Source organism: Miscanthus floridulus, chromosome 3 (assembly GCF_019320115.1).
Source record: "Miscanthus floridulus cultivar M001 chromosome 3, ASM1932011v1, whole genome shotgun sequence".
NCBI lineage: Eukaryota > Viridiplantae > Streptophyta > Magnoliopsida > Poales > Poaceae > Miscanthus > Miscanthus floridulus.
This window is the reverse complement of record NC_089582.1, coordinates 43,793,204-43,937,382: the sequence shown is the minus strand read 5'-3', so window position 1 is coordinate 43,937,382 and position 144,179 is coordinate 43,793,204. Positions and strand designations below refer to the sequence as shown.

The window sequence follows — 144,179 nt, the reverse complement described above, 5'->3', positions numbered from 1 at the left end:
ATGCCTTTCCACCAAAAGTGTTTCTTGAAGTCTTGATACATCTTTGACCCTCTAGGGTGAATACAGTACTTGGAATTGTGAGCTTCTAACATAATTTCCTCTCGCAACACTAGGTCAGATGGAACACAGATTCTATTCTTGAACCAGATGATTCCTTGTTCATCTTCCTGGTGGTTGGTCTTGTAGCCTAGTTTCATCAGACCACGGAGATATTCGATCTCTTCACAACTCTTCTAAGCTTGACTGATGCAATCTGTGAGATCATACTATATGTGGAGCTCATTCAACAAGCCATGCGATAGTATCTCTAGTTGGAAATCATCAATCTCTTCCTTGAGCTCAGGTGGTATGGATTTAGTGGTCAAAGTGTGATAGTAACTCTTGCGATTGAGAGCATCTGCGACTACATTAGCTTTTCCCAGATGATAGTGAATTTCTAGGTCATAGTCCTTGATCAACTCTAGCCATCGACGCTGCCTCATATTCAAATCTTCTTGAGTGAAAAAGTACTTCAAGCTGTTGTGATTGGTATAGATATCACACTTGTTGCCTATCAAGTAGTGTCTCCAGATCTTCAAGGCATGCACAACTGCTACTAACTCAAGATCATGAGTAGGGTAATGGTTCTCGTGTTCTTTCAGCTGTCGGGATGCATATGCTATCACTCTTCCATCTTGCATCAGTACACAACCAAGTCCTTGATGGGATGCATCACAATAGACCACAAAATCTTTGCTGATATCAGGCAATGCTAGCACAGGAGTTGTAGTAAGCTTCTATTTCAGTTCCTAGAAGCTTTGTTCACACACGGGCATCCATTCAAACTCCTTAGTCTTCTTCAAAAGGTTGGTCATTGGATGGGCTATCTTGGAGAAGTTTTCGATGAATCGGCGATAATATCCAGCCAATCCCAAGAAACTTCTGATTTTTGTCACATTACGGGGTTGATCCCACTCTTTCACAGCTTCAATCTTGGTTGGGTCAACTGTGACACCTTTAGCTAATAGTACATGGCCTAGGAAGGCAACTTCCTATAGCCAAAATTCGCATTTGCTGAACTTTGCGTAGAGCTGATGTTGGGCTAGTTTCTCAAGCACCGTTCTCAGATGATGTTCATGTTCTTCAGTGGTGGATGAATAGACAAGGATGTCATCAATGAATACTACCATGAACTTATCTAGTTCATCCATGAAAACCTTATTCATCATGTTCATGAAGTAGGCAGGAGCATTCGTGAGTCCAAAGGACACCATGGTGAACTCAAACTGCCCATACCTAGTCACGAAAGCTATCTTTGGGATGTCACTCTCTTGAATCTTCATCTGATGATAGCCGGATCTGAGATCAATCTTGGAGAAATACTTGGCACCTCGAAGCTGATCAAGCAGATCATCAATCCTTGGCAGGGGGTACTTGTTCTTGATGGTGACTACGTTCAAGTTCTGGTAATCAATGCACATTCTCATTGAGCCATCCTTCTTCTTAACAAACAGAACAAGGAATCCCTAGGGTGAAGGACTGGGTCTGATATATCCCTTCGAGATGAGCTCATCAAGCTATTTCTTGAGCTCGGCCAATTCATCAACTGACATGCGATAGGGTCTCTTGGCAATGGGTCCTGTTCCTAGCAAAAGATTAATGATGAACTCTACATCATGGTCTGGTGGCATACCCGGTAATTCTTCAGGGAATACATTGGGATAGTCTCTGACCATGGGCACATCATGAACTGTCTTCTCCTCTTTCTGTGATTCTAAACTGGCTTTAAGGGCACACAGGATAGAGGTGGACTTTCTAGACTAGGGTTCACATCTAATGACTTGGCCTGATGGGTGGGTCACTTGGACATATCTAGGTGAACATGATATGATACATCGGTGATTGGTTAACCAATCCATACCTAAGATGACATCTAGGTTTGTGGAAGGTAACAGGGTTAGGTCGGCTTTAAAGATAAGACCCTCAATGGTAAGACTCACTCCCTTATAGATGTGGGTGCATTTTAGGTCTCCTAAAGGTGAGCTGGTGATGATGGGCTTTCCACGTGGGGTTACAGGTAAGTCATGCTCTCATGCAAACTTGGATGATATATAAGAACAAGTTGCTCCAAAGTCAAATAGAACTGATGCAGTATTGTCATTAACTAAAAACATACCATACACAATGTTAGGGGCAGCCTATGCTTCCTCAGTGTCTAGATGGTTGAGACGTCCACAGGTTGCAGATCCCTTGAACTGAGACTTCTGAGCAGCTGAGTTCTGTGGGCACTCAGTGGCTTTGTGACCTGGCTGGCCACAAGCGAAGCAGGTGAAAGGCATACCGCCTGTAGGGGTTGGCGCGGGTGCCTTCTAGTTTCTAGTGCTTGGTGCATTGGGGTTCTGTGCTGGGCGTTCATTCGCTAAGCGGGGATGGTTGAAACAGTCCTGAGTGTTGCGGTCCTGAGCATAATGGTCCCGGGCACAACGATCCTGAGCAGGGCGGGAGTATTTGGCGGTGTAGCCTCCACTACCCCTACTCGATATAGGGTTGTCATCCCTGTTGTGACGAGAGCATTCCCTGGATGGTGCATCTCTGCGGAACCTCTTGCGATCACAGCCATGGATGGACTCCTCAGGCTTATGCTTCCTCTCCATGTACTCCTCTCCAGCTTCAGCACAATCTTTCTCAATCTGGATGCAGCGATCCACCAAAGCACGCAACGTGTTACTCTCAATACCGCCAAACTTTAGCTTGATGTGCGGGTTAAGTCCCTTGCGGTAATAGTACAGCTTCTCCTTCTCAGAGTTCACAACATAGGAAGGTGCATAGTGAAGAAGATTGGTAAAACAAGTAGTGTACTCAGTCACTCTATCCTTTCCCATCTTGATGTTGCCGAACTCCTCAGCTTTGGCCTTCATGATACCCTTGGGAATGTGATACTCAGTGAATGCTTCAGCGAACTCATCCCACGAGATGTTGGTAGGGTCCTCATAGGAATCACTAAAACTATCCCACTAGGCATGTGTTGCACCTGTGAGCTGGTGTGCAGCTACTCCAACACACTCATCGTCAGTGAAAGTAGTGAGGTCAAGCTTCTTCTCCATCTCCTTGAGCTAGTCATCAGCCACAAGTGGGTCAGGGTCGGTGCCATCATAGGTAGGTGGCCTTAGCTTCAGGAATCCTTCTAGCTTCCTTTGGAAGTCATCCTATTGACCTCCCTGGTGACGGTTTGCTCCATTAACCAGAGCTATAAGAAGTTGAGTCTGTTGTGCCATCACTTCTGCCAGGTTTGGTGGTGGTGGTGAAGGAAGGTTCTCCTCAGGCGGTGGGGTATTCTCTAGGTTGAAGGGTATCCCTCCATGTCCATGGCCATGGCCACGGCCATGGTTGTTGCCACCATGCCCCCCATTTGGTTTGACTAGTTTGGGGGTGGGCGCACGTCCAAGGTTCATTAGGCGATTAGATCGGTGGTTCGGCATCTGCAACACGGATCATAGAGAATTTAGTGTTTGTGCCATAAGTGCTTATAATTCAATATGATTACATGATTTTGATGATTTAAAGAAAAACATTTATACTATCCAACACTCATTACAAAGAAGCAATAAGATCCATAAGATGCAATAAGATCCAAAACATTCATTACATGGGTTTTATTACATAGCATCATCTCCAATAGCTACACTTGAAGACTTACGAGAATCGTACTACGCATAGCATCTCATATTACATCTCATAAGGGGTACATCATGGGGTACAACTTATGGAAGCTACTAACATGACTCATGACCATGCAGGGTCATTCTACTCTAACTCGTACACTGCAGCTGGGATACGACTGTTCTCGATCTCGATCTCCTCATTAGACTTGTGAAGTCAGGACACGTACTTCAAGGCCTCGGTGAGCTCCTTAGTAGGCTTGGCTCCAGGTAGGGTAGGGCAGGCGTCTAGGTTGAGGCGCATCGGGGCTAACTCGAACTCCTCTATCCTAGGCTTCATCTTGCTGTGAATCTCCTTGGGTAGCTAATCCCACATACCCTTCATCTCCCTAAGGCGCTTCCTGTCAGACTTCTGCCAAGCCTACCATGTCCTCTCACACTTGTCCTGTAGGTACTCATTCTACCTAAGTGCCTCGATCAGGTGACCCTAGTTGCAAACAGCCTTCCTCCTGAACTCCTCTAAATCCTGAGTCATGGTCTTGTTCCAAGATTGGATTTTCAGCATATCAATCCCCTTGGATCTCTCTCTGTCTCCTCTACGGTTGAACTCAGCCTTCTTGTCATCCAACTCTCTCTGCAACTCCAAGACCTTGCTGTTGAGGTAGTAGTTCCTATTGCCTAGGTCGGCGACTTTGTCCTGTAAGTCAGCGACCTCGGTTCTATGGACTTCTTCATGATGGTTGAGCTCGTCCTACAGCTTGGCAATTGTCTCAAGTAGACTAACTCGCTCCTGTGCTCCCTGCAAGTCTCGCCCCTAGTGCTCCCATAGAAGGGCCTGGTCCTGACATCTCCTCTACTCCAACTGGGTCACATACCTGTCCTGCTCCAGTAGGTGGATAGCTAAGACATGAAGGCATCTGTTCTCCTCAGCAAAGATAACTCTACCGGCTGTGAAGCTCTGCTCACTAGGGGTAAGGCTGAGGTCAAGGGCCTAGGGAAGTAGATGGAACTCTGTCGTCTTCAGATGCTCGTAGTGGTCCCTCATCACTTTGCGAAGTGCCTTGTGTGAGATAGCTTGCAGTCCCTCCTCGACTGTGTCCTCTATAGTCAACTCGGTGAAAGCTGGGATAGAAGGTAAGGTAGTGCTAGCTGGAAACTCGACTGAGGTGACAATCGGTCCTTCGATTCCTCCTTCCTGAGCTGGCTTCCCGGTGCAGGTGACCTTGACAAGCTCGTTGGGAACACCTAACATGACGAGAACTCGGCAGAGGTTCTGTGCAAAACCCTCGAGCTCACGTAGGTCGAAGGTGAGCTTGGCATGGTCCAGAGGTAGCGGTCCTAGAGGCGGCCAGTCGACGATCGTTGCCATCTGCATGTTTTAAGGAACAGGTGTTAGCAGGTCAATAATAGATAAGCCTTGCATAAAAGTAAATGCAGGGTTGGTACATAACCGAAAGAAGGGCTGTTCATGTCCAATTCTATCACCCATTTCTAAGGGTTTCATCCTATGGTCAAGTATGGCTTTGATACCAACTAAAGCGATCTGATTTCCGCAAAGGGAAATCCACAGAGTCGAAGTGTAATAAGACCGTTGTAGATCATATTACCCAAATTTCAGTCGAATATCACATCCATACAATGATAAATTCAGAGTATAAATAGTGTGGAATTACATAAATTATTACATCGCCACATTGGCGGAATCAAAAGTAGCATTCATTCAAAACAGCTTGAAGATAAGATCGCCAAACTCGAGCGTAGGCACGAACCCCTCAACCGTCAAACTCCTCGGAGCTATATTCCTTAGTAGAACCTGTGTGCCAAAATTTATTAGTATGATTTGTACTAGCCACTCCCACCCTATGAGCATTGCTTTGTGGAAATTGGATGCAAGTTGGATATAATCAAAAGGAACCTATATGGCTGGGGTTTCCTATGTGTTTAGCATATCAAGTATATAATAGTATAGTCAAGTTTTAACACCATTCCCACACACATTCCACCCCATTCCCTTTCCCGAACTAGGTTTCGATCCGGGGATCAATATACCACCATCTCCATGTCATCACCACATCACCCCAATACCATCGCTCAGTCGACAGGCCAACTCCCTCTCGGCACTATCTCAAGGCCTGTAGCCCCTGGCTATGACCGACACTCTCTCATGGGGGAAGAAGAGAAGGACTCATCTCACTATCTAGTTTAAGCGAAACCCAAGAAAGGTCCATAGCCGACAAGTCGGCACATGTATCGATCGATCAACCATACACTCTACAGAGGTTTTACATAACCACAAGATCCGCCTTCCTCACTGACCGTCGTCAACTAGACTGATTCCGGCCGCTTGCTAGCCTAGGATAATACCACTCTACCATTCAGCCCTGGTACACCCCAAGTCTAGTCTAGGGTGGCTGAAACAGTGAGTCATGAGCTGGGTCCACAAGGTCTCCATGAAGTCTCAGAAGAGTGTGGGGGAAATCCTCCATGCCCCGTACCTCCTTACACTATCCGCTATCAACCTAGCAGTAGTGGCAATATCCTACCAAGTAGTCCGACCGTCCCGCACCATATAGGGCGAGTGGTACATAAGGCTTCCCGGTGAATCTAAGTACTAGTAAGTCCTTAGGGATGACCAAGCCAGAATGTCTTCATCAGGGTTTCCATTTATCGTGCCACCACAGCACCTCCACCCCGGGCTCCTCCCATCACAGGATCACACCTAGGGCCACCTCATATACCGTTTACCCACCATAGGTATCCATCCCAGGGGTGCCCAGGTAGCACCACACGGCATGACTTGCCCTAGGCTCGTTGTATACTCCAACTTGGTCGACACAACCCTTACCCTCCACACACCCAAGTCACACACGCAGCACTCTCCCCATAGTCTAGTTAACAACAGTTTCCACCACGCATCAATGTAGTACAAGCGTAGTAGAAGTAATAAGCAATATAGCAGCAAGCGTGTGTCTAGCCTAATAGCAGGGTATGCAGGGGTAATAAGCGTGTGTCTAGCCTAACAGCACCATAATAAGAATCGTAACTTGAAAGGTGATAAAATGGTTCTGATTGCTTACCACCTGCTTGAAAGTAGCATAGGAGCATACATAGAATGGATAGTTAATGAACTAATGATGACTAGTAATTAAACTTGATCTTAAGGACGCACTTCTAGTAATGCTTTTCGCAAACAAAAAGAAAATAGCAAATCCATATTGCCTATCATACTCCTTGGAGTCAAGAAACTATTCCCACTAGTCGGGTAAGTCTTGCAAGTACATTGTGTACTCAGGGTTTATTTTACCCCTATTGCAGAAGCAGTTTGAGGAGTAGCTCTTGTGTGGAGGATTCTTCTGGTGGGCATAGACGGATCCTTGTATCGTTTTCGGTAGATGTTTATTTTCATTTCGTTGTTTAATTATCGCACTCTAAACTCTGGTATTATAATAAATAATTTTTAAGAACTCTTGTTGTATGAAATGGACTAAGTATTGTAAGCTCATACTCATTATTGGATTCTAGATGTAAAATATGGATTGTTTCGAGTTCTCCCTTGGGGTGTGCTCGATGAAACTGTCTGATGTAGCTCATTTTCGAGGTGCTTAGTGTGTAGTGGAAGACGAGCGCCTCCGAAAGCGTGTTATTTCGGATGGTTCTGCCACATGTTTTGGCTTCCACGTGTGTCTTGAGGAAATTTGAGGTTTGCTAAAGAAGTTGCAAGGTAGTTACAAAAGATTAGGTTGTCCTATAGGTGCACGATTGCTCGACAACATATTAAAATGGAAGTCGGTAAGTGATCATATTAAGTCAAGTTAAAAAGTGGAGGCAATAGTAAGGATAGCATAAGGGCACTAACAATGTAGAAACTACGGTGGTTTCTATAGACATTAATTGTACTACCATGTAGGCAATTTGCTGATGTGACAAGTGATTTAGGCCCCGTTCGCTTCGCTAAAAAAACAAGCTTAAACACTATTCTGGCTGATTTGTTGTGAGAGAAAAACACTGTTCTGGCTAAAAAAACAAGCTGAAAAAGACAGATTATAAGAGAAGCGAATAGGGCCTTGATGAGGAGAGAGAGAAAAAAATCCAAGAAACCATGCCTAACTAAGAAACTGGGTCTTCACAGTTATCGATGGATAAGAAGGTATTCTAACCGTGTTGGGAGAACAAATATGGTTTCTATCACTACTTATATCCTATGCTATAGAAAATCTTGCATTGGGAAGGATAGTTTCTTGGTACCATGTCCTATGCTATAGAAACTACTAATAGTTTCTTGCATTCTAAGTGCCCTAATGACACTTCATTCTTTTGGGTTAATTTCTTGCTAACATAAATGTCTGCTAGATAGTTTAGCTCATATAAAATGACATGGTTTGAATTTGAGAAATAATTTGATAAAGTGTAATAGGATTTTCTCTAGCAAATTTTGAGGATGAAAAGTTTCTCACATACTTTGGTGTAACTAGGTTGAGGTTCTTTGTTTGGGTGGTAATATAGGAATAAAAGTGAATGAATAAATTGGCTATTGCCTCCAAACAAAAAACGCCTAAGGCAACAATATGATCCATTATCTACTATGTGTTGTTTAAACTTGTGGTAGATATGTTCATGGTCATTATTTCTAGAGCCAAGGAGGATGGGTAAGTGAAGAGCATAAAACCACATTTAATAGTGGATGACTTGTCTATCGTGGGCATAAAACCACATTTAATAGTGGATGACTTGTCGATCTTGCAATGTGCAGTTGATATGGTGAGACCATAATGTAGAACAAGTCTATCTTGCAATGTGCAGATGATATGGTGAGACCATAATGTAGAACAAGCAAAGAACATGAAGTTGTTACTTTGCACGCTTGAGAAATTATCTAGACTTTAGATAAACTTTCGCAAAAGTGAAATCATTTGATTTGGACAAGGAAAAGAATGTTAGGTGCAATGTTCACATCTATTTGGTTGCAAAATTGATATTTATCCTTTCCGCTATTCCGGCGTACTAGTGCACTTGAGAAAAACTAAATAGCTAAGATTGGAAGGTTATTGAGGAAAGAATTGAGAAAAAAAGTTGTGTAGCTAGAAAGAGAAATCATTTTTGGTGGGCGGAATACTAATGTTGATTAACTTTTTCTATCTAACTTACCTATGTTCATGCTATTGAGATCCGTTAGGGGAACATTAAAAATAATTAAGTATTATAGATTTAGTTTTCGTAGCAGAATGATGAAGTATATAAAATCAGCATGGTCGACAAAATGGTTGATTTTAGGGTTATTTTGATCCGTACCATTACAATTTTCGAGCTTCTGAAATATGCAATTACTATTCACCTATTTGGAGATATGCCATTACAATTCTCTTTGTACTTGATTCATGACATTTTCTGGAACTACACTGGACCCACTTATAGGTCATCATATTTTCATATAGCCCAAAATACCCCTCTAACCGCACTCTCTCCACTCAATGACATGCAAGCCCATGCACTCATCCCCTTCCTCTCACCATCTTCCGACCTACTCCTCCATCATGGCCACGGTACCTACCAGCTCAGTCTCTTAGGCATCAAAGGCCACAACCACGTGGTGTCCTTGACGATGACAAAGGCACCGACGCAAACGCCGCTGGATATGGGGCACACGACCCCAAGACAGAGCACGGCCGCAACAGGGAACGAGATCCTCTGTAGTTGATCTGGCTGACTGCTCTCTACAGTAGATGGATCTACGCCATCTTGATGAGGACATCACTCCTTTGGATATACCCACTGATCCTCCAACCATCATGCAAGGTCTAATGATCCAAGCTCGAATGCGTCAACTCAATTTAGAGGTGAGCTCGTTCTTAAGCGATCCTTTTCATACTTTTTGAGAATAGACTACTACCTAATGATGTTATCTTGCTTAGGAACATTGGAGAGGGTCATGAGGGACTTAGAGGAAGAGGTGGAGGCGTTGATGACCAGCAAGGACGTTCAACAGAAACCGGAGGCCCGGTCCAACATGATTTCGAGTCTACCTCGACCTCCAAGACTAGTCTTCCTTAAATTGGTCACCTAAGATGCATCCGGACTCCGTTTTCAACGATCCACATATGGTTGGAAAGCTAATTTGATAAGAAAGCCAATACAAGTAGTCTCACATTAAAAGGCCTCCAGAATCAACGGGAATAGTCAAAACAAGTCAGCATCCAGAATCTGCCAGGGTGCTGCGACACCGTCTTTTGATCCGATGGATCGTGTATCATGTTTGGGCCCATTAGGGGGCGTGTCCAGGGTACATAGCAAATATCATCATCAGAAATTTCAGCAAAGTCACATTTTGTCGCAAGCATAACACCACCCCTCAATTGAATGCCCTCAGCCTTAGAAATAGATGTAGACTTATCCTTTTTAGGTGGGAGAATAGAATTAGCAACTTGCTGATTTTCAGATTGAACATCATTCAAACTAGCAGCGCGTTCTCTATCAGCTTATACAATTTGAGCAGGGGTCAAAGGTACCAAAGTAATTTTCTTTCCTTTATGCTCAAAGGTGTATTTATTATTTCTACCATGGTGTGTAGCATCGTTATCGTGTTCCCAAGGACGACCCAATAAGAGTGAACAGGCTTGCATAGGTACCACATCACAATCAACAGAATCAGCATAAGAACCAATGGAAAATGAAACTCTACAAGTTTGTGTTACCTTTGCTTTTCCAGAATCATTTAGCCACTGAATATGGTATGGACGTGAGTGTGGGTGTGTGGTCAAGCCAAGCTTCTTGACCAAATCAGAACTCACCAAATTATTATAGCTACCTCCATCAATAATGACACGTGCTCGACGGTTGATGATGATGAAGAAAATCTAGAACAAGTTATGGCGTTGTAGCTTCTCAGGTTGCTACACTTGCGAGCTGAGCACCCGCTGTACAATGATGCTCCTATAGGCCGCCGTGGCCTCGTCACCAAGGCCTCATCTGCATCTTGGTCTTCTTTATCCTCAATGTTAGAGGTGCTGATGTAACCATCTTCTGTAGTAATATATGCCCACTAACTTGGGTAGTCCTTCTACACATGGCCAATGCCATGGCAGCGGTGGCACTGAATGCCCTAAGTGTCCCATCGATGCAACAGATGAGGCACTCTTGGTAGGCACCTGCAAAGAATTTTTACCTGAATCTAAAGGTCGTGCGGGAGGTGCCTTAGGTGTAGCGGTAACTCTAGAGGCTATTGGTCGCTTGCTCGCTGGTGGAGGCACCCAAAAAGTGGTTGGCTTGGTCAGCCCTAAAGATGGTGCCGAGTGTGGCGTGTATGTGGTGCTGACCTTGCTCTTGCTCTGCTGTTCATGCCCCAACAATTCCTTTTCTGCAAGCATAGCAAACTGAAACAACTGGTTGACAGTGTTAAATTCTTTATAATCAACAATGTCTTGAATCTCGTGCTTCAAACCCGAATAAAAATGATAAATGGAATCTTCGTTCCCCTTGACAACACTACAACGCATCAATCCCTTTTGGAGCTCACCATAGTAATCCAGTACAGATTTATCTCCTTGTTCTAAACGTATCAATTTCTTATGCAAGTCTCTATGATAAGAAGGAGGTACAAAACGATCACGCATAGGTACCTTAAGTTCTTCCTGAAGCGACCTGATTTCTGCGAAGGGAACTCCATAGAGTCGAAGTGTAATAAGACCGTTGTAGATCATATTACCCAAATTCCAGTCGAATATCACATCCATACAACAATAAATTCAGAGTACAAATAGTGTGGAATTACATAAATTATTACATCGCCACATTGGCAGAATCAAAAGTAGCATTCATTCAGAACAGCTTGAAGATAAGATCACCAAACTCGAGCGTAGGCACGAACCCCTCAACCGTCAAACTCCTCGAAGCTATATTCCTCAGCAGAACCTGTGTGCCAAAATTTATCAGTACGATTTGTACTGGCCACTCCCACCCTATGAGCATTGCTTTATGGAAATTGGATGCAAGTTGGATATAATCAAAAGGAACCTATATGGCTAGGGTTTCCTATGTGTTTAGCATATTAAGAATATAATAGTATAGTCAAGTTTTAACACCATTCCCACACACATTCCACCCCATTCCCTTTCCCCGAACTAGGTTTCGATCTGGGGATCAATATACCACCATCTCCATGTCATCACCACATCACCCCAATACCATCGCTCAATCGACAGGCCAACTCCCTCTCGGCACTGTCTCAAGGCATGTAGCCCTTAGCTACGATCGACACTCTCTCACGGGGGAAGAAGAGAAGGACTCATCTCACTATCTAGTTTAAGCGAAACCCAGGAAAGGTCCATAGCCAACAAGTCAGCACAAGTATCAATCGATCAACCATACACTCTGTAGAGGTTTTACATAACCACAAGATCCACCTTCCTCGCTGACCGTCGTCAACTAGGCTGATTCCGGCCGCTTGATAGCCTAGGATAATGCCACTCTACCATTCAGCCCTGGTACACCCCAAGTCTAGTCTGGGGTGGCTGAAATAGTGAGTCATGACATGAAGTCTCAGAAGGGTGTGGGGGAAATCCTCCGCACCCGTACCTCCTTACACTATCCGCTATCAACCTAGCAATAGTGGCAATATCCTACCAAGTAGTCCAGCCATCCTGCACCATATAGGTGAGTGGTACGTAAGGCTTCCCGGTGAATCTGAGTACTAGTAAGTCCTTAGGGATGACCAAGCCAGAATGTCTTCATCAGGGTTTCCATTTATCGTGCCACCATAGCACCTCCACCCTGGGCTCCTCCCATCACAGGATCACACCTAGGGCCACCTCATATACCATTTACCCACCACAGGTATCCATCCCAAGGGTGCCCAGGTAGCACCACATGGCATGACTTGCCCCAGGCTCGTCGTATACTCCAACTTGGTCGACACAACCCTTACCCTCCACGCACCCAAGTCACACACGCAGCACTCTCCCCATAGTCCAGTTAACACCAGTTTCCACCATGCATCAATGTAGTACAAGCATAGTAGAAGTAATAAGCAATATAGCAGCAAGCGTGTGTCTAGCCTAATAGCAGGGTATGTAGGGGTAAGGTTGCGTCAAGGTAGAGGCCATCAAGTAAGCATACTACCATGCAAGTCCTATCATAGTATGATTATAACAGTAAAGTAAAGCAATAGCAATTCTATATTAGCCATGCGTAATAGGTGCTACGAGGTTGGATGGGATGTGGCACCTTTAGTGTAGTCATCTCCGTTCTCCTCATGGTACTCACGATCCTCGTCCGTTTGGTTCTCCTCCGAGTCTACAACGATCGTATTATAGTCACGTTAGCGACATCTATAGAATAGCACAAAGAAGCAATGAAAATTCAAAAGAGCCAAATGCACTCAAACATGGGTTCATTGTGTAAAGCTCGATTTTAGATGAATTTTGGTCCTAGTTTCGTATTTTCCCAAGGTCGTATGAATTAGTTATGAATTTCCAAAGTTTAAATTATTTCTAAAAATGGAGAAGGCCGAATTAATCCTGGGCTGACACATGTCACGCTGTGACTGGTCCACGTGGCATGCTGATGTCAGCATGACATCAGCATCTCAGTTCTGAGCTGACAGGTGGGGTCCAGCTAATGTCAGCATGACATCAGCATGTCATCCATTCCGACAGGTGGGGCCAGAGGCTCTTGGGTCACTGACATGTGGGTCCAGCCAAAGTCAACATCAAGTCAACAGCGAGTCAATGGTCAACAGGTTAGGGTCACTAACATGTGGGGCCAGGGCTGCTGATGTTAGCAGCTTACATCACCGTGACGCCAGCATGACGTCACCTCGGCTGTGTTGCTGCTGACAGGTGGGTCCCGCGTGATGTCAGCATGACGTCACCATCTGACATGTGGGTCCAGAGTGTCTGTGCCACTGACATGTGGGGCTAGGTCAACTGTCAACGTTGACCGGTCAACAGTCAACTCGGACTGGGTCTGAACTGGGCCGGTTGGGCCTGGATACGGGCTAGATTTGGGCTAGGCTTGGCCCACCACGTGGCATGCTAAGGCGTAGCCATGTCATGACCTTGGGCCTCCACTGGGCTGTGGTCTACGGCTCATGGTCCATGGTGGACGCATGCGCCGGTCTATGGTGGACTACTTCTCCTTCCAGTGAACCGCGTCCACCCTTCTTCACTCTCTCTGTGGTCCACATGCGCCAGGTGCATGTGCATGTGGCTGGCGAGGGGAATTCCCCTGCTTCCTCTCCCGCCATGCTTCTACCGGTGGTGAGTTCATCGGCGAGCTCCCATAGCGGTGCTGGTGTCTAATTGAGGAGGGGAAAAGCTTCCCTAGGCCATGGCGACTGCGACGGTGGGGTCAAAGTGGCGGCCAAAGCTTCCTAGGGCCTTGGCCACGGTGATCGATGGCTCCAGCACAACGGCGTACAGGGATGGCATGGTGGCAGCGGCAAAAGCTGGACATGCGGTGCGCATGAGCATCACGGTGCTCCAGCGGGCTCATCGGGCAGGTCAAGGGGACTTCTAGAGCCTCCGGTGGCGTTGGCCACGGTGGCGGCTTGATTCAGCCATGGCGGTGGTCCGGTGGTGAACGGCGCAGGCACGTAGGAGCACTACGAAGCACCGGTGGGGTGGTCTTGGCGTGGTCACGGATGTGCGCGTGAGTGCATGTGTACCCAGAGGCTGGAGATGGCCTTGGCCTACGCGCTCCCGAGGTGGAGCGCCATGGTCGAAACGGCGAGCAGGGAAGGACTTAGGGGCTCACCGTTGGTGTTGAGGGCATATGGATGGCGGTGCAGTGGCGAGTCGTGGCCGTGTTGAGTCGATGCTGTGCCGTGCTGAGCAGCAGCGTCGACGTGCTTGATCAGGGCGACGTCCTCTGCTCCAGCGACACCGGTGATGTCGTGCGGCGTTGGCACTCCCCCTTCTTCTTCCTCTTCTCCCTCTGCTCTCTTGGCTCAGGTGTGCAGTGGACGGCCACAAAGTGGCGGTGGGACGTTGAGAGAGCTTAGGGGCTCCCGGGGCCGGGGCTTTTATAGCCAAGCTCGACCGTGGAGCTCGGTGATCGGTGGATGGAGATCGAGGGGTGATCGAAGGCGCGTGCATCGCATCCAACAGTGGCGTGAGGTTGCGTGAGCGCGGCGCAAGGGGGAACAAGGCCATGCCCTGGGCGTGACCCCTTGGCCCGCTCCTGCCATCGCTGTCGGCCTCTGGTCGCGTGGTGGTTGAGGTATGGGGGGAAGACGACACTGTGGCAGGGGTGCGGCTGACTTGTGGGGCCAAGTGGCAGTGGCAGCAAGGGAAAATGGGGAGGCGCGTAGGCGTGGGCGACGCGCACTGGGCTGCTTGCTGGGCTGGCCGCACGAGTTGGGCTAGCCTGCTGCTGCGCACGCAAGCGGGGCTGCTTGCTGGGCTGCTGCGTGCTGGCAGGCCGAGCCAGCCGCGGGCCTTCTCCTTTCTTTTCCTTTTTCTGTTTTATTTTTCTTTTTCTTTGTTTAAATACAAACTGATTTAGAATTTGAATTCAAAATTGGTGCACCATATTCATTGGGGTTTTAGATATGTGGCCCACAACATACTTATATAAATATTAGGAATTTATTTAGCTATTTTGTATAACAAAAATAGGTGTAGTTTTGTTATACAAAAATGGAAATAGTTTTCTCTTTATACATTTATTCTTTAGTTTGAGTAATAAGTACTTTATGGTTTATTTCTTTAAAGGTGTTGTTAGGCATTACATAAAACAATTGAAAATCCAAATCACCCTTTGAGTTGACAATGTATGCTATGTTTCATTTGTTAGTATTTAAGTAAACATGATAACAAATGACATGACATGCTCATGAAATTGTCTAGTTGGATTACTTCTAATGCAACACTTAGGGTTGGCTCCTACAATGTCACTCATCATCACATGGGGTTTTGAAGAAAAAATTTTGTAGTTGTGATTTTTGGTGTGTGGATTTTTGGGTTGTTACACTTCCCACAAACCAGGTAAAGTATCCTATGCAGCTAGCCTATTCCACCAAATAATGGCAAAATCCTTAAACTCACTAGTAGCTTGTCAAACTCTATGATGCTCAGGCACAAGGTGGGCGCTAAACTTTTGTTCTACTGTCATCTCCCAATCAAGATATCCCTCAGCATCATAATGACCTGAAAAAGATGGTATTGTGAACTTAATCTTAGCATAAGGATCATCGGGCATATGGTGATTATTACCTTGATGGTGGTGGACACCACCCATACCTGTCGTGTTGCGGTGAAGACATCATCGTAATCTTGCTTGTCGAAAGGCTGATCGATCTATGTTCCCACTGGCATCATGCACCATGTCTTCTGGCTAGAGACCATCGGTGTTGCTACCAGAGACGTCATTATTGCCCGCCACAAAGGTTTCCAACTCAGTAACCTTGTCGGTTAGCATGGAAATTCATTTGTCTAATCTCTCCATGCTATTGCCAATGTTGAGTTTAATGAGTGCATCAGTGATGGCCTTCCTGACGGCCTCATTCATCCTTTTTTGGGCATCCTCTACAATAGCTTGTAGTTGCTCTTGGCTGACACACTCGTTGAAACCCTTAGGATTGTTATCTCTAGTCTGATCACCTCCTGCTATTGTAAACACAAAAACAGGAACAAACGGTGAAAGTTATCCCTAACAAATGACTATGTGGTTGCAGTTGCAGTGGTGTCACTTTTCATAGCAAGTGGAAGCATCTTACCAAGCTCTTACAAAGTTCTTACCAACACAAGCAGTGGGCGGTATAACCAGTGGCTGGTTCGTGATACCTGTGAGGTAGTGGTACCGAGATTGCAAGGCTCTTTTTCTGTACTGATCTGAAGAGTTTATGGAGCTTGGAAGAGACACAAAGAATAATATGTATATCTGGCACACAAGTTAGTAACAGAAAGTAATGTTGAATTATAGTCCAAAGTACTTGTTCTGGTTGCTGGTCTAAAATGTTCCAAGTACCAAGTGTGTAACAAACAAGTATGGTGGATAGCAAGGTGACAGGGGTGTGAAAAACAAGTATGGTGGATGGCAACAGCAACACAAACAAAAAACCAGATAGCACACGCTAACACAGCTCACTTTGGCCTTCTCTATGTGCTCCTCTAGATATTATTCCTCTTTTGCCCCTCTTTTTCAATTTTTTGGGCTGTCGTTGTTTTTTTTGGGAAATTTTGACTTTTTCTTTTTATTTTTTGATATTTTTTCTTCACTTAGGAGTACAAAAGAAGTAACCATAGAAAATATGAGCCTAAACAAGTGAAAGGTGTGTCCTATGGAAATTTCAGAAGACGTGCTCAAAAACGACAAAAAGCTTGTGACCACGAAAAGAGGATCTAGTGACCAGTTTTTGACCAAAATAAAAATCTCCGACCCCAAGAATGCGGGGGATGGATGGATCCGATTTTTTTTCTGATCGATTTTAATATATGGAACATCAAAATCTGAGTTCGTATGCGAAAACTAGACCAGTTTTAAGAATTGACTCCGAATTAGAGGATAAAACGGGAACAATATGCGCAAAATTGGTCACAGAAGCAAAGATTTGATGGAAACGATGGGGAAAAACACACGAACTGGACTCTAACACGACCTAACTAGCAATAAGACCTCGACCAGTACATAAACTCAACACGACGGACTTTGAAACTAAAATATGCAAAGGCTATGGCGCGAAAGGTTCTAGGACAGGAAAAAAGTATGGCACTAGACTATGGGACAAATACGAAACACTCCAAACTAGGGGATAAATATGAACCCGATGGTATACCTTAGCTCTGATTACCACTTAATAGAAACAGGGATTCTGATCTTCTGTCAGGTAGTGATAACTATCGTTGTGGCGGAGAATGACACACCGATCCGGCTTCAGATCGAAAGATCGAACCCTGCAATCTTAGCACCACAACTCCTCTAGTTATCAACCAAGACACAAATCCGATTGACCTCGCCAAGAAGGCTAATCCCTGCCTGTGCAATGAAGAACACAAGCAAGAACAAGAAAGAAAGCAACTAAATTGTAGATGAATGATTAATCTCACGAAGTTGGGGTCTCACAAACTGATGAACGGTGAAACTGTTCTTGACAAATTAATCTAAGCAAAACCCAAAACCTAATTACGGCGGCGGCACATGATTATAAAGATCTTAAGGTCGTCCTTGGGAACATGATAATGATGCTACACACCATGGTAGAAGTAATAAATACACCTTTGAGCATAAAGGAAAGAAAATTACTTTGGTACCTTTGACCCCTGCTCAAATTGTACAAGCTGATAGAGAATGCGCTGCTAGTTTGAATGATGTTCAATCTGAAAATCAGCAAGTTGCTAATTCTATTCTCCCACCTAAAAAGGATAAGTCTACATCTATTTCTAAGGCTAAGGGGATAAAATTGAAGGTGGTGTTATGCTTGCAACAAAATGTGACTTTGCTAAAATTTCTGATGATGATATTTGCTATGCTTTGGTATACAAATGAGCTATGTTTTCACTTGATAATATTATTAGCTCGGTGCCTCCTGCTGTCACTAACCTTTTGTAGGAGTATGAGGACATTTTTCTAGCTGAGATACCCCTGGGACTGCCACCTATGAGAGGGATAGAGCATCAAATCGATTTGATTCTGGGAGCAACCTTGCCCAATCGTGTTGCCTATCGAACCAATCCTGAGGAGACTAAGGAAATTCAGCAGCAAGTCCAAGACCTTTTGGACCACGGGTATGTACGTGAAAGCCTTAGTCCTTGTGCCATTCCTATACTTTTGGTTCCTAAAAAAGATGGAACTTGGCGTATGTGTGTTGATTGTAGAGCCATCAATAATATTACTATTCGGTATCGTCATTCTATTCCTAGGCTAGACAACATGCTTGATGAGTTGTGTGGTTCTATAATTTTCACCAAGATTGACTTATGAAGTGGCTACCATCAAATTAGAATGAAACTTGGAGATAAATGGAAAACTACATTTAAAACCAAATTCGGGTTGTATGAGTGGTTAGTAATGCCTTTTGGTTTTACAAATGCACCTAGCACTTTCATGCGCTTAATGAATGAGGTTTTAAGAGCTTTTATTGGTCGTTTTGTGGTAGTTTACTTTGATGATATATTGATTTACAACAAGTCTTGTGATGAATATATGGATCACTTACGTGCTGTTTTTAATGCTTTACGTGATGCATGTTTATTTGGTAACCTTGAGAAGTGCATCTTTTGCATGGATCGAGTTTCTTTTCTTGGCTATGTTGTAACTACATAGGGAATTGAGGTGGACAAGATAAAAATTGAAGCCATAAAGAGCTAGTCGGTCCCCCAAACCGTAACACAGGTGAGGAGTTTTCTTGGTCTTGCAGGATTCTACCGCCGGTTTGTCAAAGATTTCAGCACCATTGCTGCCCCGTTGCATGAGTTGACGAAGAAAGGGGTGGTGTTTCATTGGGGAAAGGCACATGAGGAGTCCTTTGACACTTTGAAGGACAAGCTCACACATGCACCATTGCTACAACTTCCAAATTTTGGTAAGACTTTTGAGCTAGAATGTGATGCTAGTGAAGTTGGCATTGGAGGTGTTTTGATGCAAGATGGTAAACCCATTGCTTACTTTAGTGAAAAATTGCATGGTCCTGTTCTTAATTATTCCACGTATGATAAGGAATTGTATGCACTTGTCCATTCTTTAGAGACATGGCATCATTATGTGTGGCCTAAAGAATTTGTTATTCATTCTGATCATGAATCACTTAAGTATCTTTGCTCTCAACATAATCTGAATCGTAGGCATGCTAAATGGTTGAATTTATTGAATCTTTTCCTTATATTATCAAACACAAGAAAGGGAAGGATAATGTGATTGTTGATGCTTTGTCTAGACGATATATATTGTTGTCCCAACTTGATTGTTGGATTTTGGGGCTTGAATTAGTAAAAGAACAATATGCGCTTGATCCTGATTTTAAGGATATGTTGCTAAATTGTAGAGAAGGACGTACATGGAATAAGTTTATGATCAATGATGGGTTTTTATTTAGAGCTAACCGCCTATGCATTCTAGTTGGCTCCGTTCGTCTTTTGTTGTTGCAGGAGGCACATGAAGGCGGATTGATGGGACATTTTGGAGCCAAGAAGATAGAGGAGGTGATGTCCACACATTTCTTTTGGCCTAGGATGAGGCGAGATGTAGAACGGTACGTGGCTCGGTGCACTACATGTCAAAAAGCTAAGTCACGGTTGAACCCACATGGTTTGTATATGCCTCTTTCTGTTCCTTCTACTCCTTGGGCTGATATATCTATGGATTTTGTGTTGGGTTTGCCAAGGACTAAGAGGGGGAGAGATAGTATTTTTGTGGTGGTTGATCATTTTTCTAAGATGGCATATTTTATTCCTTGTCATAAGAGCGACGATGCTATTCATATTGCTAACCTTTTCTTTCAAGAAATTGTTTGCTTGCATGGTATGCCTTCTACTATTGTTTCAGATCATGATGCAAAATTCTTGAGTCATTTTTGGTGCACTTTATGGAATAAATTGGGGACCATGCTACTGTTTTCTACAACATGTCATCTCCAAACTGATGGGCAAACTGAGGTAGTGAATCAAACATTATCCACCATGTTGAGAGCCATTTTGAAGCACAATTTGAAGATGTGGGAAGAGTGTTTGCCGCATATGGAGTTTGCATATAACAGGGCAGAACATTCCACCACCAAGGTAAGTCCTTTTTAGGTAGTGTATGGTTTTAACCCTTGCGCTCCTATTGATCTTTTGCCTTTACCTACCACTGAGAGAACACATAGTGATGCTAGAGAGCGTGATGAATTCATTCGTAAGTTGCACGAAACAACTAAAGCAAATATTGAAAGAATGAATAAAAAGTATAGAATTGTTGGTAGTAAAGGTAGAAAAGAAATTAAACTTGAACCGGGTGATTTGGTTTGGTTACATTTGAGAAAAGATAGATTTCCTAAGCTGCGTAAGTCTAAATTAATGCCAAGAGCAGCTGGTCCTTATAAGATAATTGAGAAAATAAATGATAATGCCTACAAACTTGAGTTGCCACCCGAGTTTGGGGTTAGTCCCACCTTTAACATTGCAGATTTGAAGCCTTATTTGGGAGAAGAAGATGAGCTTGAGTCGAGGACGACTCAGTTACAAGAGGGGAAGGATGATGAGGACATCACTCCTTCAGATGTACCCGCTAATCCTCCAACCATCATGCAAGGTCCAATGACCCGAGCTCGAATGCGTCAACTCAATTTAGAGGTGAGCTCGTTCTTAAGCGATCCTTTTCATACTTTTGAGAATAGACTACTACCTAATGATGTTATCTTGCTTAGGAACATTGGAGAGGGTCATGAGGGACTTAGAGGAATAGGTGGAGGCGTTGATGACCAGCAAGGATGTTCAACAGAAACCGGAGGCCCGGTCCAACATGATTTCGAGTCTGACTCGGCCTTCAGGACCAGTCTACCTTAAACTAGTCACCTAGGACGCATCCGGACTCCGTTTTCAACGATCCACATATGGTTAGAAAGCTAATTTGATAAGGAAGCCAATTCAAGTGGTCTCACGTCAAAAGACCTCCAGAATCAATAGGAATCGTCAAAACAAGTTAGCATCCAGAATTTGTCAGGGTGCTGCAACACCGTCTTTTGGTCCGATGGATCGTGTATTGTGTTTGGGCCCATTAGGGGGCGTGCCTAGGGTAGGAGATGACCCTAAGACCTTTATAATCATACACCACCGCCATCATTAGGTTTTGGGTTTTGCTTAGATTAATCTGTAAAGGACAATTTCGCCGTTCATCGGTTTATGAGACCCCAAGTTCGTGAGATTAATCCTTCAACTGTAATTTGGTTGCTTTCTTTCTTGTTCTTGCTTTTGTTCTTCATTGCGCAGGCAGGGATTAGCCTTCTTGGCGAGGTCAACCAGATTCGTGTCCTGGTTGATAACCAGAGGAGTTGTGGTGCTAAGATTGCAGGGTTCGATCTTTCGATCTGAAGCCAGATCGGTGTGTCATTCTCCGCCACAACGATAGTTATCACTATCTGACGGAAGATTGGGATCCCCATTTTCATTACGTCTGTTCCACCCAAAGGGCATCTCACGGTGCTCGTGTAGCAGGCTGTACGACATAGTCCCAACTAGGCCCGTACAGTATGTGACTCGGTCTATCCTGTCCGCTGCCGTCGCCACTCGGTCCTTCCCCTCTGTCGCAGTCTCTCCCATGAGCACATGCATCTCATCGACGAGCAGGGAAGCCATGTCACCACTGCCATAGCCGCCTGCCTCGCGAACTCGCTCGACCTTGCCGTCGTGCTGCCGCTGGGCTCTAGTGATGAGACCACGGTGGCCACGGCTTCCACGCCCATCGCCCCGATCCCATGCGATCGAGCCCCCGCACATAGGAGAGGAACAGGAGCGCGTGCGCTTGCTTCTTCCCGTGTGTGCGTCATCGCTGCAACGCTGCCCTGCACCACTTCCTGCATCGTGTGCCACCATCATCGCCCACGAACCTTGCTCGTGCATGACCTCCCAGCGCTGCCTATGGAGCTCGCATGTGTTAGACAGCGCCGCTGCATGCGGAACTCGTAGTTGTCCTGCCCTGGTACCTGCATGCGCCCCATCGCGTGCACGGCTACTCCGTCACATGCAGAGCTAGCGGCCATCGCATGTGGAGCTTGCGGACACCCCTCCCCGGCTCACTGTGGCCGCGGAGCTCGCTCATGGCCGGCTATGTCTACACGGACTTTGTCGACTCGGGGGCCGCATCTTCGGTTCTTCGCCAAGGCCACCGTTGGCGGAGCATTCCGTGGACGACTCGGTCCTTCAACTCCGCCGCCATCTTTCTCATGCATAATTGACCTCGAGCCCTATTGTACATCCTGCTAGACGAGGACCGTGAGATGGCCTATTGATAGAACGGACGATGTAGATCTCTCGACTATAGAGAGCACTCAGCTAGGTTGACTGCAGGGGATCTCGTTGCTGCGACAAATGCATGTCCATGGCCTGCCATGTAGATGCTACGCGAACTTCCCTCCACCGTCGGCCGCGCACCCTGGCACGCTGCCCCACCAGACTCGCCCTGGCATGCCGCACACGCACGCCCTGGCCCGCCTTGCGGACTCCCCCTTGCCGCAGGATGTGCACCCCGGCACGCCGCGCCACCACCACACCCCCAGATTCGCACTGGCCCGCCGCACGCGTGCGGACTCCCCTTCGTCGCTGGCCGTGAGCCCCAACACACCGACCCACTGCTGCATCCCCCCGACCTACGAGGATGTCATCTAGGTCATCCAGACGAGCCCCTTTGCCACCGTCATCGTCAAAGAAGAAGAACCAGTAGGAGTCAATAGCCTCGAAGTTAATCGAGTTGACTTGCCGTGAGTCGTGAACCAACTCGGCCGCTGCTTGCTGCCCGCCTCGTCCTACCTCCTCACTGCTTCGCCTCTCTTATAGTAGCAATGGCCGATGATGGTAGCCCGTACTCACTTCGCACCACGCCTCCACTACCCAGCTCTCAGATATCGTTGAAGAAGCTAACTTATGGGGCCCACATGTCAGCGAGTAAAGGGAGAGAAACAGTAAAGGTATTTTGGTCCATAGAAGAATATAATAGCTTTTGGTCGGGCCCTAATACCATTGAATACTTAAAAAATGGCATGATTCAAGTGGAAGAAGAATTACAATGGCAAGTATCTAAATAGATGAATAGTAATAGCATATATCAGAAGTTGGAAAATTACAATGGTATGGTTCAAAATAACCCTTGATTTTACGCCAACCAAAAGTATAAGGTGGTCTCAAATTTTAAGTTAACTTGTTTTGGTACATCAAATCTCTTAATAGGAATCCTGCTGCCAAACCACGAGCGTCCAATAGGGCCACGTCGCCCGTTAGCCCGCAACCGTTGGATCAAGGCAGCTCGTGATAAGGATCATTCGATGCAGATCAGTTCGGGTCCTGCCCGCTTCATATATGGATCCGAAACCTCATGAAGTCTCGCGAACCCAAAAACTCATTGCCTCCACGGCTCTACCTCGCGCCGCTAGCAGCCGCGCCTCTCCCCACGCCTCCCTCTCTGCTCCGCGCCTACGCCACCGACCGCTTCCCAAATGCCCCCTCCTCCTCTCCGCCCTCTGGCAGTTGCACACACGACCAACAGCTGCACGTGCAGTGTGGCGGCGGCAATGGAGATAGAGAGCCCACTGCGCATCGGCGAGGCGACGCGACCGCAACCGCAACCACCCGACAGCGATGCAGCGCGACATGGCTATTCCCCATCGACGAAGCACGCCACCTGGTGTGGGAGCCCTCTGCCTCCCTCCTCTACTGGTCACACTCACCCAGCGAGGTGGTGCTTGATCTTGCCTCGCCTCCTCTGCTCATCCTCAAATGGAGTCAGGCAAGTGGCCATTATTATGGAGAAGGTGAGCGTCGCCACCGCGAGGAAGAAGCCAACCAATGATGGCGTTGCGCAGCTTCCCAGTCCCCTTGTGCTCCCTCACTAGTACCTATGCAGCTCCCTTGCAGCTGCTAGCGACAGCGCACACCGCATGCTCGATGAAATGCCCATGAGATTTGGCTCTGTTCAGCAGACACTATTTTGTATATGTATATATATGTAAGTATTCTTTTTCTGATGCAAAACTTTTGCCTCTAATTCATTACCATATAATAATTTTTCAAGTTCTCCATGATGAAAGGCCTCTCATACTGATTTTGTTTCCCTATCGGTCATGTCTTTTCAGGTGTTCACTTTGGCGGCGGATCCTTACAGCACACTCGTCTTAGGACTTAGGAGATGTGGCAATCTCAACCAAGTTTGGGTTGTCGTCTGGAAGGAGACTGATTTCAAGGACTGAGCTGGTCAACATGCCGGCAAGGAACATCTCTGTTGGCGCGCGCATTGCCGCCATATGGTGGTTAGTCGTAGTTGTAACCTTCTAGGTTACGATACGAGCAATACTAATTGACACTCTTCTTTATTTCTTCTTAATTTCTTATTTCCTCTTTCTTTTTGCCTTGCATGAAGAAAGGGAAAATTCAGGATTGGCTACATGGAAAGTGGGATAAGGTGCAGTGACAGCAAAACGAGATAGGGAGGAAGAAAGAGTGAAGGAGCTGAAGAAGGTTAGGGGATTGTCTCATGTTATTTTTGCAAGCACATTAATTACCTATTCCCAATTCTGTTATACTAATCTTTTGTTCTCTACATCTATTTTACAGCCACTTAATATGTATCAGATCTAAGTAAAAAAAGTCCAATTTTGTTGTGTTGTCGAAAAAGGTTTTATAATTTTGAATCTCCAGATCTAATATTTGACCATGTCCTGAACTCAAGCTTTGAAATTCTATTTATGAAAATTGGCATGGCATGATCTAAAATCCTGAACTTCCATTTCTGCAATTTAGCAATTTTTTATATGAAAATTTTGAACTTTGAAAATAATACCATGATCCAAAGCCCAAATCTACCATTTTTAGAACTAGGCACAATTCTGTGGTCTTAAATTCTTATCATGGAACTACCCTACTTGTAGAGCCTGCAATGCAATATCAGAATTCCAACGGTACAACTTATGCTTGTACAAGACAAGGATGTGCCTGTTCCCAGTTTGATCATAAGCACGTTGTCGTTATTTATCTATTTTTTAATTTATAAAGTATTATGTTACATTACTTACATAACACAAATGATTGCTAATAACTCAATCTGCAATTCAAGCTATTAGACTAAAATAACAACACAGGTAAAAGAGTTTCTGACGACTTTTGATGATGATGTCAAAGACAGTAACCGTGGCGTTTTTGAAGTGTGTAGAATGGTAGAAGCAGACAGGTGGAACATTGGTTTGGCTCAGTCTGAAATTAGAGATTCCTACTGTATGCCATTGTGCTTGCCTTATTATGGCCTATTTTTTCTTGTATTCGATCCAGCTATCACGGTATAGTATATGGAGATTTATGAAGGTAGCATTCTGCCTTCATCCTCTTCTTCAAGAGTGTTTTCGCTGCAAAAGATATATATTCCAAGCACTACTACTGCCATTCCAGTATGGAACAAGAAAGAATAATGATTGGAATTCTCAAGAAACCTGGGTAAGCTTAGCTTCTAAAGGCTACTTGATTAAGATGTACAAGATAACAACCCAACCTGTAATCTGACGGAATAATGTATGCCTTTTCGATGCCACTAGGCAAATGTTTATATTTTACAGTTAGAGAAATGCACTACTTGTAATTATTTTTCGTTAAAATATACTTGTTGCTCTGCGAATGATGGGTGTGCCCACTATAATGTAACTCGTAGAACATCCTGATGTTTTAGATTGAAGCTGTCACTTAGAATTTGGAGGCCTTGCAGGTGGTGGTGTCTTGACAAATTAACATCAATTAAGCCTTGATTTGGATCACGTGGTAAATGTACATTGCCTTTGTTACGTCTTGAATGACATCAAATTGTATGCTCTAGAAACCAGCTTTTGAGAAGTGAAAAATGAGTTCACTATATTTTTTGAAAGAAAGTTTACGTGCAGCGCTCACATGTGATAGCTGACAGCGTACCCAAGCTTGTACACAAGCTTGATAGCTGACAGTGTACACAAGCTTGTACACAATCTAGCCATACATAAATTCAAGCATGGTTTACCCAATCCTTATTTATTTATTACCTTCTTATAATGTGAATTGTCTAAACAACTTGAATGCATATACGAGATGTTCCCTTTTTCTAACCACATTGGCAATAATTGCGGGTTATACCGGCACGGCACTAAAAAGAGGGCGCATCAAAGCCGTGCCTTGTTTTCTAGTGTATCTAGATATAATATATGTCTAGGTATATAGCAAAATTTATGTATAAAAAAATTAAAAAGACTTATAATTTTGAACGGAGGGAGTACATGCTTGTTTCCTTAAAATGAAATCTTTCGTAAAAAAATAAATGTAAAATAACAATATATAAGTCCTATCTGATCAAGAGGCTTTTACCTGTGTACCCTTAAAAAAGATGCCACACTCCTGCGTACCCCTCAAAAGTTGGTCGTCACCTACATGCCCTCGCTCGAACTTTTCTTTTCCCTCACGCCATTCCGTCGGCATTCTGTTAGGTTTTGGCCGTTTGGCGGCTCTGACATGTGGGATCGGACTACAAAAATATCCTCCTTGTCCTCTGGGTCACTGACATATTGGGCCACATCTCCTTCAGTCTCACCCGAGCCTCTCTCTCAGTCTCTCCCCATTCTCGTTCCTCACTCTCTCACCCGAGCGCGGGAGGACGTGGCGGCGAACCCTAGCGGCGGCGGATCTAGAGACGGCGGCAGTCGGTGTTGGCGGCCCACCCTCGAAATCCTAGCCCCGTGGAGCAAGATGGTCGGGCGGAGCAGGCATGCCGTGGAACGGACCCGGCGAGAGGCCGGATTGGTTCCGGGAAGGGTGAGTACCGCTCCTCCTCCCTCCTTGACTTCGCCCCTCCTTGTATTGATGTTGATTGCATTAGTGTATTGCGCTACCGAATCATGTTTAGGGTTTATTGATTACGTGCTCCTTGTTCATCTGTAGGATGGACCCAAACAGTAGTTACAACCTAGAAATGCGGATTGTTGGTCCCAATTGTCGTGCAAAGTGGTTTTCTGTGAATGAAGTGGTGGATGCAGACAGAACTTTGTTAACTGGGCTTATGGAAGATTTGGTTGACAAGTATCCTCCTAGCTATGGTGATGTAGCCACATTGTTTTATTGGTGCATGCATAGTAAAGTTCACATACCTGTGCACAATGACCAAGAGATGCTAGCAATGTTTGAAAAAAATAGGACAACCAGAACATGCTTGTTGACTGTTGCATATCATAGTCCTGGTACTCAGCCTATGCTTCCTGATTGGGAGTCTAGTAGCCCAAGGAAATCTGTTGAGCCCCCATTCACTCCGTCAATTGTTTCTCCAAGCATAGCAGAACCAAGCCAGCCATCTATGTCTCAGCCACCCAAAGCAAGGCAGCCATTGTAACACCTCGGGTGTTTAAATATTAAAATCTGACATGTCATCATATGCATTACAAAGCATTTAGCATTTGGTGAAAACTTTGATATGCATTTACTAAAACAAGTTTACATTTGTGTAATGAGTGTTGAATTGTATTATTTGACTCAAGTTCAAAGTTTGTTGGGATTTTGAATTTTTCGAGAAAACCCCACTTTTCAACATTTAAACCCTACCCTAAAAATCCATTTCAAAATCTAAGCATATTTTGGGGTTGGGCCCAAAGCAAAAGTGTAGAGCTTGACTAGTTAAGCAAAGTTTATCTTTGGAGTTTTTCAAGTTGTTTGGAAAAATTAGGAGTAATACAAAAAGGCGTAATTCGTTAATTTTCCCCTTTTAAATTCAAAAGTTCATTTCAAAAACTAGACTGAATTAGAAGATGGTTATAAAAGCAAAGTTGTAGAACTTTTGATTTTGAACAACTTTTGTTTTTGGAGATTTTTGAGTTGTTATGAAAATTTGGGAGTAATTTGTGAATTTTGGTGAATGACAAACTTGTAAATACTGTGAACAGTGTTCACCGCCGTAGCTACACCGCCGGCGACCTTCTTCGGCGTTCCAGGCGCGTCGTGGCCATCCTTGGCGTCACGCTGGCGTGGAAACGGTTCCGTCATGGCTTCCTTGAGCTTCTGAGTCGCGTTATAAGAACCGAGATGCCGTCGTCGTCGTTCTTCTTCCTTCTCTGTTTTTCCAGTCACCGCTGCCGCAGCTCCGTCGAGCTCTCGCCGTTGCCGTCTCGACAAAGAGTGCTCTAGCTCCACCACATCCTTGCGCATCCAGCCAACCCACCAATTCAACTAGTCTAAGTCGGGAACTCGAGTTGCATCGTCTTCTTCCTCGCGGTCGGCAACTCCTCCACCGAGCACGATTCGTCGCGGCCAGAGCTCCACGGTGCATCTCCGTCCCTGGTTTTGGCTGATTCTGTTTCGTCTCGATGATGTAGTACTTAATCCATAGCTGGTTGCTCATTTTGACCACTGCAGTCGCCGGTACACCATCGCCAATGACGTTTTGCTCCGCCGTGATCACCGTGATCGTCGTCACGCCTCTCCGTTGCTTCTCCGACCTCACTCCTTGCTTCAACGCGTTCGGGGTGAGCCACTGATGCTTCCTGGATCCCTTGTTTGAGCTCTACCGGTCGCACACCGCCGGCTAAGGCTGGACGAAAAACTCGAAGCTCGTTAGCTCGCTCGGCTCGTGGCTGGCTCGACTCGGCTCGGCTCGGCTCGTTATGATAACGAGCCGAGCCGAGCCAAGATTTTAGCTCGTTAGCTATAACGAGCCAACTCGAGCCAGCTCGCGGGCCGCTCGCGAGCTAAACGAGCCAAGCTTCCAGAAAAAAAAGTATCAAAACTTGTATTAGTTTTTGTATTACTTCATGTCTTGCACTTTACAATTGACTGGTAACTGGTCTAGACCCTATAAATTGACTGGTAACTGGTCTAGATGCATTTCTTTTGTATTATTATTATTCTCAAACTTTAGATAAATGCAAATATTATATTTTGTGTATTTTTTATACCTGGCTCGCGAGCTTAACGAGCCAGCTCAAGCTTTTAACGAGCCGAGCCGAGCTGGCTTTCTGGCTCGTTAGGATAACGAGCTGAGCCGAGCTAGCTCGTTATCTTAACGAGCCAGAACGAGCCGAGCCCAAACGAGCCGAGCCGGCTCGTTATCTAGGGCTACCGCCGGCGTAGCGCTGCCCTACCACCGCATCCGCCATGGTTGGCGTAGTGCTCGGTTTGGCCTGTAATTGGTCGCGTTAGGGCCATAGATCGATGCGCTGTAATGTAGTGATCATGTTAGTACTCTGGCCGTCACCGTTGGACTCACCGTCAGCGAGAAATCGCTGGTCAGCGCCGTCACCGTCGTGGTCAGCGCGCGAGGTTAGGGATAACAGGTGGGGTCGGGTTGTCAGTGACTCAGCGTTCAAATGAATTTTTCTATTTTCAGACTTGAATGAATAGTATCTGTTTTTGTTATTTTTGTGTAGATTTATTTAGAGCTCCAAAAATTATGAAAATTTTTGTGTGACTTCTCTATGATGTAAAGTATTTAAGAAAAATATGAAATAATGTTTTTCAGTACTTTTTGAATGTGATAAAAATTTCTCAATTTATTAATAAATGGATTTCCATGATTTTTCTAGGCTTATTTACTTGTCCAAAAATTATGAAATTTGTTTTGCCACTTAGTTATCATGTAATGAACATTTACTAAAATTTTGAACTCAATTAGAATAAGTTCATTTATTTCATAATTTTGAATTAAATAATTAATTCATAAAAGCAAATAGTAACCTTTAGTGATTTAGGTTTTGTTTGTAATTTTGGATTGAGTGATGACCTTGGGTCATTTGTTGATAATGATCCTTAGTAGTTGATGTATGTGTTATAAAAAAGATTTAGTTTGTTTGGCTTGCAACTGTACCACGAAGGAAAGTTGTATTCAAATTGTTAATTTTTGTATCCATCATCGAGCATCATATTTCGTATTCCGCATCATGTTAAACATGGCATTGTTATTACATGTAGTGAACAAAGGTGAATACGTGGTAGTTAATCAAGTTGTTGAGGAGGTTATTCCGTCTGTTGAGGTCAGATCGAATACTAGTGTGACGTCGCAGGAATCGGACTTTTCCGTCAACGAAGGCAAGCCCCGGATGCATACAACCCTACCTTGTGTTTTACAAATTAATTTCGCTTTTGCTTTTCGTTACTGCATTAAGTGATTAAGAGTTAAGTAAGAGCCTAATTGGTGCATTACCACCCTTGTTATTCCAAATTTACCATATTACCAGTTTTAAACTCGTATATGCCTAGTTTTGCTTAGCTATGCGTAGAACGATGAAAGTTGGGTGACTACCTGCCATCTGCAAGTTTTAAATGGGACATTGGTTAATTATGTTATCATGTGATATGGGAATGTGGAGTAATAAATCTAGATCGGGCGGACTCGGTGTGTGTGAGCCACTAGACATGGAGGTCTTGTGAGCAGGTTATTTCCGCCTGTGTCGATTAAGGCATGTCCATTGTTGAATTGCATGAGGTGAGAATTTGTAGTACTAACCACATACTCCGATAAGCCTGAACTTGGCAATTCTATTACGAGAATGGCTACTCGCGCACTAGGAGTGGAGAGATGGCGGGAATAGCGTGTACCCATGTGGCAATGGGCTGGATTGGTGGAGTACTGTATTCTCGGGTGGCGCAGACCCGTTCTTGCTTTAGAGGATCCAAGAGTAGGTTGATATATGTAGGTCAGGGACCTGCATATGTCGTGTGGTCTGGAATTCCCAGCTGGGTTTATAATCAGTTCGAATCGTTGTTGCTCCTCGGCTATGGAGACTCAACTCACTGTTCATCATCGTAGTAATTAATAAATGGAACTTGAATAAGGCTTGTGAAGGTGTTGGATATGAAGTTTCATGATCTCAGTGCGGATCGTGTTAGCTTTGTATATAATTCTTAAGAAATTTTCTCTAAAAAGGAATTTTGTTAAAAGAACTTTTACGCAAAAGAACTTTGATCATTGTTAAAGCTATACCTTAAATCCCTGAGCCTGCATTCCTAGTTATCAATTAATATTTCGGTTAAGTCTTGTTGAGTACTTTTGTACTCAGGGTTCGTTGACCCTTGTTGCAGGTGAGCCTCATGAGCAGATCTATTTTGGATCGTGCTGCATGACTATCGTTCGTTCTGACGATGAGAAGTAAATGTGTGATCCTTGGGCAGGATGTTTATTTTGTGTGTTATGTATATGTTAATTATGCCACTCCACTGCTACTATGGTTTGTAATAATTATCGAACTTAGTTTGTAAGGTTTGAAACAACTGGTTTGTAAACTATATTACCGTAAGACTTCTGCTGTTTTTACTCTGGTGTAGATATTTGAATAAATGTTGTAATACTGCAATAACTCTGTATCGTGATCCTGCTCGGAAATCGTGGATGATTCGGGGTTCCCCGAGGACACCCGACAGACTTCTTAAGTTACTAGGAACATATGCAATGTTGTCAAAGGTCGTTGGACAGTGACAAGTGCATGTGGATCCTATAATTTAGGAGGTTCTGCCACAGAATGGTATCAAAGCATCGTTACAAGGTTTTTGTTGTATTGTTTTATAAAAAAACTTTAAAATGATTTGGAATGACTAAATTTAACTTACTAATTTAGTATAAATTGCTTCTGACTTATCTTATTTCTTTCTCACCATTCCGTATTTGATTAAAAAGGTTTTGTGTGGTGGAGTAGTAATATTACTATGCCCTATATAAAATAAATGTTATTTATTTGCATTATTAACGTGGATGTTTTTGTTTGTAAGAATGATTCATGCATCATGATTAATTCACTCGTTACTTCCTTCACCTCTTAGTCTGGAGTTGAGTAGTGAGTCTGGTTTGAGGAATGTAATCCATCTTAGCTACTTTTTGGATTTTGATCAAATGGTCTTACTTAGATTAAATTGGCTTCCTACAGTATGGCTCGTGCCAAGATGACGCCCCGTAAGTCCACCGGACCCAAAGGAGTTCCTCGTCACCAACTTGCCCCTAGAAATGATGGTGCTAGCAGTAGCAGTACTAGGCCTGATCCCCAAGCAGAGATACTGAGGGTTTCTATGGAGTTAGCACAATCTACTAGAGATAGGGCTTTGGATGTTATACAAATAGGAGAATTACAGGGTCAATTGAGGCGTCTCACTACTGCACACAGAAACTATGAAAGCATGTTGGTTCGTACAGTGGAGGGAAGAAATGAAGCTTGGCACAGGGAAAATGTAGCTAGAGCTAGAACTCATGAGCTAGAATTCTATGTAGAAGATTTAGAAGAACATAATACCTATCTACATGAGGAAGTTCATAGGCTTAGCAATCTACTAAATCCGAATCATGAGCCTCAAGCTGATGCCATGGACCCCAGTGTCATCCTTGCCGATGATGATGAACTAGGAGAGGAAGAGGAAGAAGATCTTGAAGAATTAGTAATGATCGATGAAAGTGATGAAGAAGGCGGTAATAATTCTGGAATGGATACCGAGCCTAAAGTTTGAGGAAATTGAGGAAAAGAGTAGAGTTGTGTAATAGTAGCTCTAGTTAAGTTATGTAGTTCTATTTTCGTACTCGTGGGTTTGTTTGTACATTAGTAAACTCTATGTAATGTGTCTAGAGTAAGCTTTGGTACAATTCAATAAAGACATGTGAATAAAGTTTGGTTTGTTATGAGCAGATGCGTCGTACGTGGGGTTCGTATGTTCCTAGAACTTTACAAGATGAGGATGGTATTCTAGATCCGCCACCAGTTCCAATAAATTTAGCTGATGCTATAACCGCACTTGTCAATGTGATGGCTGAAAATTCTCGTTTGCTTCATGAGATGGCTCAGAGTAATCAGAATCAGATGTACGAAAACCGTGGACGCCACCATAACAGACAGGAGGCTACATATGTTGATTTCACTGACACAAGACCCCCGGTGTTCACCAAGGTAGATGAACCATTGGAGGCTGATGACTGGCTTCGAACCATGGAGCAGAAATTTGACCTTATTCCATGCACGGAGTATCAGAAACCTGTGTTTGCCGCCCAGCAACTTAGAGGAGCAGCAAGTGCTTGGTGGGCAAACTTAGTGGCTATGCAACCAGCTGGCATTCCAATAACTTGGGCTGAGTTCCATGTAGCTTTCAGAGCCCATTATATCCCTGAAGGAGTGATGGCTATGAAGCTAGATGAATTCCTTGCTTTGAAACAAGGAGATCAAACTGTGATGCAATATGTGGGAAGATTTAATCATCTGTCCCAATATGCATCCGAACATGTCAATACTGATGCTAAGAAGAAGAGGTGGTTTATGAGAGGCCTGAATACTAAGTTGCAGACTATGATGACCACTTGCACCAATGTTACTTATCATGAGGCAGTAAATATTGCAATTGTTTCAGAGTCCAAATATCGGCAACATAAGGAGCTCAAAAAGAAAAAGAGTGTGTCGTCTGGATCTTTTGGGGAAAATCAGAAGAGGCAGAGGGTGATTTATCATCTAGTACATCATAATCGTCCTCCTTATCGTCTGCCGTAGTTCCAAGCCGGGCAACAGTCAAATGTCCGTCCTGCTATAACCTATCCGAATTCACAGTCAACCAATGCTTCTGGTGGCAATGCTCCAACATCCCAGGGTCACAACTATCCATGTTACAATTGTGGAAGAACTGGTCATTTCTCCAGGGAATGTCCATATCCTAGGTAGGCTAATCAAAATTATCAGAAGGCCCCTGCCAATCAACAACAGGGTCAGGCACCAAACAAGAACCCCAATCAGAATACTCAGAAGGGCAAAGATGAGAGGAAAATAGGACGGGTGTTCTATATTCAAGCTGGAGAAATTCCGGAAGGAGAGCCAGTGATGATGGGTATGTTTCCTGTTGCCAATCACCCTACAGTTATACTTTTTGATTCTGGCGCATCACATTCATTCATCAATAGAACATTTGTCGTGAAGCATGAAATTTCAATTGGGGCAACAAAGGAAAGTTTCTTTATACAGTCGCCCGGGGAACGTCTGTGTACTAAGGAAATGGTATACCAGGTACCCGTAAACCTGGGTGGGCATATTTTTCCCACTACCATGGTTATCCTTAAGGATCAGGATATAGATGTAATCTTGGGAATGAATTGGATGTATCAGCATAAGGCTGTTATAGATGCTTTGAATAGGACGTTAAGAGTGAGTTTGCCTGATAGTAATTCTCAACTTCTCATCCAACTTCCAATCCTAAGAAGATCAGTAGGCAAGATCTGTGCAACTACTGTCAAAGAGATTACAGATATTCTGGTAGTGTGTGAATTTCCAGACATGTTTCCTAAAGATTTACCCGGTCTACCACCTGATAGGGATGTACAGTTCAATATAGAGTTACAACCTGGAACAGCTCTGATTTCTCAGAGAGCTTATAGGATGCCACCTAAGGAATTGGCCGAGTTGAAGACTCAGTTACAAGAATTGATTGAGAAAGGGTTTATCCAACCTAGTTCCTCACCTTGGGGATGTCCGGCAATTTTTGTGAAAAAGAAAGATGAGACCCTGAGGTTATGTGTTGACTATCGTCCATTGAATGAAGTGACCATCAAGAATAAGTATCCATTACCTTGGATAGATTTGCTTTTTGATCAATTGGCCAGAGCCAAAGTTTTCTCTAAGATAGATTTGAGGTCAGGATATCACCAAATCAAGATAAAGCCTAAATATATTCCCAAAACGGCATTTACCACAAGATATGGATTATATGAATACTTGGTAATATCTTTTGGTTTGACAAATGCTCTAGCTCATTTCATGTATCTAATGAACTCAGTATTCATGCCTGAGCTAGACAAGTTTGTAGTGGTGTTTATTGATGACATTTTAGTATATTCCAAGAATAAGAAAGAACATGCGGAACATCTCAGAATTATTCTGACCCACTTGAGAGAACATCAACTATATGCCAAGTTCAGCAAATGTGATTTTTGGCTTAAGGAAGTGCAATTTCTTGGACATGTCTTGTCAGCCGAAGGAGTTGTAGTTGATCCTAGCAAAGTAAAGGATATGCTTGATTGGAAACCGCCAGCCATAGTTCATCAAGTTTGGAGTTTTCTGGGATTGGCGGGGTATTACCATCGGTTTATTCCAGATTTCTCAAAAATATCAAAGTCTATAACTGAATTGTTGAAGAACCAAGTTAAGTTTGTCTGGTCATCAGATTGTGAGGAGGCTTTTTTAGACTTTGAAGAGACTGCTGACTACTGCACCAGTGTTAGCCCAACCTGACATCAAGAAGCCATTTGATGTTTATTGTGATGCTTCAGGTATTGGTATTGGATATGTATTGATGCAAGAAGGCCGAGTCATTGCTTATGCATCCCAGCAACTTAAGCAACATGAAGAACATTATCCGACTCATGATCTAGAGTTAGCAGCTATGGTTCATGCTCTAAAGATTTGGTGACATTACCTGCTTGGTAATATGTGTCATATGTATACAGACCACAAGAGCTTAAAGTATATTTTTACTCAGTCAGAATTGAACATGCGACAAAGAAGATGGTTAGAACTAATTAAGGATTATGATTTGGAAGTACATTATCACCCTAGTAAAGCAAATGTAGTTGCAGATGCCCTCAGTCGCAAAAGCTATTGCAATTGTCTAATAGTGAGAACAATGGGTTTGAATTTATGTCAAGAAATGGAAAAGTTGAATGTAGAAGTAATTCAACAAGGAAGTTTGACCAACATAATTGTAGAAACCACTATTCAAGATCAAGTTATTGCTGCTCAGAAGAAAAACAAGGGTATAGCCCATATCAAGGAAAGAGTCAAGAATGGGAAAGCAGAATGCTTCAGCATAGATGATGAAGATGTGTTGTGGTTCAAGGATCGCCTGGTGGTACCAAAAGTTCCTGAGTTGCGGCAGTCAATTCTAGATAAGGCACATGCTACTAGGTTATCAATCCATCCGGGAAGCAACAAGATGTACCATGACTTGAAGCAGAGATTCTAGTGGACTAAAATGAAAATAGAGATTGCTAGATATATAGCAAAATGTGATACTTGTCAAAAGGTGAAAGCTATACATTTGAGGTCTGCTAGTGAGTTACAACCATTACCTATTCCATCTTGGAAGTGGGAGGATATAAGTATGGACTTTATTGTTGGTCTACCCAGGACATCAAAGCATTTGACTCAGTATGGGTTATTGTAGATCGACTCACTAAGTCAGCGCATTTTCTTCCAGTCAAGACAATATATCCTACGATCCAATATGCCAAAATATACTTAGCAAGAATCATGAGTTTACATGGTGTACCAAAGACCATAGTGTTCGATAGGGGTACACAGTTTGTCTCTAATTTTTGGAAACAATTGCATTCTTCATTGGGTACCAAACTTCTGTACAGTACAGCTTATTATCCGCAGACTGATGGATAGACTGAAAGAGTTAATCAAGTACTTGAAGATATGTTAAGGTGTTGTGTCCTTAACTATTCCAATAAGTGGGATGAATGTTTACCTTTGGTCAAGTTCTCATACAACAATAGTTCTCAGGAAAGCATTAGAATGGCTCCATTTGAAGCACTCTATGGTCGTAGATGCAGAACATCGCTGAGTTGGTCTGAGCCTGGAGAAAGAAGATTCTTTGGGGTTGACCTTGTGAAAGAAACAAAAGACAAGGTTAAGCAAATACAAAGTAATTTGAAGATAGCTCAATCCCGACAAAAGAGTTATGCTGATAAAAGACGGAGACCATTGGTATTTAACAAAGGAGATTTTGTATATATGAAAGTATCACCAATGAAGGGAGTTACCTGTTTTGGTTTTAAAGGAAAGTTGGCATCTCGATATATTGGACCATATCAAATTTTGGAGAGGTATGGAAAAGTAGCATATCGCTTGAAGTTACCTGAACATCTTGCAGCTATACATGATGTGTTCCATGTTTCTCAATTAAAGAAGTGTCTCCGAGTGCCTGAACAGAATGTTGAAGTTGAAGGAGTGGAACTAGAACTGGATTTAACTTATTCCGAATATCCTATCCGAGTGTTAGATCAAAAAGATCATGTTACTCGAAGACGGACAATCAAGTTCTATAAAATACAATGGAATCAACATTCAGAAGAGGAAGCTACTTGGGAATCAGAAGATTACTTGTTAGAAAAGTTTCTAGGGTTTCTAGCATCTATATAAAATAGAGTAATGTTAGTTGAGCTCGGTAATACAAGTTATGTTTTATAAAAGGGATCTCAACTGTTTAATGGACAGATTTTGTATGTGTTCTCGTGACACATTTCATTTTCCATTACTTACCCTATGGCTTTGAATCTCGGGGCGAGATTTCTTTTAGGGGGAATGATTGTAACACCTCGGGTGTTTAAATATTAAAATCTGACATGTCATCATATGCATTGCAAAGCATTTGGCATTTGGTGAAAACTTTGATATGCATTTACTAAAACAAGTTTACATTTGTGTAATGAGTGTTGAATTGTATTGTTTGACTCAAGTTCAAAGTTTGTTGGGATTTTGAATTTTTCGAGAAAACCCCGCTTTTCAACATTTAAACCCTACCCTGAAAATCCATTTCAAAATCTAAGCATATTTTGGGGTTGGGCCCAAAAGCAAAAGTGTAGAGCTTGACTAGTTAAGCAAAGTTTATCTTTGGAGTTTTTCAAGTTGTTTGGAAAAATTAGGAGTAATTCAAAAAGGCATAATTCGTTAATTTTCCCCTTTTAAATTCAAAAGTTCATTTCAAAAACTAGACCGAATTAGAAGATGGTTATAAAAGCAAAGTTGTAGAACTTTTGATTTTGAACAACTTTTGTTTTTGGAGATTTTTGAGTTGTTATGAAAATTTGGGAGTAATTTGTGAATTTTGACGAATGGCAAACTTATAAATACTGTGAACAGTGTTCATCGCCGTAGCTACACCGCCGGCGACCTTCTTCGGTGTTCTAGGCACGTCGTGGCTGTCCTTGGCGTCGCGCTGGCGTGGAAACGGTTCTGTCGTGGCTTCCTTGAGCTTCTGAGTCGCGTTATAAGAACCGAGACGCCGTCATCGTCGTTCTTCTTCCTTCTCTGTTTTTCCAGTCACCGCCGCCGCAGCTCCATCGAGCTCTCGCCGTTGACCTAGCGCTGTTGCCATCTCGGCAAAGAGTGCTCTAGCTCCGCCACATCCTTGCGCATCTAGCCAACCCACCAATTCAACTAGTCTAAGTCGGGAACTCGAGTTGCATCGTCTTCTTCCTCGTGGCCGGCAACTCCTCCACCGAGCACGATTCGTTGCGGCTAGAGCTCCACGGTGCATCTCCGTCCCTGGTTTTGGCTGATTCTGTTTCGTCTCGATGATGTAGTACTTAATCCATAGCTGGTTGCTCATTTTGACCACTGCAGTCACCGGTACACCATCGCCGACGACGTCTTGCTCCGCCGTGATCACTGTGATCGTCGTCACGCCTCTCCGTTGCTTCTCCAACCTTGCTCCTTGCTTCAACGCGTTCGGGGTGAGCCACTGATGCTTCCTGGATCCCTTGTTTGAGCTCTACCGGTCACACACTACCGGTGTAGCGCTGCCGTGCCACCGTGTCCGCCATGGTCGGCGTAGTGCTCGGTTCGGCCTGTAATTGGTCATGTTAGGGCCATAGATCGATGCGCTGTAACGTAGTGATCATGTTAGTACTCTGGCCGTCACCGTTGGACTCACCGTCGGCGAGAAATCGCTGGTCAGCATCGTCGTCGTCGTGGTCAGCGCGCGAGGTTAGGGATGACAGGTGGGGTCGGGTTGTCAGTGACTCAGCGTTCAAATGGATTTTTCTATTTTCAGACTTGAATGAATAGTGTTTGTTTTTGTTATTTTTGTGTAGATTTATTTAGAGCTCCAAAAATTATGAAAATTTTTGTGTGACTTCTCTATGATGTAAAGTATTTAAGAAAAATATTAAATAATGTTTTTCAGTACTTTTTGAATGTGATAAAAATTACTCAATTTATTAATAAATGGATTTCCATGATTTTTCTAGGCTTATTTACTTGTCCAAAAATTATGAAATTTGTTTTGCCACTTAGTTATCATGTAATGAACATTTACTAAAATTTTGAGCTCAATTAGAATAAGTTGATTTGTTTCATATTTTTGAATTAAATAATTAATTCATAAAAGCAAATAGTAACCTTTAGTGATTTAGGTTTTGTTTGTAATTTTGGATTGAGTGATGACCTTGGGTCATTTGTTGATAATGATCCTTAGCAGTTGATATATGTGTTACGAAAAAGATTTAGTTTGTTTGGCTTGCAACTGTACCGCGAAGGAAAGTTGTATTCAAATCGTTAATTTTTGTATCCATCATCGAGCATCATATTTCGTATTCCGCATCATGTTAAACATGGCATTGTTATTACGTGTAGTGAACGAAGGTGAACACGTGGTAGTTAATCAAGTTGTTGAGGAGGTTATTCCGTCTGTTGAGGTCGGATCGAATACTGGTGTGACGTCGCAGGAATCGGACTTTTCCGTCAACGAAGGCAAGCCCCGGATGCATACAACCCTACCTTGTGTTTTACAAATTAATTTCGCTTTTGCTTTTCGTTACTGCATTAAGTGATTAAGAGTTAAGTAAGAGCCTAATTGGTGCATTACCACCCTTGTTATTCCATATTTACCATATTACCAGTTTTAAACTTGTATATGCCTAGTTTTGCTTAGCTATGCATAGAACGATGAAAGTCGGGTGACTACCTGCCATCTACAAGTTTTAAATGGGACATTGGTTAATTATGTTATCATGTGATATGGGAATGTGGAGCAATAAATCTAGACCGGGCGGACTCGGTGTGTGTGAGCCACTAGACATGGAGGTCTTGTGAGCGGGTTCTTTCTGCCTGTGTCGATTAAGGCACGTCCGTTGTTGAATTGCATGAGGTGAGAATTTATAGTACTAACCACATACTCCGGTAAGCCTGAACTTGGCAATTCTATTACGAGAATGGCTACTCGCGCACTGAGAGTGGAGAGATGGCGGGAATAGCGTGTACCCACGTGGCAATGGGCTGGATTGGTGGAGTACTGTATTCTCGGATGACGTGGACCCGTTCTTGCTTTAGAGGATCCAAGAGTAGGTTGATATATGTAGGTCGGGGACCTGCATATGTCGTGTGGTCTAGAATTCCCAGCTGGGTTTATAATCGGTTCGAATCGTCGTTGCTCCTCGGTTATGAAGACTCAACTCACTGTTCATCATCGTAGTAATTAATAACTGGAACTTGAATAAGAGTTGTGAAGGTGTTGGATATGAAGTTTTATGATCTCAGTGCGGATCGTGTTAGCTTTGTATATAATTCTTAAGAAATTTTCTCTAAAAAGGAATTTTGTTAAAAGAACTTTTACGCAAAAGAACTTTGATCATTATTAAAGCTATACCTTGAATCCCTGAGCCTGCATTCCTAGTTATCAGTTAATATTTCGGTTAAGTCTTGTTGAGTACTTTTGTACTCAGGGTTCGTTGACCCTTGTTGCAGGTGAGCCTCATGAGCAGATCTATTTTGGATCGTGCTGCATGACTATCGTCCGTTCTGACGATGAGAAGTAAATGTGTGATCCTTGGGCAGGATGTTTATTTTGTGTGTTATGTATATGTTAATTATGCCACTCCACTACTACTATGGTTTGTAATAATTATCGAACTTAGTTTGTAAGGTTTGAAACAACTGGTTTGTAAACTATGTTACCGTAAGACTTCCGCTATTTTTACTCTGGTGTCGATATTTGAATAAATGTTGTAATACTGCAATAACTCTATAACGTGATCCTGCTCGGAAATCATGGATGATTCGGGGTTCCCCGAGGACACCTGACAGACTTCTTAAGTTACCAGGAACATATACATTGTTGTCAAAGATCGTTGAACAGTGATAAGTGCATGTGGGTCCTATAATTTAGGAGGTTCTGCCACAGCCATCCAAGTCTCAGTCACCCAAACCAAGGCAAACATCCAAGTCTAAGCCACCCAAACCAAGCCAACCTGAGTTCTTGGCTAACCCAAATCCAATGAATGAGCATATGGGGATTGATAATGAAGGCTTGTATATTGATCTTGGTCCCAACCACCCTCCACCTCCTCCTACCAGTTCTCAGAGCCAAGGGGGGAGTAAAGAAAGGGAAGAAGAAATAGATGAATCCTTTGATGAGGAAGTTGCTGATAGGGATGAGGAGTGTGCTGAGTCAGGTTCTGATGATGAAACCAGTGACGAGGAAGATGAGGAAGTAGAAATAGATGAATCCTCTGATGAGGAAGTTGCTGATAGGGAGCCTGAGCAATTTCAATTTCCTGATGTTGAATATGACAAAGATGACCTCCCACTTTGATCTAGTCCCACTCTTATTTGTGCATCTGGTTCCTTTCAATGAGGACTCCATTACAGTGGACACCTAGCCCAGCTAGCCAGTTGATGACCTCCCACTTAAGCCTATGGATCCACAATGCACACCAAGAAGAAATAAGGGAGCAGTGAAGAAGAAGTTGACACCAAAGAAGCTGCAGTAAGAAACTCTAGTGATGTTCTATTGGTGCTGTGATGTTCTTTTTTTTGGCCCTAACGCATGATCTTTTGGTACTTTGATGTTCTTTTGGGGCTGTCATGAAAAACCTTGTCTGAATTGATGGTTCATATTAGTGATGTGAACAAACTCTAGTAATTTAGTTTCTATGTGTAAACTATAAGTGATGTGATCAAACACCATATGCTGTTGGTGATGAAACACTTTATGCTACCAGTTATGTGATGGATGAGTGAACTGTTAGTTTTTTGTCTTAATGTTGTTATGAACCATGAGAAGCATTCATTCATTCATCTATTCATTCATGCATTGATTGATCCATACATCCATGAAAACTCACACACACACACACAACAACAACAGCCTACTTCTTGAAAATAGCATACAAAGCAAGCACCAAGCATAAAATACACAAGTTTTTCAATCCTCCTAAGCTGCTGCTGCACCTTCTTGTCCATTGGTGCATGGCCTTTGACTACAGCTGCCTGGGAACCAGCGGTGGATCCAAAGGGGGGCTGGGGGGCTCCAGCCCCCCTAATAACTTGATTTCAAGCCTAATCACTGTAGCAAAAGATTTATTTCACCATTAAATCTTCATGCAAATCAACATCTCCATTGTTTTAGCCCCCCTTGTCCCGCATCGTGCATACGCCACTGCTGGGAACCTTCCTGCAAGATGGCCAGAGGAGGAGCTGTGGGAAAACCACCAGGTGCTGCCACTGCCTGCAGTGGAACTGCTTGGATTGGTGTAGCAGTCTCCCCCATCTCATCCTCCCACTAATAGTACTGACATCCTCCAATCTGAAATCCAACATAGAGACTGAGCAAAGAGGAAAAGACAAACAATGTTGACCAAAGAGAGAAGTACAAACCGCGAAATAAGGGCACTTGTGAAAGGTCCGGTTGGGGTTGGCTCTGGTCGCCGAGATGAAGCGATTGGTGAGCACATTGCAGTTCGGGCAAAGCACACGCCGCCTTGGCGCACCACCATAGCTGCTGCTACCTTGTGACATGGCTGTCAAAGAGAGAGGGCTCAAGAGAGTGGCAACTCCCTGGCCTTTGGCGCCAATATATAGGAGGAGAAGGGCAGGCTCTTTGGCGCCAAATCCCTGTCCTTTGGTGCCAACAGCGGCGTCTCTGGCGCCAAAGCCAATTGGCCTGGCAATGGCACAGGGGAAACGAAAAAGTTCAGACGCCCATACAAGCCCAAGGGCAACTGAGTCATTCTCCAGAGCCGTTACCCACTGTTAGGAGCAAATGCCGATGGAATGGCGTGAGAAGAAAGAAAAGTTCAAGCGAGGACATGTAGATGACGATCAACTTTTAAGGGGTACGTAGGAGTGTGGTATTTTTTTAGGCAACGTATCAGGTGCAAACCAATTAATCTGTGTAAACTTGGAAACTACCAATCAGGACCATTAGATGTTGATCCAATGAATGGGGTGAGAGGTGGGATTTTTTTGCGCTTAAGCCCCCCACCCGCCGTCCTTTTTTTTTGCGCTTAAGTCCCCTCACCCCATCCATTGGATCAGCATCCAGTGGTCCTGATCGGTAGTTTCCAAGTTTACATAGGTTGGTTGGTTTGCACATGATACGTTGCCTTTTTTTTTTTTTTAAGGCTGATCAACGGCTCAACGGGAAAGAAAGAAACAAAAGTCCATCTTCTGAACAAACCGGCCATTTCCTCCCCAGCCCCAAGGCCCAAATGGCCAAGCCCGCCTTGTATCCCAGCTAGGGTTTACGAACCCCTCTCCATGGCGGCGGCGGCGGCGGTGCGGACACCGGCGGTTCGCCGGCCGCTCCTCGTCGCCCCCACCCTCCTCCGCATCTGGCGTTACCTCTCCTCCACCACACCACCCCCACCACCACCACCGCACCACCCCAACACTCTCGCCACCGAGCTCCTCCGCCTCCTCTCCGCCGCACCATCCTGGACGCCGGACCTTGCCGGCGCTGTCTCCTCCTCCCTCTCCGCTGCCTCCGCCTCCGCCGCCGACGCCGTCATACCCGTTCTCCGGTCCCTCAAGAACCCCTCCCTCGCCGCTCCCTTCTTCCTCGCCTCCTCCGCCGCCTCCCCGCACCCGCTCCCCGCCGACGCCTACAACGCCGTCCTCCCGTTCCTCTCCCACAACCTCGCAGCCATGGAGAAAGTCCTCGAGGAGATGAGCGTCCTTGGGTACGGCGTTCCCAACCCCGCCTGCGCCGACCTTGTCGCGGCGCTCGTCCGCACCCGCCGCCTCGACGACGCCGAGCGCGTGATTGGGGCCATGAGGCGGCTCAAGTTCCGCCCAGCGTTCTCGGCGTACACCGTGCTGATCGGCGCAATGGCGGAGGCCAGGCGGCCTGAACGAGCGCTCGAGCTGCTGCGGCAGATGCAGGAGGTCGGGTACGAGGTGGGCGTGCCGCTGTTCACGACGCTGGTGCGGGCTTTGGCTCGTGAGGGGCGCGTCGAGGGGGCCCTGGCACTGGTGGACGAGGTGAAGGGGAGCTGCCTCGAGCCTGACATTGTGCTGTACAATGTGTGCATTGATTGTTTCGGGAAGGCTGGGAGTGTGGACATGGCCTGGAAGTTCTTCCATGAGTTGAAGTCGCAAGGGCTGAAGCCAGATGATGTATCGTACACGAGCATGATTTGGGTGTTGTGCAAGGCAGGGAGGCTAAGTGAGGCTGAGGAACTGTTTGGTCAGATGGAGACAGAAAGAGCTGTGCCTTGTGCGTATGCGTATAATACAATGATCATGGGTTATGGGTCTGCAGGCCAGTTTGAGAATGCCTATAAGCTTCTTGATCAGTTAAAGGAGAGGGGTTGTATTCCATCTGTTGTGTCATTTAATTCGATTCTCACTTGCCTTGGGAAGAAGAGGAAAGTTGATGAGGCACTGACCTTGTTTGAGGCCATGAAAAAGGATGCAGAGCCAAATTCCTCGACATATAACATCATCATTGATATGCTTTGCATGGCTGGAAAAGTTGAGGAGGCCTATATGATACGGGATGAGATGGAACGTGCTGGTTTGTTCCCTAACTTGTTGACAGTGAATATAATGGTTGATAGGCTCTGCAAAGCAAAGAAGTTTGAGGAGGCCAATGAGATGTTTGAAACTGCAAGTCAGAGAGGTTGCAATCCTGATTCTGTGACTTATTGTTCTCTTATTGACGGATTAGGAAAGAAAGGAAATGTTGACGACGCTTATAGGTTATTTGAGAACATGCTAGATACAGGCCACAATGCTAATCCTGTTGTTTATACATCCTTGATAAGGAATTTCTTCATGCATGGGAGGAAAGAAGATGGGCACAAAATCTTCAAAGAGATGAATCGTCGAGGATGCCAGCCTGACCTTACCCTACTGAATACATACATGGATTGTGTTTTCAAAGCTGGTGATGTTGAAAAGGGAAGGGCGATATTTGAGGATATCAAGGGTTATGGCTTCCTTCCGGATGTACGAAGTTATTCCATTTTGATTCATGGTCTCACAAAAGCTGGCCTGGCTAGGGAAACTTCCAGCATTTTCCATGCCATGAAGCAGCAAGGTTTTGCTCTTGATGCTCGGGCTTATAATGCTGTTGTTGATGGGTTCTGCAAATCTGGAAAGGTGGACAAGGCCTATGAAGTTCTTGAGGAGATGAAGGTAAAACGTGTAGCTCCTACAGTTGCTACATATGGATCAATTATTGATGGTTTAGCTAAGATTGATAGGTTAGATGAAGCTTACATGATTTTTGAGGAAGCAAAATCAAAAGGAATAGAATTGAATGTTATTGTGTATAGCTCTCTCATCGATGGGTTTGGAAAGGTTGGTAGGATAGATGAAGCTTATTTAATATTAGAAGAGATGATGAAGAAGGGTTTGACACCAAATGTTTACACATGGAACAGCCTTATGGATGCTTTAGTGAAAGCTGAAGAAATCAATGAAGCACTTATTTGTTTCCAGTCAATGAAGGAAATGAAATGTTCCCCAAACACTTACACATACAGTATTCTTATAAATGGCCTTTGCCGCGTACAGAAGTACAATAAGGCTTTTGTGTTCTGGCAAGAAATGCAGAAACAGGGATTAATCCCTAATGTTGTGACTTACACAACCATGATTTCTGGGCTTGCAAAGGTAGGGAACATAACAGATGCTTGCAGTCTCTTTGAGAGGTTTAAGGCCAATGGTGGAATCCCTGATGCTGCAAGTTTCAATGCTCTTATAGAGGGAATGAGCCATGCAAATAGAGCAATTGAGGCATATCATGTATTTGAAGAAACTCGATTACAAGGATGTAGAATTAATGTAAAGGCATGCATCAGTCTTCTAGATGCTTTGAACAAAGCTGAATGTCTTGAACAGGCTGCTGTTGTAGGTGCAGTTTTGAGAGAGATTGCCAAGTCCCAGCATGCTTCTAGATCCTTGTAAAATTCAGCTTCACTGGATGCTATTTTGACACTATTGGCATTATGAATTTGTATGATATGATGCTTGGGGTAGCACAGGACCTACTACACCGTCAGCCAAATTGATCTGGCTTTTATAGTTTGTACTGTTTGACTGGTTGAGAATAAGAAGTTTTGACATTATTGTGATTCAGTATTGAGAGAGTGCTCAAGGATTTGGTGAGGACACTGTCAGGCACTTCTTCCAATGGTGGTAATGGACAGAAGGTATGGATCTCTTAATATCAGCTGGGCAACTAGTTAAATAATATCAATCTCTCAGTGTTTTGCTCCAATGCTACTTGGTACCTTCATATTTGCCAACTGGAGGATTGTTCTCCAGATATGTGAAAAAATCCCTGGTTAAGCATGCTGATTCAAAAATTTAAATGAAACTTCAAGACAGGTAACTGTGTAGTTAGCTTCTCTTAATATAATGATACACCTATGTGTTGGAGAAAAAAAACTGTGTAGTTAGCTAGGCCTCAATCTGAAGATATACCATCTTCCAATAATTGTGAGCCCTCAATGCTCCTGCATTTAATTTAACTTGTTATTAAGATAAGAAGAATTGGTTTGTCCTGATATTTCGAATTCTTTTATCTCAGGCATAGAGTTACTGTAGAAAATTAGTTCCTTTTTTCTGTTCAAATATTATCCTTGTGATGTTATTGAGTGCCCTTATTTATCTTTTGCCATCAAGAATGATGCCCTTTTTTTCTTGTGAAAGAAGAATGTGTCATATTTTTTTATGTTACCCTGTTCAATTTTCTTTTTTTTTTAAAAGTTTATTTTCAAACTGGAATGATGAAAGTTAGCCAAATCGTATAATGATGTGCTCCTCCTGGTGTCATTTTAGTCTGTGCACTTGGTGAAATTTTCTTCTTTCCCAAGCACAAGATGAGATGACTGGTGTTGAAGTTTGCATCACTATGTGATGATAGAAATTGAGATTGGTAACTTGCTGACCAGAAAATATCCTGGAGTCGAGATAAATGTTGCTGATAAACAAATATGCAAGATTGCAGTTATTGTTTGTTACGTTGTTTTGTTTGATTGTTTCTACGATTTGTTTGTGCTTGTCTTTTGTTTGATCAGGTGGCATGTTTCTGCCGCCATTGCCTACCACTGGGTTTCAACTCTGAAAACCATAGTTTCTTTGGCAGTCCGAAGAATGTGTCATATTTTTTTATGTTACCCTGTTCAATTTTCTTTTTTTTAAAGTTTATTTTCAAACTGGAATGATGAAAGTTAGCCAAATCGTATAATGATGTGCTCCTCCTGGTGTCATTTTAGTCTGTGCACTTGGTGAAATTTTCTTCTTTCCCATGCACAGGATGAGATGACTGGTGTTGAAGTTTGCATCACTATGTGATGATAGAAATTGAGATTGGTAACTTGCTGACCAGAAAATATCCTGGAGTCGAGATAAATGTTGCTGATAAACAAATATGCAAGATTGCAGTTATTGTTTGTTACATTGTTTTGTTTGATTGTTTCTACGATTTGTTTGTGCTTGTCTTTTGTTTGATCAGGTGGCATGTTTCTGCCGCCATTGTCTACCATTGGGTTTCAACTCTGAAAACCATAGTTTCTTTGGCAGTCCAGTTATTACTCCCTCCATTCCTAAAAGAATGTAAATCTCACTTTTTGAGGAGTCAATCAAACTCAAGTTGACTAGTTTTATAGAAAATAGTATCAACATTTGTCTCCAAATAGGTTTATTATGAAGATATATTACACAATTAATCTAATGATTATTAATATGCATAATAATAAATATTAGTACATTTTTGTATATATATTTGGTTAAACTTGAGATTGATTGACTACTCGAAAAGCGAGGTTTACATTCTTTTTGGAACTCTTTTTCTGGTTGGGGAGGAGGTGTTCAATTATTCTATCACTTCTGGTTTGAGTATTAAATCATTTATGATTTTTTTGAAAGGAATTAGAGATGTTCTTTTAATTTACTATTGTCTAAGTAGTTTAAGTTCTGATTTGTTCTAATAATAAAGTGTTATTGTTCTAGAAACTTACGCCATACTAATGGAAGAGGAAATGTGTTATTCGATTAATCACATCACCATTTTGTTCTGTGGTTTAACATTAAACCGTAACTATTATTGCCTTTGATATGTTGCCCTTTTCAATACCCATATCAAATATACAATTGCCACAAATTTTGGAACACCTCCCCACCACCCTACGTACCTGCCCCCCAAAAAGCTATTGCTCCGAATGATGTAATTCTTTCTTAATAGTTAATGTATTTTCACTCTTCCAAGGAAAAATGGGGGAACGTCTTGTTATCATGTCGAGAGACGGTAGGACATCAAAGTTCGTCCGTGGATGATTATCCGCTATAGATCCCAGTAGGCAGTGTAGAAACAAAAATCTGTGCTGCTTGGAGGAAGCCTTGGCTGCAGAGGAGCTCTGAATAATGTGCTGTGTCAAATGCTCTTTGGATTGGATGCGTCCAAGATGAAGGTTTGTATGAGGACGCCACGGCTGTGTTTCGCAGTGTAAATATCTATTTCAAGTTCGATAAAGAAACACAATATAGAATAGCTTTTCTGCTAACAAAAAACATTGCATATGGCGATTGCAGATTAATTCGTAGCTTGAACAAGTTACAGCTATTTCAAGTTCGGAAAAGAATCACAACACGGAATAGCGTTTCTGCCGATAAAAAAAGAATCACAACACGGAATAGCTTTTCTGCTGATTAAAACAATATGGCATTGCCTGTCATGACTTGGATTGTTTCGCAAGTTAGACGCTTTTTTAGTTAAAAAAAATGATATCAGAAAAGCAATAAAAAATTCCGTTGCCGGGACTCGAACCCGGGTCTCTCGGGTGAGAGCCGAGTATCCTAACCAGCTAGACTACAACGGATTGTTGTGCTACGTTTCCAAGAATCTGTTTTGTTGTAAATTTCCAGTCCGTCTGCCTCCAAGAATGCAAGTGCACCACAAATACGTTGCTCACTGTTTGTTTCAAGCCAAAGATTTGGCAGGCAATCTGGAACAGAGGAGCAAGGAAGTTGCTATATTTTAAATGCCTAGATTTCTAGTCAACAATCTTGGACCACCAAATAGTACAATTAAAAGGACAACTTATAAGAGACAATTCATAATTTTTTCTATAGTCAATCAATAATAAAATTACATATTCCTTGAACAATAAAAAGAATCATGCACCAAAAATATAGATAAGTGGGGTAGTAATAAAGAGATAATGCAAGATGTGTTAAAAGGACATTATAAAAAAAAAACGAACAACAACATGGATATATAGGTGTGTTACGTCACACAAGAAACATTATTAATAGTTGATATATATATATATGCGAGCATAATTGAACTAGCTAGAGGAATGCATGGCCAATCTCAGCCTTGAGTTGCTGACAGCTAGCCTAGCACACCAACTTGTCCGAGTACTAGGTAGGTTAAAGTCAAGTTGGCCATTGTTTTATTCTTTCAGGATATGTCTGTGTATTTATATCCCAGTCTAATACCTTTGCAACCGGTTAGTGTGCATAAGGAATCATTTCACGCAGGTGTTACTGATGGCACCTCACCAGGTAACACAGATGAGGACATGCATGGCATGTGGGGTGGCTAATATAAGTGGCTTGCATCCACATTGTCATGAGCTCACTATAGCTTGTTTGCGCACATACATTCACCATGTTCGTTTGACTTATAAGTCGTGCTTTTTTAATCAAGGAACAATATTTTTTTCTCACAACAAATCAGCCAACAGTACTTTCAGCCATGGCTTATCAGCCAAGCGATCAGGGCAATTGTCATGGGCTCCATCACTTGTTAATTTGGCTTTTTGTGCAAAGTCAAACCCATTACTTAGCTCAGTTAACCATCCCATAATATATAGCTAGTTCCTACAAATTAAGGAGGAGCAAGTTATATTGTATATCGATCTGCGTCTGCGTCGCTGATGAACGACCACATGCTTCGGATTCCGTCGACCTGACAGATCGAGCTCAATAAGCGACCATTTCTTATGGTTGACACAGCCATCTCATTGGGAGATAGATATGGAACGAGGCAACTTTACAACGTAAGTAACTAAGATGTGAACACAGTTCTCATGTGTCATCTCAGATGAGTTCGTTTTCAGGAGTGGTCGAGTGGATGATGTGAAACCATGTGGTATGACTCAAATACAGAGTCAACCCTATTTTGGATAGGATTATTTTGACATTTATTTTCCAATTTCTCCGGTATTAGTTTATGCATCATCAATGGCAGCGACAGGCTAGCTAGGGGAGTGGCCTTGAATTTCTAATTTTGCAGGTGGTAGCTTGGATTTATTTTAGGTTAGATTTTGGAGTACTCTTTTCCACTCAGTAGAGTCCCATTGGGTTGTTGAGATTTCCATGATACAGTCCACTCACCGGTACACGGGACAGTTTTCGTTGTGGTTCTAAAAATAAATTCATAATATTTTCAAATGAAGTTTGGATGAACATAATTTTTATATAAAAATTGTAGGTCGACAAAATCTAAAACTTTTTAGCTAATAGTTTTTTTATTTAAAATCTTTATGGGCCCAACTATATGTTTTAAGTTTTAAAATCTGAATTCAAAATTTTAAATGATTTTAGATGAAGACATGTAGTACTCAACAAGATATAAAACTTTATTGTTAGAACTTTTTAAATTTGAGATTCTTTATGCGTAAAAATATTAAATATACAAGATTTTTAAAAAATAATAAAAGGACCTCAAGGAGAAATTAAACATGAACCATCATTTGTCAAATGGTTTTCTAAGAAACAAAAACCCTACCGAAAGAAAGTTTCTTGAGAAACTGAAACAATAAAGCCTTTCTTTTTTTTAAGAAACTAGATCTGTCAAAGCGGCCCTGTTAACTATAGGGATTGTTCAACTCTAATTAACACCAGAGGCAGACTAATGGACGGATCTCAACATTTCTATCTCGCCAAGAGGTAAATACATTCTTGTATATATAGCATTATTGATCATGAATGATCTCACCCGGATGGAAAACAAAGCAAAAAACATCCAGAAAAATATATTAGAGTTATCATTGGATCAGAAATTAAAACTAGATTGTTTTTTTTCATGTGGTTATTTGGTGTTCACACCAAATTTTATGTTAGAACTTGTCTGGTTGAATGAATCATATATACCTAAATGAATTATTGCTCGCCTTTTTAAGCTTTTGGCATAGGCTAGTCTCAATAAGAAGTTTCATGTTGTTGTTTCCAATGCAAGAGTGCTATATCATATAGAATGTCAATGAAAAGTTTCATTATATGATTTTATAGATATTTAATTTCATGAATCATACAGAGTTGGTAATCGTGTCAAATGAGTTTCATTCGCTTCTTCTCTCTTGTTAAAAACGTTGCCACGTCATAAAAAAATGCTTATGCGGTAGCTTATTAAATACAAATGAAACCCTGACGAAACTTGCACCGAGACTGGTCTTATTGCATTAGAGACAAAAAGGTTTGACGTTGGACTTAATCATCCTGCTGGCTAGTGATGTGCACCCTCAAAACGTTTTCTTGTTACATTTTGAGCTATGCATCACTAATTGTTTGATGGGTCCAACACAGCAATCCAGGTCAACGAATAGTATAGGGGGCCATTATAAATAGACCAAGAAGATGCAACTTTATTTGCTGCAACCCAAACCATTTTTACATCCCTCTCGAACAAGAATAAACGAACCGAGGGGAAGGGTGGTACGGTACGGTAGAGCAGCTGGCCTGAATCATCATGGCCGGAGGAGGAGGAGAGGCAGCCGGCGGCGGCGTGACGGAGATAACACTGGAGTACACTCCCGCACATGGATCGTCGCCTCCGTCATCGTCGCCATTTCCCTGCTCTTCGAACGGATGCTCCACCGCCTTGGCAAGGTGCGTGTCAACGGAAACTCAGCAACGGCTAAGCCCAGCGCCCAGGCTGTTCGGATCACCAACGACCAGTGCGGACTCGGTGCTACTCCGTGCGCACTCGCCGCGCTCACTGCATCCACGCGAGCCCGGTCTCCGCGGCGCCCAAGCTTCCGCTCTGCGCGCTCGTCCGCTCTCGCTGTAACTGTATGCGCATGTACAGACTTGGCCAAAAGGCCTCTGATGTAATCTATATATGTACACGCCATATGATCAATAGAATCGTCCAGTTGATCATCTCTCTACATGGTATCATTGTCCACGGTTCTCACCTGAAAATCCCTTCGCCACACATCCTTCTACTGATCCAATGGCGCCCGCTTCCATCCACTCCGGCCTCTCTGATTCCGATTCCGACGGTGACTTCTCCATCGCTCCTGCTCGTGCTTCCGCCATCCAGGGCATCTCCATTCGCCATCACGTCCCTGTCATTCTAGACATGGACGAAGGAAATTATGGTCAATGGTGCCTGTTCTTTGAATCCACTCTCGGCAAATTTGGCCTACAGAGCCACGTTCAATCCACCACCCCGTCCGACGATCGCAACGGCGAGTGGCGCAGGGTTGATTCCTGCGTCGTCAACTGGATCCTCGCCACCGTCTCGAAGGGCGTCTTCGACATCGTCCGCCGCGACCGCCACGACGCCTTCACTCTGTGGCACGCCGTCGAAGGTCTGTTCCAGGATAATGAGCTGCAACGCGCTGTGTACCTGGAGACTGAGCTGCGCTCCCTGCAACAAGGTGACATGTCCATGACTGAATACTGCACCAAGCTCAAGCGGATTGCCGATCAACTCCGCGACATCGGCCACCCTGTCTCCGAGCCGAGTCAAGTCCTGAACCTCCTCCGCGGCCTCAACCCCCGGTACCGCTACGTCCGGCCGGCGATCACCTCCAAGCACCCGCCGCATACCTTCCAGAGTGCTCGCTCCTTCCTCATCCTCGAAGAGCTCAGCGTTCAGCATGATGCGACTGCTGAGGCTGGCCAGGCACTCGCCGCGACGCACGACGACTCGTCCGGCGGGTCCTCCAATTTGGCGACCGGCAACAAGGACGGCTCCTCCTCCTCCACAGCGCCTCGATCCACCACCGGTCGCGGCAACTCTCGCTCCGGCGGTCGTCCTGATCGCCGCCGCGGACGTGGCCGTGGGAACGGCGGCGGGCAGCGCTCCAACAACTCCAACCCATCCGCGCCGTGGGCTGCGGGCTACAACCCCTGGCAGGGCATGGTGCAAGCGTGGCCCATGCCCTTCCGGGCCCCCGGCGCCGGCGTGCTCGGCCCTCGTCCGCCGTTCCAGCCCCAGCAAGCCATGGCGGTGACCCATCTGCCCCCTTCTTCGCCCGGCGGTGCCTTCGACAACAGCGCCTTGTACAATGCGCTCCAGTACGCCGGCGCTCCGTATCAGCCGCCAAGCGCTGCTGATTGGTACTTCGACACCGGCGCGTCGTCCCACATGTCTTCCTCCTCCGGTATATTTTCTTCCTCCTCCCTCCGACCTTCATCCTCCATTATCACAGTGGGCAATGGTGCTCGATTGCCTGTCACGCATCAAGCACAAACACTCATTCCCACTGCCACCTCTCCTCTCAAACTGAATGATGTTCTTATTTGCCCTCGCCTTGTCAAAAATTTGATTAGCGTTCGCCGTCTGACTCGTGATAACAATGTGTCTATCGAGTTTGACCCCTCTGGCTTCTCTATCAAGGATCTTCGTTCCAGGGCGGAGATGCTCCGATGTGACAGCAGCGGCGAACTCTACCCTCTTCGCGCTCCGCACAAGGCTCTCACCGCTACTGCTGCTTCGGTGTCCCTGTGGCATCAGCGGCTGGGACACCCCGGGCACTCCATCACCTCACAAGTTCTCCAGAGTTTTCATTTTCAATGTAATAAGGCTGATGCTCATTCGTGTTCCTCTTGCCGGCTTGGGAAACATGTTCGTCTTCCATTCGCCGATTCTGCATCACACTCGTTTTTCCCCTTTCAGCTAGTGCATTCAGACGTTTGGACGTCTCCCGTTTACAGTCATTCAGGGTATAAATATTATGTTGTTTTTCTTGATGACTACACTCACTATTTATGGACAATTCCTTTGCGAAATAAATCGGATGTTCTTCCTACTGTTCGCGCTTTCATCTCCTATGTTCATACACAGTTCCGATTGCCCATCGTCGCCTTTCAGACAGACAATGGACGGGAGTATGATTCTTATGCCATGCGCCTGCTTCTGTCTTCTCTCGGCACCCACCTTCGCCTCTCTTGTCCATACACATCCCAACAGAATGGGAAATCCGAGAGAATCCTCCGGACTGTTAACGATTGCATTCGTACTATGCTAATTTCTAGTGCTGCACCTTTGACGTTCTGGGCTGAAGCACTGGCCACGGCGACATACCTGATCAACCGACGTCCTTGCCGAGCCACGGGCACTGCAACGCCGTACGCTCTCCTATTCGGTGTTGCACCATCGTATGACGGGCTTCGCGTATTCGGCTGTCGATGCTTCCCCAACATGCTCGCAACGTCGCCACACAAGCTCGCGCCGCGGTCTACCACTTGCGTCTTCATCGGCTACCCGGCTGATCACCATGGCTATCGATGCTATGAGCTTGAGTCCGGGCGGGTGATCACATCGCGCCATGTGACCTTCGACGAATCAGTCTACCCATTCCGCGACTTCATCACGCCAACCGCCGGCACAGTACATGATCCGGCGCTCGACGATCCACCTCCAGCTCACGACGCGCGTGCTGTGCGCCGCCGCACATCACCGTCTACACCGCCAAGCCCCGATGCTGCTCCGCCTCGACTACAGCCGAGCGCTCGCCCGGCACGGTGCGCATCCTCACCGACGAACGACGACATGGCCGGGCCATCCTCTCCAGCGCCAAGATGTGGGACGTCCAGCGCCGCGGTGTCGCCCGCTGTGACGTCGCCCACGGCCACAGCGTCCATCGAGGCTGCGTCGACCACTGCAACACCACCTCGAGCAGACACTTCTCCGGCTCACAACGGTGCTGTCACCGGCCATCCGATGGTCACTCGTGCAAGGGCTGGGATTCACAAGCCCAACCCCAAGTACGCCATGGCAGCTTCGGCGGCAGCTTCGCCGGCCATCTCCCCAGTTCCACGGAGTGTTCGCTCAGCAGTCAAGGACCCTCAATGGTATGCTGCCATGAAACGTGAATATGATGCATTGCAGGCCAACAAAACATGGGCACTCGTCCAGCGACCACCAGGCGCCCGCGTCATCACCGGCAAATGGGTATTCAAGCATAAGCTGAACCCCGACGGAACCCTCGAGCGATACAAAGCTCGTTGGGTTGTCCGTGGCTTCAATCAGCGGCCCGGCGTGGACTTCGGCGAAACCTTCTCGCCGGTGGTCAAGCCGGCCACAATCCGCGCAGTGCTCACACTTGTGGCGACGTACAAGTGGCCGGCGCACCAGCTTGATGTCTCCAACGCCTTCCTCCACGGCAACCTTCGTGAGCGCGTCTACAGCCAACAACCGACTGGGTTCGTCGACCCCCAGCGGCCGGATGCTATCTGTCTCCTGTCACGGTCCCTCTACGGACTTCGCCAGGCACCACGAGCCTGGTTCGAGCGCTTCGTCGGGCACGTCACCAGCCTCGGCTTTGTGCAGTCCAAGGCCAACTCGTCGCTATTCGTCTACCACCGCAACGGAGCCACGGCATACCTGCTCCTCTACATCGATGACATGATTCTGTCGGCCTCCACGACACCACTACTACAGCACTTCATCGCCAGGCTCCACGACGCCTTTGCCGTCAAAGACATGGGACCGGTGAGCCACTTCCTTGGCATCAATGTGCGACGCTCCCAGGATGGCTTCTTCCTTTCTCAATCCGGCTATGCTGAAGACCTCCTGGAGCGTGCAGGCATGGCCAACTGCAATCCAGCAGCCACACCTGCCGACACCAAGCCCAAAGCATCTGCAGCTGATGGCAAGCTCATCGATGACGCCACCGCCTACCGAAGCATCGCCGGCGGCCTGCAATATCTAGCCATCACGCGCCCTGACATTTCATATGCAGTACAGCAGGTGTGCCTTCACATGCACGCCCCACGGGATGTTCACCAGGCAATGCTGAAACGCATCCTACGCTACGTCAAAGGCACCGTCCAGCTCGGCATTCAGCTCCGCGCAGCACCGACGCCGACCATCACCGCGTACTCCGATGCCGACTGGGCTGGCTGCCCGGACACGCGACGTTCTACATCTGGGTTCTGCGTCTTCTTCGGCAACTCTCTGATATCGTGGTCGTCTAAACGACAGACTACGGTGTCGCGGTCCAGCGCCGAAGCGGAGTATCGAGCCATCGCCAATGCCGTGGCTGAGTGCTCCTGGCTTCGTCATCTCCTCGGCGAACTCTTGTGCAAGATTCACAGCGCAACCGTGGCGTTCTGCGACAACATTTCTTCCGTCTACATGGCCAGGAATCCCGTCCATCACCGACGAACCAAGCATATAGAATTGGACATTCATTTTGTCCGCGAGAAGGTAGCCATTGGCGAGCTTCGAGTTCTGCACGTTCCCAGCGCAAAGCAACTCGCAGATGTGTTCACGAAGGGCTTGCCTTCGGCGCTGTTCTTCGACTTCAGGGACAGCCTCTCCGTCACGAACGCCGACGTCGAGACTGCGGGGGGGTGTCAACGGAAACTCAGCAACGGCTAAGCCCAGCGCCCAGGCTGTTCGGATCACCAACGACCAGTGCGGACTCGGCGCTACTCCGTGCGCACTCGCCGCGCTCACTGCGTCCACGCGAGCCCGGTCTCCGCGGCGCCCAAGCTCCCGCTCTACGCGCTCGTCCGCTCTCGCTGTAACTGTATGCGCATGTACAGACTTGGCCAAAAGGCCTCTGATGTAATCTATATATGTACACGCCATATGATCAATAGAATCGTCCAGTTGATCATCTCTCTACAGTGCGTGTCCCCAGTCTCTCTCAAGCACCCATTTTGCGATTTGTGACCGTTCACCTACAACTTCTTGTGTACATATGTACCAAACCATTTCCATACATGCGCGAGCAGAGGCTACTGAGAAGTAGGAAGACCCAGTACGAGGCCCTCCTAAAGACCCGGAAAGGTTGGACACCACCACACCACATGCTTCTCTCTCGATCTCAATCTCGATGGATTCTAACAGTCCCCTGTACGTGGCAATGATTAATGATGATATAATAATGAGTTAAATGCACCAGATGTCCATTAACTTGTAAAGAGATTACGTTTAGGTCCATCAATTTTCAAAGTGATTTTTTAGGTCCATAAACTTTATATGCCGTATCACTTAGGTCCATACTTCTCTACGTTGGCTTTTCATGCTGATGTGGCATGATGACTAGGCTGTGTATTTTGTCAAATAGATTCCAGGCCACGCTACAATGGCCATGCGGGCGTGCGAGCAAGTACTGCCACCGCTCCCACACCAGCACGAAAGCAGGCTCGTACACCAGCGTCTCCATGGGAAGTCGATGAGGTAGCAGTACCCGCTGGCGCCGCTGTGCACAGGCCGCTGTCGGAGGAGGCGCCGCTGAGGCTGGGTGCTCCAGGGCAACGACGCCAGGGAGGTGCTCAGGTACGCTGTGGGATCCCGGAGCCGTTCGGGAGGATCACGTGCCAGTTCCGCGTCGAGTACAGCGTCGTCGCCGTCCACCCGGCCGACACGTACCCCGCCGTGAGCGGCGGCACTCGCCCGCGGTGGCTTGCCGCGCCAGGGGCCGTTGCTGAGCTCGGGCACGAGGAGGCTCAGGGCCACGCACACGTTCGGGCCACGCGCGCGCTGAGATGAACATGCTGCAAGAGTCGCACACGTTCGGGGCACAAGCAACATTCGTTGGCATGTCATTATACAGAGGAAAGCTCCTGCCCCTGCCCCCCGGGACGTCCGCGTCGCCTCTGTCCATACCGCCTCACTCGGATCCGCGCCTGCACGTCGCGCCGCCTCCGCAGCCTGCCCGCGCTCCCACAGACCCGCCACGCTCCCGGAGGTGAAGAAGACCCCCCGACGGTTCGTCAACGTCTCTGGGACGGCGCTCACCTACCTGCTCTTCGACGGCGCCGCCGCCGCGGAGTCGGCGTCGCTGTCACTGCACGTGTTCCACCTGCTCCAGTTCTGTCTCGACGACATGGACTCGGTTCGCGCGGTGCACACCTACTCGTCGGCGGAAGGGGCATGGGCCGACAGGGCGGGCGCGTGGCTCAACGGCGGGTGGCGGGACGCGGAAGAGCCCCGGCGGCAGCTGCTCCAGCACCGCGGGGCTGCAACCGAACCACCTCCGTCACGGAGCACACCGGCGTCCACCACCATGTGCCGCCGCGCCGCGTCGCTCTCGGACGCAACCTCCACGGCCTCGCGGAGCACGTGTCGCTCCCTACTTCCCTAGTCGCTACGCTAGGATGACGTACGAAATGGCGCAAGGGGCCGCCGGCGTAGTAGAAACGGCGACGCATGGCGGCGGCAAGCCGCACGCGGTGGTGGTGGCGTACCCGCCGCAGGGCCACATCATCCCCGTGGTGCACCTGGCGCTGCGTCTCGCCGTGGGGTTCGACCGGTCGCTGCACCACGACGACAGGAGGGGCTGCTTCTGGGCGACGACGTGTCGTACGAGCTGGTGAGCGACGGCCTCCCCGTGGGGTTCGACCGGTCGCTGCACCTCATGGGCGCGCTGTTCCACGCGCTGCCCGCGCACGTCGAGCAGCTGCTCCGCCGCGTCGTCGTGGACCCGGGCGCCACGTTCCTGGTCGCCGACACCTTCTTCGTGTGTCCCGCCACGCTGGCCAGGCGCCTCGGCGTCGCGTACGTCTCGTTCTGGACCGAACCGGTGCTCATCTTCAACCTCTACTATCACATCGACTTGCTCACCCAGAACGGCCACTTTAGACGCAGCGGGCATCATCTGCAGAGCCTCGCAAGGACACGATCACCTACATCCCGGGCGTGGCGTCCATCGAGCCGAGCGAGCTCATGTCTTACCTGCAGGAGACGGACACCACCTCCGTGGTGCACCGCATCATCTCCAAGGCGTTCGACGATACCCGCGACCCGATATCCGATGGGTATTTACTCCATTAGGGTCTAAATATGGACTAAACACACTACCCACGGGTACGTAAATAGACCAAACCCTTCACCCATCGGGTACGTGGGTATGGGTATGTTCCAGCAATCCCCGTACCCGTTTACCCATGGGTGAAAAATACCCGGCCCAAAACTAAATAAGCCCACCAGCCCATGTAAAACCCTAGGTTCACCCGCCGGTCCCGCTTGGCGACTTCGCTGGAGCCCTTGACCGCTCGAGGGAGGCTCAACGCCTGGCCTCCCGCCGCCGAAAAAATAGGCGTGTAAGTAAAGCGCGTCGTTACCTCATCTCGGCGCTGGCAGCCTGGCACCGCAATCACCACTCGCCAAAAAAACGCCGCCGTGGCAAAAAAAAAAAAAAACTACCCCTTTGGGCTATGTAATATAATGATTTATGATAGAATGACTTTGTGTGATGGTGTAATGTGACTGCTGGTTGCAGAAGATATTATTATATACTATTATTTGTCTAATTTTATGTGCTCTGGTTAGTAGTGGTTGCTGTTGAATTGTTGATTTTCATGTGCGTGAATAAATTATTGGCGGGTACGGGTGACCCGCCGGGTATGATTTACCTGGCCGGGTATGGGTCTGGGAAAAATTCCCCACCCATGACGGGTATGAATATTCTGGAGGTACCAATTTTTTATAGCGGGGATGAGTCTGGGGTGGCCATACCCGATGGGGATTTACCCATTGCCATCCTTAATCGCGGGCGACGTGCTGGCCAGCGGCGCCCGCTTCCTGTGGGTGATGGGCCCGGACATCGTCAGCTCCGATGACCCGGACCCGCTGTCCGAGGGGTTCGTCGGTGCCGCGGCGGGGCAGGGGCTCATGGTCCCGTGGTGCTGCCAGGTGGAGGTGCTCTCCCACGCCGCCATCGGCGGCTTCCTCACGCACTGCGGGTGGAACTCCATCATGGAGAGCGCGTGGGCGGGCGTGCCCATGCTGTTTGACAAAATGCACAGCCTAGTCATCATGCCATCACCCTGGCCGCTTTTTCACCGAAAACCGAACAACGAACCGAACCGAACCGAAACCGAACCGAATAGTCGGTAATTCGGTTTTTCGGTTCGGTTTCGGTTTTCAGTTCTGTGAAGTTCGGTGTTCGGTTTTGGCTTCGGTTTCTACGCCATACCGAACCGAAATACCAAAATACCGAGAAACTTGTTTTTTTCTATTGTTTATCAAACCTGATGGAGTACTGTGGTTTATTATCAAGAATGAACTGTAAATTTGTAATATTTGATTTGAGCATTGAATTGTTAAGTTTGTAACAATCTTGAGTCTTCACAAATAATATACTGTGCTGTACAAGTTTGTACTGTGCTGTGCTGTCAGTTCTAAGTCCTGTTTAATGTTTTCTTGTATCGGTTTATTCGGTTTTAACAAAAAACCGAATCGAAATTGGTCGGTTTTTTGGAATTTTAGCAAACCGATCGGGGTCATTTTCTGGAAATCAAAATTTTGGAAAACCGAAGAAACCAAACCGAACCGTCGGTTAAAACCGAACGCCTAGGCTGATCATGCCACGTCAGCATGAAAAGCCAACGTGGAGAAGTATGGACATAAATGATACGACGTACAAAGTTTATGGATCCAAAAAGCCACTTTAAAAATTGATGGACCTAACCGAAATCTCCTCACAAGTTAATAGACATTTGGTGCATTTAACTCTATAATAGTGGACGCAGAGCTGATGCTACTGGGGTTCATATCGCTGATGTTCGGCGTGTTCCAGGGCGCCACTCAGAAGATATGCGTCAAGGAGAGCGTCATGCGCCACCTTCTCCCCTGCCCGCTGCCGTCGGCGAGTGCCGGCGCCAAGTTCGCCGGCGCTCTGGGTGGCGCAAGGAGACTCCTGTCTGGAGGAGGCGCCGTCGATGACTACTGCCTGAGAAAGGTATTTTTGCTTTGGTTTGTCCGGCCCGTTGGATAGCAAGCTGTGTTTGCGTGGTTTCAGTTCTAGAGGCCTCTGGTTGGCCATGCCACAGGCTCCAAACTGCTCAGAGCACGGCCTAGAAGGGTGTTCCTTACTTTTCTTTAAAGAACGAGCGAGGTCAGGCGCGCACACACCACCAAGCAGGCACATGGGTGTGTCCCCTATGACGATGCCACTAAGAGCAAGGCAGCCACCTGCTGCCTGTATGGAAACTCAGAGCTAATCTACCGGCAACTCATATAATAATTAGTCTACTTGTTTGTCTCACAAAATATCTTGATTCATATGCATAAGTTGGCTGTAAGTTTATAACCCGTTTCTCTTCTTCTCTCTTTTCCACCTCAGCATACAGCCCCTTGTTGTACTTGCTCTAACAGGCTAGAGAATGCAAGATCATTAGATGGACTGATAATTAGTAACCTTCTTCCAAATTATGAGTCATTGATTTTTATATGGCTATATATAATTTTGCACAGTAGTTTCAATAGAAGTCATTGAGCACGTTTTAACTAATTAAGTGATAGTAATGGATAGTAGGGGCGGTTCATTACACTGATGATATTTTTGCCATTAATTAATTATGAGGTGAAGATCAGGAATAGTCAATGCGGGCAGTTAGATGTAGTAGTTGATTGGATGGAAAAGATGGATTTATGTAAATGGAGAAGTGATTTTCTTCTGATCGCCACTTGAATCAGTTGACATTTTGAGCGTTTGGCTAGTTAGGAGTGATTCTCTTTGGAGAAGCTGAAGCTGGAGCTCTCCCAAACGCCCCCTTAATTAATGTGTGCTAATGGCTATCACTTATTTCTTAGTGAGTGCTATAATGTTGGGAAAATTACATGTTTAAAACAATTATGGACCTTATTACTATATATATGTTCATGCTTTAATCTTCCTAATCGGTTCCGAGCAACATAGTTGGTTCAGGTTCTTCTAACTTCCTCCGACCTAGTTTATAAGACGTAGTTTAACTTAGCACAGTCTCTCAAGTTACACTCTGACCATCCAAATGTCTTATATTATTATGCTGTTTATGACTATAAAGTTACATTAATAGAAGAGCATGTTAAGTTATAAATCTAACAATGTCCTTTTTGTATTCTAAAATTTATAAATTGCTAATCAAATGATTGATTATAGAGTTTAGATATAGATATACATGCACTTATTATAAGCTGGGATGGTGGAGGGGGTACTTTCTTACACCGTCAAATATGGTACAACCAACCATTTTTACATTGACCAACAATACCTTAGAATGAAATATGGTTGGAATTGTTGGTTGACTTTATGTTTAATTTCATTGTCTCCAGATGTGTATATGTTGTCTAAATCATCAGTGATTTATTTCTAGAGGGGCTAGTCTTAGAAAACCAAAATAGAAAAATTAATTAATTTTGAACTCTTTAACTAGGTTAAACAAATCATATCATTCTAGATCTATGGTACTCATTTGCAGTAACATACATATTATTCCATGTTCCCTTACTATATTAATTAAGGTCCTTGAAATATTCATCTTTCATGCAGCCATCTTGTTATTGTACGACTTAAATATGCTCATTTTGAACAGGGAAAAGTTCCAATTCTTTCACTAGAAGCATTGCATCAATTGGACATATTTATCTTCAACTTAGCAGTTACACATGTGGTTCTCAGTGTTCTTACATTTGTCGTTGGAGTTGCACAGGTACTGGAACTTGCAGTATCGTATATATAAACGACCTACATTACTTTTCCCTAAAGATTGAATACTATTGTGTCATGTAGACAAACACTACTGGAAACCAAAAATTTCCTATCGGTAAAAAACCCGACAGAAAAAAGCAAAAACCAACAAGGAAAATAAAAAATATTTTTTCTGTCGATATACCGACAGAACTAAAGCGATTGGAAAATAACTTTTTTTTTTCTGTCGGTTGTATTATTTTACTGCCGGTTTACTATTTTTCTTGTTGGTGGGCGTCGACATGAAAATTGTGGGTCGCCAAGTCTAGAATTTTGCTTCTGTCGGTAAATGACGACAGGAAAAATATGTGTACCGACAGGGAATAAAATTTCCTGTCGGTGTTGAACCGCCAGAAAAATAAACTCGTACCGACAAGAAATATTGTTTTTTTCTGTTGACGGAGCCGCGACAGGAGAATTACAGTTTTTCAGTCATCCTCTCCCGACAGTATAATTATATCATCCTCATTTATTTATAATTTCATACAATATTTATGATAACATTATAAGCACAAACATGACATATGATTCTATAAGGTTTTCAACTAGAACACAAATATATTGCATCAATTTGTCATCATCCACATGCCATACATATAGATTAGATGCCCACGGTTGGCATCAACAGCCACAAATTAAGATGCCCATAGGTCTTGCATCCACAACTACATAATTAAGATGTCCATAGGTCTTGCATCCACAACTACATAAATAATAATTTCACAAAAAGCATCAACTAGTTGATTGTCTTTCCAAAAAACTGGCATCAACTTTACATATATGAAGAGAAATATTAGTTAGATTGCTACAGGTAGCAGTAGTAATCTTCTAGATGCTAACAACAGCCAGTAGGTAAACACATTCCAGATGGAAGCAAAGAGATTATTTGCCTTCAACATGTACTACCAATTAGCCATACATAAACAAAAATGTACCGCCAATTGTCTATCCTAAGGTGTACTTGTAGTTGTACCATAGATCTATCAAAGCATACACTCAGAACAAATCACTGATTTCAAATAATGCTCACAAAATTTATCATCAAGCAATATTACAGTCTTATAGAAGACATCTTAAAAAATGCTAATCTTATTGTTTCATTTAATATTTATTCATTCATAAGGAAAAAATCATACAATTCCCATTTGTCATCAATGCCACTCAACAATATTAGAAAAATATGTGCTGATATCAAGTCATGTGAGAACAGAATAGTGCTACCTATTTTTAGGGAATCAGATCTATAAAAATTAGGCAGTAAGTATAAGTGCATGATAACACATTGGTTCAAAAATTAGTTGAGAGGAGAAATCTGGAGTGATGTCAATTGAGTCCCGGTCCATGGGAATTGAACCAATGCAAATATCTACCTTACCATTAGTACTCAATTAATTCAATTTAAGTCTAGTAGCTATGCAAGAATCAAGATGAGGCCACTTCCTCACTGGTGGACTGCATGTTGCCATTTTGAATACCACATCAAAATTATAGTCATATAGTTGCCCAAATGCAAAAAATTGGGGGAAGCTAATCAGCCAGCTAGGTAATCTAGAGAAAAACTGCCATGCATTTTATAGAAAAGATAATAAGTTAGGCTAGCTGTACTCATAATTGCTTGCGCTGCTGCTGTTGCTGCAAGTTGTGAGGATGCCTCTGGAATTTTCTATCCTAGTCCTAAGCGTCGACAAAGTGCCTATAGTGAAGACATTAAATATTTCAGATTTTGAAAAATGGTTTGCCTATAGAAAAAAAACTATCAACACACATACTTACCATTGTCAGATCTATAGCAACTTTGCCTTGCTGCATCGCACTATCCTTCTCTTTATGTAGCCTTGCATTTTCTCATCATAGTTCTACATTTTGTTGGGCCAACACTTTCATTGAAACTGGATTTGATTGACTCACATTATTCTCCTTCGCAGCTGCTCTGACATCAGCTGCTCTAACAGCGCCATATCCTATAGCAAAGTGCCCATGGCTGGACAAACCACCCGACACATCGTACAACATCTTTGCATTCAACTCTTGCTCATGTTCTGGCCCTTGCTCTTGTTCCACCTCTTCCATATCCTCATGCTCTTCATGCTCCCCATCGTCTTCATGTTCTTCATGCTCCTGTGTAACCCTCTTAACCCCTGCTATATAGTCATCCTACAAGCAATTCCAAGTAATCATGTTGTGATGCTACCAGGGTACTAGCTTAATCCAAAAACAAGAAATTTAATTGTCCTTTAATTTGATATATATCAAGCCAAGAATGGAGTGAAAACACTGTTGGTATTTTAATCACTCTTGTTTCAGGGTCTAGACCATTTTAAGCAAATTACATCCTAAAAATAACTTACCTAGACTCTATGCAAATTAGAAGGTAGCACAAAATAAGATGTAACCTCTATATTACTAATATGTCATTGTTGATATACTATTTATAGATTAGAGTTCGAAGGTCAGGAAAATTGTAGTCAACAGAAAACAGGTTGCAGCCACAGCTACTTGCACATTTCCACAGGATAGGGAAATCCTTGAAGAAGCTTATGAGCAGCAGCCATACTGTCTTACTAACATTCTAGTTCTAGTAATCTTGTCTTACTGAATGCAAGCACACAGCCATAAGCCAACTTGATCATAAAAAGTGAACAAAATTGAAGTCTATCACTAGTAGCCATAACCATGACAAACAAATAAGCACTTCAAGCATTGCTGATAGTGAGACTGTGGAACAACCAAATATTTAAAAGTGGCATGCTTTCATATTACATGAAGAGACAAACAGGATACAACTGTAACTTCAAGGTTAAAGTTTAGCTTCATTTCTAAAACAAACTTAGTAGATATCAGGTACAATACCTTTTACACACATGGCTAACACATAGAACAAGTGAACAATGCAGCAAGTAATACCATAAGCATGATTTCTTAAGAGGTTTGGTCCTCTGCTAGAACCCAAGGCTTCAGTGACATTTCATAACCAAGATCAGGAGAAGCTCAACTGAAATCATTAGTCATGTATCCATTTCAGGCTATCATAGTTGGATTTCAAGAACTAAAATTTTTGTAGAAACTAAACGATTAATGTATGTTTTTCATAGCCAGACTTAGATTTACATACCATGCGTTGTTGTGCTTTGTTGCTGTTGATCGGACCACAATTACCACTGCTATCCACATTTTTCATGCCAGATTTCATTGCAGCAAATGCATTAATAGGGGTTCCCTTATGTTGTCCAAACCTATGTGCCTACAAATACAAATAGTTAATGAGCAGCATCAAAATAGACATGTTTACATTTGTATGCAAATATTAAGTCAAAGATACACATACACATAACATACCAGAACTTGTTGTGTCTCTATGAAGGGTCTAGACCCTCCGTAGTTTTGAGCAATATCATCAGAACTGAAGCAACATTCCTGTCCTATCTTCCATTTTGTCTTGAACTCCTCTGAGCACCAATAGTGACATAGAACCGGCCACACAATGTCATTGAACTAATCTAGCCTGATCACCTTGTATTGTTCATATTCAAGATCAATTGTGCGGGCTAGTGTATCATCTAAACTTTCACCCCTTTTTCTGTAGTATGCCTTTACACAATCCACGCAGGCTTGATACATGATGTCCCTCACCTTTTTCTTCAAATAGTTGTCAAGAACACGATCCGCCTCTGCTTGATCTTCTTCATTAACTTGGAACAACCGCTGCATGTGTACCAAGAAATTTTAGTTAACAATATGAAATGGAAATATGCTCTCTATGTTTATATGACAAAGAAACATGAATTGTGAAGACTGGTTAAGAAATTCAAGTTCTTATCTACAATGTATTAACAGTAGAATGAAGTCCAACATAGTTGTGACACATGAAAATGAACCTAACTAACAAAAAAACAAGCCTCTTACCCAAAATTTATATAGCACATGTTCCTCATTTGTCATGCCTTCTTTATTCACACTACCTAGAAAATAATCAGGCCAGTCTAGAGCTGGCCGCTCCCTGATCAGTACACCATCCTCATCCTTTTCTTGAAGCAAACCAACCTGGGTACTCTCTCTTGAGAATGACACCAAGTTGAGTAGTGTATCTGTAAGGGGGCTTGCAGTTGTAGTTGACATAACCAAATTGCCTGTACATAAATGACAGATGCTTTTATAAATAACTAAAAATGGAAGCTAACAGTATGAATTAGTTGGTAATTTACTCACGAGTCACCACTTGGATAAAGAGCCACCCGGCCAAATGGTGGAACTGGTTTTAATTTGGTTCTAGTCCCCGGCTTCCTTCCTCATTTTTTAGGAGGCTCTACTTCAGGAGGGGCAGCAGGTCTAGTCATTTGTGAGGATCCATTAGTAGTGGCTGTTCCTTGAGATGCACTTGTTTGGGTGGCTGTTTCTTGAGAAGCACCCATTTCAGATCCATGCCTCCTAGGAAGACGATTTTTACGTGCATGACAGATTCCATGAGCCATCTGCATAGGAATGATGAGTTAGAATATTGTATTCAATAGTATACATCAGCTAAATAGAACAGAACAAATGCATAGGAATGATGAGTTAGAATATTGTATTCTATAACACCAAGCTGCAGCTACATAACACCAAATTCAGATTTAATATCACCAAGTTCAGATTACAGAAAATAGCTGCAGAATACATAACACCAAGTCCAAATTTAATATCAAAATAAGGTATAAAGGGTACATTTTATCCTAGTGATACACAATAGCATTACAGCGCTACAAATTCATGACTAAAAATTCAATAATCATCATGATCATAAGTCTCTTCCTCTGATTCATCCGTTATTGCTTCATGCTCTTCCTCTGTAGTGTTACCTTATTCATCAATAGCTTCTTCATCATATTCCTCATCCTCAACTGTGGTTTTCTCTATTGTCTCTAAGTCTACCACATCAGTAATCTCATCTGAGCCCAAAGATACCAGAGAATCCAAGACTTCCCCCAAATCAATAACAAAGGTACCATCCAATCCATCCTTTTGATAGACATCATGTATTACATGTTCAGAACTCATGGACTCATCATTTGCACCATTAAGAGGTACACATCCATGAGGAGCAACTTGGTAGAGAACCCACCATGGAGATAGATCCTTATCCTTACATGGGTAAGATAGATAATAAACCTGAGTAACTTGACTAGCCATCACAAATGGGTCAAAACTTTTCAACCTTAATGCATGCTTGATCTCTACTAAGCCTAAATCTTTCGTACGCCTCAATCCATTAGGTGTTGGATCAAACCAGTGACAATAAAATAAAACCAATTCTAGTTTCAAACTGCCTTCCCATTCAATTTTTATGATATCTTCTATGACACCATAATACTCAAGGGCATTGTTGTTTTCATCATATGAAGTAACACAAACACCAGTATTGATGGTTCTTAACCCAAGTCTTCCCCTCTCATATTTCTCTGAACGGAATCTATATCCATTAACATCATAGCACCCATAGGAGGTAACTTGAGTGCAGAAACCATAAGATAACTGGCATAGAACATTGTGAATGCTAACTGATTTCATGCCCTGAAACAAAAAAAATCTAAGTTAAAGTTCTTTAGCATTTTTTATTATTCAATATAAACATATTAACAAATGGATAAGAGTATTACTTTCTATTTGAACCATTCAAAAAAAATTGGCCCAAACTGTTTGCCACAGGCATTTTTCCAACCATTTAACCTTAAATCACGAAGTTGCTGTTTAGTGGGATCAGATTGGCTCTTCCACTCCTCTTTATCAAATTGTCTACATGTAGAAACAATACTCAACTCACATCAAAGGTGCAGGTTATTTGGGACAACACTACTCAAGTAGTTTGTATAACTTACATGAAGAAATCATCCATCTCAGGTATGTTTGTTACTATGTACAAGAAAGCAACCTTGTACTCCTCATTTGAGAGGCTACGGATACCCCTTGGGCTGATACATCAACCCGGGGCATTTAAAAATTTCAAGGTCACATGCACCTTGAAATATAGATGAACCATCATCATATTGTGGCATCTTGTTTCTAATAGAAGGTGCACTAGATTTGAAATATAGACTAAGAAAATTTGTAGCCTCTTCAACTAGAAATGCCTCAACAATGGCAACCTCAACAAGTGCCTTATTTCTTACTTTCTTCTTAATTTTCTAGATAAACCTATGAAATAAGAGAACATATTACAAATAAAAAACTAATGGGCCTTATTTGATATGTAGATTTTTTTCTAGATTTATCTCTCATATGGATAACTCCAATGGGCTAGAACTGGACCTCCCAATCATGCCTCATAAGGTAGATGGATGATCAGATGTTGCATAACATTGAAGAATCCAGGATGGAATATCTTCTCTAATTTGTAAAGAAGAACCACAACATTCTGTTCCAAAGAGCGAGCAACATCTTTACTAAGTTCTTTGGCACACAATTATCGATAGAAGTAACTAAGCTCAGCCAAAGAGCGCCATACATTATCTGGTAGAAACCCACGGAACACAATAGGAAGCAATCTTTCAATAAAGATGTGGTAGTCGTGACTTTTTAGGCCAAGAATCCTCTTATGTTGCAAGTCCACACCACGCCTAATGTTGGCTGCATATGCATTAGGAAACTTCAATTCTTTGAACCATTGGAAAATGACTGGCTTGTCATCTTTGTCAAGGCAGAATAGAGCTCTAGGCCTGTCCCACTTCCCATTATTCTTTGGGACCAGATGGAACGAAGGTCGGTTACAAATCATAGCTAAATCCAGCCTAGCTTTCACATTATCTTTGGTCTTACTACCTATGTCAAAGCATGTGTTCCATATGGTTTCACTCACATTCTTTTCATTGTGCATCACATCAATATTATGTGGAAGAAGTAACTTAGAGAAATATGAAAGCTGCCTAAAGCAAAGTACATGTGTCCAATTATGCAATTTACCAAAGGTGTCGTCACCTGCAAATCTGGTCACATTGGCCTGGAGTTCCTCCCCTATCAACCTCCTAGGTGGCTCATCCAACACCCTTGTGTTCTTACGAAATGCATTAGCTTGTTTCCTAAACACATGATCTATAGGCAAGAAGCACCTATGATAGTCAAACCAACAAGCCTTATAACCATTATGGAGTTGGAAACCTAGGCAGCCATATCCACACGGGCATGCCAATCTACCATGGGTGCTCCATCCAGCGAAGACCAATGGTATGCTGCCTTCATTTTGAAGCTACGTTTTATGGAAGCATCAATTGTGTCAACCCCTTCCCACAGTGTTTTAAATTCATCAACTAAGGGCTACATTAGAATGTTCAAGTTTTTACTAGGATGCTTAGGGCTAGGAACACAAGGGCAAGAAATATATACTTTGGCCTTAAGAGTGTTCCAGGAGGTAGATTTAATGGCGTCACAAAGACTGGCTAGCATGAGTACGGGGCAGCATCTCTACCAAATGGTGTGAAACCATCAGTTGCTACAACAAGCCACACATTTCTTCTATCCCTTGCAAACTCTAGAAAGTCTTCATCAAATTGTTGCCAAGCTTCTCCATCACAAGGGTGCACCATCTTACCAGACGTTGATGGACTAGGTGCCCTCATTAGCTTGGCTGTATCCACATACGCATACAACCTTTGCAGCCTCTCTGTGATGGGTAGGTACCATAGAACTTTGCGTGGAACCTTTGTTCGGCAGCCTTCCTCATACCGGTTGGCACCACAAACATCACATATCTCTTTACTTGCGTCATCTTTGTAGAAGAGCATGCAATTGTTATAACAAACATCAATTTTCACATACGGCATGCCAAGACCCTGTAGTAGTTTCCTTGATTGGTAGAAGTCATTAGGTAAATTAGAATCTAGAGGAGGAAGTTCATGTATTATGCCTATGATATCATCATATTCAGCAATTGACATGTTGTGTTGTGACTTTATGGCAAGCAAGCGAGCCACAACAAATAACCTAGAGTGCGTGGTCTTCTCATGCACCAACTCACTTGCACTATCAACCATCCTATAAAAAGCTGTGGCAAATGGTGTTGGTTGCTCATCTACTTTAGGTGGATTGTCCCCAACTAGATCAATCAGCATTTGATCCATTCCATCAACCTCATCAAAACCCTCCCCATTTGCTATGCTATCACCTTCATCAAGCCCAATATGAGTCTCCCCATGCTCTATCCATGTTTCATAGCCTTCCCTAAAACCATGCTTGCACAAGTGCATCTCTATAGTATCCCTTTTGAGGCTAAAATAGTTTCGGCACATGGCACAAGGACACTTGATGGTGTCATTTGTAGCTACCTCCATATTGGAAAATGCATGGTCCAAGAATTGAGTGGCTTGATTAATCCATTCACTAGAGGGCGCATTACCACGCTGCCAGCCACTATACATCCAAGTGCGGTGTGACATATTAACTAGCTGTATTTGAAAGATTAAAATTAGTAGGCATCACATTGTTTTTATGTTGTAGTGTTTTAGAAAAAACAGGATAAACACACAAAGTAACAAGCAGATCCATAGAGCACCTCAATCAAAGCACACAATATCAAATTTAACCAAGCACATCACTGTTCTACTGATTTTTTGACACATTAACTAACCATCAACAAAAATATTCATCTATTAAGATTAAAAAAGAGTGAACTAAAGCTACATGCTTCTCCATACACTATGTGTAACCCTCAAAACATAGTGCTAAAACCCTAGTTCATTTCCATTGATACCTCAAACATATTGCAGATCATATAAATTGTACATTTTACTTATTCAATAGGCCAATTAACTGCAACAAAATGAGAAAGAAACAATGCTTACCCTTTGAGGTGGAAGTAGCAAAATCTGAGTTGATGCTATAGGCTGCTCCGGCTCCTTCACTAGGGGCTACTTCAGCTTCTTTGCTATGTTTCTCCTCCACCTAGGGCTCCACCATAGGCTCCTCTGACTATAGATTCATGGTCACAAACACCTCCACAAGCAGATCTAGGGATTAGGGTTATGGGTTTCAGTGACTTGGTCGTGAGATTGAGGATCCCATGAACACAGCAGTAGTAGAGACCGAAGAAGAGGATAATACCTCAAATGTAGCGTAGGGAGCGAGCTGCCGCCTTAGGTCGGAGCGAGGGCGTTGGGGAGCAGCATGGCGACGCGCGGCCGAGCGACGCGAGAGAGGGGCGGCGTGAGGAAGAGAGCCGGCGTGGAAGGGAAGACACGACGCGAGCTCGCGAACTGGAGTCGTAGCTTCACGGGGTCACGATGCAGGCCTTAGGAAGTATGCATTCGGGAGTTCTTTTATTTTTTTGTTAACCTAAGTCATGGGCTTCACGTATGAGCTGTGGGCCTTCACGTACGAACTGAGGCTAGACTAGATGGTTTTGGGTTTTGGCTTGGCGTCGGATGTCTGGACTGGCGGCAAATTTAGGCGCATTGGATTTTTTCTTATAATATTCCTGTGTGTTAGAAAATATACCGACAAAAAAATATGGACCGACAGAAAATAAATAAATTTTACTGTGTGTATCAAATATACCTGTCGGGTTCATAAACCCGGGGTCCCTTGGGAACCGGCTTCCACGCCAGGGCTCGGCCCAGGAGGACGGCTTCTTTTCTTCTGGACCGGCCCGAGAGTCTAAGTTCAACAGACCATAGCACTTGCTTCAGGCCCTGGCCACCTGCGGCCCATCTTTCCGATCGGAGCACTAACTCTGGCTCAGGCCAACTCCGAATGGCCTCTCTGATCGGAGCGCTAGCGTCAGGCCCCGGCTGCCTTCGCACGGCCTCCACCCGGAAAGTCTGACCCGAGGACCACCTCCGACTTCATAGAAAACCCTGCCCATCACTATTCTCCGACTGGCGCACCAGAGCCGACTAGGGCCATTCGACCAGGGGCGCCCGCTCGGATGGAATCAGAAGGCATACGAAGGAAGGCAAAACAGGGCTCGCAAGTCAAACCACGGCACCAGGGACCATACCCTGCGACACAGTTCTTTACAACCGTCCTGCCATGAACAATATTGTAGGTGCCAACATTTACCTCTACAGTAGTGTAGGCGCCGGTCAAAACACCCATACGGTAAGACCCCCCATGTGCCTCTGGGCATCAACAGTATTGTGGGCGCCAGAATTCACCATAGAGAAAATTTTGTATTTGGCCCTAAAAATAATGCTCCTTTCTTATTTGACATGGAAACTGAAAATCTTTCTTATATGTCCTGAACTCGAGTTTTTCTTTCCTATTTGACACTTCCGTCAGTGTGGGTTGTTAACGGTGTCAAGTCCTATGTGAAAAGTCTGTTTTACCCCTAGAGTTTTTTACTGGTCCTGGCATTCCATGGTTAATATCTACTCGCTACTTTTCAGTTTTTGCTTGTGTTAAATAAATAAAGGATCAAACATCATCTTATATAATTACGTATAATTATATTCAGTTTGAAATTAATTATTTAGATACATGAATAACAACAATAAAATAGGTCTCCAACAACATCCAATTTGAAAATGACATGCAGCAGAACAATAGCACATTTATTTTAGAAAACTCACATGTTCAAGATAAATGCAATATTTAGCATCCATGATCACAATAATAGTCGAGATACATTCATGTTCTCATGCACAGAAACATTTTCATAGGATTGCATCCATTACAGACATCTAACACAATACACATTTAGGAAATTTTCTCATACAAGAATCACAAACTCATCCTTCTTTTGCTTCTTGTGCTCAGTGCCGGACTACTAGGCTGAAGTCTTTTGCTCCTCGTGCCCATTGCAGGGCTATCAAGCTACGACAAAAGATTCTTTGTAGCATTTTTATCTACTTCTTCCTTCCTCCTTTTGCCTTTTAACTTGACAACAACAGCTTGTGGTTTATCTTTGGATGAGGGAAGCTCAATTGAAAGTGGTTTAGGTTGATTTGAACCACTTCTAGACCTATACATGTTCATGTTTATGAAAACATTATTTGAGATATATTCGATCTTTAAAATCGCTGGCTAAAGCATTTAGCGGCAAGTTTCCCCAGCCGCTAGAAACGATATAGCCGGATATAGCGTCCGCTAATTCATTTAGCGGTTTTGTAAAATACATGTCACAAATCAGCGAAAAAAGCAGCGAGAAATACACCAGAACAGAGGACTACCGAGAGAAGAAGAGAAGAACTTGCTTGCTTGTTGCTCCCATTGGTACAGAGTATCAAGTGCTCACGCTGAGGGACTACCTGTCGCACTTTGGCAGCCAAAACCAGCGGCTACGTGGCGAGCTCAGCAGCAACACATCGCCGCCGACAGCCCAGATTAGTGCCATGGCGAGATGGTCGCTGTGGCTATATTTGATATACATTTCGGTAATAAAGAACTTATAAATATATTGGATATACATTTCATATAGAAGGGGCTGGAAAATGCAAGCATATAAAGTTGACCATGGGAATTTACTGTTAGATAGAACTGCTTGCAAAATTAGCAAACTAACCATGCAAAATAAATTCAGATTTAGTATAGGCTACCTTTTTTATGCTCCAGAGTTAGAGGAACCGTGCTTTCCCTTTTTCCTACTTGTAATCTCCAAGCTTATACTACAAAAAAGAAGAGAGTTTGGTACTTAGAAGTCACCATTAGCTTTCTATTAGTAGAATATTTATTCAAGTTTTTATTAATTACCTTCCTGTTGGTCTAGAATTAAAGGCAGCACCCTTTCTCTTCTTACTAGCTGTGGGTTCAGGTTCCAAGTTTTGACTACAGTAATATTGAAAGTACTAGGATGAGACACCATGAATTGGAATCTAAATACAGAAAGTGGAAATTGAGCTAACCTTGGTGGAAAAGTCATAGAACGTGTTGGTGCTTCATCCTCCATTGGCACAATGGAACTCTCTGTTGATTTGGTAACCTTCTTCCTCTTTTTCGGTGTTCCTCTACATAAGCAAATAGATAGTAAAGAATATGATCTAATTAAAAAAATATGCATAGAAGATGAAATGTACCTAAGAGTTTTCATTGCTTCAATATATTCTTTGCTGCCCTTCCTGTAGTTGTGCCAGTGATGCCCATATTCCTTACAGATAGGACATTGGTGCTGCCCTTTTTTACCCTTCTTGTCACTACGGCCTTTGTGTCTCTCGGTTTTATGCCTACTAGCTACAGACATTAGTAGTGGTCCATACATGAAGAAGCCATGGGTAGATTTAGGCCACTGTGTCTTGTCAGGAATAGCAGGGATTAATGCACTATAGGCTCCTCTAAATTTCTCAATGGAGTAGTAGAAGTCAACATATTTGTCAATAGGTGCATTAGGTAGTGCTGTAATGAATGCAAGGGCATGTTTGCAAGGAATGCTAGAGACTTGCCATTGTTTGCAAGAACATGTTCGATCAACCAAGTTCACCACAAACCTAAAGCCGCTGCCACCAAATAAGGTAATTTCAGCCACCTCTTCTGAGCATTCTGATACATCCAAGTTCAATTCTCTACTCTGTTCATTTAGCTTCTTAATTATGTGGGGAAGAATGAAGCCATCTAATTTCTTTCCAATTTTTCTCCTTTGGTTCCACTTAATCATAATTAATTGTCTGATCTTATCCATCAAATCATCCAAATTCATGGACTTGTACTGCTTAATCCAATTGTTGAAGCTCTCCGCCAAGTTGTTGGTCACATAGTCCACTTTGCAAATTGTTTTGAATTGACTTCTAGTCCACAACTTCTTGTGACATCTTAGGTAATCAGTTGCAGCAGGCTTTGCTTTCTCTATCTCAGCCCAATGCTTCTTAAACAAGTATGGGTTCCATGAGTAAGCTGCTGCCCAGAGGTGATCATCAAACACCTTCCCACGGTACCTCTTTTTGAAATTAGTCACCAAGTGAAACATGCACTCTCTATGCTCTACCTGTGGAAATACTTTAGTAACAGCTCCCATGATTGCCTGGCCTGCATCAGTGCTTATTGCCAACCCCGGAGGTGACCCAATAGCCTCTCTAAGCCTACTCATGAACCAGATCCAATTGTCATTAGTTTCGAAATCAAAAACTCCAACACAAACAGGATACAACCAACTATGTCCATCAACTGCACAAGCACTAGCCAATTGCCCCTTGAACTTGCCTGTCAGGAAGGTGCTATCTATTGCCAAGTAAGGTCTACAACCATTAAGGAACCCATCTATGCAAGGTTTCATGGCAAAAAAGAATCTCCTAAATCTAAATTCCCCATTTACTATGTAATGGTCAATAACTACTTTGCTACCGGGACAAGAGCTCTCAACTTATGCTTTGAAACTAAACAAATTATTAAAACTGCTATCCCAATCACCATAAAGTTGTTTCATTGCTAGTTGTTGACCCTGATATACCCTCTGGTAGTGGATGCTCACCTTGTGGTGTTCTTTAATTTTCTTTTGCAATGCTGTTGCTCCCAAAGTAGCATCTTCTATCAGAAAGTCCTTCACCTTCCAACATATCCAATGTTTGGTAGCATTCTTTATTCTCTTCTTCCTTCTAGTGCTAGAACAATCATGAGCAAAGTTATTCATCTTCACCTACAAACGCATTCAAGATAGCTAGTTAGTAAAACATAACATTGTCATACTACATGTAGTAGCAACTAAAAAAATTATTCTTACCATAACAGTGCATTTGTCCGTCGTGGTAGATGCATGTAGCCTCCATGGACAATTATCCTCCACTTTCCTTGAACAATAGGCTCTGAACCTACTTTTTGAGCTTTTCTCTGTGTTGAATTCAAACTCATGTTTGATTGCATGTTGACAAAGAGCCAACTTGAACACGTACATGTTATGATAAGTAGTGCCTACTTCCATAGGAGGATCTTCTTCATCGAAATCAGCAATTGGGTGATGATTTACTTCTTCATATGGCTCATCCTCATCAGCCTCTAATTCATCCTCATCCTCAAACTCCTCCTCTGAGCCATCCTCAGACTCATCCTCTGAGCCATCCTCAGCCACTGCTTTTTCCTTCCCTTTTTCAGAACATCCAGGCACATCTACAACATTCACAGGTACAATGTCCAAGTACATGATCTCCTCATCAACACCAACATGTTCATTCTCTGGTAAAGGATTTCTAAGGTAATCATTGTCATCCTCCTCTATATTGTTTGCAGGCTGCCCTTCAACATCAAACTCCCACTTAGTGATAGGCTCAAATTTTTTTGAGGGATCACAATAAGCGACAAACATCTCTACAACTTTCTCCTTACTATGTACATCAAACATAGACATCAAATCCTGATCTGATTTTACTACTGGAAAATTCTTAAGAACATTATCATAGTACTGAACATGTGGGATTTCTAAGTAGCCTGGAGGGTACTTCTCTGTAACTGAGTCAATGAAATCCTTATAATTCGACAGATCTGAGTCAACAACCATCTCAAAACTAAAACGTTTGACATCCTTTCTAGCCTTTTTGCGATTGCCAAGCAAATGAATTTTCAATAGAAAATTAGTAGCTACATCCATCCTGTGAAAGCACAATAACGTCATGCATGAGAACTTCTTCAACCTATGGCGAACTTTGTACTACTAGAGTTTGTTCTTAGAAATGAAATTCGACAATTTTGACTCACCACTAGAGTTTTGTTTCTGTCATTATTTCACACTTCTATTATGTAATTTCCTTTGCCGCTGAACAATAGGACAAAGTTGCTAGTACTCAGCCATAAAAGGCTGCTCGTTTACAAACTACTGAAAGGAAAATTAGCATATTGGAGAAGGCTGTGGAGCTTAATCCAGATAGTGAGGAATTATTGCTTTGCCTTCTGAAGTCATATGGCAAGAGGGACATCACTGAGACTCTATTAGCATGGATTCCAAATCTTCTTCCTTAGTTTAGCTAGAAGTGGGGTTAGTGGATATATTTTTTAATCTGTGCCGATTTGAGTGGCAGACAGGACATCGGGAATTAGCAACTGGGCTATTTCAGGCACAAATGGAGTTTAGCTTATTCGCCCCTCCTCTGTATCTGATGACAAGCAGTAAGCAAAGGCTCTTTGAACACTTCTAGAACAGTGGCGGTGCCAGAATAGGGGAAGATGGTGCTCTTGGATGGTCTGAATGGTTAGCAAAAGATGAGGAGAGTAGACAAAATCTCAAGATGGTATTCTTCTTACTTTCTTGCTTATATAAGCTATGATTATCCTCTTCACACAACAAAAAATTAGTCAAGACATTCTTTCACTGGAGATGTGTTCAAACACAAAGTTAATATATTGTATTAATGAATCTTTTTCCCCCATAACATAGTGCATATGTCATGCATGTAGTTCAGTTTTTGTTGTCGAAACCCATTCCTTATTAGTCCCTACTAATTATTTTGTTCATGTCATGTGCTGGAGTATTGGTTGTATAGTGTTACTTCTGTTTGTTTTAACTCTTTGCAAACATATGTCAATCTAAAGTAGTGACATACAGAGCCAAAGCCAACAACTGTCTATGTAATTTTTCCTCAGTTATGAACTTTGACATTATTATTGGTCAGTGAATTCACCACTAATTCTTAAATTCCAGGACATCCACAAACAGTCTGAGTTGGCTCGATAGAATTTTGAGCTTAGAGATAATAAACTCAAGATCTCAATAAACTCACCCTGCAGGGAGTTGGTGCTGTGTCCTGGATGTGCCGCCTTCCACTGTGGCCGCGATGCCCGTCTCCATGGCCGCAAGTGGCGCTTCCGTGGCCGCATCGTCCTCCTCCGAGGCCGCACCGCGCGGCAACGAGATCGCGCCGCCCGCCACCAACACCGCACGGGGTGCTTGCTTGGCCGCGCGAGGCGCGTGCTTAGCCACGTCGCCTGCCCCTGTGCCCGCGTCGCCCGCCTCCAAGCCCGCGCCGCACGCCTGCTTGGCTGCTCTGCCCCCCCGCTGTGGCCGCTCCGTCCTCCACCTCCATGGCCGCGCGGGAAGGCTGCTTGGCCGTGCGTGTCGCCTGCTTGGCCGCGCGGACGTCCATCATGGTTGCACCGACCTCCGCCATCACCGTGCGGGCTACCTGCTTGGTCGCGCGGACCTCCATCATGGCCGCTCCAATCTCCGCCGTGGCCACATGCGGTGCCTCCGTGGCCGCGACGCCATCAGCCAAAGCCGCGCCACCCTCCCCAGAAGCCGCGCTGCCCTCCCTAGATGCCGCGCCGCCCTCCGCCTCCATGGCTGCGCCGCCCTTGATCTAGGGTTAGGGGAGGGAAACAGCCTGTACGACCATGACTCGAGACGAGTCCAGGTTACAAACTACCACGGCGGACTTCATTTTCTTTTCTTTAGTGACAGGGCATTATGGTCTTTTTGCGTTGCCTCAGTTGGACAACTGACGATGTTTCCTCACTGATCTGACAGAAGTGTCAAGTAGCTAACAAAAACTCAAGTTAGGGACGTATAAGAAAGATTTTTAGTTTCAGTGTCAAATAAGAAAGAAGCATTATTTTTAGGGCTAAATACAAAATTTTCTCTTCACCATACTAGGTGAATGTGGTAAAGCCATGCCTCTAGTCGGCGAGACAACATTTTTGCAGGTACCGACGTCCTCCAATCTTGAAGAAAGTAGCTCAACCTCCCACATGTACCTGACATTCTGCAGTGACATCAACAGTATTGCGGGCGCCCACCATTATCCCATCCCCATCGGCATGGGCAACAAGGACTAGAAACGTCCGTACTCACTCTCCCTCTCACTTGTAAAGCCATCCTCTTCTTCTATAAAAGGGGATGTGCTCCCTCCAAACACATGCAGTTAACCCAAGTCGACTTCTTCAAGTTCAGGTTCATTAGATCGATAGCTCGCAACCCCTCAAGCACAAGCTAGGACACTTCGTTCATAGCATAGCTCCTATCGATCTTGGCCCTTTCGATCGGACCAACTAGACACCCATCTCTCTCTCTCTCTCGTTTGTAACCCCACTACAGACTTCGAGCACCTAGGCTCTGGAATAAAGTCACCGACCGACCCACACTGGACGTAGGGCACGTTGCCTGAACCAGTATAAATCCCGTGTCATTGAGTGCTAGGCCACCTCCGATCACAACGTGCAGCAAAACTACAAATATTTACTAGTTGGTCACTTTCTGTACCGACAGTTGGCGCCATCCGTGGGGAAGACGCTGTACGTTCAACACTTTTTTGGTAATCGGATGGCCCATTTTTCTGCCACCTCTGCCGTGGCGGGCTCAAGTGATACGATTCGCTTCGGCTCGGTGGAATTTCCCGCACTCCCGCCCACCGGGATGCGAGTCCCACCTGTCTTCGAGCCTTCCTAGGCCTTCCGCTTCAGAAGCCTAGACTTCATCACTGATTGGCTCGACGTACTCCACCTCCATGAGGAGGCGCACGTTCCAGCACCTATCGAAGGGGCGCCCTCCATCGACTCTGGGACGCGCGACATCGACGGCGCGGCATCTGAGCTTCTATCCGAGCAAACTCTCTGCCCAAACCTCACTATAAGTAATATGCGTACTGCTACTTACTCTTCATTTACTATCCCCAATCGAGCACCCAAAGAGACTATGTCGTCCATGCCACAAACACCGCACGATCGGTTCCCCTATGGCCCCGCGTCCTCTGCGGATACGTACGCCCGGGGACTCCGAAGGGTGCTGGCACCTTTCCCCCTCACATCCGAATTCGTGGGAATGGCAGGCCGCGCTCCTGCCGCTTCCCACGAACCCTTGGATGGTGAGGGCGTGAGCGACGATTCCAGCGTCGGTGACATGGCACCACGCCACTGTTCGTCCCGGGAGTGCGCCATGGCGGACGCTCTGGGACAGCCGCCAGTGGTTGTGGAATCTGCATAGACTCACACCCCTTTGAACCCACGTGCAGAGGCCCTCACGTCCGCTCAAGCGCACACCGAGGAATTGCGACAACGGCAGCAGAACCAGCCGCCGCCTACGCCGGCTCAGTCGGCCTAGCATGTCGCGCCCTGCGCACATGGCCTGGTGGGTGGCGCCCGGGCCGTGCTCGTTAGGTCCAACGTGACATCATGAATGAGGGAAACGATGTCCCACAATTCACCCAGGCTGGCCAGAATATCGCTGCGGCAGCAATGCTTCTACGTGGTGTTCCCGAGCCCGTCGACCCTCAGGGGCGGGCAGTCTACCGAAACCTCTGGGTTTTAGTAGAAGCCACCGCCGTCTAACAGGCGGAAAGCTCCGCGTCACGACTCTGACGCGAGCCCTCTCTCCCTACTGGGGGAACAGGGACGCACTAGACGGATCGCTCCGTTCGCTCGCTGCTACAGCCGCTAGGACTGGCTCGGAGTGTGGTAGTCATGCCATGGTCTGACTGGGCGCTGGCTCCGCACCTACCATCGGTACACAAGTGGCCCGATCCACACCAGGACACCTGTAGCACCATTGGCGACCGGCATCGGTCCCAACATAATAACGCTATCCACCATATGGTAGCAGGTGCCATGAATCCTGGCCAAACCATCGAGGGAACCAGCGAAACGTGCCCTAGGCGCAGTCGCCGACCGGACGACCGGAGCCCCAGCCCCGAGGGACCAGGGCCTCAGGCCTTCAGTCGGCGCATCCAAAAAGCACCATTCCCGCAGTGTTTCTAGCCGCCCACCAACGTCACCAAATACACTGGGGAGACAAACCCAGGCATTTGGCTCAAAGACTTCTGGCTCGCCTGTCAGGTCGGAGGAGTGGATGATGACTTCTTCATCATTCAATATCTTCCCATTTGCATGGGGGAACATGTTCAGGCGTGGCTCGAATTCCTTCTACACGACAGCATCCATGACTGGGCGGACCTCAAGATGGTCTTCGTTAGGAATTTCTAGGGGACGTACATCCGACCGAAGAACTCCTGGGACCACAAGAGCTATCAGCAAGAGCCCAGCGAGTCCCTGTGGGATTACATCCGTAGGTTCTCCTAATGATGCAACTTCCTCCCTGATGTCGTTAATGCAGATGTCATCAACGCATTCCTCTCTGGGACAAACTGCGAGTCGCTTATCCATAAGCTTGGCTGCTTGAAATCCTATACCACCCACGACCTGCTTGACGTAGCCACCAACCACGCCTCCGGTGAGGAGGCGGTTGGAGCGATCTTGAGCGGAGGCCGGGACAAGGTCAAAGCCAAACACATGGACCCGGATGAGGGCCCCTCCACATAGAGGGGCAAGAAAAATAAAAAGGATCGGCGTCGGTCGGACAGCGCCCCGCTGGTCGCCGTGATCGATCGCACAGTCAAGCAGCCCCATCAAGGACTGCCTGACCACTTCAACAAACTCATGGATGAACCATGCCCCAACCATGCCTACCCTATCAAACACCCCTACAAATAGTGTGAGCTCCTCAAACATTTCCTCCGACAGGCTAGCGGGCCAAAGGAGGGAGACGGCAAAGAGGCAGCACCCAAGAAGGGAGGTACGACAGGCAAAGAAGCGAACAACTTCCCCAACGCTGACAAATGTATCATGATCTTTGGCAGATCCGATGCCATCTGGACCAAGCGACAACATAAGGTTTGCTATCGAGAGGCATGCGCCGCCGAGTCGGCCATCCCCTCCTTCCTCAGCTAGTCGAAGTCTCCGATCACCTATGATCAAAGGGACCATCCCTCCCATGTCGCAAGACTAGGACGCTATCTGCTCGTCATTGACCCCATTGTCCACAAGAAGCGGCTTATGAAGGTGCTGATGGACGGCGGCAGTGGCCTCAACATCCTATACATCGACACCCTCGATGCCATGTGCATCCCCTGATCGGAACTCCGCCTGGTGGGCTCCCCCTTCCACGGGGTAATCCTAGGAGCGCAGGCATACCCGCTCGGGCAGATTGATCTGCCCATCACGTTTGGCAGCCGAGCCAACTTCCACTCGAAGGTCCTCACCTTTGAGGTGGTGGACTTTCTAGGGTCCTACAACGCCATCTTGGGGTGGCCATGCTATGCGAGATTCATGGCAGTCCCCAACTACACCTACCTCAAGCTAAAGATGCTAGGACCAAACGACGTCATCACTATGAGTAGCGCGTTCTCACATGCCTTCACGTGCGACCGCGAACACTATGAGCTCGCCACTACAGTCGTCAACTCGTCCGAACTCCCGTGGCTCGGGGAGTCATTGGCTCCGATAGCCCCGGACTGTAACCAACCAACTTCCTCATCAGCCTTCCACCCGCTCGAAGAAACCAAGACAGTGGGAATCGACCCCACCAACCCAACCAAGACAGTTCAGATCGGGACCTAGCTCCCGGCCAAATAGGAATGCGAGCTCGTCGACTTCTTGCACGATAATCGCGATGTCTTCGCATGGCAGCCATCTGACATGTCGGGGATAACCCGGGAGGTCGCCGAGCACACACTATGCCTTGCCCCGGGCTCTAAGCCTGCCAAACAACGCCTACATCACTTCAACGATGAAAAGCGTAGGGCCATAGGCGAGGAAATCGCCAAACTCCTGGCAGCCAGGTTCATCAGGGAGGTCTTCCATTCTGACTGGCTTGCCAATCCCGTCCTGGTCAGAAAGAAGACTGGGAAGTGGAGAATGTGCGTCAATTATACTGGACTTAACAAAGCGTGCCCGAAGGATCATTTCCCATTACCACACATAGACCAGATAGTTGACTCCACCTCGGGTTACAAAATCCTCTCCTTTCTAGATGCCTACTTAGGCTATCACCAGATCATGATGAAAGCGTCCGATCAGCTCGCAACCTCATTCATCACCCCGTATGGTTCGTACTGCTACGTGACCATGCCTTTAGGCCTGAAGAACGCTGGTGCCACCTACCAAAGGTGCATGCAGCAATGCTTCACCGACCAAATCGACCCGCTCGACCAGCCTGATCAGGCCGAGCGGCCAAAACCAATGATCACCGTCTATGTTGATGACATAGTGGTCAAAACGGCTCAAGCTTGCGACCTAATCGCAAACTTGGCCATGATGTTCACAAACCTCCGAAGGTTCAACATCAAGCTAAATCCCAAAAAATGTGTTTTCGGGGTTCCAAAGGGGAAACTGCTTGGATACATCGTATCCAAGCATGGCATCAAAGCCAACCCCAAAAAGATCACGGCCATCTCCAACATGGGCCCCATACGCAGTGTCAAGGGCGTGCAGAGGCTCACCGGTTGCCTGGCTACCCTAAGCCGCTTCATCTCCCAGCTCGGCGAATGGGGGATGCCGCTCTACAAGCTCCTCAAAAGGACGGACACCTTCATCTGGACTGAGGAAGCCCAGTAGGCTCTCAAAAGCCTCAAAACATCCCTAACGTCGGCCCTAATCCTCGTCGCTCTGGAGCGGGGAGAACCCCTCGTCCTTTACGTCGCAACAAGTAACCATGTGGTGAGCGCCGCCCTAGTCATAGAGAGGGGGGAACCGGGACACCAGCTCAAAGTGCAGCGACCCATATACTTCATCAAAGAAGTGCTTACCGACCCCAAGGTCTGGTACCCCCAGGTGCAGAAACTCCTATACGCCATACTAATGGCAACCAGGAAGCTCCTACACTACTTCACCGACCACGGGACGTCACTTCATACCCACTCGGAGACATCATCCACAACCGCGATGCCATGGGACGAATCTCCAAGTGGGCTCTTGAACTCATGGGCCACAACATCAGATATACCCCCCGCACCGCTATTAAATCTTAGGCTCTCACGGACTTTGTCGCTGAATGGACGGAGGTCTAGCTACCAATTCCGGATGTCACCCATGAATACTGGACAATGTACTTCGATGGGTCCATAATGGTGCCCGACTCGGGAGCTAGAGTGGTTCTGATCTCCCCGGATGGGAGTAGGCTCCGTTATGCCATCCGCCTCCATTTCTCAGCTTCAAACAATGCTGTGGAATACGAGGCCCTTATCAATGGACTCCGCATCGCCATTGAGCTTGGCGCTACGTGACTCTATGTCCGTGGCGACTTGGAACTAGTCATTGATCAGGTCATGAAGGAGTCCTCCTACAAAAGCCCCCTTAGGATGGCATACTGCCAAGAGGTGCGCAAGCTCAAGGACAAATTTTAGGGGATCGAACTGCATCACATCCCTCAAAGAGACAACGATGCCGCTGATTTCCTCGCAAAACTAGCTGCCTAGCGAGATCCGTCCCCAAGCGGGGTCTTCATCAACGACATCCACAAGCCGTCCGCTCGCATCTTGGAAGATCTGACCCGGATGCACCCCGATGCCCAGCCGGTGCTCGAGGGCTCTGACCCCGACGCCCAACTAGCGCCCAGGGGCTCCGACCCCAGTACCTCTACACCACCCACAAGCGTCGCCGTATTGGCGCCCGATCAAACCGATTGGCGAGTACTGCTACTCGCCTACATCCTCGAAGAGGTTCTCCCGCTCGAAAGGACGGAGGCTCGATGAATCGCTCGACGCGCCAAAACCTTCATCACGCTCGGTGACGAGCTCTACAAATGGAGCCCATCAGGGGTACTCATAAAGTGTATCCTCACTAGCCAAGGGAGGGATCTCCTCCTCGACATTCATGCCGGCATTTGCAGGCATCACGCGGCCCCAAGGTCGCTGGTCGGAAAAGCCTTCCGCCAAGGTTTTTACTGGCCCACCACACTATGAGATGTAGAGGAAGTCGTTCGCATGTGTGAGGGATGCCAATTCTACGCCCGACAAACCCATTTGCCGGCACAAGAGCTCCAAACCATCCCTATCACCTAGCCATTCACGGTCTGGGCCTCGACATGGTAGGACCCCTCAAAAAGGCCCTAGGCGGTTTCACTCACCTACTCGTAGCGGTCAACAAATTCACCAAGTGGATAGAGGCCAAACCCAACACCAACATCCAGTCGGAGGAAGCAGTCAAATTCTTTCTTGACATCATCTACCGATTTAGCGTTCCCAACTATATCATCACTGACCACGGGACTAACTTCACCGGGAAAAAGTTCCTAAACTTCAACGACGGATATGGCATCAGGATTGACTGGGCCTCGATCGAACATCCACAAACTAACGGTCAGGTCGAACGCGCTAATGGCATGGTCCTCTAAGGACTTAAGTCACGCAACTTCGACCGACTCAACAAATACGTCGGGCGATGGGTTGTGGAGGTCCCAGTGATCCTCTAGAGCCTACGAATGACCCCAAACTGATCCACGGGATTCACACCCTTCTTCCTAGCCTACGGAGCCGAGGTAGTGTTGCCCTCCAACCTTGATCATGGCGCACCAAGGGTGAAGGCTTTCAACCACGACCGAGCCACCGAGGCCCAACAAGACATAGTCGACCTACTCGAAGAGGCCCGTGAAGCAACCGTCATCCGCTCCGCTCTCTACCAACAAACCCTCCGCAGGTACCACGAAAGGAAGATCAGAGGAAGGATTCTTGAAGTCGGTGACCTCGTACTCTGGAGGACCCAATCAATGAAGGAAAAACACAAGCTCTCTCCACCATAGGAAGGACCCTATACGGTAACCAAAGTAGTCCGACCGGGCACCTACCAACTGGAGGACAACAATGGTAACCTTCTCAACAATACTTGGAACATTGAACAACTACGTCATTTTCCCCTAAATTTGGTCTAAACCACTTTTTTGTTAGAACATGCTCCCATAAGAGCACCCCTGCCCGAAACACTTTCAGCCCGGGTCGCTCGGGGGCTCCATGTACAATATTAAAATATTACCTCTCTTTTTTACTATTGCACGATAAAGCAACTGTGTACCCAAACAGAAACACATTCCATTCCCTGTGTTTTCCTTACGTAACTCTGTTCTTACTCCCAACCAAACGCACCCCTCCTTTTCCTACGGTTACGAATGGCCGAGCCTCGCGGGCCACGCCCCGGGCTCACAAGGTCGTAGCCTACGGAACAAATGGATAGGTACAAGAAAGAAAGGATAAAAAACAAAAGTTTTGCTAAGATAAACACATGGAACAAATATCATGGTTCTGTCACAAGGATAGCATTGATGTATTCATTAATATAGAAAACTATTCACATGGGGATTCACCCACAAACCTAAACTATTGCATTCTCTGCTGCTACAAATACTACCGTGGTCGCTCACCGACATCGCCTGGAGGCCAAAGAAGAAATCGGATGCAACCACCAGGGACCCGCTCGGCTCCGCTCCTTCCACTTCGGCGAACGCAATAAATACCTTCAGGGCGTCGCACCTATAGATGCTCAGTAGAAGAACATGGAGCCCCTGGCTGGAGGCACCACCACATGAAATCTCCGCCAAGAGACCAACCGACCCCCCGAGTCGATCGAATCGCTCAGTATCCACACCTGAGATATAGGTAGGAAGTGAAGGGGCACCCCATGCGGGCCATGACGACTCCATCTCGAATGACGAGCACGGGTCCCGGTCGGACATTTCTGACTAAAGCTCTCCGAACCTCGTCTCTCAGGTCATCAAGGTGAGCATGTGTTCATTAAATACAAAACTATTCACACGAGGGCTAACCCATGATTGATGAGCGTAGGTCTCGATCGGATGTTTCTAACTAGAGCTCTTTGAACCTTGTCACTCTAGTCGTCAAGGTAAAACACTATCAAAGCCCCTCTATTTCAATTTAAAACATTCATACATCCATATGCGCATTTCATTCCATACGCCTGAACCCCCTAGACGGTTAGGGCATGAACCACCTAGGAGCTCAGGAACTAAGCATCACACGTGCAGCGAAATGCATCAGAATGCTCCGTGTTGCGTCACGAAGCGGCGGTTGCCTCATTCGATATGAGTAACCAATAGAGCTAGGGGAGAAAACCGTAGATGAGCACCATGCGGCCCTAGCCCGATCTGGCAGACTGGGTCATCTCAACCTTCTCGTTTGATCCTAAACCCCTCACCAAGCCCACAGAATCTCCATCGAGGGGAGGCCGAAAGGCCACCCAGGTTGGTCTCTGGAACGACCTAGGCACCTGTCGGGTTGTAGGTAAAGGAGTAGTGGAATGTCACAAGAGGGCTATGCCGACCTCGTCATGAACGATGGACCTGGATTCCACTCGATCACACCTGCTAGCGAACTCACCGAGCTAGTCGTTCGAGCCTGAGCGATCGGGACAGGCGATGAAACTTAGCCCCCTTGGTTTGTGAGGAACCAGATAGGGTAACACACATAAACTCACATCGACCCCTGCGAAGGCTCAATAGGGCTCGGGGGCTACGACTCGCCCGATCCCCGGCGCGCATCGATGCCAGGGCCCACGAGCACCGCCTCGTCTGATCTTTAACTAAACTAACAACGTCTTCGTAACAGCTTCAGACGGCTTCACTGCGCTCCAAAGAGACCCTAGGACTGCGACCCTGAACTCGCGTCGACAGGATCGGTGACATCCGGCTACGGCTCTTGGGACCATGACTCCTAAACTCACATCGACAGGATCGGCGACATCCGATTATGGCTCCTAGGACCACAACTCCTAAACTCGCGTAACGACTTCCTGAACTAACTAAACTAACTCTCTCGATCCACGACGCGCACCGACGCCTAGGTCCGTTCGTGGCTCCGCCTCACCCGATCCCACAGCGCGCATCGACGCCAAAGATCAGTGAGCTCTGTCGCATCTGAACTAAGCTATCCCGATCCACGGCGTGCACCGACGCCATGGTCCGTTCACAAAATCTGACTCACCCGATCCCAAGGCGCGCATCGACACCTAAGATTGGTGAGTTCTGCTTTTTTATCCTATCCCCCGCACCTCACCGCCTCGGCTGTGCAACGATGCCTTGGTTAAAAAACACGCATACACGCCTGATGAGACAACACCCCCAGCTAGTTCGGCCCAAACCGCTTGGGGCTCGGGGGCCACACCCGCAGGTGCGCTCGCGCGCACCCGTCAACAAAACATCCCCTGTTGACAAACACAGAAGCACCCCCAGCCGGTTCGGCACGAACCGCCCTAGGGCTCAGGGGCTACACCCACGGGTGCGCTTGCGTGCACCCGTCGACAAGACAAAAATCCCCTGGACGATTCTACCCCGAATCGCCCGGGGGCTCAGGGGCTCCTGTTGGGTTCATAAACCCAGGGTCCCTCGGGAACCGGCTTCCACGCCAGGGCTCGGTCCAGGAGGACGACTTCTTTTCTTCTAGACCGCCCCGAGAGTCTAAGTTCAACAGACCGTAGCACTTGCTTCAGGCCCTGGCCGCCTTCGGCCCATCTTTCCGACCAGAACACTAGCTCAGGATCAGGCCAACTCCGAATGGCCTCTCCGATCAGAGCACTAGCGTCAGGCCCCGGCCGCCTTCGCACGGCCTCCACCCGAAAAGCCTCACCCGAGGACCACCTCCGACTCCGACCCCGTGTCTCCGACCAGGGTTCATAGAAAACCCTGCCCATCACTATTCTCCGACTGGCGCACCAGAGCCGACTGGGGCCATCCGACCGGGGGCGCCCACTCGGATGGAATCAGAAGGCGTACGAAGAAAGGCAAAACAGGGCTCGCAAGTCAAACCATGGCACCAGGGACCATACCCTGTGGCACAGTACTTTACAACCGTCCTACCACAAACAGTATTGTAGGCGCCAACATTTACCTCTACAGTATTGTAGGCGCCGGTCAAAACACCCGTACGGTAAGACCCCCCATGTGCCTCTAGGCATCAACAGTATTGTGGGCGCCGGAATTCACCACACCAGGTGAATGTGGTAAAGCCATGCCTCCAGTCGGCGAGACAACATTTTTGCAGGTATCGACGTCCTTCAATATTGAAGAAAGCAGCTCAACCTCCCACATGTACCTGACATTCTGCAGTGACATCAACAGTATTGCGGGCGCCCACCATTATCCCATCCCCATCGGTGTGGGCAACAAGGCTTAGAAACGTCCGTACTCACTCTCCCTCTCACTTGTAAAGCCATCCCCTTCTTCTATAAAAGGGGATGTGCTCCCTCCAAACACAGGCAGTTAACCCAAGTCGACTTCTTCAAGTTCAGGTTCATTAGATCGATAGCTCGCAACCTCTCAAGCACACGCTAGGACACTTCATTCATAGCATAGCTCCTATCGATCTCGGCCCTTCCGACCGGACCGACCGGACACCCCATCTCTCTCTCTCATTTGTAACCCCACTATAGACTTCGAGCACCTGGGCTCGGGAATAAAGTCACCGACCGACCCACACTGGACGTAGGGCACATTGCCTAAACTAGTATAAATCCCGTGTCATTGAGTGCTAGGCCACCTCCGATCACAACGTGCAGCAAAACTACAAATATTTACTAGTTGGTCACTTTCTGTACCGACAATACCGATAGAAAAAAATATAATTACTCTGTCGGTGTGCAAAACCGACAGGATATTAATAATTTTTCTATCGGTTGGCTAATTTTCCTGTCATTTTTTTCTCGCCCGACAGTACAATAATAATTTTTCTGTCGGTGGCGTTTATACCGAAAGGAAATTTTTAGTTTCCAGTAGTGAAAAAACTGGAGGCATTGGGAAGAAAGGATCCAACATAATGATGATAGTGGTAAGCTATACACATACTTTTAAGTATTTGAGGTTTAACAACTTCTTGGTTTTGCTTATATAAATTCTTCAATTGCAACACATTTTGGCAAACCATTTTAGGTACTCAAACAATCAAACATGTTCAAGAATTCAAATTTGTCCGAGATCACTTTAAAGGGCGTGGAATACATTAGAAGATTTTTGGCTGGATGGTATATTATAATTAACTTGCATTTTAAAATGTTAAACACAAAAGTTTCAGTAATTTTTTGTCAACATCAATGGTATTAAAGCTAGTTCATCTTTCATTTCAGAGGTCTTTTTTTCAAGAAGTTCTATGGGTCAGTCACTGAGGAGGACTACACAGCCATGCGACTTGGCTTCATTGAGGTAGATAGACACACACTTTCAACAATCAAACACTTAACCCATTCCCTAGTATGTCATCATATGAAAAAAATATACAAACATTTATTTAGTGATCTCTTTTTGGTAGAAACACTGCAGGGGAAACCCAAAATTCAACTTTCACAACTACATATGATCAGGGCATTTGAGGTAGATTACAAGAAAGTTGTTGGTATAAGGTAAATATCTGAAGTATTGTTGTCAAAACTCACCACATGTTCATACGATAAATTTGTATTTGTAATGTTCCCATTGATTAGTTAATGCCAAATTTTGTTCTTATGCAGTTGGTACCTTTGGGCTCTGCTAATGGTATTCTTGCTGCTGAATGTTCATGGTATAATTTCTAGGTCAATAAAGAATATTGTTTAAACTTGTTAAGGTCAATAATATCATGTTACCTCTATTTGTATAGTGGCCGCATTGCTATCTATTTTGTAATCATTGCTGCAATTTTATTTATTTAGCACAGTTGCATTTATATACTCTGGATGCAAAAATTAATAATGCTACTCTTTTGTTGATATTATTATAGGATGGTATGTCTACACATGGTTATCATTGACCCCTTTCATTGTAAGTAAACAACATCCATTGTTAAAATAAAGACTCTTACATATATCCACATCCCCAGAACTAAGTAAATATGGGTGTTGTTGAACTCCATAATATTGTATAATCGTAAAAAAAATAATTTTTCGTTGGTTCCTTAGTGTTTTTACAACAATGAACTACAGTGTATAGATTACCATTAAAAGCTAATTTTATATTATTATTTGCAGCTGCTACTTGTGATTGGATGTAAGATGGAGCATGTTATTACTGAGATGGCTGTTGAGGTTGCACAGAAACATACAACAATAGAAGGGGATGTGGTCGTTGCTCCATCAGATGATTTTTTTTTTGGTTCCACAGGCCTAAAGTGGTCCTCTATTTGATCCACTTCATTCTATTTCAGATAGCATTTGAGATTGCATTTTTCTTCTGGTTGTTGGTAAGAACACAGCTAGTAGCTCACCATGCACCTTGAAACATATATTCTTTGGAACAAAGTTACATCGAGATAGATTTGAACATATGGGACCACACTTATGATTACAAATATTGACAATGATAGGAATCCTAAAACATATACGTAGACTATAGGCTGCTTTGTCTTGTATCTGGTGTACGGTGACACATTATTTTTTATTGAAAAATCAATTTTACGATCCCAAACTAGCTAGCCAGTTTGTCTTTTGATCACATGAATAAAAATTTATCTCATTTTACTCCATGGAACAATTTAAATTGGTCCAATTGGCCACAATTGAACTTTTCCCTTTTGTTTTTCTATGCACAAGTTGAATTTAAAATTAAAAGTTTATGGGTGGCAGAGAAGATCACATGTTATGTTAGGAAAATACTTAAAAAAATCATGCATTATTGTATTTTTTTAAAGTAGTACCATATGATCACAGCCTATGAAAGCAATTATGAAAATACTTGAAAGTGGTGCAGGGTAACAGAAATATTATTTGGATGTAGATTAGGCTACTTTGAATTGTTTATTTGGGTAATAAAACAAGATAAAATTTATAAGGGAGCTCGCCCTAACAAAGTTAATTGTTTGGCTAGTAAATAGACTTTCTCGTCTTTTTCTTTGTCAGAAAAAACTAGGTGAGTTCCCCACGGCATGCTTTGATGAGAAAAGAAAGGGCAAAGACTGTACAAAGTGGCCACAAAGAAGAAGACTAAAAATTACCCCACAACATGCTTTGATAAGAAAAGGAAGGACAAAGTCTGTACAAAGAGGCCACAAAGAAGAAGACTAAAAAATAACTGAACTTACCTAAAAGAGACTAGCATAAGGCGAAAAGAGAAAAACTAGGACTAAAAGACTATTTAAGAACAATTATAGTTTTGAGACACATGGCACACAATCAAACAATTACATCTGGTTATCTCTAGTAGCTTGACTTACTTTAAGACATATACTCCCTCCGTTTTGGCTTTCTAGGTACACAGCTTTTGTTATGCACCTAGCTACTACGATATGTCTAGATACGTAGCAAAAGCTATGTACCTAAAAAAAGTCAAAATGACTTATAATTTGGAACAAAGGGAATATATATTTGTTTATCCTAACAAATTTGCAATTAAAAACTACAACTAACACCTGACACTCAACAACTCTTGCTGGTAGCATATGGGTATGAATCATGCATTATGGGAAAACATGCACATGCTATTACTCGACTTGTATTAAGGTATTGATGAATCTCCATGTTAACAGCAACACTACATGAGAATATAATATAGGGAACAAGGAACTCATTTTGTATATTTATCTGCTTTCAGTATCGCCAGCCGAATCTTATGTGGTTACAGCACCCTACCTCTCTATGTGATTGTCTCTCATGTAAGTCCATTAATTTTAGGAAACAAAACACATTATTGTTCAATCATTTTATTGATATATATACAGTGAGTTGACCCTAGAAGTTTCGCCAAGAGTTCTTAAACATTGCGTAAAATATTGGTTCAGTAAAATACTAGCATGGTTAGAAAATATGATGCAATAAATTAATATTCCTAGGTAACCTAATTTTTAAATATTGTTCAAGAATACATGTGCCACCTGTAATGTCAAGGAGATTGACATTTAAATCATGTTGACTTATATATATACCTCTTCTGTTTAACAACCATACTTCTATTTACAACATCATTTACTAATACATGTGCTGTATTATCACATATCAACCTTAGAGGAACAAACCGTATTTATTGCTAGAATTGTGATTCATTTAGTTCTGGGTTCCCCTATTTCGAATAAGCTTAGCATTTGCCTTTTGGTTTTGTGACGGAGTGGGGATTCTTTAATCCCATTTAGGGTTCATTTGTGAAGAGAATTAAATTAAAGTATAAGTTATTGGGATAATAAACATATTATAGTGAAAGCGCATAAAAGCTATAAGTGTCGGACATAAGATCCCAAATATGGAAAAAGAGGTGGGATACACTAGTAGAGAACAGACCTTTGATCCTCGGCCAAAATGGGCTCTAGTCCCGGAATTTTTTGCCCCCGGGACTAGAAATACCTTTAGTCCCGGTTGGTGGCTCCAACCGGGACTAAAGGTTCCTGCCCAACGGCTACTGCGCCAGACAGAGGTGGCAGGGACCTTTAGTCCCGGTTGGAGCCACCAACCGGGACTAAAGGTATACTTTTACTCCCGGTTGGTGGCTCCAACCGGGAGTAAAGGTCTACTCCCGGGCCGTGGCTGCGCCCGGGGTTGGAAAGTTACCTTTAGTCCCGATTGGATCTATCAACCGGGACTAAATGTTCTCCCTTTATAAATCGGCCGTCTCCTCCTTCCTCCCCGAGCCCGAGCTCAGCACATTTTGAAGCTCACTGCAGTAGTGTTCTTGCTTCCTCCCTCCCTCCATTGTTCCTCCATCCATTCTTCGATTCCTCCGTCGATTCTTCAGTTGTAAAGGTTACCAATCTCATACTCTCATTTTTTACCATTTTCTTATACCATTTTATTCACTATATATATTTATGGTTCTTTATTGTGGTTTTTTTTTCATTTGTAAGCAATTTGAGCTCAAAATCACTTTAAGCTTGCATATTTACATGAAAGAAGGTTAAAGTATATATAAATATAAAGTTAGAAAATAGTTAGAAAATTATAGCAAATCCTTACTAGTTGAACTTGCGGACCGTGTTCAGGTCGGCGAGGATGTTCTCTGCCGAGCGGTAACGGACGTCAAGGAGGAGCTTTGATTCTACGAGGGAGAGCGATAACGGTCGTGGAAGACCGTGTTCCCTTCCTCGTAGAATCGGAGCTCTTCCTTGACCAAGTACGGTGCCGTCCGGTGGAGAAATCCTCGCCGAGCTGATCACGTAAGCAAGGTCAACTAGTACGGATGGTTATTTATTCACATGTCCCGATATCGTCGTAGTAGTCTGTCAATCACCGTACCTAAACGTAGTATATATAAATAAAAACTTAGAAAATAGTTAGAAAATTATAGAAAATCCGTACTAGTTGAACTTGCGGACCGTGTTCAGCTCGGCAAGCATGTTCTCTGTCGAGCGGTAACGGACATCAAGGAGGAGCTTTGATTCTACGAGGGAGAGCGACAACGGTCGTGGGAGACCGTGTTCCCTTCCTCATAGAATCGGAGCTCTTCCTTGACCAAGTACGGTGCTGTCCGGTGGAGAAATGCTCGCCGAGATGATCACGTAAGCAAGGTCAACTAGTACGGATGGTTATTTATTCACACGTCCCGATATCGTCGTAGTAGTCTGTTATGTGTGTACATTCCCATTCTTCTGTTAATTTGCGGAAATATCATATGAATTACTTACCTGCCGCAGTAAAAGACGAGAACACAATGACCATTAAAAATATCATTGTTTAGAGATCTAGATAATTTTATAGTTTGTTAATTTTATTTGTTTATAAAAGAAGAAATTTATAGTGTATTAAAAAATGAGTATAGAGAGTAGATGGCAACTGCTTCCGGGTCCTCGGCCTCTCATGGGTTTCCAAAGCGACTTAGGCCGGGCCTTCCTCTCATTCCATGCGGCAAGTGTCGTGATGAGATGAAGATTGTGATGGAGTACCGAGTGAAGAAGGAGGGTCCCAACAAGAATCGTATCTTCTACAAGTGTCCGGATCGCAATGTGAGTTATTTTATCGTATTTAATGATTATGGTTAGTTTATACCTATTTTCATGATGGTTGTGATTAAAGTTCTAGTTTTTTGTTTTAATTTCAGTGGGATGGCAGTGGACGATGTTCAGGCTTCTACTGGGAGGAAGAGTATGTTGAACTCGTGCAAAAATATCTTGCACAACAGGCAGATACGGCGGCTAATGAGGCAGTGATCCAGTCGAAGAAGCCCAAAGATGTTGCACAATCGGGGGATCTGTCTGTTTTAGTTGAGATTGGTCGCGAAATCCTTGTGCTCCTGAAATGTATTTTAGCTTTAGTTCTTTTAGTGGTAGTTGGGATTGTCTACATTGTAGCGATGCTTTCATAAATTTGTATCTTTTGTGGTGGCACGCATGTTGTATAAATAATTAATTATGATCTAGGTTTTAATATGATATTTATGTCATGTAATGCAGATGAGCCGTCATTGGATGTATAATGCTGATCGCCGCTCACAAGAGTTCATTGACGGCGTGCATTCTTTATTACGTGCGGCCGAGACAAACAAACGCGATGGTTTCATGTGCTGCCCATGTGCCATATGTAAGAATACGGTGGAATATCCTTGCTCAAGGACTCTTCATTCACACTTGTTCAAGTCGGGTTTCATGCCAAACTATATTTGTTGGACAAAGCACGGAGAAACCGGTGTTGTAATGGAAGAAGATGAAGAAGAACAATGGGACGACAATGATATTATTCCTGATGGTGCGTGCTTCAATGATACTGCAATGGGAGAAGCTGAAGAAGAGGTAGCCGTAGAAGATGAGCCGGCTGATGATCTTTGTCAGGTCATTCGTGATGCACAAAGAGAATGTGAAAGTGAAAAGGAGAAGATCAAGTTCGAGCGGATGCTAGAAGATCACAAGAAATTGTTGTACCCAACTTGTGATGCAGGGCAGAAAAAGTTGGGAACCACACTAGAATTGCTGCAATGGAAGGCAAAGAATGGTGTATCTGACAAGGGATTTGGAGAGTTACTAAAAATCCAAAAGAAGATGCTTCCGAAGTACAATGAATTGCCCGCCACTACCTACGAAGCAAAACAAGTTGTCTGTCCTATGGGGCTAGAAATAGAGAAGATACATGCATGTCCTAATGACTGCATCCTATACCGTGGCAAAGAGTACGAGAAATTGGATGCATGCCCGGTATGCCATGCGTCGCGGTATAAGATCAGGCGAGATGACCCTGGTGATGTTGAGGGCGAACGTCCACGTAAGAAAATCCCTGCCAAGGTTATGTGGTATGCTCCTATAATACCACGCTTGAAACGTCTGTTCAGAAACAAAGAACATGCAAAATTGTTACGATGGCACAAAGAAGACCGTAAGGTAGACAATATGTTGAGACACCCTGCTGATGGGTCCCAGTGGAGAGCAATCGATAGAGAATTCCCGGAGTTTGCAAATGACGCAAGAAACTTAAGGTTTGCTTTAAGTACAGATGGTATCAATCCTTTTGGAGAGCAGAACAGTAGTCATAGCACTTGGCCTGTTACTCTAAGTATCTACAACATTCCTCCTTGGTTATGCATGAAGCGGAAGTTCATTATGATGCCTGTGCTCATCCAAGGCCCGAAGCAACCTGGCAATGACATCGATGTGTACCTGAGACCACTTATTGATGAACTTCTCATTTTGTGGAATAAAGAAGGTGTACGTGTGTGGGATGAGTACAAACAGGAACACTTTGATCTGCGAGCATTGTTGTTCGTAACAATCAATGATTGGCCTGCTCTAAGTAATCTTTCAGGACAGTCAAACAAGGGATATAATGCATGCACACACTGCTTCGGTGATATTAGAGGTGTATTCTTGAAAAAATGTCGAAAGGTCGTGTACCTTGGCCATCGTCGATTTCTTCCTGCAAATCACCCCGTAAGAAAGAAAGGTAAGCATTTTAAAGGGAAAGCAGACCACCTGACCAAGCCTCGCAACCGAACCGGTGAGGATGTACTCGATATGGTCAATGATGTGAAAGTCGTCTTTGGAAAAGGACATGGAAGCCAACCTATTCCGAAAGACGCTAACGGTCACGCACCCATGTGGAAGAAAAAGTCCATATTTTGGGACCTACCCTATTGGCAAGTCCTGGAGGTCCGTAGCTCGATCGACGTGATGCACCTGACGAAGAATCTTTGTGTGAACCTGCTAGGCTTTATGGGTGTGTATGGAAAGCCTAAGGACACATTTGAAGCACGACAGGACCTGCGTTGTTTGAGAGAAAGAGACAACCTGCATCCAGAGAAGATAGATGATGGACGCCATTACTTACGTCCTGCTAGCTACACTCTAAGCAAAGAGGAGAAGGAAATCATGTTTGAATGCTTAAACAACATCAAGGTACCATCTGGATTCTCCTCGAATATAAAGGGTATTATAAATGTGACAGAGAAGAAATTCTGTAACTTAAAGTCCCATGACTGTCACGTTCTCATGACGCAATTACTTCCAGTTGCATTAAGAGGAATTCTACCTCCAAATGTACGTCTAGCCACCGTAAAGCTATGTGCATTCCTCAATGCAATTTCTCAGAAGGCAATTGATCCAACTGATCTAGCTAAACTACAGAATGATGTGGTTCAATGTCTCGTCAGCTTTGAGTTAGTGTTCCCTCCTTCCTTCTTTGATATTATGACACACCTCCTAGTTCACCTAGTCAAGGAGATTTTCACTCTCGGTCCTGTGTTCCTACACAACATGTTCCCCTTAGAGAGATTCATGGGAGTCCTAAAGAAATATGTTCACAACCGTGCTCGCCCAGAAGGAAGCATCGCCAAGGGCTATGGAACAGAAGAGGTCATTGAGTTCTGTGTTGACTTTATTCCCGACCTTGACTCGATTGGTGTTCCTGAATCGAGACATGAGGGGAGACTAAGCGGAAAGGGGACACTAGGGAGGAAAACATATATTGGTACGGATGATGATTATTTCAATAAAGCGCACTACACAGTTCTACAGAACTCCTCTTTGGTAGATCCGTATATTGAGACACACAAGGATCTCTTACGATCCGAGTTTCCAGGCAAGACTGAAGCTTGGATTACGCATAAGCACATGGAAACTTTCGGCGGTTGGTTGCGAAAAAAATGTCAAGGTGATGAGAGCATCCATGAGCAACTGTATTTATTGGCTATGCAACCATTATGGCATATCGTCACATACAAAGGGTACGAGATAAATGGGAACATATTCTACACAGTAGCCCAAGATAAAAGGAGTACCAACCAAAACAGTGGTGTCCGCATAGATGCCACAGACCCGAATGGGAATAAGCAGACATATTATGGACGCATAGATGAAATATGGGAACTAGAATATGCACCTACTTTGAAGATCCCATTGTTCAAGTGCCAATGGGTCAAGGTGACCGGAGGCGGAGTAACAGTAGACAACGAGTATGGAATGACAACAGTAGACCTTAGTAATATTGGGTACAAAGACGAACCATTCGTCCTTGCCAAGGATGTGAATCAGGTGTTCTATGTCAATGATATGTCTACCAAACCAAAAAGAGGGAAAAACGATAATGACTCAACCAAAGAGCCAAAGCGCCACATAGTTCTTTCAGGGAAAAGAGTCATCGTGGGAATTGAGGACAAGTCGGACATGTCAGAAGAATATGAAAAGGATGACCGAATTCCGCCCTTCAAAGTGAACAAAGACCCTAGCATCTTGGTAAATGATGAGGACACTCCATGGTTACGAAGCGATCATAACCAAGGGACATACGTAAAGAAGAAGTTCACTGCTGTGCCCACTTGATGATATAGTGATTTAATATAGTGTGTGTTTGAGATATTATGTAATAATTGTGAATTCAGATGTTTATTATGTCATATTTCAAATTAAATCAATGTTTGATTTGGTGGGATTTCTCTCTCAAAAAGGTAAATTAGGATACTGAGTGATGAAAAATTAAAATATTAACGTTAAAATGATGTGAAAACAAATTTCCTGTCCAAAACCAATAATTTTAATAATTTTAATTAAACACTACATTTTTGCATTAACGAAATAATAAATATTAGTTACATTATGTTTTATAATTCTAACAAAAAATAAAAAAAGTTAGGTTATCGATTTTTCCTATGTGCAATAAACAAAAATAAAATTCATATTTTTAACAAAATAATTTTATGCCTTTTATTTAATTTACTATGTATTTAATAAAAACTATTGCATTTCTATTGTATTTAACAAGACTATTGCTTAAAACAGGCGGGAAACGAAACTGCAGGCCACCTTTACTCCCGGGTGGGAAGCCCACCCGGGAGTAAAGGTGGGCTGCAGTTTCGTGGCCCGCCAAAAAAAGCCTTTACTCCCGGTGCGTGTTACCAACCGGGAGTAAAGGTATACCTTTACTCCCGGTTGGTAACACGCACCGGGAGTAAAGGAACCTTTACTCCCGGTTGGTAATACGCACCGGGAGTAAAGGGTTTTTACTCCCGGTTGGTGGCTGGCACCGGGAGTAATTCTCCTCTGCTATATAACCTCCAGCGCCTGGCAGATCGATCTGCTCGTCTTCTTCCTCGTCGAACACCGCCGCCCGGCCTCTTCTTCGACCTCGCGCCGCGTCCGTTCGCCTTCCGTGACACCGGCGCCGCCGTCTTCTTCCTCGTGCGGCCTCCACCGCGCGCGCCCGTGCCCCTCCTCCGCGCTTGCCCATGGCCCTCCACCGCGCCCTCCTCCGCGCCCGAGGCCCTCCACCGCGCGTTGCCCCACCGCGCCGGCCCGAGGCCCTCCAGTTCGTACACTGCCGAGCTTCGAGGTGATATATTCGTCGATCTCTTTGTACATTCGTCCGAGCCCTCCACTGCCGAGTTTTGTTTTTTGAAGCTAGATGGCCGACCCGAGAAATATGGATGAGGAGGAGTTGATGATGAATTTGATCAACACTGGCACTCAAGTTGCCGGCGATGATGGTGCTAAAAATAACGTGCAAGAGGATGTAGATGACGGGAGTCAGTACTTAGCTCTTGAACAAAATGAGCAACAACATATTGGCCAAGTATATATTTTTTATTATTAGCTATATATATATATTATCATATGTCTTATGTGTGCTCATGACATTAAAAATAATGTTTATGTTTTGTAGCCCTCTGGATCGACATCAACAACTACAACGAAGAGTAAAAATGTTCGAGGTCCCAAAAAGCCATTGGAGGGTCGCTTCATCATCTCGGAGTTCAATGTGGATACAGGAGAACCGGGGGGGCCGAATAAAATGAAATTTGTGCACCACTGTGGTTACCTTGTACGGGACCGGCTCCCGATTAGTACCCGTGAATGGAAGAAGAAGACCAATGCTCCTCATATCAGTTTTGTCTCCGATCGTGACAAGGCGTTAATTTGGAATGATGTCTTGGTACATTTCACGCTCCAAACAGATGATTATGATGATATAATAGATGGTGATGAATTGAAGGAGCGAGTTAGGGATTGGGCAATGAAGAAGATGGCCACCTAGTTTCAGACTTGGAAGAAACACCTATACACGACGTATGTCAAGAAGAACATAGCACCAGATTTTACTGTCCCAGGCCCGATCTCAAAGCAGAGGCCCTATTGGGATGAGTTTGTACAGTACAAGACTTCAGAAGAGGGTGTGAGTCGGGTGATAAAGAACCAACGTAATGCCCAACAGAAGACATACCACCATACCTTGGGATCAGGTGGCTACCCGACTGCCATTAAGAAGTGGAACAAAATGGAAGCAGACCTTCTTGCCAAGGGTATCAGACCAGAATCACTCGAGTGGGGAGAACGTGCAAAGAATTGGTTTTTCGCTCATGGGGGAACACTAGACCAGGAGACAGGGAAGTGCGTTTATGGCGCAAGACTGCAAGAAGCAGCAGAAAGATTGTTTTATGCTCAGAGAGCTGCTGCTAGTGGTGAGTTCAGGCCCAACAGAGAGAAGGATGAGCTGACATACGCCATCGGGACTATTGAACATGGTGGCCGAACTAGAGGCAAAGGAAGTGTCTCGTGGGAGCATGGATTCCCTCAGGACAGACCTTCCTACAGAAGTCGCCAGAGAAAGAAGGAAGAAGAGGCACACCGGCTCCAGAGGTTGGAGGAAACGGTGCGTGAAGCACAGGAGCGGGAAAAAAAACCTTGAAGCGAGAATGCAGGAGGAAATCAAAAGGCAAGTGCAAATAGCAGTGAGTGCAAGCAAGCAGGCATCAGAGCCAGGAATCAACATTAGCCAATCTGTTCAGTTGAAAAGCAGCTGCGCTTCCACGGAGATACCAAATCAAGGGGACACAGGACTGCGCTTCCCTGTGGATGACGTCACTGAACCTTGTACAACGTGTGAGCTACACATTCCGAAGGAGAATTCCACAATCAAGGTGGCTATCGGTCTTGTTAATCCTATCGACCGAACCAAGACACCAAGGATTCATGGGAATATAATCCAAGAAGGATATGCCACCATCTCGGTAGATAAAGCTGAAAAAGGTTTTAGTGATTTGCCTCTTGACATTCCTGGAGGTGATGGCGAGAAGACTCTAGGAGAAGCGGAGAAGACATTCATTCTATGGCGCAAGCGCTACATCATCATTCCAGGGATGTCGGCTCCACCTCCTTCTGAACTACCTCACCATAGGTACGTGCGGATGAAAACACTACATCATTAATTTGTATTGGCTTAAATAATTAACAATCTGCTCATAATAATATGTCATTCCTTTTTTTGTAGCAGATCCTCCCCCAACCTAAATCCAATTGTTCAATCGCCAGATCATCATAGTGCTCTGTACGATGACATTGTGTTGGAAGACGAGGCTGCATCCACACCCTCTCCAAGGAGGTCTCCAACGCCACAGCCGCCACCTCCAAGGAGGTCTCCAACGCCGCTGCCAACACCTCCAAGGAGGTCTCCAACGCCTCCCCCGCCCCCGCCTACCAAGAAGCCTAGCAAGAGGCCAGCCCCTCAAACGAAGAATCAGTCCCCGCCTGCAAAGAAAGCCACCGTGAAACCAAGGGCTATTCCCAAAATAATATCTGAAGAGAAGGAAGAAGGAACTGATGCATATAAAAAAGACATGTCTAGATTCTATGACAAACTTAAAATGAATCAAGAAGCAAGGAGAAACCCAGAGAAACCGTACTTCTTCGTAGCTCCGGATATTTTAAGAAAAAAGGTGACTTCTTACCAGCATCAACAGCGGGAATCTCGTAAGCCGTCCAAATCAACGTTATCAGACTATGACCGCACTCTCACCAAGTCAATTGAGGCGGCACAGAAAAAGAAGCGGGCAGGGAAAGGAGTTGCCCAACTCGGACAACAAGCGCACCAATCAATCCCCCCGCTAGTTGTTGGTAATGAATATGGTTCGAATTTAGGATTAATGCATCAGGCAAACATACCTCTGGATGTCGATTTGGATCACCTTGGTGAATTTCTTGATGAGACTGGTCTCGACCTTTACCAGATGTTTGGTGATGGAAAAATTGAGAGTGCGGCGGAGGTTGATATTTGGAAGAAAAAATTTGTACTAGGCCAGAGTCTATACAACCCTCAAGCCTTATCTGATCTGGGGACGCAAATGTACCTGCTAAACAAGTGGTACATGCAGGCGTCTACCAGTGGAGACTTCTGCGTTGGTGTCAGAATTAGAGACGAACATTGGTTCCGTGGCGATGATGTTATGTATGTTGACTTTGCAGAATTTCATCAACTATGCCACCTTACCTCTCTGGACAAAGTTATCATTAGCTGCTATTGCCTGTAAGTAATAATTCTTTCGATCTATTATTAAACTCATCATATGTGTGCATATGCATATAAATTATCCTAACAAGTACTATATATATGCAGATTTACAATGACAGAGCTCAGAAAGGAAGGCTGCAATGAAATTGGTTTTGTTGATCCCCATATAGTATTCAAAGACCCAATTACTCCAATGACTAATTGGAAGTCTGAGTCAGAGAGTAACATCATGAACTTCTTAGTGAACCAACGCCACAAGAAGGATATACTCTTTCCCTATAACTTCAAGTGAGTGTTAATCATGTCGATCATAGCCTTAATGGCTCATATGTTGATTCTAGTTAATTAATGAGTGTTATGCGTTATATCCTATAAACACATGCAGCAATCACTGGATATTGATGGACATCGATCTGGTGAAAAGTCACTTAATAATCTATGACTCGATGAGAAAACCACAACAAGACTACCAAGATATGATAGATATTATCCAGAGGTAATTTCGGGATCTCTAGCAACTATATATACACACAAACATGATGATTAACTATATCTGATGACGTGGCAAAATTTTTATTGGGCAGTGTTTGGAAAACCTTTATTGAGAAGCAACACATGGAAAAATGCAAAGCGCCACTGAATGTAATCCCATTGAAAGTAAGTCCCCTGAATCGCATCATCTTTATTAATTAAACATATAGCTTTCACCGGATCACCAGATTGGATGACAAATCTTTTTCTCGTAAAGTGGTGTCTGAGGCAGGAACAGGGGAACAACTACTGTGGTTACTATGTTTGCAAGTTTATCAAGGTGCTCTCCCAAAGAACTCCTACAGAGAGACTCAAAGTACGTTAAAAATACACTATATATTCATTTAATTATTATTATTGATTGTGTTACTATGTCTTTATATATATATATATATGTACATATATTAATTTATTTTCCTTTAATTCAAACCTGTAGACTCGATGGTTGGAGGAAAAGGTCATACGGCAAGACCAAATCAAAGCAATTCAAGAGTCTATAGCCGGATTTTTTAATGAGCAGGTCATCGATTCCAAGGGCGAGTTCTACTTCGACCCAACACTGCCATTGAAGCCAAGCTAGAGGATGAGAAGAAACTTGTTATGTCACAACAACTATAATGCAATCTTTTGTAATATATGCACATGAAATAATATAATGTAAAATACACATATGCATGCATGCATGTAAATATATATATGATGCATGCATATATATATATATATATATATATATATATATTTCTATGCTTGAATTGTGTGATTTAATACGTTCATTGTGCTTGAACCGAAACATACTATATGCGCATATAAATGTATAATTAGCAGCGTACAATACGACTTCGAAAACCTATTTTGAAAAGAAAACAAAAAAATGAAAAGAAAAGAAAAAAGAAAAAAACCTTTAGTCCCGGTTCGTATTACCAACCGGGACTAAAGGTGCCGGCCATCGTGGCATGTCAGGAGGCACCTTTAGTCCCGGTTGGTGTTACCCACCGGGACTAAAGGTCCTCCTTTAGTCCCGGTTCCTGACCCGGGACTAAAGGACCCCCCCTTTAGTCCTGGATGCTTGCTCCCGGGTGGGGAACCGGGACTAGAGGGGGTTCCCCACCGGAAGTAAAGCTCGGTTCTCTACCAGTGATATGAAATTTTGAATTGCTCATCCAAACGAGGCCATAGTGCCTTCTTTTGGATGTGACTTGAACTATACTATAACACACATCTTGTTGATCCTCCTATATCCTCCAAACTCTAGCTCATATATAGCATGCAACAACCATCTGCAAAAATCATAACACATATATGACTCTAAAGTGAGAACTACCACAATGGATATAGACAATGCTATTTGCACACAAACACGTCACATGTACCCCGCACAAGACATATTGCATGGGAAGTCTCGTGGTGAGCGTGATTCGCAACATACATCATACATTAGCGAGATTTCTTTAAACCCAACTGCCCTCACAACCATGAGGGACCTATCAGGTTGAGCGGTAGCGATGGGCTACCCTAGGCCAGTCTGACCGCTCCTAGGACTTTGTGTTCATTGTCGTAATGAAAAAAACACTAGGGTAGATAAAAATAGTAGATGTGAAATAATATAGTATATTAATTGGTTTGATTGAATATTGTTAATAGGCCATCACCTCTCATATTTATAGGGGCTAGTCTTTCCCAAGTAACTGGAAATTCTAAATTCCAAACAAGACATAACTCAACTTTCTATAGAAGATATATATTCCTTTCCTTCCTTGTCAGTCATGGTTGCATGTAGACAGAGATGCCAACCTACAAGTCAGACTCCATCTCCCCATATTCTCTCCTTCCTGTGATACATCAACACACACACCATGTTCATATTGTGAAGTTCACATGTCCTCAGTGTGGCATGTTTCTCTGTTAACCCCAGGAAATATTTCACTAGAGCATACAAAGTTTCTTGTGATCTCTGAAAGGCATAGACAATCCTAATAGTACCTCCAAACATGCCTGATGTCACTTGCACTTTTATGTCTGAGTAACCTGACCACCCTATTGCACTTGCCTATTGATTCGACCATCTCATTGTACTATTGATTGCTCTGATAACCTGCTTATTGTATTGCCAATTGATCCAACCGCATGAATTTCTCACTGAGTGGTTCGAGTGCATTGCACATTGGCCTAGATATATTACTACCACATGTGGGTGACTGGCCTGAGCAAAATTTCTGACTTGTCCGAGTACATCTCTATCGTCACAACAACAACAACAACAACAACAACAACAACAACAACAAAGCCTTTAAGTCCCAAACAAGTTGGGGTAGGCTAGAGTTGAAACCCAACAGAAGCAATCAAGGTTCAGGCACGTGAATAGCTGTCTTCCAAGCACTCCTATCTAAGGCTAAGTCTTTGGGTATATTCCATCCTTTCAAGTCTCCTTTTATTGCCTCTACCCAAGTCAACTTCGGTCTTCCTCTGCCTCTCTTCACGTTACTATCCTGACTTAGGATTCCACTACGCACCAGTGCATCTGGAGGTCTCCGTTGCACATGTCCAAACCATCTCAACCGGTGTTGGACAAGCTTTTCTTCAATTGGCGCTACCCCTAATCTCTCACGTATATCATCGTTCCGAACTCGATCCCTTCTTGTATGACCGCAAATCCAGCGCAACATACGCATTTCCGCGACACTTAGCTGTTGAATATGTCGTCTTTTCGTAGGCCAACATTCTGCACCATACAACATAGCAGGTCTAATCGTCGTCCTATAAAACTTGCCTTTTAGCTTCTGTGGTACCCTTTTGTCACATAGGACACCAGACGCTTGCCGCCACTTCATCCACCCTGCTTTGATTCTATGGCTAACATCTTCATCAATATCCCCGTCCCTCTGTAGCATTGATCCTAAATATCGAAAGGTATCCTTCCTAGGCACTACTTGACCTTCCAGACTAACATCTTCCTCCTCCCGAGTAGTAGTGCCGAAGTCACATCTCATATACTCAGTTTTAGTTCTACTAAGTCTAAAACCTTTGGACTCCAAAGTCTCCCGCCATAACTCCAGTTTCTGATTCACTCCTGTCCGGCTTTCATCAACTAGCACTACATCGTCCGCGAAAAGCATACACCAAGGGATGTCCCCTTTATGTCCCTTGTGACCTCATCCATCACTAAAGCAAACAAATATGGGCTCAAAGCTGACCCTTGATGTAGTCCTATCCTAATCGGGAAGTCGTCCGTGTCTCCATCACTTGTTCGAACTCTAGTCACAACATTGCTGTACATGTCCTTAATGAGCCCGACGTACTTCGTTGGGACTTTACATGTACTCTATCGTCAACAAGTATAAATTCGGCCATCTAAACTAAGCTACCACATGTTCTCAGCTAACTATGCCGAGTGAATATGTCTTTAGCCAACCAAGCCGAATGAACAAATCAACTTGTTCAACTAAGTCAATTTTGAGTGAAAAGTACTTGGCCAACCAATCCGAGTAAATTTATGCACTCAAGCAACCAATCTGAATGAATTTACACAGTTGGCCAACCAATCCGAGTGAATCCATGCATTCAGCCAATCAATCCAAGTGAATTGATCTGAATTACATTTTCTATCATCAACAAACGCCTACCACAACCATGATGGGAAACTCAAAGAAGTGCTAACAAAGAGGGTTCTACTAATCATACTTCTTTCCCTTCACTTCTTTTCTTCTCTTTTGGTTTCTATCATTGTTCAACTAATTTGGGTTCACTACCACTGGCAAATTGTTGTATGCACTAGCATGAATTAGAAACCGTAAAATCCTATTTGAAATTCCCAAGTGGGGGGAGGAGGGGTTTAACTCACAACCTGCAAAGATGGCAATGGATACCCACAACTTGGTTACCCAAAGGGTTTTCACCTGATAGGATGCGGGTATGGAATAATTGTTTTACCCGTGGGTATGTTAATGGGCAAAAACATGTACCCTTCAGTTAGATGGGTGCAGGTGTGGGTGCATACTACCCATACCTGTCAACCTATGGGTATTATATACCCATACGAAAGGGCGTGGCTAGCGAGTTTGCACTTTCTTATCTTCTCTCCGCCTCTATTGACAATCCGAGATCCAGGGACAGATGGGCGCCTCGGCTCATCCTCCTCCCATCTCCCATCTCCCATCTCCCACCATGAGTAGTGGTACCATGTGAGGCTTCTCTCATCTAGATTTGCTCCCATGCTGCTGCTCGTTTTGTCCTCATCCATGCTCGGTGAAGAAGAAGCAAGTGAACTCCTGCTCCTTCATAGATCGCAGCCAATAGCCTCTTTTCCACTGCTGGTGAATGCGGCCATGATGAATATACAATACTTCTACTTGCGACTTGTTTCTTTATTGACCTGCTTCTTTTTATTACTGTAATTTGTGAAAGCTTTGATCTATGTCGATGTCCTATTGCTAGTGGCTACTAGCACTGGTAGAGAACCGAGCTTTACTTCCGGTGGGGAACCCCCTCTAGTCCCGGTTCCCCACCCGGGAGCAAGCATCCGAGACTAAAGGGGGTCCTTTAGTCCTGGGTCAGGAACCGGGACTAAAGGAGGACCTTTAGTCCCGGTGGGTAACACCAACCGGGACTAAAGGTGTCTCCTGACATGCCACGATGGCCGGCACCTTTAGTCCCGGTTGGTAATACGAACTGGGACTAAAGGTTTTTTTCTTTTTTCTTTTCTTTTCATTTTTTTTGTTTTCGAAGTCATATTGTACGCCGCTAATTATATATTTATACGCGCGTATAGTATGTTTCGGTTCAAGCACAATGAACGTATTAAATCACACAATTCAAGCATAGAATATATATATATATATATACATATATACATATATATATATATATATATATATATATATATATATATATATGCATGCATCATATATATTTACATGCATGCATGCATATGTGTATTTTACATTATATTATTTCATATACATATATTACAAAAAGATTACATTACAGTTGTTGTGATATAACAAGTTTCCTCTCATCCTCTAGCTTGGCTTCCATGGCAGTGTTGGGTCGAAGTAGAACTTGCCCTTGGAATCGATGACCTGCTCATTAAAAAATCCGGCTATAGACTCTTGAATTGCTTTGATTTGGTCTTGCCATATGACCTTTTCCTCCAACCATCGAGTCTATAGGTTTGAATTAAAGGAAAATAAATTAATATATGTACATATATATATATATATATATAAAGACATAGTAATACAATCAATAATAATAATTAAATGAATATATAGTGTATTTTTAACGTACTTTGAGTCTCTCTGTAGAAGTTCTTTGGGAGACCACCTTGATAAACTTGCAAACATAGTAACCACAGTAGTTGTTCCCCTGTTCCTGCCTCAGACACCACTTTACGAGAAAAAGATTTGGCATCCAATCTGGTGATCCGGTGAAAGCTATATGTTTAATTAATAAAGATGATGCGATTCAGGGGACTTACTTTCAAAGGGATTACATTCAGTGGCGCTTTGCATTTTCCATGTGTTGCTTCTCAATAAATGTTTTCCAAACACTGTCCAATAAAAAATTTGCCACATCATCAGATATAGTTAATCATCATGTTTGTGTGTATATATAGTTGCTAGAGATCTCGAAATTACCTCTGGATAATATCTATCATATCTTGGTAGTCTTGTTGTGGTTTTTTCATCGAGTCATAGATTATCAAGTGACTTTTCACCAGATCGATGTCTATCAATATCCAGTGATTGCTGCATGTGTTTATAGGATATAACGCATAACACTCATTAATTAACTAGAATCAACATATGAGCCATTAAGGATGATCGACATTATTAACACTCACTTGAAGTTATAGGGAAAGAGTATATCCTTCTTGTGGCGTTGGTTCACTAAGAAGTTCATGAGGTTACTCTCTGACTCAGACTTCCAATTAGTCTTTGGAGTAATTGGGTCTTTGAATATTATATGGGGATCAACAAAACCAATTTCATTGCAGCCTTCCTTTCTGAGCTCTGTCATTGTAAAACTACATATATATAGTACTTGTTAGGATAATTTATATGCATATACACACATATGATGAGTTTAATAATAGATCGAAAGAATTATTACTTACAGGCAATAGCAGCTAATGATAACTTTGTCCAGAGAGGTCAGGTGGCATAGTTGATGAAATTCTGCAAAGTCAACATACATAACATCATCGCCATGGAACCAATATTCGTCTCTAATTCTGACACCAACGCAGAAGTCTCCACTGGTAGATGCATGCATGTACCAATTGTTTAGTAGGTACATTTGCGTCCCCAGATCAGATAGGCTTGAGGGTTGTATAGACTCTGGCCTAGTACAAATTTTTTCTTCCAAATATCAACCTCCGCCGCACTCTCAATGTTTCCATCACCAAACATCTGGTAAAGGTCGAGACCAGTCTCATCAATAAATTCACCAAGGTGATCCAAATCGACATCCGGAGGTATGTTTGCCTGATGCATTAATCCTAAATTCGAACCATATTCATTACCAACAACTAGCGGGGGGACTGATTGGTGCGCTTGTTGTCCGAGCTGGGCAACTCCTTTCTCTACCCGCTTCTTTTTCTGTGCCGCCTCAATTGACTTGGTGAGAGTGCGGTCATAGTCCGATAACGTTGATTTGGACGGCTTACGAGATTCCCGCTGTTGTTGCTGGTAAGAAGCCACCCTTTTTCTTAGAATATCTGGAGCTATGAAGAAGTACGGTTTCTCCGGGTTTCTCCTTGCTTCTTGATTCTTTTTAAGTTTGTCATAGAATCTAGACATATCTTTTTTATATGCATCAGTTCCTTCTTCCTTCTCTTCAGATATTATTTTGGGAATAGCCCTTGATTTCACGGTGGCTTTCTTTGTAGGCGGGGACTAGTTCTTTGTTTGAGGGGCTGGCCTCTTGCTAGGCTTCTTGGTAGGCGGAGGCGGGGGAGGCGTTGGAGACCTCCTTGGAGGTGTTGGCAGCGGCGTTGGAGACCTCCTTGGAGGTGGCGACTATGGCATTGGAGACCTCCTTGGAGATGGTGTGGATGCAGCCTCGCCTTCCAACACAATGTCATCGTACAGAGCACTATGATGATCTGGCGATTGAACAATTGGATTTAGGTTGGGGGAGGATCTGCTACAAAAAAAGGAATGACATATTATTATGAGCAGATTGTTAATTATTTAAGCCAATACAAATTAATGATGTAGTGTTTTCATCCACACGTACCTATGGTGAGGTAGTTCAGGAGGAGGTGGAGCCGACATCCCTGGAATGATAATGTAGCGCTTGCGCCATAGAATGAATGTCTTCTCCGCTTCTCCTAGAGTCTTCTCGCCATCACCTCTAGGAATGTCAAGAGGCAAATCACTAAAACCTTTTTCAGCTTTATCTACCGAGATGGTAGCATATTCTTCTTGGATTATATTCCCATGAATCCTTGGTGTCTTGGTTCGGTCGATAGGATTAACAAGACCGATAGCCACCTTGATTGTGGAATTCCCCTTCGAAATGTGTAGCTCACACGTTGTACAAGGTTCAGTGACATCATCCACAGGGAAGCGCAGTCCTGTGTCCCCTTGATTTGGTATCTCCGTGGAAGCGCAGCTGCTTTTCAACTGAATAGATTGGCTAATGTTGATTCCTGGCTCTGATGCCTGCTTGCTTGCACTCACTGCTATTTGCACTTGCCTTCTGATTTCCTCCTACATTCTCGCTTCAAGGTTTTTTTCCTGCTCCTGTGCTTCACGCACCGCTTCCTCCAACCTCTAGAGCCGCTGTGCCTCTTCTTCCTTCTTTCTCTAGCGGCTTCTATAGGAAGGTCTGTCCTGAGGGAATCCATGCTCCCACGAGACACTTCCTTTGCCTCTAGTTCGGCCACCATGTTCAATAGTCCCGATGGCATATGTCAGCTCATCCTTCTCTTTGTTGGGCCTGAACGCACCACTAGCAGTAGCTCTCTGAGCATAAAACAATATTTCTGCTGCTTCTTGCAGTCTTACGCCATAAACGCACTTCCCTGTCTCCTGGTCTAGTGTTCTCCCATGAGCGAAAAACCAATTCTTTGCATGTTCTCCCCACTCGAGTGATTCTGGTCTGATACCCTTGGCAAGAAGGTCTGCTTCCATTTTGTTCCACTTCTTAATGGCAGTCGGGTAGCCACCTGATCCCAAGTTATGGTGGTATGTCTTCTGTTGGGCATTACGTTGGTTCTTTATCACCCGACTCACACCCTCTTCCAAGTCTTGTACTGTACAAACTCATCCCAATAGGGCCTCTGCTTTGAGATCGGGCCTGGGACAGTAAAATCTGGTGCTATGTTCTTCTTGACATACGTCATGTATAGGTGTTTCTTCCAAGTCCGCAGAGAACATGCTCGTCGAAATGAACACGGTCCGCTAGTTCAACTAGTACGGATTTTCTATAATTTTCTAACTATTTTCTAATTTTTTTATTTCATAAAAAGTTAAAATAAAAAGTACGGTGATTGACAAACTACTGCGACGATATCGGGACATGTGAATAAATAACCATCCGTACTAGTTGAACTTGCTTACGTGATCATCTCGGCGAGCATTTCTCCACCGGACGGCACCGTACTTGGTCAAGGAAGAGCTCCGATTCTACGAGGAAGGGAACACGGTCTTCCATGACCGTTGTTGCTCTCCCTCGTAGAATCAAAGCTTCTCCTTGACGTTCGTTACCGTTCGGTAGAGAACATGCTCGCCGACATGAACACGGTCCGCTAGTTCAACTAGTACGGATTTTCTATAATTTTCTAACTATTTTCTAAGTTTTTCATTTCATAAAAAGTTAAAATAAAAAGTACGGTGATTGACAGACTACTGCGACGATATCGGGACATGTGAATAAATAACCATCCGTACTAGTTGAACTTGCTTACGTGATCATCTCGGTGAGCATTTCTCCACCGGACGGCACCGTACTTGGTCAAGGAAGAGCTCCGATTCTACGAGGAAGGGAACATGGTCTCCCACGACCGTTGTCACTCTCCCTCATAGAATCAAAGCTCCTCCTTGATGTCCGTTACCGCTCGACAGAGAACATGCTTGCCGAGCTGAACACGGTCCGCAAGTTCAACTAGTACGGATTTTCTATAATTTTCTTACTATTTTCTAAGTTTTTATTTCATAAAAAGTTAAAATAAAAAGTACGGTGATTGGCAGACTACTGCGATGATATCGGGACATATGAATAAATAACCATCCATACTAGTTGAACTTGCTTACGTGATCATCTCGGCAAGCATTTCTCCACCGGACGGCACCGTACTTGCCACGGAAGAGCTCCGATTCTACGAGGAAGGGAACACGGTCTTCCACGACCGTTGCCGCTCTCCCTCGTAGAATCAAAGCTCCTCCTTGACGTCTGTTACCGCTCGGCAGAGAACATGGTCGCCGAGATGAACACAGTCCGCAAGTTCAACTAGCTACTTTAACCTTCTTTCATGTAAATATGCAAGCTTGAAGTGATTTTAAGCTCAAATTGCTTACAAATGAAAAAAACCACAATAAAGAACCATATATATATATAGTGAACAAAATGAGATAAGACAATGGTGAAAAATGAGAGTATGAGATTGGTAACCTTTACAACTGAAGAATCGATGAAGAAATCGACGGAGGAATCGAAGAATGGATGGAGGAACAATGGAGGGAGGGAGGAAGCAAGAACACTACTGCAGTGAGCTTCAAAATGTGCTGAGCTCAGGCTCGGGGAGGAAGGAGATGACCAGTATATAAAGGGGGGACCTTTAATCCCGGTTGGTGGCTCCAACTAGGACTAAATGTAACTTTCCAACCGCGGGTGTAGCCACGGCCTGGGAGTAGACCTTTACTCTCGGTTGGAGCCACCAACCGGGAGTAAAAGTATACCTTTAGTCCCGGTTGGTGGCTTCAACCGGGACTAAAGGTCCCTGCCACCTCTGTCTGGCGCAGTAGCCGTTGGGCAGGGACCTTTAGTCCCGGTTGGAGCCAGCAACCGGGACTAAAGGTATTTCTAGTCCCGAGCGTAAAAAATTCCGGGACTAGAGCCCATTTTGACCGAGGATCAAAGGTCTGTTCTCTACTAGTGTAGATATCTAACTGTTATTGCTGCAAATAAAAAAAGTTACTTGTTAGTGATGTTTGTGACTACTGGTTAGTGCTATGGATATTAGTGGGTGTGCTATCAGGTGTGGCTTACCCATCAGGTATAGTTACCCGCGCAGGTGCAAGTATTGTAAATTTCTATACCTGTGTGTGTATTGGTATTTTACTAGGTAGGATTATTTCTGATGGGTACGGGTATGGAATGGGACTACCCAACGGGTATGTACCCGTTGCCATCCATGATTGTAACACCCCAGAACAACAACCTTATGGAGTATTATTGCACTACACTAACAACAACACATCAACAGAGAATGCGAAAGCAACAACAATGATATACATTAACGATAAAGAGAGATTTTATTGTTTACAAAACCAACATAACTCAAATTAGCCATAACCATAAGCTCCAACACAAAGACAAAATGGAAAGATCCAACTAAGACCATCATGGACAGCAAGGAGAAACAAGAAATTGATGGCAAAACAGATAGAGGGGATGTGGCCTAACCGGTTTTTGGGAAGAGCATGCATGACGACGACGACGACAAGTCCTAATTCCTGTCCTACTTATTCTATTTCTTTCTCCTATCCGTGTACACACACACACACACAGAGAGAGAGAGGGAGAGAGAGAGAGAGAGAGAGAGAGAGAGAGAGAGAGAGAGAGAGAGAGAGAGAGAGAGAGAGAGTTGTGGCTAGGGCAACCATTGTCATTAGAGGGATATACATGGAGAGAAAAGAGAAATAGAAAAAAAAAACTCAGCAACAATGATGATTTGACAGTGAGGATAACTGAACTGCAGACTAACAATGCCTGACACTGCACCATGATGGGAGCCTCAATGTATTGTTAACAAAAGAGTGATCTACATAGCATCTTGCCTTCTTTCACCTCCCTTTTTATTGTCTTATGATTTCCATTATTGTTCAATTGATTTGGGTTCACTAGCCACTAGCAAACTATACAACACACTAGCATGAATTGGAAGCCCTACCAATCCTATTTGCAAGTCCACTGGATGTTAGGTTGTTTTTTAATATGGTAACTATTTGAGGAATAAGTAGCGTAATAAAATTTGTAGTTTTTTGTTCTACGTTATTTGTTGCAAAAACCTAGAAATGAAATTTGTTGAGGAATGAAGGAAATGTATTATTTTTTTATTATTGATGTGTTCAACTATTAAAGCCAATCGGTCTCAAAAGTTTTTTCTCTATCTACTTTTGTTTTAGAATATGATGCTAATGAATGTTATTTTTATTTGTTCCCTACTAATAAAGATGGGAAGTTCATTCAACAAAGCAATATTTGATGATAATGTATCCGAAGACCTTGCCAACTGGGCTCAAAGTGCTAGAAGGCGTAACAAAAAGAACAAAACAAATGTTGATGCAGCCAACTCGTCTATTGATGAGAGGCATGATGGTGTGGTTCAAATGACAAGTGCATGAAAAAGCACCTAGCAATGTGTATCAATGGACTACTAGCTAGTGAGATTAGTTGGATCTTTGCTTGACTAGTACATTTTCTTTTTGGTGACTTCCTCTCTAGTGATCTAGAGGTCCAATTTAGAGTTGTAACTATATATACTTTGCTTCTTTTTAAGTTATTTTACTCTATTTCGTGTGCTAGTATCATGTTGAGATCTCTCAACAAGATGGTATGTACAAACTAAAATTGAGTTATCTTTCAAGTGTTCTAGTTTCCATATTTGATAATATTTTATCAAGTTTCAAATGGTTTAACTTTTTGTTAATTTCAGTAGTATTTTACACAAGTTTAACCAAAACCCAATCAATTTCATGCAATTTAGAGTGTTTTGGGCTTTTGGCATGATTTTAAAAAGGAAGCTCTATGAATGTCTTGTCTGTGAAGTTCTAGGTAGGGTTTGGTATGACTTGGCATCTTTATGAACCTAATGATGAGGTCATACCTATATGTACCTAATACCACAAGTGCACATGTAAACCAATGTGTCACCCAACCCATGCATTACCCACAAAAAGAGTCAATACCAACTAGATCACAAGAGGATTTTCAACCCACAAAAATAAGCCAAAATATGGAGAGCATACACTACCACAAAGAATATGCCAAAATATGGAGTCGTAAATCTAGGATTGGTGGTAGCATCTCTCTCTCTCTCTCTCTCTCTCTCTCTCTTCATGGATGCAAATCAACCTTCTCTCTCCATGTGATTTACGTTTTGTAGTGGTTGATTAGGGTGATTATGACATTGAGCTCATGCATCCTTAAGCTCATTTCTAAGAACGTTGATGTTGGAGATGTGAAGTTTTCGAGACATGGATCTAATTTTCAAAGTTCATCATAACATTAGAGAAATAGGCCATAAGTTGGTGACTGCATAGGGAAGCATATCTGTCGACTCGTCATATTTATATAACAAGTCATCATGCCATCCTTATTGTCCAAAGATATGCCACCTTTTTTCATATATTAGTCCCAAATCTCAATTGCCTGCATGCTTGATCTCGTTCTGCTACCCGTCTAACAACAATGAAGAGGTCTACCACCACATTTGCTAGTAATAAATTGCACCAAAATGATTTGAACCAAAAATTATGACGGTGCTTTTATTTTCTTTATTTCAATGTTCGTTGCAAATTGACATTTCATCTCTGAGTGTCTGTCTTTAACTAGGTCTTAGATGAAAAGGTCAATAGACCCGTTGTGGGTTTTGATGAAATGGTTAAAAACCCATATTAGTCTAATATGAAGTTTGGTTGAGCCTTGAGTATGAATTATAGACTAATGCAAAGTCATTCATATAAGCAAGCAAGGAGATAAATAAGTGGAATATTCGTGCTAGCCTCGCATGAGTTTTGGCACAGATAGTTGCCGCTTCTCTACCAGCATTGTCCTAAAATCAAATATCATTTGGTTCGTTGATCCTAAAAAAAGATAAGAAGCAAAGTTTCCCCTTTGAGTTTGAGCGAAAAAACAAAAATGCAAGAAAAATTGCAATCCCTACCACGTAATAGTGCACCTACACGCCTTCATCAACATTGTTTTTTAACCGGAAGACCTAGAGCTAACTATCGAGACTTTGGGCTATCCAGACACATACTTCGAGAAATGGTTTTTGCATGTTTGTTGCCAGGTGCAACAAGATCTAGTTGGTAAGGATAAAATACCGTTTTATTCATATTTGTATGGTTTTCTCGAATTGATAATTGTAGAAGAGCCCTCTTTACCATTCTGTATAAATAGACTATTCTAGTTGTATAGATACGGTAGAGGGGCCTATCCAACCCCCTTTTATCCACTAGTTCGCTGCTAAGAAAGTAGGGGATATCAGCATATCCCTACCGGTGCTAGTTACGGTCCGACACTTGTGGCTGTAACTAGGCCAAAAAAGCATCATAGATTTACGCTACATAGTCGCATAGGTCATTCACATAAAAGACAATTTATTACAATTCAAAAAATAATTTATGCATATATGCACCATTGCCAAATAAAACCAACAGAGGGATTGAAGACAACAAATCAGCAAAGTCTCTTATGTCTTAGTTCACCAAAAAGGTGGTATTTTCATCTCATCACATGTGACCATTATTGGTGCAACATAATACCTGTAAGCTATGGCTAATCATTGGTGGATGTGGATTTGTCGAGAAGTTAGAGATACTTTTTTATGTCAACAAAACTATCTCCAACTTTCTATCAAGTATGAAGTTCGCACCCAACAAGGGCAGCAACTATAAACCCCGAGAATGCATACCATAAATATGGATTGTTTTAATATAGAATAAGTAGTTTAGTTAGCAAAGGTTGACCAACTTTAAAGAGAGGCCGAAATTTTGACGTTTTGATTCGTTGCTCATATGGATAAACTGAGACTACCAATGTGTAGAACTCGATCAAACCTTACCATTTGACTATACTCATGTGCTTTGGTCGGAATTTGGATCATGAAGCTTTGGGTGTTAGGAAATAAATTTGTGGCTATTGGTGGTGCAACATAAGCACGAGGTAGAGTAGAGGATATTGGTGGCTTGCTTGTGCGGTTGTGCAATCTTCCTATTGGTGTTTTGAGTTGCCACCAACAAGTAAATTTCTAATATTGCGCATCTAGCTCGGATGGTGTGCTAAGAGGACATGAGGTTTATACTAGTTTGGGCAGAATGTCCCTATGTCCAATTCGTTGCTGCCGCTCATGTTACTAGCACTGAAAGTTCATAGTAGGGGTTACAAACGGCCGAGAGAGGGACAGGTCCCAAGTCTCTGATGGAAAGGGTGAATGGGTTTCGAGAGCTCGGTTGTTCATTCAGGGTTCGATGAGTTGATCAGATTCGAGTCTCCTGTGGTGTGTTGCGATGAGTTCCGATGCCCCCTAATGGGATGCCCTACTTTCCCTTTTATAGGGCAAGGGAAAGCTAGGGTTACAGCAGGGGAAAAGAGGAGAGTCAGAAGGAGAAGAGGACCCCTAGGGTCGTCGGGTCCTTCTTTTCTTCTATGCGGGTCTCGCTGACCCTGTAGACATCAACAGGGACAGCTTCATGTCCTAGCAGACATCGTGGTGAACTAGCGCCATGCGCAGGCATTGTCCGCCGGTCATGGCACTCCACCCCATCCTAGCGGACATCGTGGTGAACTAATGCGCCCGTCAGTGTTCGTACGGGGGCTAGGCAGAACAACACCGGTATGCCCGACACTGTTCCTGATGTGAACCCTTAGGTATGGCCCGTCATGGTCGTGGGTTACATCAAGGCATGCCAGTCTCCTTCCTAGTGTCAGAGCTTTGACCTAGGCCCATACGCTTATACCTAGAGTGGTTGGTGGCGGTATGGGTCTTCGTTGGGCAAGATAGAGTTCCTCCCTAGAGGCTAGGTGAGGTAGAGCACAAACCCAAGGCTTGGGCGAGGCAGAGCCCAAACCCAAGGGTTGGGCGAGGCGGAGCCATCCCTTAGAGGTCAGACGAGGCGAAGTCCATGGCCTTGGTGTCGGGTGAGACAGAGCCTGCCCCCAGAGGTCGGGCGAGGAGGAGTCCAAACCCAAGGGTCGGGCGAGGCGGAGCCAACCCTTAGGGATCGGGCGAGGTAGAGCCTATGGCCTTGGTGACGGGCCAAATGGAGCCCACCCCCAGAGGTCGGGAGTGGTGGAGCCAACCCTCAGGGGTCAGGCAAGGTGGACCCCATGGCCTCAGTGTTAGGCGAGGCAGAGCCAACCCTCAGAGGTTGGGCGAGGCAGAGCCAACCCTTAGAGGTTAGGCGAGGCAGAGCCCATGGAGTCTGCCCTTAGGGGTCAGGCGAGGCAGAGCCCACCCCCAGAGGTTGGGTGAAGTAGAGCTTCCGGCCTCAGTGTCGGACGAGGCGGAGCCTTGCCCTACGAGGCTAGACGAGGTGGAGCTTGCGTACCTGGGGGTCAGCAAGAGCCATAGTCGAGTTCTTGACCACTCGGATGAATTAACATTGATGGTTATTAGCTCCTCTTCTTTTGGTACCCTAGTATTGGTCCCCGACAGTAGCCCCCGAGCCTGTGGAGGAGAAGAATACTCATTTGGAGGTTTTTCTAAATGGGAGGACTCTAAGGGCTCTGGCCTTCTTTTGTTGCCCATGGTATGTCCCGGGGATAGCGATTCCCTCTCATCGAGGTCAGACCCTTCGCGGGTATGGCCATGAGTTTTGGTGGGTTGGAAAAGGTCTTTTCTGATTTTTGACCCCTATGGGGGTCCATCGTCCTATGACCGTACGTCCAGTCTCCTTAAGAGTCTAGCTTTCCTCGAGCCCCTGCGTGTAATGGGGGTCTAGTCGAAGGTCAGCTCGTCCTTTGTGATTGTCACCCCATCCATGGTTTTCATAATCAGAGGGGTGAGTCATGCCATGATTTTCATCTACGGATGAGCCGTGGTGCTCGGTGAGTTGTTAGCTGGCTAGTTTGAGTGGAGTACCGGCATCCCATTCAGGGGGATCTAGCTAGGGTCAGCTTGGTGACTGACTTTATATTCTCAGCGGTCAGTCCATGTAGTTCTCGGGTCCATTCAACCGGTACCGAGGGCTCTCTATCTTTCTCTAGGAAAAAAACCATGGATCGCACCCGACCAAGACTCGATCATGGGTTGGGATGCCCATGGCGCTCGTGTGCCTAGGTACTGGCCGCTTGTGGACCCATCCCTTTCCATCCCTTATTCTAAGGGTGCCCAGAGCAGGTGTCGAACCCATCGATGGGCCAACCTTCGAACTCGTAGACCTAGGCGGGCCATAGAGGTGTTTTTATCTGTATTCCTCTTACTTGTGATGAGTCATGGCCTATTCGGAGAGGCAAAATGTCTGGTGAGTTTTTCGAGGGAATGAACAGAGATTGCGTGCGTACTTCCCATGATGAGCCATTGTGGTTGATCATGGTAGGCGCAGAGATCTAGGTGGGCGATTGGTTTCCATGCCCCTGTCACCCCTATAAAACCAAAGGGTTTGCCCCCCAGGTTTCATACCTTGCATCCTTGCCTTCGTAGCCACGACCGCCACCATCAATCACATAGGTCTCTTGCCTCCACATGTCGGCCACCATTTGAGCCTATATCTGTCAGCCTCCACCTCTAATGGATCCGTGGTGCCGCTCCGACATTAGCTTCTAGCGCAGGGAAGGTCCCGTCCATCGTGTTCTTCTCCGTGCGTGGACCTCGGCCGAGGAGTGGTTGCTGCCCGGTCAAGAGGATCTGCCATCGTCGCCCGATGGCTATGTGGTGCCGTTCACCCACTTCTATGAGCGTGGGTTCGCGACCCCTACCCACAGATTTCTTAAGGGGCTATTGCACTACTACAAGATCGAGCTGCAACACCTCAATCCCAACAGGATCTAGCACATGGTGGCGTTTGTCGCCCTATGTGAGGGATTCCTGGGGATTAGCCCTCACTTTGATCTATGGAGGTACTTCTTCACCGTCACCCTCTAGAAGAAGAGGGGAAAAGTGGTAGGCAGGAGTTGCACATGCCGATAGGGTGCGCTGGCATCCAACTCCAGAACATTCAGGTCAGTGAGTACCCATTGATGCGGCTATCAATGTCCAACAAGGGGTGGCATTCATAGTGGTTCTACCTTAAGAACGACGCTGCCACCCCTCTACCAGAGTTCACTAGGCGCCTGATTGAAGAGGCCCTAGAGTTGTGGAGGAAGTGGAGTGTCCTAGAGAAGGACAAGAAGAAGATCTGGGACCACATCGCCGCCATCCACATTCTGAAGGAGAGCAGTCTGAAGGGGTCGGGCATCATCGAGGCTTACCACACAAGGAGGGTTGCGCCATTGATGACGCACATGTTCCCGCTGTACGCGATGGCGCCTGAGGCATCATTCGATGGAACGGTGCTCGCCGAGGGGGCCCTCCCCAACTTCGAGATCACGCAATGCATTAAGGAGGCAATGGAACCCTCGTGGGATGACGTAGGTGCCCCCTCTACTTTTTCTACCTGGTGCTGGGACATTCTCTAATGCGGCCAAAACTAGGCCATGTCATCTTTGTAAGTTTCCCCTCCACATACCTCCTCTTCAATTGATTTCCCAATCTCTTGATACTAACTTTGAGAGGGATGAGACCAGCCAAAGGACCTCATCTTCATAGATCACCTAGCGCTATAGCCGAGGGATTTGTCCATGAGAGCGGCGAATCACGTCTAGGGTGAGCGACTGAGGAAGGTGAAGGAGGACAAGAGGAAGAAGCAACGAAAGCTGTAGGTGCGACAACCGTAGGGGCTAAGCTAACGACACTTGCCTCGATGGCTCGAGTGTCACGCTCGGTGAGCTCGCTAATGGGTAGGTTTGAGTGGAATCCATGTCCGTCATCCATTGATGGGGTTAGAATAGCCCTCATGTGGCATTCTACTACTCCTTAACCCACCTCCCAGCAGATGCCCAAGCCGTTCTAGAGGGCGACTTAGGTGGCCCAATGGCCTCCCCTTAATGGTGATTCTGTGGGCTCGACTCGAGGTTAGGATCGAACGAGAAGGTTGAGATGACACTGTTCGCTTCTAAGCGGGCCGGGCGAAGGCCGCTGGGGCTCATCTCGGTTTTTCTCCCCTGGCTCTGTTCGACGCGAGGCGGTCTTGGGCCCTTCGCGAGTTGGCCTTCGACCGGTTAGTTGGGCTCTTGATTTAGGGTCAGGCGGCTTGAGCCCCCGAGCCCCATGGGGCTCGGTATGGGTCGGCCATGCTTCATGCATCATCCTGTCCGTGGTTTCCACAACCGAAGGGGCTGAGCTAACGACACTTGCCTTAATGGCTCGAGTGTCGCGCTCGGCGAGCTCGCTAACAGGCATGTTCGAGTGGAATCTGGGTCTATCATCTGCTGATGAGGTTGGCATAGCCCTCATGTGGCATTCCACTACTCCTTAACCCGCCTCCCGGTAGATGCCCATGTCACTCCGGAGAGCGACTCAGGTGGCCCACTGGCCTCCCCTCAATGGGGATTCTATGGGCTTGGCTCAAGGTTTAGGATCGAACGAGAAAGGTTGAGGTGTCCTTGTCCACTTCTGAGCGTGGTCAGGCAAGGCCGCTGGGGCTCATCACAATTTTTCTCCCCTGGCTTTGTTCGATGTGAGGCAGCCTCGGGCCCTTCGTGGGCCAGCCTTAGAACCCCGGTCAGTTGGACTCCCGATTTAGGGTCAGGCAGTTCGAGGCCCTGAGCCCCATGGGGCTCGGTAGGGGTCAGCCGTGCTTCATGCGTCACCTCATTCGTGGTTTCCACAACTTAAGGGGTTGAGATAATGACACTTGCCTCGATGGCTCGAGTGTTGCGCTCGGCAAGCTCGCTAACAAGCATTTTCGAGTTGAATCCGGGTCCATCATCCGGTGATGATGCCAGCATAACCCTCATGTGGCATTCCACTGCTCCTTAACCCACCTCCTGGTAGATGCTCGTGTCACTCCAGAGAGTGACTCAGGTGGCCCGCTAGCCTCCCCTCGATGGGGATTCGATGGGCTTGGCTCGAGGTTTAGGATCAAACAAGAATGATCGAGGTGTCCCTGTCCGCTTTTGAGCAGGGTCAGGCAAGGCCACTAGGGCTTATCTCGATTTTTCTCCCTGGCCTTGCTTGATGCGAGGTGGCCTCAAGCCTTTCATGGGCCGGCCTTCAAACCTCGGTCAGTTGCCACTCATGTCAAAAGAGATGACTACTGCTTCATGATGCGACGCAAAGCGTTGTGATGCAATAATTGCATATGCAATGCTTGGATGTATGAGATGAATGTATGAATGATTGTATGTGTGAATGAATGTATGGATGAATGAATGCTCATGTATTGGAAAAGTAAAGTGGGGGTTGGTAAAGTTACCTCGATGGCTCGAGTGATGGGATCAGGGAGCCCTTACCAGATATGTCCATGTGGGGTTCGGGTCCGACATTCGTGACCTGCATGAGGCATCCCACTTCTCCGTACCCATCTCTCGGCAGCGGCCCAAGCCATTCGACCGGCTCTAGGTGACCTGCTGGCCTCCCCTCAATGGGGATTCTGTAGGTGGGCCTCTCCAAATCCTTCCTAGGAAGGTGGAGGCTAAAGCTCAGGATGTGGAGACAAAAACTCTGATAATGCTAGTGAGCGAAAAACGTCATAGCCGCTGGGGCATAGGTTTCTAGCGGTCCACCCAGTTTTACTCAGAGTTTGTTTCCGCACACCTTGCCTTTAGTTTTTTAACGTAATAAAGGGTCAGGCATAGAGAATGTCTACCGAATAGACACTCCTACCAGCCCCCGAGGGAGACCTGACCTCTTGCCGTTGCTAGGGTCGGGGGCTCGATAGTGAAATTAATTAGAGAGAATGTGCATAAAGTAAGGGTGACCCATCTCTCGGCAGCGGCCCGAGCCATTCGACTGACCTAGGTGACCTACTGGCCTTTCCTCGATAGAGATTCTATAGGTGGGCCCCTCTAAACTATTCCCAAGAAGGCGAAGGCCAAAGCTCAGGGCGTGGGGAACAAACTCCGATCACGCTGGTGAGCGAAAAATGCCATAGCCGCCGAGGCGTAGGTTTCTTGCAGTCCGACCAATTTGACCCAGCATTTGTTTCTACACACCTTGCTTTTAGGTTTTAGCATGAGAAAGGGGTCGGGTGTCGAGAATGTCTACCGAATAGACACCCTTGCCAGCCCCTGAGCGTCATCCGACCCCTTGCCGTTGCTGGGGTTGGGGCCTTGATAGCGAAATTGATAAGAGAAAATGCACGTAAATAAAGGGCGACCTGCTGGCATAGGACCTACCTTGATGGCATGAGTGATGGGTTTGGGTGCTCTTACCGGACATGTTCGAGTGGAATCCGGCTCTGTCGTTCGTGATAGGGTTGGCATAACCCATGTGGGGCATCCTGCTGCTCCCCACCCGTCTCTCAGTAGCGGCCAAGCTGTTTGATCGACTTGTGTTACCCACTAGGACAGGACTTACCTATGGAGACAGAGGATGAGAACATCCCATGCAAGAATTTAGTTAGGTAGATGAGCCAGGCGGGGAACTTGTAATAAATGGACAAGCTCTTAAATTTTGTTATAGCCAAACAACTTTTTAGCCCTTCTCCCCTATTTGTATAAAAAGGTTAGTGTGTTCCGACCCTTTTCGTCATTAAGGTCGTAAAGCTCAGGGTGCGGGTGAGTAAATTCTAATCACGTTGGTGAGCAAAGGCGCCATAGCCGCTGGGGCGTAGGTTTCTCATAGTCGGACCTGTTATACTTAGAGCTTGTTTCCACAACCCTAGCTCCTAGGTCTTAACGTGATAGGGGGTCTGGCACGGAGAAAGTTCACCAGGCGGTACTGACTCTTTCCGTGGCTAAGGCCAAAAAGCCCAGGGTGCAAAAAAAACTCTAATCACGTTGGTGAGCAAAGGCGTTGTAGCCACCGAGGCGTAGGTTTCTCATAGTCCGATCAGTTTTACTCAGCGTTTGTTTTCGCAAACTTCGCTTCTGGGTCTTAATCGTGAGAAAGGGTCAGTCGTAGAGACTGTCTACCAGATAGATGTGCTCTTATTAGCCCCCGAGTGATTGTAAAAGCGACGTAGCTGCTTGATGTTCGAGGCATTGGCAAAGACATCGCTATTGATGGTCTTAAGCTTGTAGGCGCTTGGCCGGGGCACCTCCGCCATGATGTACGGTCCCTCCCATGATGGGGAGAGCTTTGGGCAGTCCTTGCCGCTCTGGACGAGGTGGAGGACCAAGTCTCCAATGTTGATGGCCCAACCCCGCACTCGACGGCTGTGATACCGGCGCAACGCTTGTTGGTACTTGGTCGAGCGGAGGAGGGCAACGTCGCACGCTTCATCTAGCTTGTCTCCTTCATATGCTCTCCCTTGTTGAAGCCTTTGGACAAGAACCGCTTTAAGAAGTTGCAGTCCTTCTATAGGTGCTCGACGGGGAAAGCATGGTTCGGGCATGGCCCTTCGAGTAGCCTCTCGAAGTGGTTTGGGGTACCCTCGGTGGGCTTTCGGCCTCCCTTATGGTCGGTAGTGGCCACGAGCGAGCCCTTGCGCCACTGTTTGTTCTTCTTCTTGTTGGGATGGTTGGAGGTGCCTTCGCCGGTGTCCTCGTCCTGCTTTGCCTTGCCCTTGAGGATGCGTCGGCCAAAGGCCTAAGGTACCAGCAAGTCGGGGCTCAGGCTTTGGTCCTCGCCACTATCGTAGCGTCCACCACGACATGGGTGGTAGCCACGGCTAGCCTCCTCCCTCACATCACCGCAGGTATGCCTGTGGGCGTCGAGGGTGTCACGTGCGTTGCGGTGGAGGGTGAGACGCTCATGCACTAGAAGCGCAGCGCGCGGCCTGCCGCCTTACTACGCCTAGTGGACAGACACATCCTCGTTGGGTTGTTCTAAGGGCGTGATACGCCTATGGGCATCGAGAGTGTCGCGTCCATCACGGTGGGGGCCAAGACACTCATGCACCAGAACCGCGTTGCGCGGCCTGCACGGGAGCGCTCCGAATGAGGTATTTTGGAGAGAGCAGCTCTCCTTCGGTGAGCTATGTCATGATGTTAGCGAACGAAAAGGTGAGGTGGCGTAGGTCCTCCTGGGACGGTCGGGGTCCTAGGAAGGCGCTGAGCTAGCGCTCTAACCTCCCATAGTCGAAGCCGGGGGGCTGGTCACTACCGAGGGAGCAGGCCTCTAGTGCATGTAGCTACAGCTCCTCTAGTGCCGGTGGAGTGGAGAGGTTGGACGGCGGTGGGAGCCTATGCCAACTCTCCTTCCGTCATGACGATGAAGTCCAAGTCCCCGAAGCGCACGCGCACACCCGGGACCCAGCTGGCGTTGTGATTAGCCATCCGAGGCCTGGTGTGGATGTCGAGATGCGCAAAAGGCCCCTACCTAGTGCGCCAACTGTCGGTGTTTCGAGTTGCCACCAATAAGTAAATTTCTAATATTGCGTGTCTGGCTCGGATGGTGTGCTAAGAGGACACGAGGTTTATACTGGTTCGGGCAGAATGTCCCTACGTCTAGTTCATTGCTGTCACTCGTGTTACTAGCACTAAAAGTTCGTAGTAGGGGTTACAAATAGACGAGAGAGGGACAGGTCCCAAGTCTCTGATGGAAAGGGTGAACGGGTGCCGAGAGCTTGGTTGCTGCTCGGTTGTTCGTTCGGGTTCGATGAGTTGATCGGATTCGAGTCTCCTGTGATATGTTGTGATGAATTCCGATGCCCCTAATGGGATGCCCTGCTTTCCCTTTTATAGGCCAAGGGAACGTAGGGGTTACAGCAGGGGAAAAGAGGAGAGTTAGAAGAAGAAGAGGTCCCCTAGGGTCGCTGGGTCCTTCTTTTCTTCTATGCAGGTCCCGCCCACCCTATAGACATCAATAGGGACAGCTTCACGTCCTGGTGGACGTCGTGGTGAACTGATGCCATGCGTAGGCGTCGTCCGCCTGTCATGGCGCTCCACCCCATCCTGGCGGACATCGTGGTGAACTGACGCCCCCGTTAGTGTTCGTACGGGGGTTAGGCAGAATAGCACCGGTACGCCCGGCGTTGTTCCTAATGTGAACCCTTAGGTATGGCCCGTCATGGTCGTGGGTTACATCGAGGCGTGCCAGTCTCCTTCCTGGTGTCAGAGCTTTGACCCAGGCCCATACGCTTGGACCTAGAGTGCTTGGCGGCGGTATGGGTCTCCGTTGGGTGAGACGGAGCCCCTGGCCTCGGGGTCGGGTGAGGCGGAGCTCCTCCCCAGAGGCCGGGCGAGGCGGAGCGCAAACCCAAGGCTCGGGCGAGGTGGAGCCCAAACCTAAGGGTCGGGCGAGGCGGAGCCAACCCTTAGAGGTCGGGCGGCGCGGAGTCTGCGGCCTTGGTGTCCAGCGAGACGGAGCCAGCCCCCAGAGATTGGGCGAGGCGGAGTCCAAACACAAGGGTCGGGCGAGGCGGATCCAGCCCTTAGGGGTTGGGCGAGGTGGAGTCCGTGGCCTCGGTGTTGGGCGAGACGGAGCCCGCCCCTAGAGGTCGGGCGTGGCGGAGCCAACCCTCAGGGGTCGGGCGAGGTGGACCCCGTGGCCTCGGTGTCGGGCGAGGCAGAGCCAACCCTCAGAGGTCAGGCGAGGCGAAGCCAAGCCTTAGGGGTCGGGCGAGGCGGAGTCTGCCCACAGAGGTCGGGCGGAGCAGAGCTCGTGGCCTCGGTGTCAGGCGAGGCGGTGCCCGCCCCAGAGGTCGGGCGAGGCGGAGCCCTGCCCTCAGAGGCCGGGCGCGGCGGAGCTTGTGTACTTGGGGGTCGGCAAGAGCCGTAGTCGCGCTCTTGACCGCTCGGATGAATCAACGTTGATGGTTATTAGCTCCTCTTCTTGGGGTACCCTAGTATTGGTCCCCAACACTTCCTATAGGGGTGGCAACCAATGTTTGTTTGATTTGTGAACTCTCCAAAGATATATGATCATATGAATCTGCATGGATTGACTACAGGGTTGAAAACATATACAAAATATTATATTAGGAGAGCCATACTAATTTAACTGTAAACCTTTTCTTTTAGATTATCTTTTTATATAACATGAGGACACATCAATATATCTATAGCAGACCATCTATCTCTATCTCTAGTGGCAATAAAATATTGTTGCAAATAAATAAATATAGTTGTTGTTGGTTTGTGATTTTTTCCAAGATATGGTTGTATAACTTGAATTCCATGCATGCTTGTAGGTATACTAGCTCTACTAATTAAAGCTCCGTTTCCTTATAATACGTCTTTTAGTATCTTGTGTCTCTTTATTGTCTTTGATGCGCAAGCTCTAGGAAAACATCCATACATGGAGAGTTTATACTAGTTTGTAGTCTACATTTTCTTAAAAAATACTTGTGTGTCATTCTAGGCAATAAATTTGATAGGGAATAGGAAATTCAAATAATTTATGCTACTTTCCATGTATTTTTTTGTGAAATGTAATGATGCTAACACCACTGACTACATATTGTTGTCTACAAGATATACTAATCATTATTCTTGTCGATTGAGCATAAAGACTATACTACATGAGAAGAACACATATTCTCATGTAGCATGTAATGTAAGGTACGTCAACTGTAGAAACATTTTGGAACATATAGTATTCTAACATATCTACATCGTAGCCTAGTCATGCAAAAGTGATGGTAGAAGCACATTCTAAACGATGGCTAGATCGTGTCTCATTGCACTGACATCGCATGCTCAAATCACATAAGGTTATAAGTATCGTAGCTAATAAAATGTGTTACCACATCGAGGTGAGCAAACTTGTTATTACAACATTGGTAGGTAAAACGAACCAGTTTCACCTCCATTGTATTTGATACTCCCTCTATCCCAAATTAAATCAACTTCTAAAGATGTACTAAAGTTATTCTCAGTGGACAGTTTCGTGGCCTTGTTTCAAAGACTACAACATCATGTAAAATAAAATAAAACTTGGATAAAACATCCATTTTTAATGCATAGTTTCATTCTATTGTTGCATAGGTATTTAATTTCATGGCCCATATAGAGTTGGTAATCATACATGCCAAGAGATGAAACTCACTTCTCTCTTTTTAAAATCGTTTCCATGTCATAAAAAATGTCTACATGCAACCTATTAAATGCAAATGAAACTCACATTGCACTACCACTAAGACTAGCCAAAGTCAAACTATTCTAACTTTGACTAATTTATAGAAAAGAGTATAAATATTTATGACACCAAAGCAGTATCACTAGGTACCTCCAGAATGCACTTATTTAGTGTCATAGATATTGCTATCTTTTCCTATAAAGTTGGTCAAACTTAAGATGGTTTGACTTTAGGTGATTCTAGGAATTGTTTTACTTTGGGACGAAGTAGATAATATTTAATTGATTCTTACCACCCCTCGCCGCTGCCCCCCCCCCCCCCCCCCCCCCCAAATTTTTTTTGTTATATATAAAACGTATATGTGTCTCAAGATTTTATATCAACAATTACCCTCATATGACACGAACTATGTTTTATGAAATGGATATCATATCGCCGGATTAAGATTTGAAAGAGTTTTTAAATTATGGCTACATATGATTTTATTTGTTGGTACAAATATTGCAGTTTGCAAGAGAAATAGTCAAAGTTTTAGTTATGTCGACCATGTATCCGGTTAAACACCCCCCCCCCCCCCCCCCCCCCCCCCCCTCCCTTGCGGTGAAGTTGATGGGACAGCATACCGATGTAGTTGATCTTGAGCACACCGTGGTGACCTGCAGGCTGCAGGGTGCGGAACGTGTAGCCTTTGGCTTTGCTGACATTGTTTGCACAGTTCCATTCCACCATGATCGTTCAATATAATGCAACTGCTACTCCTACTAAGTACTAACAATTCATGGTCTGGACTGCAGGGCTGGCCACTGGAACCTGGAAGCTGTGGCCCGTGGTACGGTGGTGGTGGACAAGAAACAAAACGTGCAAAGCCATACTACAAGCATGAGATGGAGTAGAGGATATTGCATTGGTGGCTTGCTTGCGCGGTTGTGCAATCTTCCTATAGGGATCGCAATGAATGTATTTGTTTGATTTGTGAACTCTCCATAGATACGATCGAATGAGTTTGCATGGATTGAATACATATATATACAGATATTAGGAGAGCCACACTAATTTCATTATAAACCTCTTTTTTTAGATTTTCTTTTTATATAACTTGAAGACACGCCAATACACATATATAGCAGACCATCTATGTCTATCTCTAGTGGCAATAACATATTTTTGAAAATAAATAAATGTAGTAGTTGTTGGTTTATGATTTTTTTCCATTATATGGTTGTATGACTTAAATTCCATGTATGCTTGCAGGTATACTAGCTAGCTCTACTAATTAAAGCTTTGTTTCTTATAATATGTCTTTTAGTATCTTGCATAAGGTTTTAAATCTCCGGCTATAGCTATTTGAGGCTGATCGAGCTATTGGTGTTTATGTACAACTTAGCGGATAGCCCGTTATAGCCCCATTTAGCCTCCGCTATAGCTGTTTTAGAGGTCATCTGCTAAATACCTTTAGCCGGAGATTTAAAACCTTGCATCTCTTTATTATCCTTGATGTGCAAGCTCTAGGAAAAAAACATCCATACATGGAGAGTTTATATTGGTTTGTAGTCTACATTTTCTTAAAGATTACTTGTGTGGCGTTCTAAGCAATAGATTTGATAGGGAATAGGAATTCAAATAATTTATGCTACTTCCATGTATTTTTTGTGAAATGTAATGATGGTAACACCACTGACTACATATTGTTGTCTACAAGATATACTAATAATTGTTCTTGTTGATTGAGAATAAAGACTATGTTACATGAGAACACATATTCCTTCGAAACTATGACTATGCATCTGTAACGAGAGCATGTAAGTTACGTCTACTTTAGAAACATTTAAGGACATAGAGGTCGCATTTCTACCATAAAGCGATGGTAGAAGCACATCCTAAATGACGGCTAGATCGTGTCTCATTTGTACGGACATCGCATGTTCCAATCATATAGGGTTCGTATAGTAGATAATAAAATGTGTTACCACATCGAGGTGAGCAAACATGTTATGACAACATTGGTAGGTAAAACAAAGCGGTTTCAACCCATTTGTATTTAATACTCCCGGCCTCTGTTGCAGACTAAATCAACTTCTAGAGTTGTATTAGTTTATTTTCATTAGAGAGTTTCATGGCGTTGTTTGTAATATTACCACATCATGTAAAATAAAATGAAACTTGGATGAAACATCCATTCTCAGTGCATAGTTTCATTCTATTGCTTCATAGATGTTTAATTTCATGATTCATATAGAGTTGGTAATCCTGCCAAAAGCGCCTCATCTAGATAAAACTCACTTCTTTTGTCTGTTCTTAAAACCGTTCTCATATCATAAAAAATAGTTATATGGTAGCCGATTAAATGCAAATAATGAAACCCATGCATGTGACACTCCCCACTTAGACTAGCCAAAGTCAAATTATATTTTTAACTTTGACTAAATCTGTAGAAAAGAGTAAAAATATTTATGACACCAAAGTAGATACATCATGAATGCAATTATTTGGTGTTATAGATATTGTTGTTGTTTCCTATAAAGTTGGTCAAACTTAAGATAATTTGAGTTTAGGTGATTTTAGGAATTGAATTATTTTGGAATGGATGGAGCACTTAATCGGATATATATGATGTTGGTGGCCTGCAGGCTGCACGATATACGCGGTCAGGGGCTGCAGATTTAGTATTCCCACGGGCTGTGCTGGTCGGGTGGAAGCCGTGGTACGGTGGTGGTGGAGAAGACAAATTAAACCAAGCTTTGCAAAGCCATGCATGGGCATGACAAAGTAATAATTTGACTTTGTGCGGTCGTGTGACTTCTTGTGTCTGCACCCTGCAGACGACGATGATTTGATAAATTAAATTAAATTAAATGTGGCACAGCTAACTATTGCCATGGTCATATGGTCAGAAGGATATCCAGAATGATGCGATTGCAGGCCGAGGATACACTGAAACTGAAAACAATTAATTAAGACGATGGCACCCGTCTCCCTCTACACGACAGACGACGCTGCACTTGACGCGGCGCAGCCCTCCTCCCCCTATATATACCTGCTGGCTCTGGCAGATGCATTGGTCGCCGCCGCTTCCTCTTGGTGCTTGCTGCCGCTGCCGCTGCCAGCTATCTCTCTCTCTCTCTCTCTCTCTCTCTCTCTCTCTCTCTATCTATCTATCTGCCTGTCTTACAAAGTCAGAAGAACAAGCACCTGCCACCTACACAAACATTTGCTCTGCTACTGCATATATACACCTACCATCCATCCGATCGATCTTCCGGCCGAGGTCCCAGGATCGGAGTAGCTAGCCAGTAATAAACAGATAAATAAACATGGTGATCCATCCTCTGACTCCCAGCAACCTCGTCCGTCATCTCTGAACAAGAGGATCGATCTCGGACCGGTGATTCATTCGCATTCCCAAGTTCAGTTCCCATTATATATCGTCGATCCGTCCCGGTCCCGGACCATTGTCGACCTGCAGGCAGGCTCCTCCAAGAAGCCTGATCGCTGCATCGATCAGGGATGGCTGTAAGTACAGTGGCATAAGCACGCGTTTGCATTCGATGGATTCGTTTACAATACGTACTCTATTCCCTCTATGTATATGATATGAAGCATGTATATGTAAATCGATCCGCAGGAGGGTAGCTGGACCCCGACTGCTGAGCTGCCTCTGCAACAGGGGACACCGCCGGGTGGTGAGGTGGAGGAGCATGGCGGCGGCAGTGCTGCTGCTGGGGCCGCGGCGGCGACGGCGGACGGGTCGGTGGGCTGGAACGGCAAGCCGTGCCGCAGAGACACGTCAGGAGGATGGTTCGCCGGCTTCCTCATGCTCGGTAAGTCAACGTGTAACGGTAGCGGACCGGTAGATTAGCAGGTTTTTATTTACTGCTTCATTAATCATCTTCGTGTGCAGTTTTCCTTTGCCAGTTTTAGATTTTACTACATTACATTACATACAGTATAAGTGGAACTGTGACACTGACAGTGATGGGAAACTGAGCCCTGTATTGTGGCTGTGGCTGTGGTGTGCATGGCGTGCAGCCAACCAGGCGCTGGTGACGTTCGCGGTCAACTGCGTGGGGATCAACCTGGTGACGTTCATGTCGGTGGTGATGAGGCTGGACAACGCGAACGCCGCCAACAAGGCCAGCAACTGGAACGGCACCACCTACGTCTTCTCCATCGTCGGCGCCATCGCCAGCGACTCCTACTGGGGCAGATACAAGGCCTGCACCATCTTCCAGCTCATCTTCCTCGCTGTACGTCGTATACTACTTTCTGTCTTCCTTGCATGCATTCATTCTGCTGTCATACACACTCCTATATGGCTACTGCATGCTTAATTTGCTGACTGTACACTACTGTACAACAGGGACTGGTGGAGCTGGCCGTCGCCTGCCACGTGTTCCTGGACAAGTCGTGCCACTTCGGCAACGGCGGGGGCCGGCAGGAGCACTGCAAGCCGCCCACGACGGTGCAGGCCGCCGTCTTCTACGTCTCCATCTACCAGATCGCGCTCGGGAGCGGCGGGTACCAGCCCGCGGCCAACACGTTCGGCGCCGACCAGTTCGACGAGACAGACGCCCGGGAGCGCAAGTCCAAGTCCGCCTTCTTCGGCTACTTCTTCGTCGCCAACAACCTCGGCGGCATCCTTGCCGTCACCGCGCTCGCGTACATGGAGGACAAGGGCGAGTGGGTCCAGGCGTTCTGGATCGCCACCGCGGCGGCGCTGCTTGGCTACCTCCTCTTCGCCGTCGGGACGCTCAGGTACAGGCACTTCCTGGCCAGCGGGAACGCCGTCGTCAGCGTCTGTCAGGTGCTTGTTGCTGCCGTAAGGAACAGGCGTGTCAGAGCTCCGGTGCGAGAGCAAGACCTGTACGACCCCGATGCTGCCGATGGAGACCACGTGAAGACGGCCGGGGTCAGGAAGATGGTGCACACACCAGAGTACAGGTACATAATACGGTGTTTGTTTGTTTGTTTATACACACACACACACACACACACAAAAATATATATAGTGACCGATGACTGCCGATCAAGTTTATATATATATTTATAAATATGTTTCTTTCTTTTCTTCGTTTTCATGAATCAGGTGTTTGGACAAGGCAGCGGTGGTTAAAGATCCAGCATCTGCCCTTCAAGTCCAGCCAGCAGGTCATCCGCCGCAGGGCAATTCCTCCAAGCCCAATCCATGGAGGCTCTGCACACTTACCCAAGTGGAAGAACTCAAGTGCATCCTGCGGCTAGTCCCAATCTGGCTCTGCAGCATCCTCTTCTCCACCTCCTACTCGCAGATGACGTCGGTGTTCATCGAGCAGGCGCAGGCCATGGACGACTCCCTGTGGAAGCTGACCATCCCGCCCGCCGGCATGGACGTCTTCGAGATACTGGGCGTGACGGCCTTCGTCTTCATCTACCGGTTCTGCATCGTCAAGGTCATGACGAAGATATCGCACGAGCCGACGGAGCTCCAGAGGATGGGCACCGGGCTCGTGATCTCCACCGCGGCCATGATCACGTCCGGCGTGGTGGAGCAGCAGAGGCTGATGCGCGCCACGGGAGGCGTCGACGCGTCCAGCACTCTGAGCATCCTCTGGCAGATCCCGCAGTACCTGCTGATCGGGGCCTCCGAGGTGTTCATGTACGTCACCATGACAGAGTTCTTCAACGACCAGCTCCCGGAAGGCCTGAGGAGCCTCGGGAGCGCCATGAGCGTCGCCTCCATGTCGGCTGGGAGCTTTGCGAGCAGCCTACTCGTCACTCTGGTGATGACCATCACCTGTAGAGGCGGCCGGCCTGGGTGGATACCTCAGGATCTCAACAAGGGTCATGTGGACTGGTTCTTCTACCTCATAGCGGCACTCAACGCCGTGGATCTGTTGGCATTCGTGGTGTTTGCCAAGAGGTATAGGCCGGCTCCAGTGATCATACATGGAGCAAATGAAAATGAAACTGGTGTCGAGAAGGTCCAGGATGGGGAGGAATGTATTTGAATGCCTATGTCGGGTTCTTAGTTAGGCCTTGTTTAGATGCACTCCAATCCATCCCAATCTCTCGCAAAACTTGTGGATTGGGGTGGATTGGACTGCATTCAAACAAGCCCTTAGTTAGATGTCATTTGTCATGGTGGTAGTGCTTTCTTTTTCTTGCAGGGTTGGAGTTAGCCCACTCTTCTAGCTGGTTGTCCCAAAGTCATGTACTCCTGCATGGATGGTCCTATTTAAATGCTAAACTGTTGAAAAGAATAATTTGCTTGCACAAATACATGCACTGCTACTATAGTGAAGGCCTCAAAGAGTCTCTGCATTAATCCTTACGAGACGCACTAGGAAAAAAGGGTCATGCTTATGCTTATGTGAGGCACATGAAAGAGACATGGTTAACACTACTCATGCACAAATTGAAAAGGTTAACATGTAAGCAAAACAGTGTTGTCTTTGTCTTTTAAAAGTTTAAGTTGGGGCTTAATTTTAGAGAATTGATCTCACCACCTTTGTCACCACTTTGCAAGATTTTCGAACTAAAGCTCCTAATCATCACTTGATATCTTGTGTTTAAGTTTAAACCCATGGCTTAGCTTATGACTAACACCTAGGGTGTTATAGTTTAGACCTTAGAGATTGTGATCTTTGAGATATTGGGTTATTGTGCCCTTGTATCTTGGCGAGCCTTGAGGTTTTTGTGGCCTTCCATTGAAGGCATGGTGGCCTTCTAGGTTGCGACCATCAGTTCTCGGTGTGGAGTGGCACTGTATTGATGTGCGGGGGATGAGGAGACCCCCTCCCTCGTGTGGAGAAGATCCATAGTGTACACGAAATCTAGGTGATCGAAAGAGCAAAGTGGCGGTAGTGAGACTTTGTGACTCACGACACTTGCCTTTGGTTGGTTGATGACTTGTGTGGTGAATCCAACACCATGATCGAGAGAGACTTGGTGACCTGGAGCATACCCCTGTGGAGCTTTAATGTTGACTAGTATTGGTTGTTATTTGACAACCGATATACAAGATATATCATTGCTGAGAGTTTGCCCTCTCTACCTTGAGCTCTTTACTTTACCACGTTTATTGCTTTCGCTTGTGCTTTGCTTGTATGACCTCTACCTTCCTAGATTAGCTATAGGAAAGTTGGTAGGATTGTGTTTTTCTTGAGTGTCAACGGGGGGGAGTCCCCCCCCCCCCCCCCCCCACACACACACACACACACAATTGATAGGATTGTCTCTAAGTTGCAGAACTCTTTTGATTTGAGGGCAAGTTAGGGCACACTAGGAAAATCTTAAGTGCATATCTTGCTAGAATAGTTTATGATTTTTCTAGTGGTAGTTTAAATTGAGTCCTAGGATTTAAGTTTGAAATTAGTCACCCAATTCAAACCCCCTTCCTCTTGGGTTCTCACAGGACCTTTCACTCAGTTGCGATACTTGGCTCAAGAAAGGTCATTAGCTTTCAGTTCAAGTCCTCGATTGCCTTGCATTCAAAATTGGGGTCACATTCCTCTTGTGCATTGTGACCTAACTTCCAAGTTTTTTGATCAAAACAATCCTTTTAGGTCAGCATCAAGTTCCTTTTATCCTTATGCTCTATGATTTGACGTGAAATTGCAGAAGCCACAGCATTATCCTTATCTCTACCTAGCTAGTGGGGTTTGAAGTGGTTTGTAACTGATCTAAAGAGATTGGTTTTGTTTGGATTTGTTTGAATTATGCATAGCTTCTAATCCAGAGCTTAGCTAGCTAGCTAGATAGCTAATTGTGAAAGTAGCAGTCTGGCTACGACCAACCCAGCCTATTACATTACATTCTTCAACCCACAAATGTGTAGGCCTAATCTAAGCCAAACATGACCAATTAACGTGCATGCAACTTGGGTTGCAGACTCATCCAAGCCTCCAAGGCCATAAATTGCTTTGTGTGACCTTGAGGGTGGCTAAATTGTGTGCACCTGTACGTGTGCATAGAAAGAGCAAGGGGTGTGTGGTGAGAAAGAGGACAACCTACCATAATTACGAAACCCACTACGGATGATTGAAAAGATGAAAATCAATGGCTTTGGATGATAGAAAAAAGGGTTTTAGTATTAAACTTGAGCGAGGAAAATTAAACCACATGAAAATAGTTTTGGAGGGTTTTAGTATTTGTTCTTCTGGATTCCCGCATACCCTGTTTTCATTCTCATTCCTGGCTATCCTATTCTCGTTCCTGTTTTCCGTGATCAAATACGGAAATAGAAACGGTTAACGGGTTTTCTCGCTCGATCACTTTCATCTCTACACCCAAGTAACCTCGTGTTCGGACAGGTCTAGGAACATATACGTTTTGGAGGCCAACGAAACACACTCTTGTCTTGAATTAGACGGACCGAAAGAGGCGGAAAGGAGAAATAAAAAACAATAATCAGCCTGTTCGGTAAGACTGAAAAATAAGTCAAAATACTGTTCCGGCCGATTGTTGTAAGAGGAAAATATTGTTATGGATGAAATCACTGTTCATATAAACAGTGATTTTGTGAGTGCGCCGGCCAGGCCAGCCGAACGCGGTAGATGCCTCTAGTTCATTAGGACAAATATGTAATACAAAAATCCGTTGTAGTCTAGCTGGTTAGGATACTCGGCTCTCACCCGAGAGACCCGGGTTCGAGTCCCGGCAACGGAACTTTTTCATTTTTTTGGCTTATTTGTTCTGGCTTGCTCGATGATATCATGCGTAAATTCCAATGACAAACCAAGATCCATTTCCATGTTCATTGCTGCTACAACCTAAATAAATACTTTGATCGCTCCTTCCATAGCTGGGGCTCCTATATGCTCCCATACATGCCATGCTTATGGTTTTTTTTTTTTTTTTTTTTGCATCAAATACAAAAGCCACAAGTACTCTGTCATGCACAAGGCCGCCGCAGCTGAAGTGGGGTAGGTCACGCGGAAGTATTCAGGGAAGTGAACCATATACCATACACAGGTTCAGTTCAGTCGCGAATTTGCTCCAACAATACAAAAACGTTAGAGAACATGTGAAATGAAAAATAAACAATAGGCACTTCCATTGATTCTTCTGCCCTCCAAGAAGAAAGCTGGCACGGATTACAAGCATTGCGTTTACCAGGTCTATTTGAATCCATGTCGCGGTCTCTGCACAAGCCCAAACTGCAATCAAGCCTTATAGTTCAATCATATGTCACGGAACTGACTATAGTTCCTCAAATCCTTCTTCGTCAGCGTCGGCATCAATTCTTTCAAAATGAATCCGGAAGCTCTCCATCTACCAATCCCAGGAAAAGGAAAAAAAAATCAAATGAATGTTCAACGTGCCGTCAGAGAATGTTATGGGGCCTGCATTATTGCAAACCTAAGGATGATAACACTATAAGGATCTGTTGGAAAGATATTTGGTAAGGTTCTAACGATATTTACTGTTGCTGCAAACTATGACAGGAGGTGAGCAGCAGCAATCCAGATCTTTCTTCAGGCTTACAGCGAGAAGTTGCACCGGTTGCTATTTCTGAGCTAGCAATCTACTGGAGATTCATTAAGAAATTCCACTTTTCTAGATAGGTTTCACATGTGAGTGTGTTTTCTTTTCTAGAGACAGACTTGATGTAAGGATCTGATCTCTGGCTGTCCAACTACACAAAAGGTTGCTGTACCTTTTCCTCTTACAGTCTAAATTGGTTTTAAATCAATACACAATGGTCCTCAATGATTTATTTACAAGTACGTGTTTTCTTATGCAATGGTACTTATATGTATTGTTGGTAATATATTTCATACAGAATTGACAGTGATAACTAAACATAGGCCATCTAAAGGTAAAACCTGCACTTTTTCGTTTGGATCTTGGCAAAAAAGTTACAGATAGTTCTAGACATATGTCAGATTGACATTTTAGGAAATATTTGAATTTAGATGTCATGGTGTCTACCAGAAATCAGTCAGACTTTGCTAATTGTCCCTCTACCAAGATATATTCTGACAAAAGAATTTGAAATCATGGCCATGATAATGATCCCAAGATCTTTTCAGATCATCTTCAAAATTACTGTAACTGAAATAAATCAAGCAGCAGTTATTCATTGGCTCACTTGTGCATCTGAAAACCGCAGCTGTTCTGCAACAAAAAGCATTCTGCCACATTGTTCCCATGGAGTAGCTAGATCTAAGCCAATATCCTTTGCAACATTGTCATATTGCACAAAGCTGACTCGAAAGCCCTGATTAAAGAAAAGCTTTTCCAGATTCTCCTGTTCCAAGCCCTGCAAAACAACATACAGGGGAGCTATTATTGACAACCCATTTAAAAGATAATATGTGATTTTGACATATATATTTAATCAACCATGTCCATTGGTGCTGTACAGTCTGGAAAATGGGGCAGTTCTCCTATGAAGATACTTCCTTTCATTGCTAAGTTGCTTATGACAAGCAAGAGATTTTCCAAACTTGTGGTTGTGGACAGAGGTAAACCCTGCAATGCCAATAAAACTTAATTTTAGAAAAAGAAGACTATCAAGGTGTTGTTACTGACTGCACTAACATTCATATACACCATAACTGAACTGCTGTTGTTCTCAAGGCCAATGAAAACATTTGTAAATTTCACTTAATTAAATATGTTTTTCTGGATAGAATTGAATAAGATGATAAGGAAACAAATTGAAAATTTACCATGCTTACAAGATAAGCTAATTACCTGCAGTACCCACAAGCTGAGCCTATTCCCGTTGAAACCATTTTTTCTCAACCCCGCTTGTAAATCATGGGATTCCAAAGAAGTATGAAGCAAGACACAATTTCGCGACACTTTCGCTCCAGTTCCTGTGAACCATAAGAAACATAAATGCACATGAGTTCTTGACAATCATTACCAAAGCTCTAACTTTTCTTTAGAGAAGTAAGAAAATCGTTCATATGCCACTGAATAAGTTCATGCTCTAAAACATGCTACTCATTATGAGACCAATATGTTTTTGAATAAACAGCCCAATATGTCAGTGAGGCATAGCACAAGAAACTATTAGGGGTATACAGGGAATGAACTTGTTACATTTTAATGGTTATTACCAGATCTGTTTTTAAATAACTGACATTTGTGATGAAAAGCTATCTTTTATCATTACTACATCTATTTTTTGAAGGATCGAAGAGCTTGACAAAATTTTTATATTTGAGCACTCAAAATCCACCCAACAAATTATTAGTAGTGCCTCAACTGACCAGAATAGATAGGTTCAGACACTAATGGTTGCATCTTCTGGAAAATAAATGGAAAATACATATGTTTTGATTGAACTATAGCATAAACATGGGTAAGGAAGCCCTATCATCTATTCTTCAAAACAAACAAAAAGAAGAAACTTGTGACTGATAAGTCTCTACTACACCTCTGAGCTGCTTAGTTGCTGCAGTGAATACTTTTCCTGGTGACACATCATATATAACAGACAACCTTGGCCAGTTCAGCCTGTACGGACGAGTGTCCATTCCATCTGTCAACAGAACAATCTATAAGGAATGAGCCAGCAGATTCTCAAATGGTTGGAAGGAAAGAGTTTAGCATAACATTTACTTAAATTTACCTGTCTAATATCTTCTGAATTGTTGATCAAATTCTGTAATTTGTCATCAATATATCTGGTTGTTAGCCTATAATGATCTTGCCAAGGCACTGCATGTGAATCTAGATAATCCATGTGATGATGTGCCACATCATGTGAAAGAAGAACAGCAGCATATGGATCGATGAAAAGAGGATCTGCACGCGTATAACTTCATTAAATCACATTGGAACTATCATAGAACATATTTAAAGCTAAAGAAGCTAATACTCTACGGTGATTATTATCAAAGCTTTCCCAGGAAAAGAGTACAACATGGTTCAAACAGCAGTGGATATGTCATCAACATTTGCCTCATGACTCATCATGAGGAACTCCGACATCTTTCAATGTGATTAAATGACTAGAAAATGAAGTAGAGGCAAATAACGAAAGTTGCATAAGGCATCTGCACACGTAAATATTTTGGTAATCAAGTTTGCACCTCAGTTGTTATTAATACATTCTCGACCTTAAAAAACATGATAATGAGTTATGTTCCTATAATTTTGCAGCACAATAAACCAACACATTGTGCTGAAACAGCAAACAACGTGAAAACAGCAGTCTGACAACAGAATACAAAGATGAAATATCAACCTACCAGAAAATAAATAACAGGACAACAACAGAAGACAGCTGTGTACTAACATAGACATGTTTGTATGTCTTCTCTGTTCAAGCTAAACCCTAAGTTGCCTCATTCGAGGCAAAAGAATCACAAAAACCAGGACTCTAGTATAGTATCCACACTTCCACAGTGATATTGCAATATTACTCAAGAGCTGTTTACTTCCACCAGGTCATATATAACCTTTGAGCATATAACTGGATAATCTCCCAAAACATGTAACCCGACTTCCTTTCAAGTATTAAACCTGACCGCCAGATTGTTCCATTCCCTTGTTAAATGAGTTCACAATGAAGAACAAAATAGCATGCAATGGTTTCGGCCTGCCCCAAGTGAAAGAAAATCGTGATTGCAGGTAGCACGTGATCAATTATAGTTTATCCACGATTCGTCGAACAGGTGGCGCGCACGCGCAGTTCAGCAATACCAACCCAAATCGGAAGGTCAATCAAAGCAACAACACGAGAAAAGTCGCCAGGTGTACCTGAGCGGCGAGACTCCTCGTCGCGGATGCGAGCGGCGCGGAGGGCAGCGAGGAGGAGCTGGTCGACTTCCACTGGCTCCGGGAGCGGGCCTCCGCGGGGCGCGCCAGCGTCGGTTGCCGAGGGCCGCAGCGGCGAGCGCCTCCGGCTGTTCCAGGAGGAGGAGCAGTCTGGGGGACGTGGCGGCGGCGGCAGAGTCAGAGACCTGCGGCGTGCGGACGCGGCCGCCGGCGGCGGCGGCGCGGCGAGCCTCGGCAGCGCGGGCATGTGCCGAGCCGACGTCACCTGCTGACGTGGGCGCGCCTTACAGTTCCTCAGTTGTTCTCTCTCTATCCAGTTGCCGAGCAGGTGCAGTGCGTTCGAACCATGGGAGCGTGGGTCCAGAATATGTGAGGAATTTGTGAGTTCGATTTTCAGTCTGACACGAATACTCAACGGCTTTAGCCTCGTTCGTTTCTCACGGAACGGCCCGGAACGAGACCCCATCCGTCGGTTCAGAACGACCTAGAACAAAAACCCGACCAACAAAGATGTCGTTCGGTTAAGCTTGGCTTGGAATAGAATCCGATCAGTCTTGACATTCTATGTGATCTACGGTCAGATTTGCTTCCTCGTCTCTTGACATCCGCAACCAAATCACCTGGATCTCACTTCCCTCCTAGGACCATTCCTGCTGTAGTTTCATTCCCAAGAAAACGAACAAGGCCTAGGACCATTCCTGCTGTAGTTTCATTCCCAAGAAAACGAACAAGGCCTTAGTGTTATCGGTACGGTGTTGCTTTTCCTTGGTTCGATTTCATTCAACACTGGGGCTGTTCTAACCACAGTATTTGGCCACGGGCATCCGTCCCATCTAGATGCGGCTCATCCTTATTCACTCTGCTCTTTCTTTCTAAAAAAGAAATATATCAGCCGTGCTTATCCGCTCGTCTCACGTGAGTGCGTGGACGCACATCCGCCCGCCCTACCACGCCGCCTTCCACCACCGCGCGCTTGTCAGGCTACCGCATCGTGCTCTTCCCCCCACAGCCTCGTGCCCCATCGCCGACCGCGCTACGCCCCGTCCTAGTCACCGGTGCCGCTCGCTCCATCATCATCCGTCCATCGCCATTGCGCGCGTCGCTGACCCCGCCATGGCCGCTAGGGCACACGTGCCGTGGCGGGTCAAGTCTTCCTCGGCCGAGCCACGGGCACCCACGAGCACGACCGGTGCTGGTGGTGCTCGCGCGCCGCGGCTTGCCATCGGCTCCTACCCCGATGGCCGAAATCGACTGGCCCCAGCCTTTCCCTTCCCTATGTTGCATATGTATATTTCAAGTGTTTCAGACATTTCAGATGTATGTTGCAATTGTTTTATTTTGATGTTGCAAAAGTAGATCGGGAGATGTTGCACATGTTTGAAAGTGCAATTAAGCCTTAATTGTGGGTTTTGGTGATAATGACAACGCAATTAGAGAACTAATGAAATTTATCGAGATGACAAGTAGGGAACTTATATTCGAAGATGCTACACGAAACGGATGAGTCCCCAATTACAAATATAGATGGCTTTAAACTCAAAGGAGGTTTAAATTCTTTTATATATTGAATTTGAGTATAGGAAAAGACGTACTATAAAGGGGGCACAATGCTTAAGCTAATATGTGCTACCAAGTGCTCAAACAACCACAAGCATCATCAGATTCACAGCCAAGACAGTCTACACTTCACTATTACCCTTACTGTCATGCGTGGTGCAGCACTGCCGCACTTGAAGAGAGGCTCGCCTGACCCCTTGGTCGTGGGCTCTGGTTCGCTCGACCCCTTGGTCGCGGGCTCCTGCTCGCCCGACCCCTTAGTCGCGGGCTCCAGTTCGCTCGACCCCTTGGTCGCGGGCTCCGGCTTGCCCGACCCCTTGGTCGCGGGCTCCGGCTCGTCCGACCCCAAGGTCGCGGGCTCTGTCTCGCCCGACCCCAAGGTCGTGGGTTCTGGCTTACCCGACCCTTTGGTCACGTCCTCATGTCACCCGACCTCTTGGGTGCAGTGTTCGTTGAGGACTAGGGGAATATATACTTTTCCCTTTCCTTCCCAACGGCTATTTGCGATTTTAGTGACTACTGGGGGGCCGAGGTATATATACATTTCCTCTTCCTTCCCAATGGTAACGAACCAGCTCTCTTCTTCCTCACTTCAGCATGCCCAAAACAGAGCATGAGCTCTCTCTCTCTCTCCATTGTTGACCTCAAGCCATGAAGCAAATCAATTGATTTCTCCATCAATCATTGAGGAAAAAGGGTTCCAAACTCGATTAGAGAGCAGCTCCATTGATTCCCAAACTCTAAAGAGCATTTGGTTTATGTTTTGGCCGGTAGTTGTGTTTGTTACTCTTGGAGCTTGGCTCCTAGCCGACTAAAGCATCGCCCATGGAGCTTGTCAACTTGTGTGGCAGTCTCGGGAGATTTGTAACCATCTCTTGAAGCTAGTAAACTCACCCCTCATCTCAAGAGTTAAGTCTCTTGACTTGAGAACGAGGAAGGGCTAGAAAGCTCTAAGCCTTAGTGGCTAACCTTAACAACGTGGAGGTAGGCAAGCCTTGGTGGCGAGCCGAACCACGGGATAAATCATTATGTCACTTATGCTTGATTTACATTACTTGCATGACATATTATTGATTGAGGTGATTTCTAGAGTTTGAGGCTGATCTACTTGTGTGTGGTGTTTC

At 45.0% G+C, this 144,179-nt stretch overlaps 4 protein-coding genes, 4 non-coding genes and 2 pseudogenes across 9 annotated transcripts; 8 read left to right on the top strand and 2 right to left on the bottom strand.

Annotated features, from left to right (window-relative positions):
- Positions 1 to 43,424: 43,424 nt before the first annotated feature.
- Positions 43,425 to 46,554, top strand: LOC136541614 (pentatricopeptide repeat-containing protein At3g06920). Its single transcript, XM_066533591.1, has one exon. It carries the CDS (start codon positions 43,516 to 43,518, stop codon positions 46,168 to 46,170), a length of 2,655 nt encoding a protein of 884 aa, XP_066389688.1. The 5' UTR covers positions 43,425 to 43,515; the 3' UTR covers positions 46,171 to 46,554.
- A 432-nt stretch (positions 46,555 to 46,986) lies between these two features.
- Positions 46,987 to 47,160, top strand: LOC136547794 (small nucleolar RNA snoR127). The gene has a single exon (XR_010781747.1). It is a non-coding gene; the product is annotated as a small nucleolar RNA snoR127 (small nucleolar RNA).
- Positions 47,161 to 47,423: 263 nt separating this feature from the next.
- LOC136547795 (small nucleolar RNA snoR127) lies at positions 47,424 to 47,597 on the top strand. Its single transcript, XR_010781748.1, has one exon. It is a non-coding gene; the product is annotated as a small nucleolar RNA snoR127 (small nucleolar RNA).
- Positions 47,598 to 49,012: 1,415 nt separating this feature from the next.
- On the bottom strand, positions 49,013 to 49,085 carry TRNAE-CUC (transfer RNA glutamic acid (anticodon CUC)). Its single transcript has one exon. It is a non-coding gene; the product is annotated as a tRNA-Glu (tRNA).
- A 2,876-nt stretch (positions 49,086 to 51,961) lies between these two features.
- LOC136543641 (MLO-like protein 1) lies at positions 51,962 to 115,240 on the top strand (annotated as a pseudogene).
- LOC136541613 (uncharacterized) lies at positions 52,112 to 54,278 on the top strand. 2 transcript variants are annotated; one of them, XM_066533590.1, is made up of 2 exons: positions 52,112 to 53,606; positions 53,843 to 54,278. In XM_066533590.1, exons 1-2 carry the CDS (start codon positions 52,448 to 52,450, stop codon positions 53,875 to 53,877), a joined length of 1,194 nt encoding a protein of 397 aa, XP_066389687.1. In that variant the 5' UTR covers positions 52,112 to 52,447; the 3' UTR covers positions 53,878 to 54,278. The 2 variants fall into 2 exon arrangements, 1 of the variants encoding a protein (XP_066389687.1); XR_010780421.1 differs by having other exon boundaries at positions 53,475 to 53,606; positions 53,776 to 54,278.
- Positions 58,570 to 59,233, top strand: LOC136542884 (UDP-glycosyltransferase 86A2-like; annotated as a pseudogene).
- Positions 115,241 to 132,288: 17,048 nt separating the features above from the next.
- On the top strand, positions 132,289 to 134,768 carry LOC136543640 (protein NRT1/ PTR FAMILY 7.3-like). The gene is made up of 5 exons (XM_066536028.1): positions 132,289 to 132,294; positions 132,407 to 132,602; positions 132,811 to 133,028; positions 133,142 to 133,722; positions 133,868 to 134,768. Exons 1-5 carry the CDS (start codon positions 132,289 to 132,291, stop codon positions 134,766 to 134,768), a joined length of 1,902 nt encoding a protein of 633 aa, XP_066392125.1.
- Positions 134,769 to 137,354: 2,586 nt separating this feature from the next.
- TRNAE-CUC (transfer RNA glutamic acid (anticodon CUC)) lies at positions 137,355 to 137,427 on the top strand. The gene has a single exon. It is a non-coding gene; the product is annotated as a tRNA-Glu (tRNA).
- A 167-nt stretch (positions 137,428 to 137,594) lies between these two features.
- Positions 137,595 to 141,866, bottom strand: LOC136545597 (O-methyltransferase 1, chloroplastic-like). Its single transcript, XM_066537606.1, has 7 exons — positions 141,481 to 141,866; positions 140,348 to 140,523; positions 140,153 to 140,273; positions 139,462 to 139,586; positions 139,108 to 139,236; positions 138,854 to 139,024; positions 137,595 to 138,033 (listed from the first exon to the last, which is right to left on the bottom strand). Exons 1-7 carry the CDS (start codon positions 141,743 to 141,745, stop codon positions 137,962 to 137,964), a joined length of 1,059 nt encoding a protein of 352 aa, XP_066393703.1. The 5' UTR covers positions 141,746 to 141,866; the 3' UTR covers positions 137,595 to 137,961.
- Positions 141,867 to 144,179: the final 2,313 nt, after the last annotated feature.

Coding starts and splice junctions, on each gene's coding strand:
- LOC136545597 (XM_066537606.1), bottom strand. CDS start 141,745: ATGCCCGCGCTGCCGAGGCTCGCCGCGCCGCCGCCGCCGGCGGCCGCG. Junction 140,274..140,347: donor ATTCAGAAGATATTAGACAG/GTAAATTTAAGT, acceptor CATTCCTTATAG/ATTGTTCTGTTGACAGATGG. Junction 138,034..138,853: donor TGCGGTTTTCAGATGCACAA/GTGAGCCAATGA, acceptor TGGGATTGGTAG/ATGGAGAGCTTCCGGATTCA.
- LOC136541613 (XM_066533590.1), top strand. CDS start 52,448: ATGGCGCCCGCTTCCATCCACTCCGGCCTCTCTGATTCCGATTCCGAC. Junction 53,607..53,842: donor CCACATGTCTTCCTCCTCCG/GTATATTTTCTT, acceptor TTCTCTATCAAG/GATCTTCGTTCCAGGGCGGA.
- LOC136541614 (XM_066533591.1), top strand. CDS start 43,516: ATGGCGGCGGCGGCGGCGGTGCGGACACCGGCGGTTCGCCGGCCGCTC.
- LOC136543640 (XM_066536028.1), top strand. Junction 132,603..132,810: donor CGCCGGCTTCCTCATGCTCG/GTAAGTCAACGT, acceptor CATGGCGTGCAG/CCAACCAGGCGCTGGTGACG. Junction 133,723..133,867: donor GTGCACACACCAGAGTACAG/GTACATAATACG, acceptor TTCATGAATCAG/GTGTTTGGACAAGGCAGCGG.